This window comes from Anolis sagrei, chromosome 1 (genome assembly GCF_037176765.1).
Source record: "Anolis sagrei isolate rAnoSag1 chromosome 1, rAnoSag1.mat, whole genome shotgun sequence".
NCBI lineage: Eukaryota > Metazoa > Chordata > Lepidosauria > Squamata > Dactyloidae > Anolis > Anolis sagrei.
The window spans coordinates 39,753,713-39,897,891 of record NC_090021.1 but is presented as its reverse complement, the minus strand read 5'-3'; the positions used below and the strand labels follow the sequence as shown (position 1 = coordinate 39,897,891).

The 144,179-nt window shown below is 39.7% G+C and overlaps 3 protein-coding genes across 3 annotated transcripts; all 3 read left to right on the top strand.

Moving 5' to 3' along the window:
* The first annotated feature begins 37,276 nt into the window (after positions 1–37,276).
* On the top strand, positions 37,277–77,414 carry PARP1 (poly(ADP-ribose) polymerase 1). Its single transcript, XM_060754169.2, has 23 exons — positions 37,277–37,484; positions 45,921–46,083; positions 48,843–48,943; positions 50,622–50,836; positions 55,333–55,429; positions 56,313–56,429; positions 57,362–57,538; positions 58,742–58,883; positions 60,262–60,402; positions 61,048–61,290; positions 62,063–62,131; positions 62,798–62,930; positions 63,546–63,741; positions 65,478–65,606; positions 67,405–67,488; positions 68,527–68,649; positions 68,832–68,960; positions 69,518–69,616; positions 70,289–70,441; positions 73,492–73,619; positions 73,927–73,988; positions 74,522–74,636; positions 76,885–77,414. The coding sequence occupies exons 1-23, from the start codon at positions 37,365–37,367 to the stop codon at positions 76,964–76,966; spliced, it is 3,018 nt and encodes a 1,005-aa protein (XP_060610152.2). The 5' UTR covers positions 37,277–37,364; the 3' UTR covers positions 76,967–77,414.
* Positions 77,415–82,075: 4,661 nt separating this feature from the next.
* On the top strand, positions 82,076–115,325 carry LIN9 (lin-9 DREAM MuvB core complex component). Its single transcript, XM_060754171.2, has 15 exons — positions 82,076–82,187; positions 91,619–91,651; positions 92,013–92,107; positions 92,434–92,538; positions 94,469–94,602; positions 96,561–96,686; positions 98,297–98,454; positions 101,693–101,826; positions 102,001–102,120; positions 102,589–102,690; positions 106,573–106,653; positions 109,267–109,392; positions 110,779–110,961; positions 111,350–111,447; positions 111,543–115,325. The coding sequence occupies exons 1-15, from the start codon at positions 82,109–82,111 to the stop codon at positions 111,646–111,648; spliced, it is 1,680 nt and encodes a 559-aa protein (XP_060610154.1). The 5' UTR covers positions 82,076–82,108; the 3' UTR covers positions 111,649–115,325.
* A 3,737-nt stretch (positions 115,326–119,062) lies between these two features.
* ACBD3 (acyl-CoA binding domain containing 3) lies at positions 119,063–143,190 on the top strand. Its single transcript, XM_060754172.2, has 8 exons — positions 119,063–119,499; positions 132,169–132,310; positions 132,966–133,106; positions 134,054–134,212; positions 135,154–135,328; positions 135,871–136,060; positions 138,027–138,311; positions 140,924–143,190. Exons 1-8 carry the CDS (start codon positions 119,169–119,171, stop codon positions 141,133–141,135), a joined length of 1,635 nt encoding a protein of 544 aa, XP_060610155.2. The 5' UTR covers positions 119,063–119,168; the 3' UTR covers positions 141,136–143,190.
* The last annotated feature ends 989 nt before the right edge of the window (positions 143,191–144,179 follow it).

The following is a 144,179-nucleotide window of genomic DNA, read 5'->3' as shown; positions in this document are numbered from 1 at the left end:
GATTCCTATAGGGATAACAAAAAACCTCACAGAGAATGCAAATTGAGGCAGCTACTCCAATGTTTATAAATAACAACAACAACAACATTGAAAAAGGAGACAGAGGACCTGATTCTGGCAGCCCAAGAACAAGCCATTAGAACAAATGCCATCAAAGCCAAAATTGAAAAGTCAGTGACAGATCCCAAGTGTAGAGTCTGCAAGGAAGCAGATGAAACAATAGATCACATCCTCAGCTGCTGCAAGAAGATCACGTAGACAGACTACAAGCAGAGGAATAACACCGTTGCTCAGATGATTAATTGGAACCTGTGCCACAAATACCATCTGCCTGCGACAAAGATCTGGTGGGATCACAAGCCTGAAAAAATTACAGAAAATAAACACGTCAAAACATCACGAGAGAATGCTTCTAGAACATGGCTACAGCCCGAAAAACCTACAACAAGCCAGTGGAAGTGACTAGTTGACCAATCATACCTCCATCACATGAGGTTTCTATGGTTGCAATTTACCATGTTTTGGCCAAAAGTGTTTGGAAACAGAACATGATCTCTCTTTTTTTAAGATCAGTGGCAGATTACTTTCTATGAGTAGATGCTCAAACTAACACCTGCCTTCTTTATTTTTGCTAGTGATTCCCCATCACTTTGCTTTGCAAAAGCATTCTTAATAATAATATGCTCTGTTTTTTCTTTATGTGCTTTGGTGCATTTTTGTGCATTCCAGTCATGCTTTTTCTGTGATGTTTCCACATATAAACACAGAGAGAGAGAGAGGGGGAGAGAGAGAGAGAGATACACACACTTTCAAATATGATATTGTTGATGCTCCTGTATTTACCTTTTAATAATGGGTTGCTTCTAGATTTCAAAGACTGCTTGTCTTTGCTGCTATTAGCCTATCCTGACCCTCTGGTTCCATTCGAGGCAACCCTGCCCTTCATTTTCATAGAATTAATTGGCTTAATGTTGCTTCTGAGTTAACCCCCTTCTCTTTAATTGCCTTGCTTGAGCATCTCATTTTTATGTATTCATAAAAACGGTGCATAAAAATGATGATATATACCATTGTCATCCCACTCTATTTCAGCAATTTCTGTTTTAATCTTCAGAATTTGTTCAGATCAGCTTTCTGCTTGGCTTCTCTTAATAACATATAATTGTATTCCCAGGTGCATAGGGATGTGAGGTAAAGCAGCATTGAGCCTTTGTATACCTTTAATTAAAAATTTCCTGCCTGTAGTTCAGAGTATTTCATTGTGGTATGGGGGTGTTAATGATGAATAGCCTATTAAATGACACTGTAAGAGTCCATTTCATTGCTCCAGTATCAATTTCAGTTTGCACAGATGAAGATAGGCTTTAATTACTGATCCCCTCGGATTTTTTTTTCTTTTCATTTATATAGCAAAATTGCTGTTTTAAAAACTTTCCCAGCTGATGTCATCGTCAAGTAAAGGCAGGAAAAATATGGGGAAATGTGTGAAAATATATGAACTATGTAAAAATGTGTTCATTCAATTATGCCTAATTTTGTTTTATTGTAAATCACTGGAGTATGACTCATAGTCTAGTGTACTGCTCTATATTTATTTGCTGTGACATGAAAGATTATAGTAATATGGATGGTACTTATTTATTTGATCAATTTTATCCCAACATTCACATTGTCTGAAGACATTTGTCTTCAGTTATGACTTATTTTTAGAAGAGTGCAGAGGCGATAAAATGAAATACATGGTGAAAATGACTAAGAGAAGTATTCCTAGAGTATTTTTCAAATATACACACTTATTTTTGTTCAGTATTGCTATTTCAACATAGTCAGTGTGGATACAAACCTACATACATGTAAACAAACGGCATACTGTTTACCTGGTATTGTACCACTTGACATCCGACAGGAAGTAGAAGCCACTAATAAAAGGACCAAGGCATTGACATCTCTGGCCCATCCTCTGTTCGGAAATTAGCCAACGCCTTAAAACAAGAAATAGCTTTCTAAGATCTACAGAGATACTCACAGGAACACATCAGCAAGCAAGAGTCCAAAAATGGCAGGAACCTTAATCTGTGGCTGATACCAGATGAGAAACTCTCCCCTGGGTACACAGAAAACTGGGAGACTTGGAAGGCGCTGAACAAACTGTGCTCTGGCACCACGAGATGCAGAGCTAACTTTAAGAAATAGAGCTACAAAGTGGAGTCCACAACATGTGAGTGTGGAAGACAGCAAACCACAGACCACTTACTACAATGTAGTCTGAGCCCTGCCACATGGACATTGGAGGACCTTCTTTCAGCGACACCAGAGGCACTCCAAGTGGACAGCTTCTGGTCAAAGAAAATTTAGTATAATATCAAGTTTTTAACTTTGTTTATGTTTTTAATGCATTATCAATTCTCTTCTGACACAACAAACAAACAAATAAATAAATAACCTGGCCAATTTGAAATGTATGTGCCTTACCCTCAAAATGAGAATTATTTTAGAAAGATTATTTCAGGGGGAGCAAATTAAAATGCACAGCCCCCCCCCCCATTTCTTATGTGTTTTTAAATAAGAAAATGTACTTTATAAATAATAAATAATGTATAAATGCACATTCACGTGGAACAATAAAAAGATCAACTTTACAATGTTAGAAGCACAAAGTTGTGGCAAGAAAGCAGAAAGCACAAAGTGAAGAGGCAGAAGCATCATTTTTTCATACTGTACTCATTCCAGCCTCCCTCTCTCTCTTGCTATCTCTCCCTCTCTCTCTTCGTGAAGCCAAACATATCAGGAATAAAAACCACACAAAATCAACTAACCCAAAGTCCCTCAAAGCAGACAAGAGCAAAGTGAATAGCTATCTCCCAAAGCGGACAAGAGTGTGAGACATAGAGGCTGCTCCCTTGAAGCCCCCTGATGGTAGCGCTCTCTCTGGCACTAACACTTAACTCAAAACACTGCTTGTATGTCAAAGTGAAACCTGGGCCAAGCGATGGCTCTTAACTCATAACGCTCTTGAAGTTGAGGTGCTCTTAAGTCAGGGTTCCACTGTTTTTTGAACATTTTATGGCAGTGTAGACTCAAATAATCCAGTTCAAAGCAGATAATCTGGCCACATAATGAGAAGACAAGAAAGCTTGGAGAAGATAATTATGATGGTGGAAATGGAAGGAAAAAGGAAGAGGGGCTGACCAAAGGCAAGATGGATAGATGTTATCCTTGAAGTGACTGGCTTGACCTTGAAGGAACTGGGGGTGCCAACGGCCAACAGGGCGCTCTGGCGTGGGCTGGTCCATGAGATCATGAAGAGTCGGAAGCGACTGAACAAAAAGCAACAATCTGGATTCACAATTTTATGGCAGTGTAGAAAGGGATGTAAATTAGTCCCCTTGAGTTCATTGGAGCTTACTGCTAGGGAAATGGATAGAGGATCAGCAGTGGCACTAGGGCCCCATCTATATTGCATTATATGGTAATGCAGATGGGGCGTAGGGTTGGTGTCACTTGGTCCAAGTATCTCGTGGTGCCAGTCCCATGCACCTTCTCCCATACCAAACCAAGCTATAATATTGCAGCTAAAATCTATGTCTGCAAAAAGAATGACACATCATAACAATGAGAGCTTATTGTTTTGCTGTTGTTTTCATGCCAAAATGGTACATATTGTGTTGCTGTTTTTTAAATATCACAATGATACATAAACTATGTTGTTTGTCATGCAGCATGACAGAAAAGCCACCCAGGTGTCATGACGCCAAGGGCACAATTGATTTTCTGCCAGAGAGCCTGTTATGTGGTTGAAAAACAAAGCACAAAACCCCTCTCCTGTGTTTTTATTACTGCTGCTTTTCTTCTGTATTGAATTTGATCCCAATAACTCTGATGTACATATTCCTTGAAGGATATAAATTTTTCAAATCAGTTGTTTAAGTTATGTGAAGAAACCTTCCTTCCTAAACTCCTCATAACTCTAGTCTTGGAACCCTTTATGACAATGTTAAGATTATTATTCCTTTTTATATAGCTTTTTGTAAGCATAGAGCACTGTCAAAGATTAAAAGATTATTTTTTCAGAAGTGTCCTAATGTTACACACAAAGTATAAGCTCAGTGATGGATGGCTGCTGAAGATACTTTGTCAGTATTTCGTATCTGGGCATTGTCACCAGGGAGTACAGTAGAATTTAATATATTTATTCTATATCCTCTAATAAATGTAAGGAGATAAATGATCATTCCTGTCTAGAAAAGCAGAAATGTTCTTTCTACACTTACCAGAAATTCCCAGCTATCATGGCCAGTGACTGGGGGATTCTCAGAGCTCTCCAGTCCAATAAATAACTTTCCCAAGGTCAGTAGAAAATGGTAGCAAGGGTTAGGAGGAGGCAGTCTTAGCCAAGGCCTCTCAGCTGAAAAGATATTTTAATACTGGGCTCTGAAATCAAGTCTTCTATCTACTCGCCAAGGGACAGCTCCCAGTGTCTCACTGCAATTCCCAGCATCCCATTGGCTACACTGGCAAAAGCTGAGGGGAGATGGAATTAAACAACAAGCTGTTGTTCTTCCCAACACTGGTCTGTAATATCAGGGGGTCATTTAGAGCAAACAATCAATGCTATGTTAGGCTGAACACCAAATGTAGACATTCTCCAAGGACCAATTTTCTACCACTTTATCCACCCAAGGGCTCAATTTTCTTCCTGCCTTAAATTAAGGGTAAAACTGAAAACAATTTCATACTGAGGGTTTTTTAAAGGGGAGGAGAGTCATTTTTAAAGAGATTTTTTATTTAAAGTTTTGTAGGCTAAAATTTCCTTTCTTTGTCAAAATGATTTCATAGCTAGGAGAGTGGAGCTACATAGACAGCTTATGGGCACAGATCCTCTCTGGTCCCCTCTATTGGCTTTATTGTTATGTGATGTAATTATGTCAATTAACCTCAAATGCCTTGCTACAGTTGCTACAGAGCAGTTGAAAGAAATGCAGAGCATTGGAAAGTTTGTATCCTCAGTCCTTGCACTTCATGGTTTGTGACACCTAAATCAAGGTCAACTGTGTTTGGTGAGATATAGGGAGTAGTTTATACCTATTTGAGGTATCGTTCTTCCAAAAAACTCCCTGGACATTTGAAAGTCTGGAAGAATTGCTGCCTATTGCCAGGGTTGACTTAATTAATTTTCTTTACAGATGGAGAATAGCAAGTCGCATCCCAAAATCAAGATGCACAGAAGGAGATAATCAGACTCAGCTGCTTGGAAGAGGTCAAGTTGACCTTCTCTTCTCAAGGAATGCATCAGACTTCTCTGATAATCTGTGCAGATTTGATGAAATGAACAATGGCTGAGTTTTCTGGATAAATAAAGGGTCTGGAAGAGATAACTCTTTGGTAACAGATAATATCATACCTTCATACACATGTCTTGATCCTGGCTGCTGGGTTAGATCTGTGGACCATGACTTTGTTCCTGCAATCCTGTTTTGAACCTTGCTGTTCCTTTGACCTTGTCTTGGGCCTTGTTGTACCTGAGAACCCTGGAATCCAAATCGTGGACTACTTGGTTGGCTGTGTCTTTACTTTGATTCTGAACTATCTGGCTTGACTTTGGAACTCTGACTACGGTTTGTATTCTTGAATTCTGGAGTGTGTAAGGTAAAGGTTTCCCCTGACATTAAGAGTAGTCATGTCCGACTCTGGGGGGTGGTGACCATCTCCATTTCTAAGCCGAAAAGCCAGTGTTGTCAGTAGACACCTTCAAGGTCATGCATAAAGCGCCATTACCTTCCTGCAGAAGCGGTACCTATTGATCTACTTGCACTTTTTAGTCAGCAAGTTCAGCGGCTCAGTGGTTTAACGGTCTGTGCCACCAGGGGACGTTATTTTAATCTAAGTGAAATCTTGGGCTGCAAACCTGGCTACTTTTTTGTTCCTGCTTCTGAACTGATTGTTAGTATCCTTGGCATTAAATGGACTTTCTGACCTTGGTTTGTGTTACTCCGGCTGTGTGCTGTATTTCTGTTTTACTTAGCCAGACCTTAGAAAGACTTAATGTTTTAGTTCTCTGTTTAAGTAAATCCGGTCTTGGCTCATCCTGTATTTGTTTGGTTAAACTCTGACCTGGTTACTGGGTGACAGCCACCTGGAACACAACACATAGTACTCGAAGCCAGCCAAACTACTTTCACACATCAGACAGAAACTAGTACAATTGGCCCTCCACATTGCGCATATAATCATTAATAATCATTAATAGAGTTGACAAATATGTTATTTCTAGGAATCTCTGGGTGCTCCAGCAGAATTCTCTGGACACCGGGCACATCCAGACAGCCCCTTAAAAGCACGAGCTCCAATGTTTTCATGTGGGGCATCCAAACGACACCCCACATAAAAACAAATGCATTTGGTACAAAGACAGAAACACCTACTTTGTCCCAAGGTAATTTGTCAGTTGGAAAGACCCGGGTCTTTCAGAAGAGTCGTGTCTTTCCAGGTGTGGGCGTTGTGTAAATGGGGAACGGGGATTGCGCCATGCGACTTTCAGTGCCCATCTACACAGCTGTCTCAGGTTTCTTCAGTTTCTGTAGCCGAACTAACGCAAGACAGCTCCCACCCACTTCAAAACACCTTTTTAAAGCCTTGAGAAATAATTTACCTGGACGCCATTTCCCCTTCTCTGGAGCTCTCCTGGCATGTAGAAATGATGCACCAGGAGAATAGGGAGAGGAGGAAAATAGCTTATGCCCCACTTCCTTCTCCTGGCACATCATTTCTATGCACCTGGGGAGCTCTGGAGAAGGGGAAATAGTGGCTGGGTACGTCATTTTCATTGTCTAAGGCTTTTTTTCTGTGTGTGTGGTAGGGGTTTGTTTTGTGTCCCGGTCCTCTGCCGGAAAGTCCTGCATGCGCTTTCTAGGGCATGTGTGAACTTTAACGCGGGCGCAATCATGTTTAACAAAGCCAATTGCTCCTAAATCAGACACAAGTCACTCCAGAAAATAGTCGCACCACATTGAGGTATAAAGAAGAAAGAAGCAAGCATTGTCAAAATCCCACTTAACACAGGATTTAAAATAAGGATTTTATTAAAATGTTAACCTTTGAGCAGAAATACACTTTTCCTGGATGACAAATAATAAAAACGATGATGAATATACAACATCTTAATTTGAGCCAAAAGCTCAATTATTGGAATCATGTTTTAATTAAAGAGAACATATTTCAGTTTAGTCTGGTGCAACCGATCCCTGTATTTACTGATGGGTATCTTGAGGCTTAATTTAGCTGGAAAGGGGGTTGGGGGGAGAGAGAGCACGACTTTTTTTTAGTTGTCAAATGCGTGCGCACACACCTCTGCATGAGATAGAGCAGTGTAGGGCATATGTTGCCTTTCAGTCCCTATCAGGATTAGTCAGTGTATCCAATGGTTAGATCCTATATGAGCTACAGTCCAACAATAGGTGGTTTTCCCTAGATCCAGGAAAGGAAATCCCCAAGGCACTGCTTCGCTCCCAACTTATTATTATTGAAATTTTAGTGTGCTTATAAGATCTTGGTTGTCTTATTGATTTTGGTATCTTTCCTAGTTTGGACTGAAAATATTCTCTTACGACACTCTTGAGGTGGGGAGACACTTCATTCTTCAGAAAATGTATTTAAGACACATAGGTAGATAGACCTGTAAAGTAGCCCTTTTGTGCAGTAAGCATGTTCTAAAAATACTCTTTGATATAGTCTAATAATTATGTTTTAAAAGAAAACAAAGAGAAGTGTCATATTGAAATGTGAGTATCTCTTGAAGCTTGAAAACATATTCTTTCTTTCTCTGGATCGGACATCCTGGGCAACAGTTTTGTATGTTTTTATATATATTTGAATGCATTTAAAGCATTTAAGTAGTGCCGCTCAACTCATCAAGATTCTATGATGGACATTTCATAGAATTATTGAGCATAAAATTGCTTAAATGGGCAGTTTCGACCAATGATATTTTTAAACTTAGTTATTTATCTATTTATTTATTTTTCCATTACATCAGTTTGAACTTATGGCAGGTCTATGAATGAGAGACTCCAAAAACATCCTATTATTATTATTATTATTATTATTACTATTATTACTATTATTACTATTATTACTATTTATTTATTTATTTGGGGTTCTTTTACCCCGCCCTTCTCACCCCGAAGGGGACCCAGGGCGGCTTACACAGTAAGGCAACAATTAGATTATTACTATTATTACTATTATTATTTAAGGTTTTGTAAACTCATATCTGTGACTTTGGGCCCATCCAGACAGGCCTTTACTGGAGGTGTCCAAACAACTGAAGAGTCACTTTAATGGCAGCCCTGTAAGTTGTTTTTAAAAATTTAAAGAGCTGTTTGGGGAGGCTTTGGGGTGGCTGAATCACCAGGATGGCATCTAGACACCCCACCAGGAAAGCCTGGGTTTCAGGGGTAGGTGGGTGGGTTTTGGCACTGTCTGGAAGCACCCTTCCTTGGCTGAGACTCACCCTTTGTAATGGGCCTTTTGCCACTGGACTACTACTGACTGAATCTGTCAGCCAACATAACTTCTCCAAACACTAGCTTTGGACCTTGGGTTGCAAACTGGCCATGCTTGTCAGAACACCACTACTTACACTGCAATCCTAGAGCCCCAACAAATAGAAGGAGAGGACAAGCAACACAATGACTAGAAGCATACTAAATACTACCAGACAAGCTGCTTGTGTGTTGTTCACAGTCCACCAGGATTTGGTGAACAACTCAGGTTCCTGATAATGCTGGTAGCCTTGCTAGGTCCAAATGAGTCATCATGCAAGCTGTGCAGAAGTCTGGAAAAGGCAGTATTTCATGAGAAGCCTGTCTCTTTGTGATGGCAGCCCATGCTACCCCTGTATCAAAGGATAAGCACCACCGTGGTTCAGAACAGAGCATACTTCTGACTACAGAAACTATTATCTGGATCTCTCATTTTGCATCTACATATATGCATATATATTGTGGGGAGAAGTCAAAATTGCTTTATTTACTACAGAAGAGCTGCAACCAATCTACAAAAAAGAGAAATAAAAAAGGCTGATGTTACTAAACAGTACCTCTAGCATGGCCTATTTATGAAATCTGTATTTGTAGATGGGGAGGAACAAGAAGGGTTACCAGCAAAAGAATGGGTAAAGAGTTCCACTTGGCACTCTAGTCCTGTTGATATGGCCAAGGATGCACAGTGTTAGGGGACGCAGGATAGATGTAGAGTAGCTTCCACAGTTGTTCCTGGATCCTGGCAAAAGTTGGCCCTTGATGGGGCTAGGCCTAGCAGATTTATGACCTTATCAAACACAGTTTTCTCCCCATTTTACCATGCTGCTGAAATGGCATCCCATGAAGCCCATCACATGATGCAGGGCAACCTCCGGCGGTGCTCTATTTCAGCAGTGTGAAAAATCGGAGCACAGAGTGCCTTTGAAGGAGTCTGGTGTTATCTGACTCCTAATGGCATAAAGTGAAGAAATGTGGGGAAAAGACAAACGTGAAGGAGGATGGGCTTGGACGATTCCCTATGCTGTTCCCTGCTTTCCCCACCCATCTGATGAAATCCTTACTAATGTAAGAGCATAATTTTAGAAAATCCTGGGTTTATCAAACTATACTCCAGGTAGCATATTTCCAGACTCTCCTGAATTTTAATCAATTTGAAGCTGGCCTAGTAGCCAAGCTTGAAAATTTACATTTCACCCAAAGCATCATCTTGCCAGTGCTCAATTATGGATTGTTTGGCTGTTTCATTATATTCATTTTTCTTTACAGCAACTTTTCAAGTTCTGCCTTAGAAGGGAAAACAAGCATGTGAAAAAGATTCCCGTTGGCTAATCTTTGAACATCTGTGCAGGTTGGCAGCTCTGCAGAACATTATTAAAATGGATATGTAAGTGCTAATTCAACCTATCACATTCCCCTGATTTTTCTAATTTATTTTCCAAACATGGGGATATTTCCGAAATCTGATATTGTCCTCTTTTTTTCTGTGAAACAAATCAGCACAACCCATGACAGAAACGTTCAAGTGAAGGTGTCCCTCGTTCAGTAGAGACATTCTCTCTGAATAGCAAGTAGGCAATGACTTTTCTTTCTTTGTCTCGACCTTGTTCTTGAAATAATTATTAGGGCTGACACGTTTCTTTCTCCTTTGATTCCTTTCACCTTTACAAGATTCTTCTTCTCTTGCTTGGCATTCGCTCTGTCTGAAAGCTCTTTGTTGTCCTACTCCTCTCCTCCTCTGCCATCCCCGTATGTGTGGGTTATTCTTTGTGACATGCAATTTTCTCTCCACCATAGTCTTGCCGTGGACAAAGCCCTTTACATATTTCTCTACAGTTTTTAACAGCAAAATCTACTTTGAAGTATTTTTTTAAAAAGATATTTTCCCTAGCATCTGGCTATGGGTTAGTTCAGCCAGATAAAGTCCTTTGTAGCAAGTGTTGGGTCTCCTTGTCTGGACAAAGCATTGAAAGGCACTCAGGTACTATCATATTGGGTAAATTATGTTTATTGTCCTGCAACGGAATAAAGGGATATATGGGGCCTCATCACACTGGAGAAAGAATCCACTTAAAATCCAGTTTCTGCCTCCTTCAGAATTCTGGGGTTTGTAGTTTTGGGAGGAGCTTTTAACAGCCTCACTAAACAACAAACCCCAGAATACTGCAGGAGGCAGAAACCAAATTTTAAGTGGATTTTTTTCTTTAGTGTGATGAACATGAATAGTTTCTTACATTGTAGAGGGCAGCAACTGTATGTTTGCCATAGAGTGTACATTTAGTAAAGAGCTACACACTTTCAAATTCCTCCTGGTGAAAGAAAGACACTCATTTTGCCATGTATGGATCACATCCATATCCTGCTTTTGAGCTGTGGCACAGGATAGCAGAACAAAGGTTTACTGAGTCAAACTGTCAACACTCTTTGTTAGCAAGGAGAGTTGTATTGCATTCCATTCAGTTACATTTTTGTGTTTCTCATGAGTATGTTTGTTTGGGTTGTTGTAGGTTTTTCGGGCTAAATGGCCATTGTCTAGAAGCATTCTCTCCTGACGTTTTGCGTGCATCTATGGCAAGCATCCTCAGAGGTTGTGAGGTCTGTTGGGTTTTGGAACAGTTTCTCCCCGTAATGTATTTTCGAAGGCTTTCATGGCTGGAATCACTGGGTGGTTGTAGGTTTTTCAGGCTATATGGCCATGTTCTAGAAGCATTCTCTTCTGACGTTTCGCCTGCATCTATGGCAGGCATCCTCAGAGGTTGTGAGTATGTTTATTTGTTTGTGGTATTTGATTATCATCTCTCAACCCACCAGGCTTCCTTTGGTGATGTGCCAATTAGCAAAACATTTAGTAAATTACTAAAAATAATTAGAAACAAACTAAAACTCCTTCCTAAGAACAGAACTTCAAACAATTATTGCAGTTAAAAATAGTCACCACAGGCACTATTTTAAGAACCAAAGGCCAAACAAAATGGTATGATTGTCCTCCGGCATTTTACAAATAAAAACTAGAATGTGTTCGGTCAAACAATACCAGAATGTGGCCAAGATGGTCAGTGTTATTAATGAGGAAGAACACAAGAGGTGAGAAGCCACTGCAATTTGCTTTCAGCTGGGGCCCTCCTCCCCACGTTCCTGCTGAGATATTACCCGAACCTTTGCATTTTGAACTCATTTTGCAGCAACTAAAGTAAGCCAAAGAGAAAGAGGGAAGTATAAGGAAGAGGGAGAAATTGGGACATTTTAAAAGCATCTGAAAAGGTCAGACAGCCGCTTTTAAAAATTTAATCCGCTGAGATTGCCAAATCAACAGTTAGAGGAATGGTTCTCAACCTTCCTAATGATGCGACCCCTTAATACAGTTCCTCATGTTGCAGTGACCCCCAACCATAAAATTATTTTCATTGCTACTTCATAACTGTAATTTTGCTATGGTTATGAATTGTAATGTAAATATTTAGAAACCGCAAAACCCTCATTCCCACAGTTGAAGCATGCGTCATGAGAAGGGCACCGGCAGTTGCCGTTTCTTAAATGTGTAGAAATGCTGATTTTTATTGTGTGTGATGAAGTCCTTAGAGAGATAAGAGCTTCTGAAGTACATCCACCCCCAGCTTCTCCAACTCCAGTAACTAGAGCCAGAAACCCCATGCAATCCAGCCTTCTGTGTCAGATTCTTCTCATTATAAAGTTATGACATACTTAGTCAAGGACATCAATGGCACACAAGCCAACGCTGTTGGGAGGCATTTGTGGCCAAAGCAGCTGCCTGGCCTTCCAAGAGCAGCACTGTGCTCAAGAGCATGGCTGGGGGTAAAGCATGGTTTTCCCCCCAGCAATACTGCATTCTTATGAGCATTTCTTCTTCTACATCAAAATATTTACAGGTGGCTTGGTCTTAATAAGGCAATAAAGACTTATTAGTCTTTATTACCATGTGCTCATAGGGGATAGAAGACTTCTAGCATTTGCTTGCTGATGTGAGGTCTGCAATTTGGACTTTCCTTGGCAGTGTGGTTGCAGGAACTCTCGTGATGAGTGTTCATGCTTCCGTGTCTTACTTCTCCATGACTGTGAAAAGATAGTGCTTTAAAACAGGCTTGCATCAAATGAGTAAACATGAAATGTTCATTCATCACACAATACACTAGAGGCATGGAAAGGCCTTAAACCTCTTGAAAAACAGATTATAACCATCTTTTCTCTGCATCACACTGCTTCTCCTCAGTCTTGGCTCATAACCTGCCTGCTCCCTCTTGTGCAGACACGCTCCTGCTCCTTCCCAACCCCTGAATTTCTCTCTACTTAGATTCCATTACAGTTGATGTGGGCAACTGAAACTCAGTGTGGGTGGAAATAGCAAAAGTAGCCCCATGGCAGGGATCTGCCAACACATTCAAGTGACAATATATTATTAATGTCATCTTTCCATGACTCTCCAAGGAGAGCAAAGGCAGAACATGCTGTACATTTGTGCAATGTGTTCAGCTATTAGCAATATTTATAAAAGTATTCCAGAGAGGGAACAGGCCGATTAGAGATGATGTTGCCTGCTGCATGGTTCATTGTTTCAAAGAAAGCCTGCAGTATGTGGGCAGACGTGCAAGGCAGAAGCAATGACTGACGTGAGATAGCCCTTCTTCCCAGGATAGTGCTTTCTCTCATTGCCTCCTGATTGATAGTGCAGTTTGGAACACACGTCTAATTTTCTCATAGATGGTACATGTCACCATGCAATGCTTATCCTTTTGCGCAGTAGTTCTCAACCTGTGGGTCCCCAAGTGTTTTGGCTTACAACTCCCAGAAATCCCAGCTAGTTTACCAGCTGTTAGGATTTCTGGGAATTGAAGGTCAAAACATCTGGGGACCTTCAGGTTAAGAACCACTGCTTTAGAGTATGACTAGAGTTCATACCTGGAGTATTGGACTGAAATAACAGGGCCAGGACCATTCAACTTACTGGCTTGTCATTCCTAAGAATGTAGACTGCAGGCCCTTCCACACAGCCATATAACCCAGAATATCTGGTTTGAACTGGAATATCTGAGTCCACACTGCCATATATCCCAGTTCAAAACAGATGTTGTGGGATTTTATTCAGCTGTGTGGAAGGGGGCCACATTCTTAAGAATGTGGACATCATTTTGTGTAATACTTGAAAGCCCTATGCAGGACTTAATTTGACAGATGTAGGGTGTCCCGCCCCACCCCAAGTCCTACACTTTTTTGACTTCTCTGTATATTGTATCACTTTGAACATGAAGATCCACAGGGAGATTAGTCATTTAGCTGAATGTACTTACTAATTTCCCTGCAAATAATAATAATAAATAATAATAATAATAATAATAATAAACTTTTTTTATATCCCAACGGGGACTCGAGGCGGCTTACATACGGCCAAGCCCAAGCAACAATTACAATAAAATAAAACACAAGCACACACAACAATGCAATAAAATACAAAAAAAAACCATATGAATACAGTAAGCAATACAAAATATAAAATACAATATCCACAATTACAATGATATTGAGCGGGCCACATGTACAAAATAAAACACTAAAAACTCAGGATGAGATCAAGAGGAGCAGATTATTTATGAGGGAGAGCACATAAAGGAGTGGGATTGTAAAAAAGGGGCATTTGTATAAATGGGGGATGAGTGCTCCATGAACAGAGATGTTGAGGGGAGCAATAGTATATGTGGCTATTCTCTGAAAGCACAATGGAAAAACTAGGTTTTGATGTTAACTGGGAGTCCTGATGAGACAGGATCCTATATTGGGAAAATGTTGATGTAAATCAGACTACAATCCCAGAATCCCATAGTCATGCAAAATGGGGGAGTTGGGGTATTGTAGTGTACAGAAACAACTATTCCAAACTCAGGTTTATACAGACAGCAATGTTATCCTCAGGGACTTCCTGAAGACCTTTCAGGGTGTCACCCAGATATACAGAAAATATACACCCAGATAACAGTGGGCAACACCACCTGTTGCCCACTAACACGCAGAAAAGTCCATCTTGGATGGTTGCCATATATAAAAGGTGTGTTCAAAGGAAGTTGCATCAGGAGACATATCATAGCTAAGTGGAGTATCTTGCATTTGTCCCTGTTGAACTTCATTTTGTTAGTTTTGGCCCATCTCTCTAATCTGTCCAGATCGTTTTTAATTCTGCTCCTTGTTTTAGTTTGATCTTTGCATTCACTGGAGAACAGGAAAGGGGTGCTGGAAAGGAATGGCCTTTGCTCAGCATGGTGAATGTGGCATAAAACAGGTGGCTGACTCAGACAGCGCTTGGGTGAGTAGTCAGTCCCTCAAGCAGCAGCCAGGTCATGTTCTCCATGCAGAGAGAAAGGGTTTGCTTTTATAGAATACACATTGTTGCAGATTTCTGTAGCATATGTTAGATCTATGAAAGGTTAAGCAGTTGGACATGGTGCTGCTCCATCCAAGGTTTTTTTAAAAAGGGAATTGGACAGTTAATGTAATATTGGTATCTAGACAGAGGAAATGGAAATAGAAAGTCCTTCCTTTGTGTATTATTGTGTGTGGTTGGATTTTAATTGGATCATCTGGCCAGCTTGGACTGCTTTCAGGAGCTTTAGATGTTATGTGATATTTTAAAGGATTGTAAAAGTGCTTCCAGACGGCTGCTTCCTCCGCAACAGGAGAACCAAACAGGAAGGAGGAAGTGTACCTTAGGCTTTGTAACCCAGTTGATGCCAACTCTGTTGCTTCTTGTAGTCGATTGGAATTAGCAGCTATAAGCATAGGGATGGCTTACTGGTTTGGTATCTCTATCCCTTGTAAAGTATTCATAGAGCTCATCAGATTGGGATAAAGCCTCAGGATTTGGTAGGAGCTGTATCTGTACTTATTGGGATTTATATACAGAGAAACATTTTCTGCTATAAGTCAGAAATGACTTGAAGGCACACAGCACCAACCGGATCCTGGACATTCAATACAAAATACATATAAAGTATCCCGCTAGTTCTGGTCTATTTCTCATGAACTTCTAGTATTTTGTTGTTGCTGGATGCTTTCAAGTTATTTCCATTTATGGTGGCCCAAAGGCAAATCTTTCAAAGGTCTTTTCTCTTTTTTTTTTCAGAATGGATTTGCCTTTTCTTTCCTCTGAGGTTTGCGAGAATGTGATTTGCCCAAGGTCACCCAGTGGATTTCCTTGGCTGAGGGGCAACTTCAGTCCAGACCTGTAGATTTGTAATCCAGTGCTGAAGCCATTAAACCAAGCTGGCTCAAGTCATAACATTTTAAACTCAGGGCAGGGAATTCTAGGAGTGTTCAACACAGACAAGGATAAATTACCATGTCTGTATTCCCCCTGTATTTGGGTAGCCCCGGTAATTATGTGGTGAATGGGAGTGGAATATTTGCTGAATTTTTTCCTCTGACTGTCCTTTACTTGTTAATATTTTCATCTACCAGACTCAATGTTTATATTTTGCCTTCTCCCCCAATTTTATTCATAGTTATAACACTAGAGTGATATACTTGCTTACTTACTTAGGTGATTCCTAGTTGTCCGAGTAAGATTGTCCTCCAAGTTTGTTGTACTGGCAGTGGGTACATGGGTAGCTGTGGGGCCCTATTCCTAATCTGCATGTTCTTCTGCAGTGAGGGCATTGGTTTCCAGGTGGAAGGCGCTCCCGGTTGGGGTTGACTTGATGCGCCTTCCTCTTGGCACGTTTCTCTCTTTCGCCCTCCATTCGTGCCTCTTCAAATTCTAGAGCACTGCTGGTCACAGTTGACCTCCAGCTAGAGCGTTCAAGGGCCAGGACTTTCCAGTTCTCAGTGTCTATGCCACAGTTTTTAAGGTTGGCTTTGAGCCCATCTTTAAATCTCTTTTCCTGTCCTCCAACATTCCGTTTTCCATTCTTGAGTTCGGAGTAGAACAACTAGTTTGTGAGATGGTGGTCGGGCATCTGGACATCGTGGCCGTTCCAGCAGAGTTGATATAGAATGCTATAGCCTTTTAACAATAGGACTATAAGGTAAAGGTAAAGGTTTTCCCTTGATATTAAGTCCAATCATGTCCGACTCTGGGAGTTGGTGCTCACCTCCATTTCTAAGCCAAAGAGCCAGCATTATCATGTGGCCGACATGACTGCATAGAGCGCTGTGACCTTCCCACTTGAGCAGTACCTATTGATCTACTCATATTTCCATGTTTTTAAACTGCTAGGTTGGCAGAAGCTGGGGCTAACAGCGGGAGCTCACACCACTCCCCAGATTTGAACCTGCGACCTTTCAGTCAGCAAGTTCAGCAGCTCAGCGGTTTAACCCACTGCGCCACCTATAACCTTTTTTAAAAGTGTAAGATTGGTAAATGAGGACACTAGTAAAGGACCCTGGAGGAGGTGATGACTTCATGGAGGTGATGGCAGGGAAGGAAGGGATGGCTGCCCATTCCACAGTTAACCACATGTCAAGTCGGAAAAACATGGATGAAAGCATAGAATTTTTATAATGTGACTGGATACATAGGAAAAGATGGCACCCTCCTTCTACATATTGAACTTGGCCAGATTGTTCATTTATGCAAATTTTGACATTGGCAAAATAGTGTTGACAGCAGTAGTAGCTTATCTAAGGGAGGATGACCAAGCCATGTAGCTCACATAACTCTATCCTCCAAAACTCCACCTTCATGCCAAGTTTCCTACCATCTTCTGTCTAAATGGCTGCCTCATTCCGCCTGAGGCTAAGTCCAGCCCTCAGTTCCTTCTGACTCTTAGACCCACACACTATTTATAGGCAGACATCTTATATTACACAGCATAGCATGACAATTGCTATGTTATTTTCATATGTGTGGTTTCTCTGGGTTTTTATATCAGTATTTGTTTGTTTTACAAAGGCATGTTGGAATCTGCCCTGAGACCCCTCAGGGAGATGGGGGGGATACAAATAAAGTTTTGTTATTATTATATTATTAATAATAAGTTTTGAAAACTGGTGGGAACACCGACTTCGGCGATAACAAAAAACAAACAAACATGGAAGTTGTCCAATAAATGATAATTTTACATTTACAATAAATATGTGTCTCCCCCCCCCCCCCCCTTGTATTCCTTCTTACTTCTAGCATTTCCCCCATCAATATCTGCCAGATCTGAATATCTCTAGAAGTGGAAGCTCACCTCTTTTTTATATAACATCCCAAGGCACACATTTAAATCACACACCCCTTAGCTTGCAAACTAAATTCCTACAGGATCATAATGCTACGGATGTGCTATCAGTATGAGAAATGAAAGTGCTCATGCCAGACATCCTGTGAAAACAGTGGCAGAAATGACAGCAAGAAGAACACTTTCAATCAACACTGTGTCTGCAAATACATGATTAAAATGACAAGGTGACCAGAAAAAGGATTGATCATCACATAAGAAAAATAAATGCTTGTAATTTTCTATTTGAATGAGGTTTGACTGTTTTGTAAAGCATGCTTCTTTCTCTAGTCCTCCTTGCTCAAATTTGTATTTGTATTTCCTGCACAAACATCCCATAAATAAAGTTTGGAGTCCTCACGGTTTACCTTTTCAGTTGCTTGTCACAATAGTTTTAGTCTTAAAACACTGGAATTAAAATACAGTTAAAATGACGAATAACCCTTATTTGAGCAATTTAAACTTTGTACAGATGGGTTAAAAAAAGTAGGGGTTTCTAGGCCAGATGATATTATTACACCCATTATAAGGCAGATTTACCACTCAGGACGCTTTCCCAATGAATCTCAGATGCTTCCTTAAACGTTTTTCACTTGAGATGTTTTTTGGTCCAAGACATTTTGATGTGACCCAGGGTATATAGATATATGAAATAGGTATCAAAATCAAACATTTACTGATAAAATATCAGCATTTGCAAGGTTTGCTAAACAAGATGATTTTACTTTTTTTGTGGAGTACAGCTGAAGCATCCTCTGTTGTACTGTCTACTGAAAAAAACTGCTTAACTGATTCATGAGTCCCTTTGGGGAGATAGAGTGGAATATAAAGAAAGTATTATTATTATTATTATTATTCATGTAAAAATATCTAGAATAGCCACTAGGGGATGTTCAGAAATTTTGTGGTTCCTGACCCTATTTAGAGTCAGGAGTTGGACCCACAGTTCAAGAAGTGATGCTGTAGGGCAGTGGCTCTCAACCTGTGGGTCCCCAGGTGTTTTGGCCTACAACTCCCAGAAATCCCAGCCAGTTTATCAGCTCTTAGGATTTCTGGGAGTTGAAGGCCAAAACATCTGGAGACGCACAGACTGAGAACCACTGCTATAGGGTGTTTCAGAGTAAGGATCAGCAATATGATTTCTGACCTAAGTAATCCCAATAAAATTCAAAGCACAGCTCTGCAGTGGATGAGCCACTGGAAAAAAAGGACAGAAACAAAGCATATCTATAGGCTATCACTTGTGTCCAAGTATGATTGTCTTCCAACAGTAGAATCTTGGTGGAGGGTCTATAAGTGACTGCAGAGACTTTAGGACCTCTTCACATGTTTCGCTGGCAGAAGCCAGTGAAAGAGAAGGTGTGTGAGGTGTCTTGTGGCACCCTGCACATCCTTCTCCTATCACATGATGGGGAAGGGACAAGGCAAGTTGGCACTCTGCCCATGTCCCCATCATGTGGGCAAAAAGGCAGCAACGTGCGTTGCCCCATTGCCCTTTTCCCATCATCATATGGCAAAAAGGAGAGGAAAATGCGGGTAGTGTCGTCATAGCTACCCAAAAAACACTTTCCTCTCTGTCGTGGCAAAGGAAAACATCTTGCAATGCTTCCCCTCCACTTCAAGAGGAATCATCATCATCATCATCATCATCTTTATTTGTCTACCGCCCTGTCTCCCTGAAGGGACTCTGGGAAGTTTCAACATATAAGGCAAACATTCAATTGCCTGAAAGACAACCATTCAGACAGTTACATCAAAAGAAACACATTCAACAATATTACACAACCTAATTTAACTTAACAAACAAAATAACAACTAAAAGCATAATAAAATACCAAAATCCTGTTAAAACACACTTAAAAATAAAAATATTTAAAAACCCATTTCATTGTAGCTCCATCAGTAGAGGTTCACCAAACCAACCAACCAATGACCAGGATTACAAAATGGAATGGGGGCAGGGCAAAGAAAGTGCTGTTTGATGGCGGTCAGCAGGTCCCGTCCCGAAGAGGAAAAAGGAGCCAAGAAAAAAAAAAACCAGCGTGAAGAGTTACCTATTCTTGATCCGCATATGGACACATTTTGCGCAATAGCAAGAGCCAATTGGAACAATAATGGAAAATTCAACTTTCTTCAAAGGTTTTGGAATAACAGCTCCCACAATCCTTCCCCAGTGACTGTGATGGCTGATGATGATGGGGTTAGCTATTAAACAATATAGAAAGCGTGTTTATATTATCTCTAATTCTGCTTTAGAGGCAGCATTGTATAGTGGTTTGATGGTTGGATTATGGTTGTGGAGATTTTGGGTAAGCCACACACTCACAGCTTCAAAAGAAGCCAAAGATATCTTGCCAAGGAAATCCTGCAAGTTGGAAATTACTTGGACACCAGCAAACTCTTCTTTAGAGGCCTTTTAAAACTTGCCACCTATAGATTTTTTTTCTGCAACCCTCACAACTTCTGTGTATTTGTATCTGTCTGTAAGTTGAAAAAATGACTCAGACCTCAGGAAACGAGCAAAGGATGCTTTCAGACACTTGTGTGGAAAGCAGTACCTCTGAGCAATGTCTAATTTGCCTCCAGAGAAATCTGAAGCCAAAGAACCTCAAATTTAATTACAGAAATCATTAAAATGTACTCGAATACACTGATGCTGAATACTCTTCATTTGCATGCTTTAATCTGAGCCTAGTATTTGTACAGACACTTGGAAGGGATTAATAGCAGTAGACGTGCAACTATGTAGGAGCATATGGTAAGAGAACATGCCACAAAGCTGGGGGTGGGGGTGAGGTTGAAGCAAGGAATGGGTCATCCTGGGTTCTTGTTCTGCAAGCCCCAGCAAAGACTTCCTCGGACTTACAGTTACACCCATGTATAAGTTGGAGGCAAGTATTATGGCCAAAGTTACTGATTTTGATATGCCTCATAGATAAGTCCTAGTTTGTCTATTATTCTTCATTAATGATTTTGCCATATTAACTTCGCTTGGCCACATATATCCCAATTTTTCTGGGTATATTAGCCATACTCATAGTCATGGCAGGGAGGGAGACATGAGCTTGCCTCCTTTTAAGATCCCTCTGGCTTCTCCTGCAAAAAAGTGGGGTGATCTGGCCAACAAAATGTGTTTTCCTTGCCTACACAAATTTTATTTCCTAGTGGAGGATACTCCACTACAGGAAAATGGAAGGAAGTGTTTTGTATTTCTGCCTCCATACATGTGCTCCTCAGACATTCAGTCCATTGGTTGTCTCACTTTATCCCCTCTCAGTTCGGCTTGAACCAGTTCTCCACACCCCTTCTTCCACAAACCCTAGTTTCCTAAGACAGTTCTGGCTCATTCTTTACTAGAAACCACCATAAGAGCTATGCTGGAAGAAATGTCTTTGTGATCCATCATTCCAAGAGTAGTAATTCACCTTTAGAAAATGGGTTCAGGAAATTCCTTGGAGTTTAGCATTTTAAAATCCTATTTTTCAACACCAAAATTTCCCTCAGAGAATGCTTGAGATTTACCTTGCAAACGTAGTACTGATATATGGGCATGATATAATCATCGTCATCATCATTTAGACCCAAAATTCCACCCACCAACCTGCTGCCCTTGCTGTCTCCAAGAAGCCTCAGGCTCAAATGCTGGCTCATACCATACACATTACTCCTGATTCTTGATACAAAATCATGCAGGAAAAGGAGAGAGAAATGGGAAACATGTTTCTGTGAGCCAACCTATTAGTGTCAGTCCTCCTTGGTCAGGACTCATTTCAGAGTATTCTGAAAGTAGCTGCTTCAAATCCCAAGTCACAGAACTATCTTTGAAGTTAGGCTATTATGCTGCATCAAGAAAATCCTTGGGGCATCCAGGTTTTTCCCCAGAAGGTGTTTGGATGAGTCAAGATCTCCTTTGTGAGCTCATGCAGAAAATATAGAACCTGACATTAAATATTCCCTTTTTGAAAAAAGAAAGAAAGAAAGAAAGAAAGAAAGAACTAAACAGTGAGATTTGACTGAAGATAATCAATCAAAGTCATTTGCCAGGAGGAAAAAATGTCTACTAACTAGAGTGACGTTTCCTTTGAGAATAAATGGCTTAACAGACAGTAATTCCATACAAAAGGAATTTGACCTTCCTGTATGTTTAACAACAATTGCTTCCACTTTGTGGTCAAATAATAGCATTCAACTTCACCTCACCTAGAATTGTGATGGAAAGTGAAATAGCAGAATCTATTAGCAGAATAGCAGAATCAAAGCAATATCTGCTTTGACCTGGGTTATCTGAGTCCACACTCAGATAATGTGGGATTTTCTGCCTTGATATTCTGAAATATAGGGCTGTGTAGAAGAGCCCCTAGACCAGGGTCCTCAAACTTCTGAAACAGAGGGCCAGGTTACAGTCCCTCAAACTGTTGGAGGCCGGATTATAACTTGAAAAAAACAAACCATGAATTCCTATGCACACTGCATATATTATACTTGCAGTGCAAAAAACATTTTAAACAATACAATAATTAAAATGAAGAACAATTTTAACAAATATAAACTTATTAGTATTTCAATGGGAAGTATAGGCCTGCTTTTGGCTGATGAGATAGGATTGCTGTTGTTGTTGTTGTTGATGATGTGTGCTTTCAAGTTATTTCAGACTTAGGTTGACCCTGAGCAAGGGCCGGATAAATGACCTTGGAGGGCCGTATCCGGCCCCTGGGCCTTAATTTGGGGACCCCTGCCCTAGACAGTCTAGGCTAGTGCCTTCCTTGCCATTCAACCATAAATAGATGGTGAATTTTGGTTTTGGCTGGCCTTTGAGGACCAATCGCTCATGAGGAAAGGGCCTTAATAAAGCATTGCGCAGTATTTTGTCTACATTTTAGTTCCATTAAGAGTTAGCTTAAATACAACTTTTGCATGATGGAAACTTTGCGCTGATCTGTTTTAACTTTTGTAAACCTTCTTGAGTAGAAAAATGTGGGATACTAATCATGATCATAACAGCAGCTATAAAAAGATATAAGCTTGGATATTGTTATGAAGAGACTCAAGTGTAATAAAACCATTTGTGCTTTGGACTTTGATTCTGAAAAGCAAGGTTCAAAACCCCATTCAGGCATGGAAATCCACTCAGTGACCTTGGGCAAGTCACACTCTCTCAAAGGAAGACAAAGACAAACCTCCTTGGCATAAATATTGTCAAGAAAATCCCACAAAATCCCATATCTGAAGGCACACAACAACACAATTGTAATGATTGTTTACGTTTCATACTAAAAAAAATCAGCAACCTCTTTTTTTTTAAATGTGTGAGTTTGTACATTACACTGACTTCTTACAAAATTTTGTAAAAATAGTTAATTCTCATATTTTAGCCACTGTTTCTAAGGATTGTCAATGCGATGAGATTCTATCAATTCCAGTGCTGAGCAATGAGCATTCCTGCTTCTATTAATAAATTTTGTAGAGCTGTAAGTAATCTGATTCAATTTCTCCCTTAATATAACACATAAGAGTATCTTTAAATAGTATCTTTAATTCAATTTAAGTCGCCTTCGGGCTTGAGATACAGCGGTATATAAGCAAAGTAAATAAATAAATAATAACAAATACACTGAATTAAAGATACATTTTTATTTCAAAAGTATTTCCTATTCGGGCAGAATGAAAATATGTAAGAAGATTGGCTTTTAAACCATGAAAACAGTGTACATCTTGAGAAGTGGAAACAGTGAGTAAAGAGCAACCAACTCTAAGAGGTGTTCAGCAGTGGAACTCTCTGCCTCAGGATGTTGTAGAAGCTCCTACTTTGGAAGCTTTTAAACAGAGCCTGGGTAACCATTTTTCAGGGCAGCTTTAATTGTGTTTTTCCTGCATAGCAGGAGGTGGGACTATATGGCCCATGTGGTCGCTTCCAGTTCTGGGTTGTTGTAGGTTTTTCAGACTATATGGCCATGTTCTAGAAGCATTCTCTCATGACGTTCTTCCAGTTCTATTATTCCATGATTCTATGAAAATGATCCAGAGAGTGGATGAATAATTAAAACTGTGTGTCTCCATAGAATCATAGAATTACTGAGTTGGAAGATACCTTGTGGGCCATCCAGTCCAACCTCCTGCCAAGAATCAGTAAAATCACATTCAAAGCACCCCCGACAGATGGCCATCCAGCCTCTGCTAAAAAGCCCCCAAAGAAAGAGCCTCCATCACACTCTGGGGCAGAGAGTTCCACTGCTGAACAGCTCTCACAGTCAGAAAGTTCTTCCTAATTTTCAGGTGGAATCTCCTTTCCTGTAGTTTGAAGCCATTGTTCCACGTCCTTGTTTCTAGGGCAGCAGAAAACAAGCTTGATCCCTCTACCCTATGACTTCCCCTCACATATTTATACATAGCCATCATGTCTCCACTCAGTTTTCTCTTCTGAAGGCTAAACATGCCCAGCTCTTTAAGCCACTCCTCATAGGGCTTGAACTCCAGACCCTTGATCATTTTAGTCGCCCTCCTCTGGACTCATTCCAGCTTGTCAACATCTCCCATAGTTTGGAGATTAGTTGCAATTATTCATGGAATGGAGGCAATAGATAGGAGAAAGTTTTCCATCATAATATTGGAAACCAGGCTCATTCACATACCCTCCAACTGTCCCAATTTGTCAAGGACAGTCTGGATTTATTCTCTGCCATCCCGCTTTTTCAGCTCCTTTTAAAATGACTTAGTTTATTTCTCCTCTTCCATCTTCACTCTTTTGTCCCCAGCTTACTTCAGTGCTGCAATCAGAGTTCAAAGTGCAAAAGTAGTTTGCACTCAATCCACAGGAGAGAGACACAAATCTCTGCCCTTCCCAGTAGGCCCGGGCAAAAGCAAACTGCAAGAACCTCTTCTACGTTGTGTGTTCTTCCCCAGTAAGAACTTTTGCCATCTTGAACACATTCAGATATTCCGTGGCCACGTGAGTCCTGTGACAAGTAGGAAGGTAGCATCCACTGTAGCTAAATGGTGGTCAATTCGGAGCAGTTGCTCACATTATTATTGTGAATACTTAATGATGTCTTCTACCCAAGATGTAGCAATGGCTGTCAACTTAGATGATTTTCAAATACAGTTACACAAACCAGTGAAGGAAAAATATCAGTGTGCTGCTGGTCCAGTGCTAAGTGATAACTTTGACACAGAGGTAGGAAAAGACTTTTTTTCCCCTCAGAGCCCTGTCCTCAAATGCCCTTAAAGGGCACAGGGATGATTTAACCATATTTATAGCATCCTAGACTATTTTAGGCTCAGGGAATGCCTTTTTCTAACAGGAAGTGCACTGAATGTTTTACATTCAGTTCCTATTGTTAAAGAAAAGGTCTACTCCAGGCTTAAAGCAGCTGTTTTGACTACAGTGCCCATCATCTCCAGTCAGCATTGCCCATTGTGAGTTAACAGGGATTGTAGCCAAAATGTCTGGAGGGCATCACGTTGACGCAGGATGTTTTAGACTGTTTAGACAACTATAAGCTATTGTAGATTTCATATTAACCTGATGTGTGCTTCTCACATTCCATCATACTGAACATTTCTGAATGAAATTAATAGAATTGCATTGACTACCATATCCAAATGCTTGTCACTAAAAGCCAATAGAGGCAAATGATGCTGTCTTATGTTCTCAGCTCTTGCCAACAGTAATTTATTGTACTTTAATGAATTATGGAGATTAATCACACTCTGGGTGATTAGACAAAGGTCAAGAATGAGCCACAGCTCATCTGCTAAAATAAAGGAAGGACAACATCACGACTTTGTTTCTTGAGGCTGGACTGTGAGGTTGTCTTCATGTCAGAAAAATCATAACAGCCAGCCCTCCACATTTGCCAGTTTAACTTTTGCCGAGTTACATTTGTCAGTTTGTATCATGTATTCTCTCTAGTAATCCCCACGTCCTCCTTCATGACTATATGGTCAACTTCTGATGGAATTTGATCATAGATTCACACTGGAAGATCTAGAGATTTCTGGAGAGAACACTTCACTAGACATTAGGAGGTCCTCTAGCTTGATTCTGTAGTCAGCCTCCAGCAGAAGTTGATTTGAAGTTGACGCTGAAGAATATTCCCAGATTCCCAGAGGGATGTTCTCCCAGTTTGAAAAAAAAATGAGGTTTTATTTCTGGTTATTATTATTATTATTATTATTTATAACCCACCCTATCTCCTCGGGGGGACACAGGGAGGTTTCCAACAATAGATGGCAAACATGCAATGCTATAATAAACAATAGAAACAAACCAAACCAAATCAAAACAGTAAACAAACACATCATTACACTCATATGGAGGTCCTACGACCCTAACCCCAAGGAATATGGAAGGCCCACTATACTAAGACTAATCATTTCTTTTATGAAAGAGAACAAATTCCTCATAGTTGTTCCCAAACTGTATCCCAAAATCATCTCGCATAAATTTTCCCATTAAGGTCCTACATTAAAAGTCCCTGATTTGACGGTATATTAAATAAAATTTTCCACATTCTACACACCACCCTGGATGAGAAATAGTGTTGCCAGATAACCTGTAGATAAGGTGGGAGTGAGTGTTGCTGGAATTCTTTCCTTACGTTATCTCAAAATATAAGACCTCTAAATTATAAAGTCATCAGCTGATCTTTCTTTGAATTTGTTGCAACACACCTTAGGACCTGTACTGGAGACAGGTGTGATAAAAATACATACACAGATGCATTTATTTCTGTTGATTTTTAGAGCTCTTGGGTCATAGCATTTTAATTCAAAAATACTATTTTCTATATTTCACCAATGCATTATGATGCTATACCATAGCTATAAAATTGAAGTTTAAAAGCAGGGGAGAAAGACAGATTATTAAATAACAGTTACTTTTATGGACCTACCATTCATCTTGAAATCATCCAGCATGTATATATTGCAGCCTGTTTCACACTACACATCTTTGGGGGAATGGCCAAAAACCCATAGCAAATTAAATACAATATTTTTGGACTATTTTGATCCAATACGTCTTAGAGTTGTTTGTTTGTTTGTTTAAGCATTGGAGGCTGAGAATAAGAATTTGCAACCGTTCCCAGGAAATTCCAGGAGACAGTCTAGGTAAGGTAGTCCCCTGACATTAAGTCCAGTCATGTCTGATTCTGGGGTGTGGTGCTCATCTCCATTTCTAAGCCGAAGAGCCAGCGTTGTCCGTAGACACCTCCAAGGTCACGTGGCTGGCATGACTGCATGGAGCACTGTTACCTTCCCGCTTGAGCGGTACCTATTGATCTACTCACATTTGCATGTTTTCGAACTGCTAGGTTGGCAGAAGCTAGGGCTGACAGCGGAAGCTCACGCCGCTCCCCGGAATCGAACCTGCGACCTTTCGATCAACAAGCTCAGCAGCTCAGTGCTTTAACCCACTGCGCCACCGGGGGCTCCCTCAGTCTGGGATAACAACTGTCAATTTTTAAAACATTCCCAAATCTTCTAAACCAGTGGTTCCAACCTGTGGTCCGTGGACCACCTGTGGTCCGTGGACCACCAGTGGTCCCCAAGAACTAAAATATGGTCCACTGCCTCACCATTACTACACCACTGCAACAAGTGCAACTGGTCTCATGAAACCCTCTTATAGTGCCAAGACAACAGGAGTGTCAGGAAGGGAGAGGCTGACTACCCACAAAAGATTAATACTACCACATCAGCTCCAGATTATTAAATATGTTTTTCTGTGGGCGAGCAGATGGCAACTACTGGATGACATATGTTCTGTATCAGAAATTAGAGCTGATGTGATCTATCCAATGCAATTTTCTGAATCAGCACCCCCCCCCAAAAAAAACAAAAAAAACAAAAAACAAAAAACAAACCAAAACTAGAGTTGCCCAAAAACTGATTCGTAACCCTCTTGGTACTAATATTGGAGAGTTGTCCCTGGTTAAAGTGGTCCCTGGTCAAAAAAGGTTGGGAATCACTGCTCTAAACTAAGGCTATGAATCCAGCATTTTTTTTCTCTGTAGCTAGAACACTTTGACTAAATCTTAGTTAATCTAATCACATGCGCCCCTGGTGGCGCAGCGGGTTAAACCCTTATGCCGGCAGGACTGAAGACCGACAGGTCGCAGGTTCAAATCTGGGGAGAGGCGGATGAGCTCCCTCTATCAGCTCCAGTTCTTCATGCGGGGACATGAGAGAAGCCTCCCACAAGGATGATAACAACATCAATTCATCCGGGCGTCCCCTGGGCAACGTCCTTGCAGATGGCCAATTCTCTCACACCAGAAGCGACTTGCAGTTTCTCAAGTCGCTCCTGACACGCCAAAAAAAAAAATCACATAGTCATAACAGTCAACCATCATGAACCTTATTTACCAATTAATGTAAATATAACCCATAAAGTTAAGATAAAATTACAAGCTTTACCTACTACCAATTCTGTCTTTGTTTCTCTATGGTCAAGACACATCTAAGTGCCCATGGCCATATTGTCCTGATCTTTAAGCAAGGCAAGGTTCTACCCTAACTGCTTCAGAGCGGTATCTCTGTAACTCAGAGATCTAATTTGAATTGAATGTGATAAACAGGAACTAAGAGGAACAAATCATTATGCTTAATTTATTCATCTATTCACCAAGTCTCTTGTGTAGGAGCATGAGATTTTCCATGAACACGATGTCTACCATAGTAGACAATGCGACAATGAGGCAGTGTATGAGACTGAAATCAGTCTCCCAAGTGAAATAATAAAAATAGGATGAACACATATGCAAAGGAATATCCTGTGGTGAACAAATGTTCCAATTGACAGTGAGAAGTTGAGCACAAAATCATACTGGAGGATCTAGAGATTGCTAGAGAGGTTCTCTCTCTCTCTCTCTCTCTCTTTAATTTGCAGTTTTTGGAGGACTGATCGTACATCATTCTGCATGTGAAGAGCCAACAATGCATCATCCTAAAATGTTCCAGCCATTGACCTTGGGGTGTTAGAAATACGCTTTAAGGCCTATACTGTTGGCAAGGCTTTTATATTGTCTGGTTAACTGTGTTACATGTGCTTTCAAAAATATTATTATTATTGTATTAGTATGTTTATAGATTTTGATGTATTGATTGATTTAAATCTAAACCAACTTTTGTTCTTTTTAATTGTTATGAACAGTTTTGGCTTTTTCCTCTAAAATATAAGGTAGGCTTTATTTAAGTTTTAAAAGCTATACACACACACACATACATACATATACATATATGTATACATACACACACACACCAGCCAGGATTTGTACAAATGTATGGAAAGAACAAGTTCACCATGTGCCACTATCTGGAGGAACATTTCCACAAAAACACATACTACTCCACTAGCACTGTGATTGTCATTCAAGTCAATTGCATGTGGTTACATCCAGTGGTGCTTAAGCAAACATCTGTTTATACAACAAGGGGTGTCAATTTCTTACCACTACCTAATAGCTTCTCATATATTTTCTAGTGCTCTAGTGCAGGTTCTGAGTCTGCAGAGATCATATACCCTTTGGTCCATTGATAGAAAATATTCAATCAGACAGAGGACTGGATATGTACAAACCATACATGTCAATGCAAAGTTTTTGCTTTTCCCAGTTGAAAAAAGAGAATTAAAATGAATTGACCTATTCATGCATAGCGTCTCAAATGTGCATTCCTCAAAGCAATCTTCTAACTGTGCCTACAGTGCCATCTAGTGCAAAATGTTTCCCTTTTTTAACAGCCTGAATTTGAGCAGGATTTCATTTAGTCCAAGCTATTTCATTCTGTATTTTGAGAACCAGTGTGGTTTAGTGATTTGAGGGCTGGACGATGGCCTCATCTATACTGTCATATAATGCCGTTTGAAACTGCATTGAAATGCATTATATGACTCTACACTGATCATATCATACAGTTTGAAACTGCATTGTATGGCAGTGTAGATGTGGCCCGGACCATAAGGAAGGCTGAGCAAAGGAAGATAGGTGCTTTTGAACTGTGGTGTGGGCAGAAAATTCTGAGAGTGCCTTGGACTGCAAGAAGATCCAACCAGTTCATTAAGCCCACGGCTCATTGGAGGGAAGGCTATTAGAGGCAAAGATGAAGTACTTTGGCCGCATAATGAGAAGACAGGAAAGCTTAGAGAAGACAATGATGCTGGGGAAAATGAAAGGAAAAAGGATGAGGGGCCAACCAAGAGCAACGTGGATGGATATTACTTGGATGGATATTATCCTTGAAGCGACTAGCTATACCTTGAAGGAGCTGGGGTTGACTGACGGACAGGGAGCTCTGGCGTGGGCTGGTCCATGAGGTCACAAAGAGTCAAAAGCGACTGAACGAATAAACAACAAAAACAGATGTCACCTAAGACACAGAAGACTTGAAGGCACCCAACAACCAAGTCTCCGTCTTTACATAAATCATGGAAGCATCTCTAAAATCTCCAAGTGACCTTCAAATAAATTAAATATAGCATATTTCTTTTTCCCTCAGAGAGTAGAAAAACTCAAAGCACCAAAGCAAAACTATTATTTAAAAAAGAGGAAGGGAGTATATGTTTACCTATCTGTTTTTGCCATAGCTCCAGTAATTTGAAACCTTAATGGAGTAGCTTGGTAGCTACTAAGACATAGATGTTGGTTTCTATTTGGGCTTTTCTATGGTTTAATTTTCATTGATTACCAACAATTTCCTGAAGAAGGACCATCAAGAAAGTGTGAGAAAGGAGGAAAATGAATGGTATTGGATTAAGAATCTAACCAGGGAAAAACTGGCTCAGGCAGAATAACTCCCTTTGTAGAGAGAGAAAAGACAACCAACACAGAAACAGGTGGAGCTTGGAAGCAAAAGACTGCAGAGATGTGCTTAATCTGGGCAAAGCCAGGTAATTCCTCTAGTTCAGGGGTCCTCAAACTAAGGCCCAGGGGCCGGATACGGCCCTCCAAGGTCATTTGTCTGGCCCTCTCTCAGGGTCAACCTAAGTCTGAAACTACTTGAAAGCACACAACAACAGCAACAATCCTATCTCATCACCCAAAAGCAGGCCCACACTTCCCATTGAAATACTAATAAGTTTATATTTGTTAACATAGTTCTTTAATTATTGTATTGTGTATAAGGTATGTGTAGTGTGTATAGAAATTCATTCATGGTTTGTTTTTGTTTTCAAATTATAATCCGGCCCTCCAACAGTTTGAGGGACTGTGACCTGGCCCTCTGTTTAAAAAGTTTGTGGACCCCTGCTCTAGTTCATGGCTATATAGAAGATTTTGGAAGAGTAACTTCTTTCTTATTATAAACTCTTTTTGAACATTGTTTTTAAAATTATACATACACACATACATAGAAACATACAATCTTCAAAATTCAACAATCAAAATACAAGTATTTTTTCCCAATCCCACCTCCTCCCCATTCCCTCCCGAAAACCTCTATCCTTGACATCTCATTACATAATACAAAGGTACACGAATACTATTGAATATACCTTAGTATATTTGAGCATTTAATCATTTCCCCCTGGTTCCTATTATAAACAACAGTGACATACAATACCACCAGTGATTATAGTGGCTGAAGAAATTGGAGTGTTGCTATCTACAAAGTAACTTTCCCAAACACTGAAAGATCTTGAAAAAAGTAGAAGCCCAAATTTGCAGACATTACTCTTCAATGGTGGAGAGAATGGCCTTCTCCACTTAACCTGCATTAAGTTACTAATCTGTATGAGCGAACAGGGCTATTACAACATTGGTGACAGATGTTTATATACTAATCTTATTTTCTCTTAAATATAATTGATATATTTTATTTTCAATGTTATTAGATAATTATGCATCTGATAATAAAAACATTTTATGCATCAATACACCAAAACGCACAACAGTCAAATCAAGCAAAGAACATCAGCTAATACCATATATAGAGTTCTACACCCATATAAATTACACGGATGGTTTAAGCAAGATACATTTGTCATGAACAATCACCACAAACAATAATACATCTAATCATATCATTTTAAAATCCCTCTTAGCCCACAAAATCTCAGTAATCTGCCTCGGTTTCCACCTGAATTAACAGACCGATTATTCAAACTCATCTGCTTATGACGGAGCTTGAGAAATAGGACATTCCTTGCCTGTAGAATATAGGCCACCTTTTCAGTTCAAGTGATGCTCAAGTACCTTTGGGAACAAAATCTTTTCCCCAGCAGCAAACTTAATAGAAGACTTGCATTCATTTGCTCCTCCTGGAACCATAGAACCATAGAGTTGGAAGAGACCTCATGGACTATCCAGTCCAACCCCCTGCCAAGAAGCAGGAAAATTGCATCCAAAGCACCCCTGACAAATGGCCATCCAGCCTCTGCTTAAAAGCCTCCAAACAACATTCCTGGGTGGAGAGTTCCACTGCTCTCTCTTTCTTCTTCTCTCTCTTTCTTTTCTGGGATTGGTGGCTCCAGGACCTGCACCAGTCCATCTGTTATTTTCTAGGCATTGCTCATTAATTCAAATTTTATTCATAATAGAGTAGTATCCTTTGAAGTGTTTGATTCTTTCTGATCCTATTGTATATACTCAGAAATCTGCTTAACCATTTTAACGACTGAAGTTGGTCTCCATAATACCCATCCATCCTGCTCTCCTTCTAATAGGGAAAGTGTTTTGCTCCTTTTCCTACTCATAACTGAAGAACTATTTTTCATGAACTCCCTAAAATCCTCTTACAGAAAGTCAGGCTTTACCCAGAACACCGTGAGGGACACCACCCATTTGAAAAGGGGTACGAGTCTGGAAACCAGGGTTTGAATCCCACTGGGCCACACAAACCCATTGGGTGACTGTTCTGCCCTGGCACTAGCTATTTATTTGGAAGGTGTCTGTGGTGCAGGGATCAGAATGAATGCTACACATTTGAAGTGCACACAAGAATGTATTAAATAACAGATCTCAGATTTCCTCTCCTCTTGAATGTACTGTCAGTCTTTTTGAGGGGAGTTAAAATCCTTGAAGCATAACCACAGTTCTGACTGGATGTTACTTTAATATGACTTCAATTGGATTTCAGTCTGTTATATCTCTGACATGGCTTTACTTTGTGTCTTTACTTGCATAAAACTTTGGTGTAATGTATTTGGCTTTGATGTGACAATGTAAAGCTTTGATGTGATGGTGTATTGCTTCGACATCACATTCCATTTTTTGGATCTTTCCACTTTCCTTACTCTTTACTTTCCATCTACTACACTGGCTGACGGCTCAAGAAACCAGGAGGGTCTTGGCTGAGGCTCCGCCCCTGAGAAGAGTATTAAAAGGACAGGGTGAGGGAGGTTTCAAGTACAAGGAGGAAGAGGCTATCTAGACTAACCCCCCAAAATACAGTGTTCCCTCACTTATCACAGGGGTTCCGTTCCAGGACCACCCGCGATAAGGGATGCCATGTTAATTTTAATATTTATACATTATTTTATATATTTTATATATTATTTTCTTATCTGTGCTTCCTTACCTGCCTCCCGGCCCATCCCAAGAGCACCTGCCTGCCTCCCTGGCCTCCACAATGCCTCCGGAGCCATGCAGGCAGCACAGGCCAGGGAGGCAGACCTTCCCCGCCACACTTTCGGGGTCTGTGGAGGCCAGGGAGGCAGGCCTTCCCTGCCATGCCTCAAGCCGCTTTTGGGGTCCCTGGCGTCCACTGGATGTAAATATTTAATATTTAATATTTTTATTAATATTTTCAAAAACCTACGAAACAGCGGGTCTGCTAAAAGTGAACCGCAAAGTAGCGAGGGAACACTGTATACATAATAGGGGTTCAACAGGAACAAACAGTGGGAAATCTTGCGGAAGCACAACAGTGACCCTGGGCAAGTCACATTCTCTTGGCGCCAGAACAATTTGCAATAGGTTTGCCCTAAGAAGTTTGTAAATCAGAAATGACTTAAAGATACACAACAGATGCTGCAATACGGTATTTTATCTTGAGTCAGCCAGAAGGCCCTGAAAAAAAATCCTTAATAGCCTGACTCAGGGGTTTCACATATATTTGAGGGAGCTTTGTTCTGCAAAGCAGTGTACACCTAATGGTAATACTACAAGTAGTATAACCTTAGACATGTTGTCTCAGAAGTTAGTACCATTGTGGCTCCATCTACACTGCCATATAATGATTTATGTAATACAGGTCAGTACAGCGAAACTGCACTATGAGTTTACTGATTAAGGGTACATTTAACTCCAAAAGACACATTCATCAAAAAGGAATTTTCACTCTGCAGCCCTTGGATCCAGATCCTCAAAAGCAAATTCCTTGCATTTTGAAGTGCTTCGATATTTTTTTTAATCGAGATGGTATTCAAACTGATTTACAGACGATTTTCACATTCCATAGATTCTGAATTCATGGATTCAATTACTCACAGTTAATTACTCACAGTTAATTACAGTAATTTTTGTAAGATATAATTTTATTAGGTTTGCTGGGGTGCATTTCTACTGTACAATAACAACAACAACAACAACAACAATAATGGGTTGCTGTGAGTTTTCCAGGCTATATGGCCATGTTCCAGAAGCATTCTCTCCTGACATTTCGCCCACATCTGTGGCAGGTATCCTCAGAGGGTATAAGGTCTGTTTGAAGCTAGGCAAGTGAGGTTTATATATCTGTGGAATGTCTGTTTGAGGCAAATGTGAATGTTGCAATTGGCCAGCTTGATTAGCATTGAATAGTCTTGCAGCTTCAAAGTTCTTTCTCCCACTGGACATTCCTCCAAGGGGAACTGAACCACCTAAATTGAGCTCTACAGGCCAATGGATACTCCACCACAGACATCAGAAGAGCTGCAAAACCAAGAACAAGCCACAAGAGTAAAGACAAAGATCCACCCAGAGGAAAAGTGTTCTTGCTATACATCAAGGGAACCATCGACCGCATAGGGAAGCTGAGGAGGAAACACAACATACAAATAATCTACAGACCCACTAAGAAGATCTAACACATGCTGCGTTAAGCAAAGGACAAGAGGGATCCTCTCACTTATTTATTTATTTATTTGCTATACTTGTATTTGCTATACTTCTCAGCCTAGCCGGCGACTCAACGCGGTTTACAACTTATAACAAACAACAGTATACAGTTTAAAAGCATAAAAACACGATCCACAATACATATATCAATAAACAATCCAATTCATCTCTTGACTAAAATCGCGATCCAGTTTCGTAGTCCAAATTGCCAGTCCTTCAATCATTACACTTATTGCACTGAGTTAACCGAACGCCTGCTCGAACATCCAGGTTTTTAGTCTTTTCCGGAAAACCATCAATGAGGGGGCTGATCTTACCTCCATGGGGAGGGCGTTCCACTTCTGCAGGAGTCTACCGTATACCATGCAGCTGTGGACAAGTCTACATAGGGACCACCAAACGCAGCGCCCAAACACGAATCAAGGAACATGAAAGGCACTGCAGACTACTTCAACCAGAGAAGTCAGCCATAGCAGAGCACCTGATGAACCAACCTGGACACAGCATATTATTTGAGAACACAGAAATGCTGGACCACTCTCACAACTACCATATCAGACTGCACAGAGAAATAATTGAAATCCATGAGCATGTGGACAATTTCAACAGAAAGGGGGGGGAAAGAAAATGAACAAAATCCCACGCCAAAGTTCCCTGTTGGCCGTCACCACCCCCAGCTACTTCAGAGTCAAGCCAAGCACTTCAAGGATACCATCCATCCATTTTGCCCTTGGTCGGCCCTCTTCATTTTCCCCAGCATAATTGTCTTCTCTAAGCTTTCCTTTCTTCTCATGATGTGGCCAAAGTACTTCATCTTGGCCTCTAATATCCTTCCCTCCAATGAGCAGTTGGACTTTGTTTCCTGAAGTATGGACTGACTGGATCTTCTGGCAGTCCAAGGCACTCTCAGAACTTTCCTCCAGCACCACAGTTCAAAAGCATCTATCTTCCTTCGCTCAGCCTTCCCTATGGTCCACATCCATAGGTGACTATGGGGAATACCATTGCTTTAACTATGCAGATCTTCGTTGCCAGTGTGAAGTCTCTACACTATTTTATCAAGATTGGTCCCAAGAAGTAAGCGTCTCCTGATTTCCTGACTGCAGTCTGCGTCTGCAGTAATCTTTGCACCTAGAAATACAAAGTCTGTCACTGCCTCCATGTTTTTTCCCTCTATTTCCCAGTTGTCAATCAGTTCAGTTGCCATAATCTTGTTTTATATATATATATATATATATATATATATATATATATATATATATATAACTGCAACCCAACGTGAAGGCAGTGACAGACGTTGTATTTCTACGTGCAATCAGGAGATGCTTATTTCTTGGGAGGAGAGCAATGTCCAATCTTGATAAAATAGTGAAGAGTAGAGACATCACACTGGCAAAGAAGATTCACACAGTCAAAGCAATGGTATTCCCCATAGTCACCTACGGATGTGAGAGCTGGACCATAGGGAAGACTGAGTGAAGGAAGATTGATGCTTTTGAGCTGTGGTGCCGGATGAAAGTTCTGAGAGTGCCTTGGACTGAGAGAAGATCCAACCAGTCCATACTTCGGGAAATAAAGCCTGACTGCTCATTGGAGGGAAGAATAGTAGAGGCCAAGATGAAGTACTTTGGCCACATCATGAGAAGACAGAAAAGCTTAGAGAAGACAATGACGCTGGGGAAAATGGAAGGAAAAAGGAAGAGGGGCCAACCAAGGGCAAGGTGGATGGATAGTATCCTTGAAGTGACTGGATTGACCTTGAAGGAGCTGGGGGTGGTGACGGCCGACAGGGAGCTCTGGTGTGGACTGGACCATGAGATCACGAAGAGTCGGAAACAACTGAACGAATGAACAACAACATAAGGCTCCTTAGCTCCTCCTCGCTTTTGGCCATCACAGCGGTATCATCTGCATACCTAATGTTAATGTTTCTTCCATCAATTTTCACCCCAGCCTTGCATTCGTCAAGCCCCGCACATCGCATGCAAGTTGAATAGGTTGGGTGAAAGTATACAACCCTGCCGCACGCCTTTCCCAATCTTGAACCAGTCTGTTGTTCCATGGTCTATTCTGACTGTTGCTACTTGTTCCTTATACAGATTCCTCAGGAGAGAGACAAGGTGGCTTGTAATGCCCATCCCACCAAGAACTTGCCACAATTTATTATGATGTATGAGTTGCAAATCTACAACTCCCAAAATCGGATGACATTGAGCCAGTGGAGATGGAATGAAATCCTAGTCATTGTACTGGACGATCCTTTGAGCAGGACATGGGAAACTACAACTCCCAGAACGTGCTTCCTTGCAGGACCCTTTCGGCGATCGATTAGGCATGCCGCGTAGGAGGGAGGCTTTTAGAACGTTGCCCGGGAATCAGCTCTGCTGATTCCCGGGCAACGTTCTAAAAGCCTCCCTCCTACGCGGCATGCCTAATCGATCGCCGAAACGGATTGAGAGCAGAGCCAAGCAGGGTTCGATCTCTCTGCGCTCGGCATTGAACTGCGAGAGCCTGGCAAGAGCCTCCAATGCGCCGCGTGCTGCCCCCATTGCTTTTGCTGCTCGCATCCTTCCCTTCCTAGCACAGCCATGGCGGAGCCTGCAGAGAAGCAGTACCGCGTCGAGTACGCCAAGAGCGGCCGGGCTTCGTGCAAGAAATGCGGCGACAACATCGCCAAGGACTCGCTCCGCCTGGCCATCATGGTGCAGGTCAGCCTTTCTTGTTCCTTCTCGCAGCCGGGAGCAGCGCCACGTTGCCTCGCAGCCTCAGGCCCCATTCGCAGGGCAGCCTGGGGTCAGTGCAGACTCCTATGTATCATGCAGCTCTTGCACATGAGCCTAAATTGGGGCATCACTCATGCACGGAACACGCCCCCTCTTTCTATTTATTATGTCGCCTCTGGGAAGGTTTTGCTGCTCTTCACTGCAGGGAGGGAGTGGGTAGATAAGATATCCATCTGGGAGTCATGATTATCATTGCATTTATCTATGTTTCACTTATCTATCTCTCTGGAAAAAAGAGACTCAAAAGATTCTCACAACACGAAAAAACAATGCAAAATTGGAGCTTGTTTCTGAAGCGTTTTTAAAGAAATAATTATAATACTAGCCGTCCCCTGCTATGCGTTGCTGTGGCCCAGTCTGGTGATCTGGAAAATGAAGTAATGAGAAAGTGTTTGTTTCTAAAATATGTAATTTCTTTATGCTTGTGTGTAAACAGTATTTCTTATTGGGTTTTTTTTTTTGTCAGTGTTGATGTGGAGAGTGTCTGGAACATAAAACCTACTCTGGAACATAAAACATATCATTGTCCTTCTTTAGGGGTCCCTTTCAAATCTATGATACTATATCTCTGTGTGTGTGTGTGTGTGAATCTGTATAAATAAAAATGTAATGTTGGTTTGTGGGCTTAACATAACTCGTAAAACACTGGACAAATTGACACAAAATTTGGACACAAGACACCTATCAGGCCAACGAGTGGCCATCACTCATAAAAACACTGAAAAACACAGCAAAAGAAACTTAAAAAGCAAAAAAAAAAAAAAAAACAACCCCACATTACAATGCATGCACAAAACCACACGTGTGCACACACACACACATACATAAACACACATATATATGCACACAAAACACAGATACACTAGGCCACAGCAAAGCATGGCGGGGGGGGGGGCTAGTCATATATATCTATATCTATGACTAGATGGCTCTTTGTCAGGAGGGCTTTGATTATGTTTTCTTGCCCTGATGAAGAGAGTTGGACTGGATAGCCTTAAGTATTTTCTGTTGGTCATGGGGGTTCTGTGTGGGAAGTTTGGCCCAATTCTGTCGTTCGTAGGGTTCAGAATGCTCTTTGATTGTAGGTGGACTATAAATCCCAGTAACTACACCTCCCAAATGTCAAGATCTATTTCCCCAAACTCCATCTGTGTTCATATTTGGGCATATGGAATATTTGTGCCAAGTTTGGTCCAGATCCATCATTGTTTGAGTCCACAGTGCTCTCTGGATGTAGGTGAACTACAACTCCCAAACTCAAGGTCAATGCCCACCAAACGCTGCTAGTATTCTCTGTTGGTCATGAGAGGCCTGTGTGCCAAGTTTGGCTCAATTCCATCGTTCAGAATGCTCTTTGATTGTAGGTGAACTATAAATCCCAGCAACTACAACTCCCAAATGACAAAATTCAATTTTTTAAAATGATGGTCACTCATTGGGTTAGTAGGTGTTATGTGGCCAAATTTGACGGCAATTCGTCCAGTGGTTTTTGAGTTATGTTAATCCACAAACGAACATTACATTTTTATTTATATAGATAAAAGCCCTGCTGAAAAGATGCATTCTTTGGCTATAGAATGCCATGTTCCAAGCACTGTATAAGTGGTTTGATACATTTTGATAGTTTGGATCAGTACAGAGAATAATATTGTAATATAGTAACACTAATATATTGGCATTGTACATGTTTATGTATCCATACTGTACACTGCTCTGAGTCCCCCCTCAGGGTGAGAAGAGTGGTATACAACTGCAGTAAATCAATAAATAAACAATAACTCCCAGGATTCCATAGCATTGAGCCAGACCAGTTAAAGTGGTATTAAACTGCATTAATTCAATGATGTAGATACAACCATAGTCCTGCTTTGCCATATGGTGTGCGCTCGCCTACCTTTTAAAGAAAATGTTTAAGGCTGAACTATATAGTGTTTTTAGGCATGTTCATAGAATCATAGAGTTGGAAGAGACCTCATGGGCCATCCAGTCCAACTCCCTGCCAAGAAGCAGGAAAATCACATTCAAAACACCCCCGACAGATGGACATTCAGTCTTTGTTTAGAAACCTCCAAAGAAGGAGCCTCCACCACACTCTGGAGCAGAGAGTTCAGAAAGCAAATGTTTCATGATCTCAAACACACATGTGGATAATTTTGGGTCATTTTGGAATTCTTGGTAAAGAATGCTCAAGCTATACTTAAATTATTTGCAGAGTCCGTCTGTAGTAGATTTAAAGAGGAGCATATTGTTTTGAATTCTGTAGGAGATACTTGTTTGAACAGGATTGTCTATAGATCCCTCCAGAATTATGCTGTTTTTCTTTCTCTTGGATGTAGCAGTTATAATGGATTCAAAGCACTTAGCAAATACAAGGACTTGCATTGTCCTTACTTTTTCTGGGCAAGACTTCTTGCTATACTTTTGCATGAAAGTTCTTGCAATCTTGATGCCCAGGGAGCCAGGAGTGCTAAACATTTTCATTGTATTTTGTTATTGGGAGAAAGGTCTCCTTGTAATCTAGTCTTCAGAAACATCAAGACAGTAGTCCATTAAAAAAAACCACACACACAGTCAATGCTCCACATTCACTGAAAATGAAGGAAGGGAGCAATTTTTTAAAAATTACCTAAGGGATTACCTCTCTAGAAATCTCTAGGTCTTCTATCCTGACTCCTTTGGAAGCACTGGGAGACTTACAGGTGCCTTGAGAAGTAGTTTCTCTAGATGGTCCAATCACATATTTATGACCCCATCTACACTGTTGTATAATACAGTTTGAAAGTACATTATATGGTCAGTGTGGATGCATATAATGCAATTTGAATGCATTTTTTGTGTCATGAGCAACTTGAGCAACTGCAATTTAATATAATGCAATTTGAATGCATTGAACTGCCTTATGAGAGTTCACACTGACCATATAGTGCAGTCCAGGGTCAATCTTTGGAGAACCAACAGATGTCTAGAGATAAGATCTTAATCATATCCACAAAGCGAAACCTACAAATGTGTAGGGCCAACTGTATTGAGTAATTTTACCTTTTCCTACAGCCCCATGTCTTTTAATTTTAGTGATTCTCCATATGTCTTCATTGAGAACCTGCCACCATATAATGCACCCTTGGAAGTAAATTCTGAAAAGGTATCACATCAGTGGCAACGCAATTGACATAATAACTAATTGAATCCATGGTGTTTGGATTAATTTAACAGGAGTAGCCCAATATTCCTTACCTAAGATAACTTCCTATGAAATTAATAAGTCGACAGGCAACTTGAAGGGACACAGATACCATCCTCTGTGAAGAATGAAGCAGCATCTTAATCTTGTTGTCCAATAAGAGCAAATAATGCTGCAGACAAGTAGGAGTCATGTTTTGCTTTCTGTTCTGTTCACAAAAGGTTAAAAAACCAAATCAATGTTATGGTTGTATATGGATGTTAAATAGCATTGCTGTATAGTTCATCTTATGAGTCAGTGTAGTATACTGCTTTAGAGTGTTGGATTACAACCTTGGGAGACCAAGGTTCAAATCCTGACTTGGCCATGGAAACCCCTTGGGTGATCTTGGTCAGGTCACACATGCTTGGCCACAGAGGACGGTAGTGGGAAATCTCATCTGAAGACATCTTTTCTAGAAAACCTTGTGTTTGCCATAGGATGGAAATGACTTGAAGGAACACAATAAGGTTTCATCTCTTACGGAAGCTCTACAGACTTTGCGTAAGAAAACAGCAGAGAGCCAGTGCAGTTTTAGATCAGAAGTGTGATATATTTGACCAGTATGTGACTCAGTTTGATCTGCAATCTTTCAAATGCAGCCCTATGTACTATGCTGAATAGGCATGGGCAATCCATGGTTCTAAATGGTTCTAAAGTACTTACAAAACTAAAGTTCTGGTGGTGAAAACTAAGGGGCACTGGTGCTTTGCTTCTACAGTGTTGCTAAAGTTCTGGTAGTGAAAATTTCAGAACTTGTAACAAAACTTTCAAAATTTCATTATTTAATTATTGATTTTTTTATGACAGAACCAATTAGAAACTGTCATTTATAATAAAATTTTGAAAGTTTTGTTAGAGTTCTGAAATTTTCACCACCAAAACTTTAGCAATACTGTAGAAGCAAAGCACCAGAGCCTCCTAGTTTTCACCACCATAACTTTAGTTTTTTAAATACTTTTGTAATTTAGAACCATTCCTGGTAACTGTTGAAGGTGTGAGGTTATTGAAACAATGCCAATATGGGTTAGGCCTAAGGTGAGGGTTTATCCAGTCCATCACTACATTCTCTGAGTGATAATGTGTGGGAAGTCACATTATCAGGTTTTCGAAATAGCATTAAGAGGCCACTAGAGTTCATAAGATTCAGATATGACAATGAGTAACAAACTACAGGCAGTCTTCAAGTTACTGACAGGATAGGTTGTTTAGGTTTGTGCTTCAGTTGAATTTGTTTGTAAGTTGCATCATGTACATTTCTTAAGTGTAATTCTTGCCAAAAGTATTAGCTTTGGATAGCATAGGGATGGTTTAACATCCTGCGGGTTGTATATGGATGTTTTGCTGTCTGTGCCCCTGTTCAGAAGATTTCACCTCACTTTCAGTCCCTGTGAGAATTGGAGTCTGAAAGATTTGGCTTGTTGTGGAAACAATAATTTGAGAGAAAGCTTAAGTGGAGACTCCTTTTTCCCATGATAACTCCTTCCAAGGGATAGATTTCTCTCATTTCCTGTTGTCTCAGTCCCATTCTTAACTATGAGTCATTTGTAAGTCGGATGTTTGTAACTTGGGGACTGCCTTGAATTAGCAACACTATTTTCTACTAAAAGATCATATGTTTCTCTTTTAAATTACTTCATTCATAAATAGTATGTTGCACACATTTCTGCCTTTATGAAGGGCTCAACACCCAATAGGTGGTGCTCCTTCTTATATATGATACTTACCTATAAAGAGCATGCTTTTTGACTCTCATATAAGGGACAACCCTTTAAATAAAGAACACCTTGCAGGCCTAGTGAGTAGGTGCATGCTTGTAGTAGGCAGGAAAACAAACTGAAATTTGTTGTGACTGAAATAAGCAATTTTGAAGCTTGTGCTGTATGTGTATTGCCTGTTACCTTCTGCTGACCCCATGAACTTCAAAGGATTTTCCTTGACAAGGAATACTCAGAAATGGTTGTCCTTCTGGTACCGCTTGGGGATCCCCAACCAAAAGCAGCTTCCAAGTTCAGACAGGATCTGGTGTTTTAGGCTATTTCGGGCAACTGAGACTTAGAGACTTCCAGCTAAATTCAGTCTTGTATCAGTAGATCCACTTATGCAATAATAGCTGTCCTCAAGCAATGATGTCCTCTTCCCATATTCTCTTATTCTGCTCTGAAGAATCCCCAAATCTCTGGGACATGTTTAGGGAACATGTAAGAGGAAACTTGACCTGCCAACAGGTTTTCTTTTGCTGGCAGAAGAACATGGTTGAATGCTGTATGGAAGTTCCTCTAGCTGAGGAAAGACAGCACTTAATGTGACTTTTTTTTTTTTTTTTGCAGAAAGTTCACTTTACCTGTTTTTTGGGCGCTTTTTTGCTCCATTATTTGACTCGCTAAGCATTAATCATTTCAGTTTATTTCTTAGTGACCTAGATCCTTTGTTATCAAAACTGTGTGTTGGCAGGATGATCTATTTTTAAGCTACTACTTTGATGTTTAACAGGCCTGAGTCACTTCTATTTTACACTTTGCTTTGTCAGTTTCCATTGGTTTGTAAAATGTCTATAGCTGAGAAGATCTTGACTGTCAAATTAGCCAGTTCAGGCCCTGAAACCCTGCTTTTAAGAGATGAGGAGCTAGAGCTTTCTTGAAAGTCTTGTCATCTTAACCTGAAAGCTCAGGGTGTAATTCCACAGGGATGAGAAGCTGCAGCATATGCCTTCTTTAGTGTCAGGGAGTGTAGGCATCTGCTCCCTGCTTCACATTTAGCTTCTTATCTAAACAGAAAAGTCCCAGCTGATATTGCTCATGTTGCAGAACTCATGCCTGGGAGTGGGCGGCCCTGTTGAGTGTGAAAATGGGAGCATGCAGGCCTTTCTCCTTCATTGCCACTTTGCTCTTGCTTAAGTAGCATGTCCAAAGAGTAGGAAAGCACCATCTTGAGGAATTCTCCACGTGAGTAAGAAGAATTCTCTTGTTCACATACAGGTTTTCCTCCTAGGATGCATCTACTTTAGAATTAATGAAGTCCACATCACTTTTACTGTCATGGCTCAATACTATGGAATCATAAGAATTATATAATTTTAGTAGTTTTATGTGAGGTTGCTTTTGTAGACTGTTCGGAAGCTTCAAGTTGGTCCAACGGGCAGCAGCCAGGTTGCTCACTGGAGCGGCGTACAGAGAGAGGACATCCCTCCTGTGGCATCAGCTCCACTGGCTTTCAGTCTGCTACCAGGCACAATTCAAAGTGCTGCCTTTAGCCTATAAAGCCCTAACCTGTGTTGGCCCAGCTTACCTGTCCGAATGTATCTCCCTCTATGAACCACCTCGGAGATTAAGATTGTCTGGGAAGGCCCTGCTCTCTGTCCTGCCTTCTTCACAGGTGCGACTGGTGGGGACAAGAGACAGGACCTTCTCAATGGTGGTCCCTCAGCTGTGGAACTCTCTCCCCAGTGACATTAGATCAGCCCCCTCCCTCCTGGCCTTCAGAAGGAAAGTGCAAACATGGCTTTGGAATCAGGCCTATGGTCAGTAAAAGGAGCAGTGCAATAAGATACTATGAATGAACATTGACTACTCCGATTGGCCCTGGATGAGGATTTGGTTATGTGATTTTAAATTGTTGTTTAATGTGATATTTTGAATTGGTTGGTTTTTACTGTTTTAAAGTGTTTATTTATCGATATGAGCACCCACGGCATTAAATTGTTGCCTTTGTAAGGCTGCCCTGAGTCCCCTTTGGGGTTGAGAAGGGTGGGATATCAGTGCAATAAATAAATAAATACTGTCTTTCTCTGCTGAATAGTGATGGTGCCTCACCAAACTCCATATCCCAAGATTCCATAGTCTTGAACCATAACGGTTAAAATGGTATCAGACTGCACTAATTCTGTGATGAAGAACTCTTTGGACTTTCATACTCACAGTTCTGCACCCATGGATTCGGCAAACCACAACTTTAAAATATTGGAGGGAGGGAGAAGAGATCCAAAAACAGAGATTTTGGCACATGTCAAGTATAGACATATCCTGCTATGGCTTCCCACCATTTCACAGACCATAAGGTCTCTTAGACATATTTTATATAAGGCAGTGGTTCCCAATCTTTTTTTGATACTCTCCAACATTAGTATCAAAAGGGTTACGAACTAGTCTTTGGTCAACTTTAGATTTGGTTTGGTTATTTGGGGTGCTGATTCAGAAAATTGCATTGGATAGACCACATCAGCTCTAGTTTCCGATACAGAACATATGCCATCCAGTAGTCACCATCTGCTTGCCCACAGAAAACCATATTTAATAATGTGGAGCTGATGTGGTGTATCCAGATGCAATTTTCTGAATCAGCACCCCAAATAACCCCAGGAATAGGCTTAAAAATGAAGACACCAAGGCGCCCCCGTTTCCAGGCACCACATGGAATGGCTACGCTCAGGGGGAGGGAGGAGGAGATGCAGCACTCAAGGGGCTTGTTCTCGCTCCTTTCGTGGGTAGTCAGCTTCTCCCCTCCCGACATTCCCATTGCCTCAGCAGTTGCTCCCGTTGCAATGGTGTAGGAACGGTGAGACGACGGGCCATATTTTAGTTCCTTGGGACCACTGGTGGTCCATGGACCACAGGTTGAGAACCACTGATAAAAGGAATATCGACTTACTGTACCACTGCTTATAGTAGGACTTCAGAATCCACAGATTTTAGTATTTATGGAAGTTCCGGAGCAAACCCCAGTGGATACTGAGGGCCTGTTGTGCTCTTTTTATGTGATCAAATTGACATTAGAGAGGAATAGAGCTAGTCCTGTTTAAACAAGATCCAGATGTTCAACTAAGCCATCAGCCGTCAGGGAAAGAATCTTTATAACATAAAGTGGCTTATCTGTATTAGTGAAGCGAGCTGCCAGTGAAGGTGGTAAAGAAATCAGGCTTAACATGAAGTACATATTTATGTGGATGTGACTGAGATAAGAATAAAATACCCTCAGCAATATTTTTGTTAATCTGTGAACACGAGGCTGCAACATTCACAAATGCACGCTACAGTGGGCTATAATCACCTTATTTTCCCCTTGGGAAGACGAGATTTTGATGGTGAGATACTTGAATTTCTTACTCTTTCCTCCTCCCCTTTCTCCCCTTTCTTTCCTTTTAGTCTCCCATGTTTGATGGCAAAGTACCCCACTGGCATCACTTTACTTGCTTCTGGAAACGTGCTCGACTGATATCCCATGCTGAGGTGGATGGCTTCTCAGAACTGCGTTGGGAGGATCAGGAGAAGATTAAAAAATCTATTGAAACCGGTGGTGCTGGAACAGGTAAGGCAACCTTTGCTGTGCAAACCTAGAACATTGGAAAAATTGTGCTGTATACAACTAAAGTCTATTTCGGTGTACTGTTCCTACAGTAAGAAACTTGAGGATAGTAGTGTTTTCCTGGTTATACTTTTCAACATGGTTGGGAAATGTATTAAAAGTTTTGAGATGCATGTTTCCTGCAGCACTGGAAATAACACTGGAAGTGCATCCTGACTTCTTGTCACTTATAGCTTTGCTTTTCAAAAATTTGTCTTCAAAATCCACTACTGGTAGTTACTATCACTACTACTGATGTAGCAAATTCCACAGTTTAACTATGAGCTATACGAAAAAGCCCTTCTGTCTGTGTTGTCGAAGGCTTTCATGGCCAGAATCACTGGGTTGCTATGAGTTTTCCAGGCTGTATGGCCATGTTCCAGAAGCATTCTGTCCTGACATTTGGCCCACATCTATGGCAGGCAACCTCAGGGAGTGTATTTATTATTACATATTTATTACATACATTTCTATCCCGCCCTTCTCTCCACAAGGGGACTCAGGGTCTGTTGGAAAGGTCTGTTGGAAACTAGGCAAGTGAAGTTTATATATCTGTGGAATGTCCAGAGAGGGAGAAAGAACTCTTGTCTGCTTGAGGCAAGTGTGAATGTTTCCAACAGACCCCTCAACCTCTGAGGCTGCCATAGATGTGAGCCAAACATCAGGAGAGAATGCTTCTGGAACATGGCCATAGAGCTGAGAAAACTCACAGCAATCCAGCCCTTTTGTCGGTTTGGAATCTCCTATTGTTCAACATCAGTGGGTGACTACATATCCTAGTATGGGGCCAAGTCTCCTAACCCAAATTCTCCATTCTGTGGATAATGATACCCCATACTTTTCCTAGTACATAAGGAACTGAACATACTGTAGTTTGGGATTTGCTTATGCTTGCTTCAGAAAGGCAGGAAAAAAAGAAGGACCTTCCAGTGTCTCCTTTGTGGGGCAAACTCTTGAAGGTCAGTCTTTTTCAAGCTTACCACTCCAGTAAGATATGCTTGTTGTTGCTCTCACTACTCTAGTCCTAACTTCAGGCTTTTTTTCCCTCTTCAGTCTGCTCTCCTTACCTTCTAAGCTCTTAATCTGACCCCCTTAACTTCTTCTTACTGATCTGCTTTCTCTTTGCCTATACCCAGCTCTTCTTGGTTTAGTTTTCTTCTCTACGCCACCTCCTACATTTTTCTTTCTTCTTTCTGTTTCTTCCCTGGGAGCATGAAGGAGAAACATGGTAAGAACTCCCAAGAACAAGAGGGAAGTCCTCTTTCAAAGATGGCCTCCCTTTCTGGTGCAGTTGGGTGCAATTTTGGCTGAGAGGATTACAAGTCCCAAGCAGAGGATGAGAAAGAGAAGTCAGTTTCCAAAGTTGGGGCTATCCAGTTCACACAGAAGTTCTCACATTAAAAAAACCAGCATCACACTGCTTCTAGGAAATATTTGGGGGAAGAATATGAAAGCAAAACCTCCAACACTCCCTCCTCGGAGATGGAGGAAAAGGAGCTCTCAGCAGACAAAAGGGAAAGGGATGCTTCCAACCCAACATCTTTCAGGTTATTCAAGACAAGGATTTTCCAGCACTTTAGAGGAAGTTGGTTACATCCCTGGGTCTTTGCCTTCTCAGGACCTTGATAGACCTTCTCCACAGGAGTGGGGAATTGTATTTTTTAAAGATGGAGAAGATATGCTAGAGGTTTCGAAGGACAAGATGGCAGAAGTAGCTCACAGGAAGGTACAGAAGGCCCTTTCACTAGTCGTCAGAGCAGCTGCCTCTGGCTCCATTATGGCCAAGGTCTCCTTGAAGGAGATCTCCTGGGTGAGAGCAAGATTAGGCAGGGGCTGCATAAACCGATCAAGGCAGCCAGCCGCCTTCTGAACAGATGGCACATTTGACTCAGTCCAACTCAGCATCAAGGGCTCAGGCAACATTGATGGCAGTCAGAAACCAGCTCTGAATTGGAATGTGGACCCATGTTCTAAGCCATGCATGGACAAACGTCAGCCCTCCAGGTGTTTTGGACTTTCACTCCTACTATTCGATGTTAGGAACACCCAAAACACCCGGAAGGCTGAAATTTGCCCATGCCTACCAAGCAAAACCTGACATACATACCTTCTTGGGGACTGAGCTTTTTGGGAAATCTGCAGTCTGTCCTTGTGGAGAACAAGGACAAGAAGAAGGGCAAGACACAGCAGGCAGGGGTGCTCTTCCTTTTGAGCTTTCAGATTCCATTTCACCTCCTCCTATAATTCTTCCTTTGAATCTAAAGAGCTCCAAATCTTTTATCTTTCTTCTGAGAAGAGTTGTTCTAGCCTTTTGACCATATTCTTGGTCCTTTTCTGTACATTTTCAGCCTATTAATTAAAGGAAGAATGATTGTTGCTTCCATCACCTGGGATCTATTTTATATTTGCGTATTCTAAGTGGAAAAGAACTCATTTGCTTTCGCCAGGCATCTCTCTTTTATTCAGACCTGAACATTGAATAGGGATCTAAGGTTTGATAACATTTCAGCAGATTGAGGTGAGAAGGCCAGGAAATTTCATGATATTTGAGTTAAGCACTTTAGCTGTCATTATAATTGATTCTATCATCTCACAGCTGAGCTACGGGTACCACAGTAATAATATCGTTTTTCAGTGCCATATAACCATCTGACTGTACTTTGGTTGATACCATGCAATTGAATTAGAACTCATAAGTAATTTCTCCTTCTTTTTCCCCCTAGGGAAAGCAGGCAAAACCGAAAAGAATTTAAATGATTTTGCGGTAGAATATGCAAAGTCCAACAGAAGTACCTGCAAAGGCTGTGAACAGAAGATAGAAAAGGTAGATAGATGCCATTTCTTTGTATGTGTGCAGTTATCATGCTCATCATACAGGAATTTGAATATAATTGCCTTTACACCTAAAAATGTCCTGTATTTGTAAAGTTACTTAATGAGCAGGGAGTGCTAGGACTCCCCAGGATTCCCCTCTCCATGTCATTCTGTCCCCGTTGACTTTGAACATAGTGTTGGACAAGGGTCTTCTAGGTGTGATGCTTTTCTTTGGCTTCATATTTAACTTGAGGCTAAAATAGAGCCTCAAACTAGAATGTGGACCCATTCTCTATAATCAAATATTATGAAATGAAATGTGGCCTAGAGCTTATTTTACTTTTTGCTTGTGTAGGAGAGTAACAGTTACACCTTCTTACAATCAATGTAACTAAATGGGAGAAAGACTGTAGTACCTCAGGATGTTGGACAAGGATGTGCAAAGTGGAACCTGTGATCCAATTTTTTGACTTCCTAGTCACTTCCGTTGGCCCAGGACGATATTAAAAATAGTCTGTGCCCCCAGAGGACATTTGTGGGGACTGATTTTACAGCAACCCTCTAAGGTCTCCTCGGGATCTTGCCTATCCCTGCTGTAAGAAATGATAACCTTTGGCATGCCGTACTCCCTGATAAATATTTTTTTTCTGTATGTTGAGATGTGGAAGGAGCTTTTTAAAAATTTAATGCAGGGTAGAGGAAACATGTGGCACAGTACTTAGAGTGGTATGAAAATCTGTTGTGTGTGCTAGAGTTCCTAACTCACGTTAAATTAAATCAAAATCCACATTCCTCAGAATCCCGTATTTTTTCTCTAAAATATTTTTACGTTCTCATTCAGGATACATATTTGTGTTGCTTGATTTTATAGCATATATATTTATGATATTGTAAAGCTTGCACATTAAGACTTCAGAAAATTACTTTTGTTTTATATTGAATCATTAACCCTTTAACTGTGCACTTGAACTGTCATTTCTCTTAAGACTGGAGGTTCCTAAGCAACTAGTAGCGGAGTTTGCTTTATCCAATTTATATACCTGGTTTAGGTAATATATTGTTGCTTTCATGTCAATGTATTTTATTTTATGTATTATGTATCTTATGTATGGCATCTTTATGTGCTATTTTGTAAGCCGTCCCAAGTCATCTGAGAGATGGAGGCAGGGTATAAATAAAGTATTATTATTATTATTATTATTATTATTATTATTATTATTAGATTATTATTATTAGAAAGATTCACACCTAGCCCAACTTACAAAAGCCCTTTGTCTCACCCTGATAATTCCACAGATATATAAACCCCTTTTTTCCCAGTTCCAGCAGACCTCACCTCTGAGGATGCTTGCCATAGATGCAGGCGAAACGTCAGGAGAAATGCCTCTAGAACATGGCCATATAGCCCAAAAAACCCCACAAGAACTGAGGATTATTATTATTAATTATTATTATTATTATTATTATTATTGTGGGAAGAGACATTTTTTCAGGTTAAAAGTTGAAATGTATAAGAATGTAAAACAGCATTGCTGGAGTGCCAGGACAGAAACATTGGAATCCAATAATTTTATCACAGCAGACTGCTGCGTTGAAACCAAAACTCTATCTGCATATAGAAACTTCTATTGAAATGGTAACACAGACAAATTACATGGTGTGTCAATTTCTTTTTCCACCTTTCATAGGGTCATATTAGAATTTCAAAGAAAATGGTACACCCTGAGAAGCCTCAGTTGGGGATGATAGACAACTGGTACCATACTGCCTGTTTCATCAGCCGCAGAGGAGACCTGGGTTTTCTTGCTACCTTTAGTGCACCTCAGCTCTTAGGATTTGCGATCCTGAATACAGAAGATAAAGAGTCTCTGAAAAAGGAACTGCCTGCTCTCAAGAATGAAGGGTATGTTCAATATGTTCCAAAAAGGCTTACTTCAGACCGGGGACTGGCAATTCTGGGAGATCCCTGAAGACTTTGAAGCCCCCTCCCCCTTTCTCCTGACCCAAAAAATCAAAACATGGGGCATAGGAGTATTTTCACCCTGTCTCTAGGTCCCTCTGGTTCACTTTAGACCCAAAAGAAGAGAATGAGGAGGTCATTTTCTGTTTACATTCTGTTACTCTCATGTGCATAAAATACTGTAGATCCGACGAAATAAAGACATATTAAAAATGACATAGTAGTCACAGGCTGGTAATGCATTCATACAGCCACTGGAAATTCAATCTGAATTGAAAGACAAGTGGATCAGAGTGAGGAACTAATGTTTCAAATATATTGGACGTCCAAGTCATCTGATCCTGGTCATCACATAAAATATACGGATGCATTTGGGTATGATATCTGTTTGATATCTTCAATCTCTCCGTAGATATTCTTGTTAGAGTCACAGTGGTATAGTATTTGAGTATTTAAATATTACTCTGGGGAACAGAGTTTGACTCCTGTCCAGCCATGAAGCTTCACTCCTGACTCTGGACAAATCACACTTTCAGCCTCAGGAGGAGACAAAGGCAAGACCCCGCTGAACAAATCTTGCTCCCCTCTCCCCCCCCTCCCCGTCCCCCCCCCCCCCAAAGATAAACCTTCCTTAGGGTCACAATATGCCAGAAATAAATTGAGGATATACAACAACATCAACACATATTTCTTTCAGTGAAAAGCCAAACATTCCACGTACTTACATGGTTAACTGGATTCCTGCTGCAGGAAATTCTGAATATGAGGGTGACTTGCCCTGAATTATACAATTTTGGATTACTGACAGAAACTGTATGAGGGCATTCCATAGTCTTATAATGAGTACTCAAAATAACAAATAGGACTTCCAAATCGTCTGTGAAGAGAATTTTGCAAAACCTAGCATTGCAAAGAGGATAGTGTTGGCACTGAATTTAGAACTTTAAAATAAAATAATATTCTTACCCTTATGCCTGCAAATTATAGTTAAATGTGGACAAAATGTGAATGTATATGAATGTGTAAGATAAGTTGTTGCAGTGTGGTTTAATTTACTCAGATTCAGTCTTCATGATTTCTGATATTCCATACAATTTTTGAATTTTTATGATTCATAGAAGAAGGCATATTCCACCATCTTGTGTATTTGTAAAATAGATGGTAGCAAATCATTCGTCTTGTGCATTTGTACAGAATCACTATCCATTCCGGTTTGTTTCATTCATAAGGCCCCGTTTTCGTTTTTGAGCACCTCTCCCAAGTCCGAAAAAACCCCAAATATTTTTGGCCCATTGGCGGCACCTACCAGCGCAGAAGAGAAGCACCAAGCCAAAAAAGATTTACTTAGCTGTTGACCCTGCAGGGCCTACATCCGAGCATGCCGAACACTGAGTGCTGAATAAGAGGTGCTTGGCTGCCAGGGCCTACAGCCGAGCGTCCCGAGTACCGAAAATCAGCCAACTAAATGGTTACCATTCCCACTTTCCTTTTGTTTCACTGATATTTCAGTGCCAGAGGGAGGTGTACCATTTCGTGCATTCTGAATGAACAAAATGGTGTGAGAACACAAATTAAACAGATGAGATGGTAACCGGGCCCATGGCTACAAATAATGCTGCTCCTATGCATTTGAAATACAGTAATTAATTGCAGTTCATCTGCTGCAGTCTTCTTGAGTCTATCCATCTAATAAAAGGTAACTATCCCTTAGACTCCAAAAGCCTGTTACCCAGAAGTGCAACATATAGTCAATCCATTCAGTTTTTAATAATTAATATTTCAATTGTACCATGTAGTGACAGGATCCCATAGTTCAAGTACTAGATATTGCAAAGTGTTTTAAAAAACCCAATCCTTCTTATGTCTCAAAATAACTTATTCTATAAAATAGTTTGTGAGCTACTTTATAAAGTAATTAAGGTAAAATTACCTACAAGTAGAGTATGTTATTTTTTAGCAGAGGGAAAAACCCGGTTAGCATAAGGTCTGGGAACATTCGTCATAAAAGTACTCAGTTGTCAAAACTTTCCATGTTCTATGAGCTACTGAACTCATGGAATGCACTATATAAGCTTTGCTTCAACTCTTGGATGGTATTGTGGCTCCAAACAAAATTTCTCTCTGCTAGCCTCTGCTGGGAAAGCTGTGTCTATATCGGCTTTCCACTGGTCAGCTGCTGTATTTGGCACAAGGATCAGATTTTGTACAGTATGTTTTCCTCCCTGCATTGGTCTGTTTGAGGTTTGTGCTTTGCTTTACCCATGGCAACATGTGAAGCTAAAACTAGATAAATATTTCTTTCACTTTCTGTAACTAATCAGAGCCTGAACTGTCCCTTCTTGTGTACTCTGCTTTTGCTTTCAAGAAAAATAGATTTTAAGATCAATCCACTAGTATCCCATAAAATATTTTCCAGTGATTTGTTTGCCGGGTTGCAAGAAGACAACTTAGCACAAAAATCACAGTGGAAAATACTTAGTTTGGCCACAGTGTTCGATTTGCCATCATACTACTAGCCTGATATCGGTTGGATTCATTATTCTTGTTCTAGTAACAATTAAAATGTAAATGTGTTTCCAAGTCCTTTTTTAAGGCATAGAGATAGATATCCCAGCAATTCACTGTTCCATAAGCTTGAAAATGATAGCACTAGAACAGGAAGAAAGACAGTCACAATATTTTTCAGTAAGTTGTTCTCTCCCTTTTTGTTCTTCTAGGGCTGAGAAGTTTTAAATGTTTTCCTACTTAGAGCAGATTCAGAATTAAAGATCATCTCCTTGGGGAGAAAAATGTGTTTAGAATGTAATATGCCTTATGATTATGGTGATTAGATAATGTGCTGCTGCCATGATGGCCAGGAAATAATCGCTCTATTCACAGCCATCTCAGATACCTGCTGCAAAATTAAAGCATGCTCTTTTAATATAATTTTTGGGACCAAATCTTCTAAGATGTACATGTGTGCTGCTTTAAATTGTTTTAAACCTTTACTTGTTTTCACTTATTTAATAATTTATTATGTTTTACTTTGTTTAAATTACATTTACTCAAGTCTAATGTGCCATCAAATCTAATGCGCACCTCAGTTTTCAAAACCCTGCAACACCCAAAAAAGTATTTACCATATTACTCGACTCTATTACGCACCCTAATTTTGGGAAGGTAATTTAGTTTTAAAAGGTGAGCATTAGAATCGAGGAAATACGGTATATTTTATTGTTCAAAATTTAAATTTGTCTTTGATATTTAAACTGATTTTGCTTGTGCATTGTTCTAATATCCTATGATAGAGAGCAGAAAATAAATACGCTGCCGATGCTATGGTTCAGTGTATAGAAAAGCTGTGTCTAAGATAGTAGGCTGCATTTCGTAAGTTACTTTTAAGTTAAGTAAAGGTTTCCCTAGAGTCTAGTCGTGTACGACTCTTGGGAGTGGTGCTTGTCTCATTTCTAAGCCGAAGAGTCAGCATTGTCTGTAGATACCTCCAAAGTCATGTGACCATCATGACTGCATGGAGAACCATTACCTTCCTGCAGAAGCGGTACCTATCGATTTACTTGCATGTTTTCGAACTGCTAGGTTGACAGAAGCTGGGCCTAACAGTTCACCCAGATTCGAACCGGCAACTTTTCGGTTAACAAGTTCAGCAGCTCAACGGTTTTACCTGCTGCACCACCAGGGGGACCTTGCTTTTAAGTACCAATATATTTTTTCCCTGGGCCTGTCTGACATTAATAACCTTGTGAGATGGCATAAAGAAGAGTATGAAAGTCTTAGACAATTCTTGTTCTGCTAGCTATGAGATCTCCCAGACCATGGTTCACTGGGAGAAGCCTTTATCTCCTTCCAAGCAAACTGCCTTTTTCCTTGCCATTGGTGATCACAGTCAGCCAGGGCAATTTTACTTTATGTTACATTCTTAGTTGATTTAATCATTTAATTTTGTGTGGCTAAATAATTTAAGGGCACTGGATCCCATCTGAACTTGGAAGCTAAGCAGGGTCAACCCATTCTAGTACTGGAGTGGGAAAATTCCAATGTATAGGCTATATTTCAGAGGAAAGAACTGGCAAAAACCACCTCTTGAATACTACTCGTCTAGGGAAACTGTGTGAAATTCATGAGATCACCATCAGTCAGTTTAAAGACAAATACTCATATACGTACATGACTCAAGAGTGTAAGGTTTGCACGCTTAATAGGATGTTTTTCATTGTTTTAATTGGAGTAGCTGAGTAGATTGTAGGTTTTGGCCCTCTAGATAATTTGGACGTCCAAAGATTCTTACCATTGGTCATACTGAGTGAAAGTGTAAGAGTTGTAGATCATAATCTTGAAGGGCCAGAGATTCTCCATCTAAAGAATCAGATGAAAGTTAATTGTTTATAACCTGAAGTCATTAATTCTACAAGGATGTTTTTATTTTCCATCACTTTCAGAAAGAGAAAAGGAGATGAAGTAGATGCTACTGTGGTATCTAAAAAGAAACCAAAAAAGGAGAAAGAAAAGCCATCAAAACAGGAAAAACTGCTAAAGGTTTGTTTTCTGATGACCAACCAGTCTTTTAAACCTCTTTTTAAACAGAATTCAAAAGCACAAAATTAGTTTGGATTAATTGCCCTCTTACACTATGTAACCAAATTTGAAAAAAAAAATCTTTTCCTGGTTTAAAAGTGTTATTTCTGTGTAATTGTGTGGTACTTACTTGGTTTTTGTGGCTGCCACAAACTATGTTGAATTGATTGAGACTCGATGACATATTCATTTAAGAACTATAGCAAAATGTGCTGCAGGATGTTCCTCAAAGACAAAGTTTTTGCAGTTTAATAAACGTTTTCCAGGTTTTTATGATAGAACCAATTAGGGAATGACATTTATAACCCAGGAATAAAAATTGTTATTAATTTAAAGTAGTGTAATTTAATTTCTGTGTCGGTTTTCTCCTGGTCTGGTATCCAAGGCATAGATTTTTCTCCTGGCATGCGATTCTTCTATATTGGCACTGTCCTGAATTTGATTTCAAGTCCACAGATGGTTTGCGATGTGTTGAATGAGAAGCTGAAAGTACTTCTAATGTCAGCACCATTTCACTTGGAAACAAGTAATTTAAAAAGTTGCAAGCTCATGCCAGCTGTCTCATTTTCAACAGCAATAGCTCCCTACTTGAGTTCTGGATAGACCACTCCCAGAAGCATAGCCAGTGATAAGGATCCTGGGAGCTGTAGTTCATCAGCATCTAGGAACCCAGAATATTTGGCTTAGAAGTGGATTGCCTCTCTTGCTTTTAATGCCACCAACAAAAATAATCTTTCTTATTGGTGAGACTTCTTCGTAAGACCGAACCATAGTGTATAGGAGGTTTAGCTGTGTACTGACGTCCATTAAGACTAATCTCATTTGTGCTGGGTTACGTCCACAGGAGCAGACAGAGCTGATCTGGAACATCAAAGATGAACTAAAGAAAGCATGTTCCACCAATGACCTCAAAGAGCTCCTAATTGCCAACAAACAGGAAGTTCCTTCTGGAGAATCTGCTGTGAGTTAGACTTCATTATACAGCCATTATTATATATATATATATATATATATATATATATATATATATATATATATATCACATCTTTGAAATAGGTGTGAGAAAGTCAGGATCTCATAAATATATTGGCATTCCTGTAACATACTCTAAAAACTCATCTATAAGTCTAGAAATCATGAGCATTTAAAATTGGTGAGCAACTAGGGCAGGTTCGACATGTTGGTTTCTCACTGTGCAATCTTCCATGAGCTGCTGAAATTTTCTGGCAGATTATTTTATTATCAGTTGCTTTCCTAATGGCCCCCAATATGGAATTTCGCTTTTTCAGAGAAACCAAACATGTTGTCACTCACAAATGTAGATTTATCAGGCAACTTCCTTCTGTTTTTGTTTTTGGTATTCTTATTTTAATTGCAAGTTGCTCTTAGCCATGTGAATTGCACTGGAAGGATGGGATGTATATATGTTTTCAAATGAGTAAATATAGTGAAGTAGGTACAGTGCTGAATAGTGCTGACTTGTGCTCCGTGATTAGGTGACCTCTCTGGTTCCTAACAGCTCTGGTTGACCTTGTATTGGTGAAGAATAATAGGAGTTTCCCATAAACACTGAAGAAGTGAAAGCTTCCCCACCCCTCCTTTGTTTCATATGTCTCCAAATGGAGTCAGAAAATATACTTTGGGGGACTATAATTGCCAGAATACCCCAGCCCACATGGCTACTGGCCACAAGAGCTGAAGTGGTATAAGAACTATTGTCTAAAAAATTAATATTCCAACTTCTGGCCAGGCTGAGAAAGATCTATATGGTCACCATATGCAGATCAGACTATGAAGATGCATGGGGTTGCTCTGCGACTGTGTTGCACAGCGAAGTGCCATAAATATGTCTTCTGTTGTTTCCTGTCTCTTCCTGCCATTCTTTTGCTATAGATCTTGGACCGTGTGGCAGATGGGATGGCTTTTGGGGCTTTGCTGCCCTGTGAGGAGTGCAAAGGCCAGTTTGTGTTCAAATGTGATGCTTACTACTGCACTGGGGACATCACGGCTTGGACCAAATGTGTTGCAAAGACACATTCCCCCAACAGGAAAGAATGGATCATCCCAAAGGTAGAAAATGCAGCTTGTTTAATGGCTTGTTCATTCAACTAGGTGTAAATATCTGAAATATCATGATGAATGGATGGAGGAAGCACATCTGGGAGATAAGGGGGAGTCTGTTTCTCTTTCAGCTTCACCGTCATTGCTCCATGAAATGTCCTAGCCCCCAACTGCCCTCACTTTGCTATTCTGCATTTCGGTACCTCCTTTGTGCCCTTCCTCTTCTCCCTCCGCCTCAAGGGTTTGCACTCAAGTGTTTTCCAGGGGTAACAGATCCATATGTTTGTTTGGCTAGTTTGGATCTGCATCAGCTGCTGCTCGCTAAGATCTGGTGGAGAAGATCTGGTTTTTTTTGCCACTTATATGGAGAAAACACAATTACACCCAAGATCACAGAATAATGTGCTCCCTGAATTTTGATTATGTGAAAAATATTCTGCTGAACAAATGATGTTTTGTTGGGCTTCTGTTGACTGAACTTGCTTCTGTTTTTGTTATTGGTATTATTATTATTATTATGATTTTAATTGTAAGTTGTTCTTAGCCATATAAATTGCATTAGAAGCATGGAACGTATATATGTTTTTGGTTTAGGAAATATAGTGAAACAGATAAGAAGGTGGCTTTTGTCTAAATTTAAACTCATCTAGAAAAACTATGATTATACCATACTTCTATTTCTAAACAAGTTTCTTATCCCATACTGTTTGTGGCATACTAGTGATGCATTTTGATCTCTAACAAAACTATTTATTACAGATGAGCTCTTAAGTTGTTTGGGAGCATTCCAGAATCTCATTGTTTTACTCTATGGCAGTAGTTCCCAACCTTTTTTTGACCAGGGACCACTCTCCAACATTAGCACCAAAAGGGTTACAAATCAGTTTTTGGTCAACTTTAGATTTGGTTTGGTTACTTGGGGTACTGATTCAGAAAATTGCATTGCACAGACCATATCAGCTCTACTTTCTGATACAGAACATATGCCATCCAGTAGCTGCCATCTGCTCGCCCACAGAAATCCATATTTTTGAGGCAACGGTGTAGTCATGGTGAGGCCATGGACCATATTTTCTTTCTTGCGGATCACTGGTGATCCACAGACCACAGGTTGGGAACCACTGCTATATGGGATTCCTCCCTCCTGTAATATCTTTTTATTTATTTCTTTTTTTTAAAAAAAATCTCTTTCCATATGTTCCTGAAACACAGGCCTTTCGGGAAATCACATACCTGAAGAAATTCAAGTTTAAAAAGCAGGAAAGAGCTTTCTCTCCAGAGGCTGTATCTACAAACTCTATACCACCTCCAGCAGTTTCCGTGCCTGTTATAGAAAACTCCACCACCCCAGCAGGTAAGTGGGGCATGTGGGCCAGTGTTTCTATTAAAGAATTTTTTTAAAAAAAAAATACTGGATTTAAATACTGTCATAGCCTAAAACAATACATAAAAATACGTTGTGATATTATTTTTAAAAACGCAACAATATTGATTGAAAGTTACACAGAACACAGCCAGCAACCAAAGGAGTTGCAGATCCAACAAAATAAAAGGAAGAATAGGTTCTCACTGCCCAGAATACTCAATATAAACTGTTATGCACAGGGTTTTTTTTGTTGTTAAAATTGGATTCTCTTAGCTTAAAATGCTCTCAGTCCCACTCCTGTCCCAGGCACGGTTGGTGGGAAGGAGAGAGGGGTTCATCTCAGTGGCTGCTCCCTGCGTCTGGAACTCCCTCTCTAAAGAACTAAAAACGGCCCCTTCTCCTCTCCTTTAAAAAGCTTTAAAAGACCTACTTGTGCAATCTAGCTTATAGAGAGGAGGAGGATTAGCATACTTTACAAAGATCCTCACCTTGACATCTTATATCTACCTCATCCTGCTATGTTTTTAATGTATTGTGTTTTAATTGGTTTGACTCGTTGTGTTATATTATGTTTATCTAGTTTAACCCCGGTTAATTTTGGTTGTTTATAAGTTATATTTAGTTTATTTTTAGTTTATTTATCTTATTTTTATGTTACATTATGTTTTTAGTTATATTTAGTTTATTTATGTTCCACTGTGCCTATGATTAAACAATTCACCAGATAATTGACCCTCTAACTGTAATTTACTATCAGGTCCTGCACTCTATCCTTGCTCCCTGCTCTATAGACCTGGCGTTTTAAAATGCCAAATGACATCACCCTTCAGCCCTAACTATTATCGGCTTTTGCACTTCTCCAGTAGCCCTTGTCCTGAAACTATTGCACAAGTTCCTAGACCTCCGTGTTCAGTTTTTATTACTCTGGATTGTTTTAGGATGTTGTGTTATGTTGTTATGATGTGTTTGTTTTATTTTATTGTGTTGTGTTTTAATCTATGTTTGTCTGGGTTCGTCCCCATTTAAGCCATCTCGAGTCCCTTTGGGGAGATGGAGGCGGGGTATAAAGTTATTATTGTTGTTATTATTATTATTATTATTATTATTATTATATGTTTCATCTTGATTATTGTTTGTTTGTTTTTGGCATTGAATGTTTGCCATTTTGTTATACTTTGGAAACCGCCCTGAGTCCCTTTGGGGAGAGAGGGCAGGTTATAAATAAAGTTTTGTATTATTATTATTATTATTATTATTATTATTAAAATGCATGCTTTGAATATATAAATAATTTTGTATGTCTTTCTTCCCCCTTTCTCACCTAATCTACCAATCATAATCTACACATTTACACATGAATGAACAGATAAACCATTAAATAGCATGAAGATTTTAGTCCTTGGGAAATTGTCAAAAAACAAGGATGAAATCAAATCTGCTGTTGAAGAACTTGGAGGAAAGGTGACAGCTACTGTGAATAGAGCAAACTTGTGCATAAGCTCACAAAGTAAGTAATTGTTTTCGGTTTCATTAACAAACTTCAATTAGCAGAAGTGTTAAGGTAGTGCAATTTGGAAAAGGAATAACAGCTAGTGATGGGGTAGGGTCTGTGTGGAAGGCTTCAGAAATAAATACAAATGTTTCAACTCTTCAAACGTTTTGAAGACATAAGAAGTAAGAACCGTTACTAGGGTGATGCGAGACTGCATGCCATCATCCACTCCAAAGTTTTCCTTCTCAAAATTCATTCTCAACACTTTGTATCCACTGAATATGCTTTGTCTTCATTGCCTAGTTTGGAATCTAACCTTGTAAAGGGTAATACAGAAATAGATGGTGTGACTGAATATAAAACATTCCATTCAAAATGAGTGGCCTACGGGCTGAGAAAGGCAATATATAAATATAGCAAATAAATAAATAAATTTGGAAAAATGTTTTTGGGGATCTACCTTCCAGTTTATTACAAAAAATTAATGTTCCCATGTTCTCTTCCTGTGAGCCTGAGAGTCAGTGAATCAGATTAGCTCTGCCTCTAAATCACAGGTTTCATGCCCATTTGAAAAAAGTATCTGATGTTCCCTGATGTTCAGATTTGCTTTTTTCTTTTATTCTCCACCCTTTCCCCTAACTCCTGTTAATAACTTTTCAGAGGAAATTGACAAGATGAATAAGAAGATGGAGGAGGTGAAACAGGCCCAGGTGCGCGTTGTCTCAGAGGAGTTCCTCCAGGACGCAAAGTCCTCCAGCAAAGGTTTCCAGGAGCTTTTGTCACTCCATGCGCTCTCTCCGTGGGGCACAGAGGTCAAGCAGGAGCACAAAGAGGTGTTTGTGGCAGAAAAATCCAGCGGACACTCGAACATGAAAAGCATTGGGAAGAACAAGGAAGAACAAGGTGAAGGGGAACACAAAATGTAACCATGACATCTCCAGTCCTTTGTCTTGTTGTCGTTGCTTGACAGAGTGATGGTGCTAGCTGCCTGTAGGGAATCCAAAAACTCATCCTATTGCTTTTTTTTTCCCCTTCATGTCAGGAGTGACTTGAGAAACTGCACGTTGCTTCTAGTGTGAGAGAATTGGCAGTCTGTAAGGATGTTACCCAGGGGAACCCTGAATGTTTTACCATCCTGTGGGAGGCTTCTCTCATGTTCTGGTGATCAACTTGGACATGAGTTCATAATTTCACAAATTATTGGTGTTATCCTCTATTTCAGATTCCCTTGCAAACGGTGGGGATACTTGGCCTTCTATATGTTTTGGTCGTAGTTCCCATTTCATCCACTGTGACAATAATAAGGAGCCATGGGAGTTTAAATCTTTAATATTTGAAGGGCAAAAGTTCTCCCAACTTCACTTTTGCCTCCTGGGTTACTCACGTATATCTCATATCAGGCATCATCTTTGTGTATGAGGAAAGAACAATGATTCCTTTAAGATGAAGATGCCACCTCCAGCTTTATTTTTTTTATAAGAAATACAGAAATGCAAAAAATGTCATTAACAATATTTTACACTGATATTGTGTTGTAAACCACTCTAAGTCCCCTTGGGGAGATGGGGTGGGATACAAATAAAGTTGTTGTTGTTATTATTATCCATGTTTGAGCTGATTTAACTCACCATTGTATTCTTATTTTCTTCCTTCTCTTCTCTTTCACTTTGTCTAGGAACCAGTAAGTCTGAAAAGAAAATGAAGCTGACAGTGAAAGGGGGTGCTGCTGTAGATCCTGATTCAGGTGATTTCAGAAAGCCATATATAGATGTGGATATATCTTAGTATTGAGTATTCTGTGATAACTTTAGGACTGGGGAGGCTTTAATGTATGTAAGTGCCCAACCTCTTGTCCGTTATGAACACTTTCCTGCATCATGGTTTGTTGCAATGTGCATTCCCATGAACAAGCCATGTTTCCTTAACCTGCCACAGACCAGTCTTGCTGTATGTTTTGTCTTATGGACTCTGGTTTGTTTACACCTTGACTTATAACATCTGAATCTACAACTATAGCAAATTTATGGTGGGATGGAGAGAGGGAGGGAAACAACCTAGAAATGAGGAAGGAATTGCATCATGATTGCTATTACGGTGTCAAAAAATTGCACTTTGTCAACTGGAGCAATGGCTTTGGACAATAAATCAAAGCAAAATTATGTCTGCAGGGAGGGGGGAGTAAAGCTGCTCTGGTAGGATGGGAAAGAGTAAAACAAATAAAATAATGTAAAATAAATTGCAGACTGTTGAAATTCTCTTTTGAAACGTCTTTCTATTTGAAATAAGAAGGAAAATGAAGGCATTCCCATGCTGATTAGGACTGGTGTTCTAGTTCAACTAATGATTAGTATAAGGGAAATGTGTTTCTCTTTAACTCTCATTCATATTCTCTCTTTTTTCTCTTTGTAAGGCTTGGAAGATTCTGCTCATGTCTTTGAAAAAGGTGGTAAAATCTTCAGTGCCACTCTTGGTCTGGTTGATATCGTCAGGGGAACAAATTCATATTATAAGCTTCAATTACTGGAAGATGACAGAGAACTCAGGTTTGTTTTTCTGTGTTCCTAAATGGGAATTCTCTGACACACTTCTTTTGTAGCTTGGCTTCTTTAGGGAAGTTTGTTTGTTACATGTGATACCTTTTAATAGTGAGAGACCTGAGCAGAACTGCTGAACGCCACTCGTTAATTCTTTTTTCCATTCTCCTAAAAGGATTATGTGAATCCAGTGCCAGAAGGAGTTGTGCAGAAGCCTAGTAGCTCTGTTACATCAAAAACAACTTTCAGGCTACAGTCTAACAAGAAAATATCTTGTTCAAAGGCACTGAATAATTGCCATACGCAAAGCCGCTTTGAGTCCCCTTCAGGGTAGAGTACATAAATAAATAAATAAAATTTGCAAAAGTCAAAACTGCAAATAGGATTTTGTTGTCATTAGGTTTGGAATCTCAATATTTCACAGCTCCTAAATCCACAAGGGTTTTGGGTTCTTCTGTAATTATGTTTTTTTCTCAGGTCATTGTGACATTATGTAGGTAGAGGACAATAGGCAGATCAGTTCATTGCAGCTGTTGGAAATGAACACATGGACTAATGGGATGTGAATTTGTAAGCATGTTCTCCTCTCAAACAATTTTCTGTCATATTTCCTTTTTATTGTAGATACTGGGTTTTCCGTTCCTGGGGTCGTGTTGGCACAACCATTGGGAGCAATAAACTAGAACAGATGCCATCTAAAGAAGAAGCCATTGAACATTTCCTGAATCTGTATGAGGAAAAGACAGGGAACTCCTGGCATTCCAAAAATTTCACAAAGTATCCCAAGAAATTCTACCCTCTGGAAATAGACTATGGACAGGTAATGATGGCTACCCTCAAAAATCACTTCTTTGGAAACATATGAGGTGTGGTGCATCTTGCTGTCTTTATCTTTTGAAGGACTAACAGGTCCTTCAACAGACAATAGAGCCAGCCAGTGGTGAGAGCTGATGAGAGCTGCAGTCCAAGAATGTCTGGTACTCTGCACACTGTACATCCCAATCAACACATATAGGAAATACTTTGGATTATTTGGGAGAACACCAGGACATGCGTACAGCCTTGTTTGATCAAATACTGAGATGAATCCAGACTTGGTTGTGCATAAACTGATTTAACAATAATGGTTATATTAGACAGCAATACAAGCTGAGTTCATTTTAATAGGTTTTCTGGAATCATGGAAGTAACCAAATGACAATTCAGCTGGGTATGGCAGGGGTGGTTAACTTGCCAGTCTTTGGGAGTATTTGTTTATTTTATTTCTATCCTGTCTTTCTTCCCATCAGGACTCAAAGTGGCTAACAACAACATGATACAATCCAAAACAAGGCAGCTACCAAATATTTTTAAAAGAGTATTTGTGTCATGGAGACAAAAGTGAAAACAGTTAAAATACAATTAAAACTGTATTTAAAAGCTAAACATCCCTCCCCACCCCAAAGGCCACCCACAACCTCCCTCATCATCCCCGACATAAATGATGTCAGAGATATGTCCTCATTCGCCTGCAAAAGGCAAGCAGGAATGAGGCCTCCTGGTTTCTCCTGGGAATAGAAATTTTAGGACTTTGGAGGGCCATTTTATCCCCTCCATTTCACAACATTCGGGGACATAAAATTAACTCCAGAAAGTTCAGTAATGTCCATTCAAAGCTCCATATGATCTCCTATCTTGGATATTGTTTTTCTTCTAGGAGCCACAGCTTTTACTTGAGTGATCTAATTGAACAAAATTTGTCATCAGTTTTTTTTTTCTCTGAAGAAAATAATGGGTTATTGTTTAGAACAGAATTTAAAACGTACTGCATATACTCGAATATAAATCAAGTTTTCAGCCCTTTTTTAGGCAGAAAAAGCCCCCCTTGGCTTATACTCGAGTCAGGATTATTTATTACTTTACTCTGTTGTTGTTGTTGTTACATTTATTATTTTACTATATTTTTATTACATTTACATTATTTTACTCTATTATTACAGTTATTATTTTACTCTTATTATTACTACATTTATTGTTTTACTATATTATTATTATTATTATCATTACAGTCATTATTTTACTGTTATTATTACATTTCCATTTTTTACTCTATTGTTATTTTTATTACATTTATTATTTAACTCCAATATTATTGGAAGGATATGTTAGCACATTTACATTGAAGAAGGTTAGACTTATGGTTCAATTAGAGTTGGACAGTCTTATCTTAAATTACAGTTTTATGTAAATATTCAAAAACATTTACTGATGCCTCCATTAATGTAATTTTATTGGTATGTATTTTTATTTTGAAATTTACCAGTAGCTTCCTCATTTCCCAACCTTGGCTTATAGTTGAGTCAATACATTTTCACAGTTTTTGTGGTAAAATTAAGTCCCTTGGCTTATATTCAGGTTGGCTTATACTTGAGTATATATATGGTAGTTTCAGGCAGGGTGGATTTATTTCTAAGATCAGTTGATAAATTGGAATGCTTACTCTCTCCCAAGATTTTGCTTCCTAATCTGTAAATGTGTGTGGCCCGCATACACACTCTCTCCTTTTCCTCCCACAAGGATGAAGAAGCGGTAAAGAAACTGACAGTGAGTGCAGGAACCAAATCAAAGCTTCACAAGGCAGTCCAAGACCTTATTAAGATGATCTTTGATGTGGAAAGCATGAAGAAGGCCATGGTGGAATTTGAGGTTATTAATCATCACAGACTTTGAACTATTTCATGTTCTCATTTTTGTCATATTAAGACACTGGTTTATTGGTATTTTCCACTGCATGATTTTTAATATAGCTTTTGACATAGCTTTACAACAAATAGCATAGAAGCTGTCCATGAACAGAGTCCATACGCAGATCATGAGTTTAAAGAAAACAAACTTGGATTAAAATTGCATTGCTCCCCTCCCCCCCCCCCCCCCCCCCGCATTATTTCCCTTTGATTTGAGAAGTTTTCTTGAGGAGTGTGGTTTTGAGTGTTGATATCTTTAAGCATGAAATTTACGAAGTGAAGTTGAGGAAGTAAGGGTCCTGTAGGAATTTACAATGTCTGTAGACTGACCAATTTATGTGGGCTTTTAATAATAATTTAATAATATAACTTTATTCTGTATCCCACCACCATCTCCCCGAAGGGACTCAGGGCGCCTTACATGGGGACCAAGCCCAGTCAACACAGTTTAAAAATAGCACAATAAAATAAATATAAAACATCATAAAAACATAATCAACAACAGTATCCAAGCACAGTGGACATGCTCAAAACTAAGGGCGAGGCAAGGGCTTGTGTAGTACAATTGCCAGGATGAGCTGATAGTAAAATGCAAGGGCCAGTAGCCACATTAGGGCTAGACAAGCCAACCCAAAGGGGAGAGATAATGATAAAGTGCAAGAGCCAAGTATTAAGTTATGGCTGGAGGAGCCAAATCATCTAGTGAACTGGATTAATCAAAAGCACATTGGAACATCCAGGATTTTAGGTCTTTACGGAAAGTGGACAGGGTGGGCGCTAATCTAATTCCCCTTAGGGAGAGAGTTCCAGAGCCAGGGGGCCACCAATGTGAATGCCTTGTCTCTCATCCCCACCAACTTCTCTTGTGACTGAGGTGGAAGCGAGAGAAGGGCCTCCCCAGCAGATCTTAAAGCTTGCGCAGGTTCATAGGGGAGGGTGTGATTGCAAAGGTAGACTGGACCCAAACCATTTAGAGTTTTGTAGGTAATAACCTGCATCTAGACTTGGAACTGGAAACTTATCGGCAGCCAATTGAGCTGTTTTAATAGAGGGGGGTTGTCTCCTCCCTATAATTGGCTCCAGTTAGCAACCTGGCCACCAACCTTTGTACCAATTGCAATTTCTTGGCCCGTCTTCAGAGGCAGCCCATGTAGAGCACATTGCAATAATCCAATCTGGAGGTAACTAAGGCATGGACCACCATGGCCAAGTTAGACTTCTCAAGGTGTTGTCGCAGGTGGTGCACAAGCTTTAACTGTGCAAAGGCCCTCCTGGCCATCACTGACACCTGAGCATCAAACTTCAGTGTTGAGTCCAGGAGGACCCCCCAGACTGCGGAACTGTGACCTCGGGGAAGTGTAACCCCCATTGAGCACAGGTTGCCACCCAATTGGCCGCAAGACTGACAAGAAGGACCTCTGTCTTGTCAGGATTAAGCTTCAGTTTGTTAGCCCTCATCCAGTTCATCACAGCAGCCGGTCACTGATCCAGAATCTGAACGATTTCCTTGGAATTTGGTGGAAAGGAATAGTAGAGTTGGGTTTCATCTGCATAGAGATGGCATTGGACTCCAAAACTCTGGATGACCTCACTAGATGACCTTAAATAGAGTTAAGCCCTGCCTGCAAAAAATTGTTGATGCTTTTTCTGTGAAGCATAATGATACATGTGCTGAGTGTTTTTTTTCACCAGCTTATTTCCTGGGTGTTTTCAAATAATGAAGTCTTGGTTTAATTACTTCCATTTATCTTTTTCTTTAGATTGACCTCCAGAAAATGCCTTTGGGGAAGCTAAGTAAGAGGCAGATCCAGAGTGCATACTCCATCCTTAATGAGGTTCAGCAGGTGAGCATTAAAAACAGGAACTTTTCTAATAATGCGGGGAATTCATAAGATATTCTGTGCTGGGAGTTAACTGAATTCTCACTTTTCTTCTCTCACAGTAAATTACAGTTTAGCATTATTAAACTAAGGGGTTTTTTACAGTGTAAACTCATGTGTATGTAGTGAAAAGATGGCTTTGTTCTGTTTCAATTTCCCTTTCTTGCTGGAGGAAGTTATTAATGTTAATCAGAATGGTGGCACAGAAAGGACATGGTTTGACTATGTAATGACCTCCCTACAAATTGGCCCAGGAATTGTCCTAATTTGGTCCTTCAGGATTCAAAGTCTTCTAAGTGAACAGTAGAGGAAGCAGTTGAAGTTAATGCTTTCAAGTTGGACTTGGCATTGTGTTTCTTACCGCTAACTAATTTGGCTTAATGCTTTTTTAGGGTGCCATTGTTCTCTAACAAGCAGTAAGGAGAGGCTAGAAATGCTAATTAGGGTTAAGCCAAAGTTTCTACTTTGCTCTCTGGTTTTTCTAGTCTGAATATTACCAGGGAATTCAACATCACATTCATAAGACCATTTCTTGATGGCTGAAACTCAAGCTCACAAAAAAATTATAGTCTGCTCTTGAAAGATCTATTGGCACAGACCCCAGTAGCTGCTTAAATATTAAATACTCTTTCTTTTTTCCTTTTTTTCTTTTTTTGGACTGCATGTTTTCTTAGGTTAGAATATTTTGCTCAAATCCAGTTTTATGACTATTTCACTGCAACTCCCCTAAGATTTGAAAAACTACTAAGCAGGTTTTAAAAAATCAAGCATTATGAATAAACCCAGTGTTGTTGTTTCTTTACATTTCAATTCCGTTGTAAGGAACACTGGAGTAGCTCCCAGAGTATTAATTAAGACAGTTGAGTCTCTTGTCTTTCCTGTTTTGAGGAGATATAAATCTGATGTCTTCTAGGAGTAATACTTTGCAGCTGTTTCAAAGGATGCAAGACTGCAGTCTTAACATAACCTTGTCCATTTTGCTGCTTCCTTTCCTTTTCATAGGCAGTTTCTGACGGTGGCACAGATTCACAGATACTGGATCTCTCCAATCGCTTTTACACTCTAATCCCTCATGACTTTGGGATGAAAAAACCTCCCCTTTTAAACAGTCTGGACTACATTAAGGTATTGATGGTGGAAAGATGTGGTGCTTAACTACAGAGTTTCATTTTGATACTTCTACTTTTAGTACTCAGGCATTCATGTCAATTTTGTTTCAAATTATTTCTGGTTAAATTCATCATTTGCCTCAGACAATTTGGATTCTGTTTACTATGAGGAATAACCATGTCATCCTGCCTATTTAGTCCAAAGTGGAGATGCTGGACAATCTGCTTGACATTGAGGTGGCCTACAGTCTACTCAGGAGTGGTGCTCAGGATGGGGATAAGGATCCAATAGATGTGAACTATGAAAAACTGAAGACCGATATCAAGGTGAGAAGGGGAAATATATGGTGTTTTCTAGTCAACCCCAATCATTTCTTTCCCATTTTCCCAGGAAATTTTGGATGGCACATTTTGTATCTGCTTGGAAATACCAGGCAGTTGTAACAATTTGGTCCTTGAATGGTGAAAGTACCCTCTTGTCTTCTGGACACTCAGGTTGTTAACTTCATAATCCATTGATTGATTGATTTTGAAATCAGTGTACTAAAATAAGCAATAACAGTAAGATTTAGGCAAATATTTTAATTATTTTTTTTTGTGTGGCAGGAGTGACTTGAGAAACTGCAAGTTGCTTCTGGTGTGAAAGAATTGGCTGTCTGCAAGGATGTTGCCCAGATGACACCTGGATGTTTGATGCTTTACCATCCTTATGGGAGGCTTCTTTCATGTCCCTGTATGGGGAGCTGGAGCTGACAGAGAGAGCTTAACTGCTCTCCTCAGATTTGAACTGCTGATTTGTCTAGTTTTTGTTATTGACTTTGTTCACGATAAAACCAAATGAGAATCACGGAAGCATTAATTTTTCTTTTCAACTCCCTTCATAGGTAGTAGACAAAGACACAGATGAAGCCAAGATCATAAAGCAGTACGTTAAGAATACCCATGCAAGTACCCACAATGCATATGACTTGGAAGTTGTGGAGGTGAGTTCTGCAAATATTTGGAATTTCAAATATATAAGGACTTGTTCTACATCAGTGGTTCTCAACCTGTGGATCCTCAGATGTTTTGGCCTTCAACTCCTAGAAATCCTAACAGCTGGCAAACTGGCTGGAATTTCTGAGAGTTGTAGGCCAAACACCAGGAGACCCATAGGTTAAGAACCACTGTTCTACATGCTGGGCATTAGTGTATGCATTATACTGAACACCTAGCTAAATTGTTTATTATTTATGTCAAAATTGTTATAAAGAAACCGAAACTCCTGTGTGATTGTATTTGCTCTTAGCTTTACTTCATTGGTCTCAACTGTACTTGGTGTCTGTATGAAAGAGACTGGAAATGGGCATTTAACCTTGTCCCATATGTTTAAGACTGATATGGGAGAAAACCTGCTCTGACCAAGGCAAAGGGAAGCATTACATAATTATCTATCCACTGGCAGATGTTAACTAGGAAATGTGACAGCATTCATCAAGAGTGCTTACAAAGCATCTTTAAAAATCGCATTCATTTTTCTAACTGGATTACAGCTAACCTATGTCATTGGAACATATACAAATGCTTTACTAAGAGAGTTAAGATATTTCTGTCAAAATAATGTTCAGCAATACTGTTATGCCATACATTAACTCCTTTTTTTCTCCTTTGCAAAGATTTTCAAGATTGAACGTGAAGGAGAAAATCAGCGTTATAAGCCTTTCCGAGAATTGCACAATCGTCAGTTACTCTGGCATGGTTCTCGCGCGACCAACTACGCTGGTATTTTGTCGCAAGGTCTTCGAATAGCTCCCCCTGAAGCTCCTGTGGTATGTAAACTGCTAATTTGCCAGCTGGCTCCATGTACCAAGCATGATTTATCCTGCGCTGTTTTGGAACTCTCACTCTGTAATGTCTTGCAGTAGAAAGAAGGAAAATGTTCAATCAACAAGGTATTGGAAAAGCGTCATTTGGAATTATTTCAAATGTAGCTCAGGTCAATTTAAAAAAAACCTCTAGACACTTCAGGAAGTTACTCTTTCCATAGTGACTTGTAGTGTTTTTCTTGGAACCAGATCTGGCAATGGTGTTGCATGCTTTAGTTACTTCCTGTTTGGTTTCGTGTACCATATTCTACTTGGAGTTGCCTTTGAAGAGTTGCCTTTGAACTTTGGCTGGTTCAAAGCCCAGATTTTCAGCTGGTACTGGTTATAGGAAACACACAACTCCTTTGTTGCAGTAGCTCCACTGGCTGGGAATCCTTGTAATATTCAGAGACTTCCCCTTAGCACTTTGGCAGTTTTGTAGGCTGAAAGAGAGCTTCCTCTTCTTTGCTTGCGTTCCACTCCCGATTCAGATTGGTATTAATATTACTGCAAACATAATGTCTTGCCTTATTGCTCAGGGTGCCTTAAGTGGAATACTAGCAAACAAAAATGGGAAAAAATGAACTCAAAAGCAGGAATATCTATTTTATATGGATTGACAACATTCAGAAAATTAAACATTTGAGGATCAAAGAACCCCAACGGAAAATAATCTCTAAATGGTACAGAACCTCCTTCAGTTAGCTCACACAATGGGAAATACCTCCAACAAATGTTGGCATAGGAGTGGAGGAATAGGTTCATTCTCCCACATGTAGTGGGATTGTAGAAAAATTAAGAATTATTACAGTAAATTAAGAAATGTAATGGAAGAAATAATAGGGAAAAATTAAAGTGGGATAAAGCCAGGTTCGTGTCTCTCACTATAGAGGCAAAGGAAGATTACAATAATTGGACAGAAATCCTAAAATATATGATAGCTGCAAGACAGGCTACCATAGCCCAAGGATGGAGAAACAATACAAAATGAGATTTGGAAATTTGGTGGGATTATCTCTTGGAATACATAATCAATGATTTCATTTATCAAAGGAAAAATAAGTATACAATTGTCTTCTGATTTCCTGGTTTCCTAATTCATACAAATTAGGAAATGGTCTATTCTAACCGACAAAATAAGCAGAGATGATAGATATAGCACCTTGAAATAGGCTTTCCACATGGTTAAATTGATGCAATGACATCATTTGGAATTGCTGTTCCAGGAAGAGGGGGAAATGGAAGGGGGGGGGGCATGGGTAATGGGAAATACACATCTAAGGAATGTATGAGGTAAAGTGATTTTTGAAATAATGTATATCGAGACTTGTATGGCAAAAATGTGTTAATTGAATAGATGTATCAATTATAATAAAAAATAAACTAACAAATATGAAAAAGAATGTACTCAAAAGCAGAAATATCTATTTTTATAAACCTAAATGATGTATTGTGCAAAAGCTAAAAGTACTATGGAAAGCCAAGCGGATCCATCTTCATCATTGGGGGAGTACCATCTGTTCATCAGCCTCTGACAACTCATTCTGTACAACCCAGATCACAGTGAATCACAATTTCAGATTATTGAATAAAAAAGCTGTCAGATTCAACAGATGGAGGTAAAGGTTTAAAAATTGAAATAAAGAGCTGATGTTTAATATAATCTGGAAGAAATGTATTTCCTAATTTCCAGTTACAGAATTATAGGTAAAAACATCAATGGGGAAAGTTCTTACTCAATTAAACCCTGTCTCTTATTGACCCTTTCTCTATTAATCTTATAAATATTTTAGGTTGAGTTTCCCTTGATGGGAAATCCATAATACTCCAAAACTCCGTACATTTTGCCAACAGCAGCTGACCCCCACTTTGGAGGAAAGGGAGTAGTCACTTGTCCATTGCCAACTGAATTTTTCTTAAGGATCCTAATGGGGGAAAGGGAGAGGGAAGTTTTGCTTACATAAAACTCCTGAAAAGCTGACATCTTAGATGCTTCCATATTACATTTCATTTGGCCAGTGCCTCTGTCCAGCTCAGAGAGAATGAAGGACTCATGGAGAAGTGAGAAAGGATTTCCCCCTCTCTTCTAGGATACTTTGCTAAAAGGTGTCACCCTCTATGATCCACCTCGGAGGTTAAGATTGTCGGGGGAGGCCCTGCTCTTGGTCCGACCGTCTTCACAGGTGCAGTTGATGGGGACGAGAGACAGGGCCTTCTCAGTGATGACCCCTTGTCTATGGAACTCCCTCCCTAGAGATATTTGATCAGCCCCCTCCCTTCTGACCTTCAGGAAAAAACTAAAAATGTGGTTTTGGGACCAAGCCTTTGGTCAGTAACTTTTTGAGCAGTGCAGTATGTGATTACGAAATAATACAATGACAAATGGAACAGCTCTAAATTATTATTTGGATTGTGTGATTTTAATTGATGGTTTCAATGTTGATGTTTGAACTGTTTGGATTTTAATGTATTTGTTTATTTTATTTGTGTTTATTTTTGCCGCATCGAATTGTTGCCTTTTGTAAGGCCGCTCTGAGTCCCCTTCAGGGTGAAAAGAGTGGGGTATAAATGTGATAAATAAATAAGGTAGAAAAGATATGTTCTACCTTATTTATTTATTTATTTACACATTTATTTACCGCATTTACACAGCCAGGAAAGTGGCAGAGACGTCTCCTTTTTACAGGGGCCATGTGTAAGCAGAGCCCTCCCCTGCATGCCCTTTCACTCTTGAGGAAGAACTTAGTGAGCACTGGACATGTAACTAGCCCCCCTTTCCCATCCTTCATTTGCTCTGTATATGTTCATTCCAAAATCTGAAAAATGTTTGGTCCAAAGTATTTTGGCTAAAAGAGAGTCAATCTGTAGTATGTTTACTGAATGAAGGTTTCTCTGGATGAGAACATGTGGGCTCCCTGTTATTCTCTGAATATTTTTCATAATAATTTCCCGGTTGGGATTTGTAGACAACAGATAAGATTTTCTGTTAACATGCCCATTTGTTTTTCTTGTAGACTGGCTACATGTTTGGGAAAGGTATCTACTTTGCAGATATGGTGTCTAAGAGTGCCAACTACTGTCATACTTCTCAGACTGATTCAGTAGGCTTAATCTTGCTGGGAGAAGTTGCCCTTGGAAATATGTGAGTAGCATTTTGAAAGTACTTCTGCAAGTATGGAATGACACCTGATCATTTCAAAAATCCAGTTTGGGAGCTTGATTTACTTTTTAAAAAGCCTTTACTGTATAGCAGATTATTTGAGAAGTACAAATGTCAGCAGAGCACACAATTATGGTGCACATTCAAAAACAGTGAGATGCTTAAATAACTTCAATCAACAAAACTTCTTTATCAGATGTAACTGTGAATTTCTTACTAGCAACAGAGGACTCCTTTTGTTTAAACACCTAGGTACTGTTTTGAATGTGTCCTTCTTTTTATTTGGTAGGTATGAACTGAAAAATGCCTCTCATATAACCAAGTTACCGAAAGGAAAACACAGCGTCAAAGGTAAAATCCCACTGGAAATGATATTATAAATGTTGACCTAAATCTATTCATTCTACCTACAGTGGGCCTACTGAAATATGTCAGACATGTTGGTCGCAGCTAAAGTTCAATTGATTTCACTGGGTCTCCTCCAGGTAGGGCTGACATTGGATTTAGCCCATTCTCTCGAGATATTTCAAATGACATAGTTGATGCAGTAGTACTGGTGCTGTATAAATGTTTAGTCCTAAATGTGCCATGGGAGTCAAGGATCCTCTGTAATGACTAAACGGACATGAGACTTTGCTCTTATAGCCTTTGAGGGATTTTATTTCCCATATATATCTATATATGGAGTTACACTTTTAAAATGTACCTATTCCAACTGACAAACAAATTCAACTTGGGGACAAACCTATAAAATCTATCTTGTTCATGACTTGGGAATTGCCTGTACTTTTATTCTTGAGTAAAGTTACCTACATGTTCAAAATTATTTTTAGCACAAATGTGAATTCATCCATTTGAATGTTGTTTGTTTTTCTTCTATAAAGGTTTGGGCAAAACAGCACCAGATCCTTCAGCCACAGTGTCTCTTAATGGCGTGGACGTTCCTTTAGGCCCTGGCATCCCATCTGGAGTTAGCAATACCTGTCTTTTATATAACGAGTATCCTTTGAATAGTATTTCTCTAGTGATGTCGATATTACAGTAACAATTGCTAAACAGAAAGTGTCAGCCACCCAGAAGATGTTTGTTTCTGTCTGCCAGAAGATGGCAGTTTCCTAGCAGCCTGTTTCTACTTCAGTCATCATATCTCTGGTGTAGTTATGCCACTATAATTTTTTTTTCGTGTCAGGAGCGACTTCAGAAACTGCAAGTTGCTCCTGTTATGAGAGACTTAGCCTTCTGAAAGGACGTTGCCCAGGGAATACCCAAATGTTTTACCATCCTGTGGGAGGCTTCTCTTATATCCACATATGAGAAGTTAGAGCTGACAGACGGGAGCTCACCCCACTCCCCGGATTCGAACCACTGACCTTTCAGTCAGCAGTCCTGCCAACACAAGGGTTTAACCCATTGCGCCACCAGGAATACTATGATACTATTTGTTATTGTTTCCACCTCGAGCCACAGGGAGAGGTAGCTAAATAATAGTAATAATAATAATTTTCTCAGGCACAGAAAAAGAATGCCCTGCACAGTAATCATTTGGAAAATACAAGTGGGCTGTTGAGTAGCACCTCTCAAGTTATCTGGGGATCAGCAACTCCTTTTTCTGCCCATTGTGGCAGTGACTCACTATGGACAAGAAGCCAATGGCTTGTGGGTTGCCATTGGATCACTTAGCAAATAACACTGGTTTAAGGAGGATCAGGGGCCTTATTTCACAAACTGGATTCTGGCCTTGGAGGCACAAGTATGAACCCATGCCTGCATCTGTAATGAAAATGTATGGGTCTTTATGATTTGTCTTGATTCACTTTGTCAGGTGGCCACTTTGAGGCAGGAGATGGTGGAATGTCCTTTAGGAGAACCTGCTACCATCAAACATGGCTTAATACTTGGGTATTATAATCTTCAGCGTGCTCTGTTTAGCTCAGAATTTACTCTTTGTTAAGAATACAGCAGAAGCTGCCTTACATGGTGAGAAAATAGATCCATCTAACAAGTCTTCTTTAGACTGACTGGCAGTTATATCTGTTTTGTATCATGTTGTCATGGCTTAATCGTATTAAATATAAACTATAAATCGATTTATAGTTTGGTGATAGATTTACAATTCTCCTCAAAAGAGCTTTGTTTATCCTCCTGAATTATAGTTCCTGATGTAACCTGAATCTTTGGATTGACAAATAATAGGGTCATTTTTCCATAAGAATATTTGACGTAGCTCACCAAACTGCACACTTTTATTGATTAATTAAAAGTATGAAACTGATAATGCACAGATACACTATTAGGATTAGTGAGCACAAAGCCTTAGAGCTGAGTTCAGTTGTGACAGTTTTCAATGAACAGTTTTAATCTAGGATATTTGAAAGTATTGATTGGGTCCAGTGAGCCCAGTATTGACAGCTAACAGTACCTCTCGTTTCAAACTTGGATTTTTCTTTTCTCATTACTCCATAGTCTTCCATGGAAGTACTAACCACATTTGACTATGCCTAGTTTCAAAAATCAGATGAGTTGCATTAAGAATAATATCCATAAAATGTTTGAATCATTGGAATGTTTTGTCTTAAACATATGGTAGTCTGGCATCTACTGACAAACATTATAATTCTTTTTTACTCGCTCCTCTGCTATGAATGTAATCGGAAGAGCTCCTGGTATGGCTGCCATCCCTTGGAGAATGTTCAATTTAATATCACCTTGAAATAGAATAAAGTTATAGGGTGGTTCCATCTCTCACACAATGTTAAAAATGTAAAATTAGCTGACTATCATAGCCTTTGAGAGCGACTAAGCTGTTACAATTTGTAGTGAGATATTTAAATTTATTTGTGCGTTTAAAAATAATGCTGGATTTTAAATTGTATACCATTTTATACAGCACAGAGGTGGTTAATAGTACAAATTAAATACCGTATATACTCGAGTATAAGCTGAATTTTTCAGCCCTTTTTTAGGCTGAAAAAGCTCCCCTTGGCTTATACTCAAATCAAAGTTATTACATTTATTACTTTACTCTATTTAATATGATTATGATTATTATGACATTTACTATTATTATTACATTTATTATTTTATTCTCTTTATTATTAGTGGAAGGATATGTAAGAATATTTAGAGGTTCAGGTTGGCTATTTTCCCCCCTATTGCTACTGTAAGAATTGAAAGCAGTCACGTGTGACTAATGTTTTGTTTTGGTGAAATTTGTTTTACAAGGTCTAGCCTTAACTTGTTGTTTCAGATATATCGTCTATGATGTCGCTCAGGTAAATCTGAAGTACTTGCTGAAGCTGGATTTCAAATATAAAACTTCCCTCTGGTGAACAAGAATCAAACTTGTTAAAAGAGTTAATGCTATAAAACCTGCTGAAACATCTAAGTATTCCTACCACTGCTGAGATACAAGAACTAAGTTTCAGGGCTATGCTGACCTTAATCACTTTTGTAAGGATTTTTCTTTACTCTCTTGTGGCTACAACACATGAGATTGAATACTATGAGAATTGTGTGCCCCCCCCCCCCCTTCCTCTCTTTGGTCCATACTAGTTTGGGGACTGCTGTGTCTCTTCTAACCATTAAGCAACAGACCAAAATACTACTAAAAACTCTTGGTTATAGCCTTTGCTAAGTGAGGTAGGGGACGAACTTAGAACTGTTTGCAGATACATTGGATTTTCTTCCAAAATCCACACATCTTCCTTAGTTTCTATTATGAATAAATGTTAAACCTGTTTATTTTGAAGCAAAAAATAAAAGCTAATTTCATACTAATTCTTTATCCTTATGCTACAGTAACTAGTGAAGTCCTATGCCCATGGTATGCTGGGTGAATACATCAGGAGTTATGTCTTTGTGTTCTAATTGTGATCCTATTCTCAAACAGCAGCAAGCTCAGCAGTGTAAGAGCTGCTGTGTATATGAAGGCTGATGTGATAATCTTGGGAGACACTTCAGCATCTCTGCAGCTGATGAGTGTCAGTCACATGTGATACCCAAGGAGTCATGTTTATCATAGTGGTAGCCAAGTGGCCAATCACCTTATCCAAAACCAAGGCTTCTCCCACAACCGAAAAAAACTGTAAACACCTTCCTTTCATCAGTCAGTATTTGCAGAACACTAGGTCAAGATATAGGTTTCCCCTGACATTAAGTCTGGTCATGTCTGACTCTGGGGGGTGGTGCTCATCTCCATTTCTAAGCCGAAGAGTTGGCGTTATCCATAGACACCTTCAAGGTCATATGTCCGGCATGACTGCATGGAGCGCAGTTACCTTCCTGCAGAAGCAGTACCTATTGATCTACTTATATTTGTATGTTTTCAAACTGCTAGGTTGACAGAAGCTGGGCCTAACAGTATGAACTCATCCCGCACCCCGGTGGAGCAGTGGGTTAAACCCCTGTGCCGGCATGACTGAAGACCGACAGGTCGCAGGTTCGAATCCGGGGAGAGGAGGATGAGTTCCCTCTATCAGCTCCAGCTGCTCATGCGGGGACATGAGAGAAGCCTCCCACAAGGATGATAAAAACATCAATTCATCCGGGCGTCCCTGGGCAACGTCCTTGCAGACGGCCAATTCTCTCACACCAGGAGTCACTCCTGACAAGACAAAAAAAATAAAAAATCCCGCACCCCGATTCAAACTGCCAACCTTTTGGTCAGCAAGTTCAGCAGCGCAGCGGTTTAACACACTGTGCCACCAGAGGGCTTGCAGAACACTAATCTGACCATATATCCACAGAAGCTGTTACAGTGTTTTGGGATCTTTGTAATCCTGCCATGTCCATGGAAAACAAATGCCCAGTGTGTGCAGCTGATGTACACAAAAAAGCCACAGCCTTTGCCTTCCCATTAATTTAATCCCAGTGTCAGTCTAGCACAGAAAAGGGATAGAGAAAGGGACAATAATGTATGAACCGCAAAATGCGAAGTGATAGCCTCTAGTGACTGGCCTGTAGCTCAGTAAGCTGGCACAAGTACTAAATGGCTCTTGTTTCTCCCAGCTTCCTCCAACAACAGACACATAACACCACCATGCAGGAGGCACAGACATCTTTATTAGGATGACCCCATTGTCTACCAGTTACTGTGTCAGGACACCTTACAACCCAGACATGGGCAAATGTCGGACCTCCAGGTGTTCTGTTAGGAATTGTGAGAGTTGAAGTCCAAAACACCTAGAGGTCCACAGTTTGCTCATCTGTTATAACCAGTATGGTTTCCTAGTCATCTGATACATTTGTAGTGCTTGCTGGATTTATTTTCACAATGGCAGTTAACTGAAGAAGGGCCAACTGATGAACAATTATGTACTTTTCTTCTTCGTGTCACCCTGCATTCCCCTCTCCTGGGTTATGTCCAGTTAAATAGGATCACAATGGGGAACACACTCTGGACATAGGCATGTCATTTGCTAAAGGTTGATGTAGCAACGTACATATTAACAATCGTTTATTTGTATGTGAGAAGCATTTCTTCTCACCATGCACAGCTTACTCATTCAGTATTATCAGTAGAAAATCAGTCTAACCCAGGCCTCAGCAAACTTCAGCCCTCCAGGTGGTTTGGACTTCAACTCCCACAATTCCTAGCAGAGGGAATTGAAGTCCAAAACACCTGGAGGGCCGAAGTTTACCCAAGCCTGATTTAACTATTCTGTGTGTTCTACTTGCTGCTATTACTTAAGCTGAAAAAAGAAAACAATACCGGTTATCCCAGAACCACCATCTACGTGGAGCAAAACGCCTTCAGAGCAGAAGCAGTTTAATCTGATAAAACAGGGTGCAGTCTACAGAAGTTAACCCAAACTTCTCTTTTGAGAGCCAGTATGGTGAAGCGGTTTGTCATTGCATTATGGCCCTGGAGACCAAGGATCGGCTCCCAATTCAGCTGTGAAGAACCAATGTGTGTGTTTGGGCAAGTCACACTCAGCCTCAAAAGAAGGTAAAGATGACCCTCTCAATAACTTTCCAAGAAAACACCTTGATAGGTTAGGGCAGGCATGAGCAAACTTTGGCCCTCCAGGTTTTTTGGACTTCAACTCCCACAATTCCTAACAGCCAGTAGGAAATCTTATCCGTGCTTTATGAACAGGGAAAGAATGATATGGCTGTTAAGAATTGTATCATCTACAGGTGTAGATGATACCACTGAGAAGCCTTCTAACCAAGGTGAAAGAAGGAAGTGTAAAAGCTGGTTGCAGTTAAACATAAAAAACCAAGATTATGGCAACCAGACTGATTGATAACTGGCAAATGGGAGAAAATGTGGAGGCAGTGACAGACTTTGTATTTCTTGGCGTAAAGATTACTGCAGACTCAGACTGCAGCCAGGAAATCAGAAAACATTTACTTCTTGGAAGGAGAGCAATGACCAATCTCAATAAAATAGTGAAGAGCAGAGGCAACAAAGATCCACCATAGTTAAAGCAATGGTATTTGCCATAGTAACCTATGGATGTGAGAGCTGGACCATAAGGAAGGCTGAGCGAAGGAAGATAGACGTTTTTGAACTGTGGTGTTGGAAATTCTGAGAGTGCCTTGGACCACAAGAAGATCAAACCAGTCCATACTTCAGGAAATAAAGTCTGAATGCTCATGGAGGGAAGGATATTAGAGGCCAAGATGAAGTACTTTGGCCACATAATGAGAAGACAGGAAAGCTTAGAGAAGATGATAATGCTGGGGGAACTGGAAGGAAAAAGGAAGAGGTGCCAACCAAGGGCAAGATAGATTGATGTTATCCTTGAAGTGACTGACTTGACCTTGAAAGAGCTGGGGGTGGCCATGGCCAACAGGGAGTTCTGGCATTGGCTGGTTCATGAGGTCATGAAGAGTCAGAAGGAACTGAATGAATAAACAACAAGTAGAATTGGCAGAGAAGGCTGAAAGCTTTGTAAAACTACAACTAGGTCTGGGGCCCCTCCCATACAGCTGAATAAAATCCCATATCTGCTTTGGACTGTTTATTTATGACATTTATATGCTGCCCTTCTCACCCCGAAGGGGACTCAGAGCGGCTTACTAGTTATATGTACATACAATATATTATATTATTAGCATAGCACAATATTAGTATTATATATTACTATAATGTACTAGACCACTATACTGGAATAATATTATTAGTAATCTTACATGTAATATGAAATTTACAATTATATTGCAATATTATTATAATATTAACACAGCACAAAATTAGTATTATATATTACTATATTGTATTATACAACTATACTGTAATATTTTCAATATTATATGTGTATATAATATTACTATAGCACAATATTAATATTATATATTACTATATTGTACTACACAACTATACTGTAATATTAGTAATATTACATGTAATATGAAATATAAAATTATTATATTGTGTTATTACTAGCGTTATATTGTATTACATTATAATATCAATATATGTGTATACAATATATTGTATTATTAGCACAGAACATTAGTATTATATTGTACTATACTGCTACACTGTAATGTTATTATTATTAATAATATTACATGTAATATGAAACAAATTATATTGTATTATTAGTTGAATTACTTTGAATTAGTTGAAGTACTTCGGCCACATCATGAGAAGACAGCAAAGCCTAGAGAAGACAATGGTGCTGGGGAAAGTGGAAGGTAAAAGGAAGAGGGGCCGACCAAGGGCAAGATGGATGGATGGATGGCATCCTTGAAGTGACTGGACTGACCTTGAAGGAGCTGGGGGTGGTGACGGCCGACAGGGAGCTCTGGCGTGGGCTGGTCCATGAGGTCACGAAGAGTCGGAGACGACTGAACGAATGAACAACAATTAGTATATTGTATTACATTATAATATCAATATTGTATGTGTATACAATATACATATATATATTAGCACAGCACAATATTAGTATTATATATTACCATATTGTATTATAACACTAAACTGTAATATTAGTAATATTACATGTAATATGAAATAAATTATATTGTATTAGTATTATATTGTATTACATTATAATATTAATATTGTATGTGTATACAATATATTATATTATTAGCACAGCACAATATTAGTATTATATAATACTATATTGTACTATACCAATATACCAGTGTGGACCCAGTTCAAAGCAGATAGTGTTGGATTTTTCAGCCTTGATATTCTGGGTTTTATGGCTGTGTGGAAGGGCCCTGGGAAAAGTGAGGCGCAGGCTGTTGTGAGCCTGGAAAGTGGCTTCCTCCTCGCGCTCGGGCTGCAGCATGAGAGAAGGCAGGCGGTGATGTCCTGGCAGCAGGCTGTGCTGCTGCTGCTGCTCTTGAGGCTCGCGCCTCCGCCCCTGGCCAGAGTTCAGCCGAGTCCAGGAGCCGATCCCGAGTGACGTCAGCGCGCGCGGCCCCGCCCCGTGCGTCCCGCGCGCCTCCCCCTCCTCCCTCCCTCCAGTCAGGCCGCGCCGGAGGACGCCGTCTCCTCCCCCACAATGCACCGCGGCAGGCAGCCTTTGAAAAAGCGGCGCGGCTCCTTCAAGATGGCGGAGTTGGATCAGCTGCCTGACGAGAGTGAGTAGACAGCCACCCGGGTGCCCCGCGCTTGGCCCCGCCGGCGGACTCCCCGGCTCGGCCGCGCTCTCTCTCTTTGCAGAGGCCTTCCCTCCCTCCGCTCGCCCCCTTCCCGGGACGGAGGCCGCGGCGACGCTGGCGATGCCGGCAGGGCTGCTGTGGGTCCTGCTGAGGCGGCTCCGTCTCCTTCCTTGGGCGCCCAGCTTGGGCCCTTCTTCCTCGGAGGGCCGCTCTTAGATAATCCCCGCTTCTCGCTTTCGAGGGGAGCCGCGCCCTGAACCCCGGGCGGAGAGGGCAAAGCAGGGCGGCACTGACATCCAGTCCCTTCGGCCTTGGTCCTGAAGTGCTGGGTGCAGCACCGCCAAGCCAACCCACACCGAGGAGGGATCCCTCTCCGCCTAATTTGGGCGCTTGACGTGTCACTGCCGCCCTTCACCTCAGAGGCAGGGAGCCCTTTGCTTCCCAGAGCCGCGCTTCCCTTCGGAGGAGGGCGAGGGCGACAAAGGGCAGGCCCCGACTTCTGCCCTCTTGTGTGAATCCAGAAATGTTGACACCAGGCGAGCGCACGACCAAGGAGAGCGCCCTGTTTGTTTTCCTGAATGTGTCGAAAGGTGTGAGAAGGGCAGGCCTGCTTCCTGATCGTTGGCTCAAGACCAGAGGTGTGTTGCATTGAGTCAACAGCCCTTAACAGATTAGGGAGCTGGCCCAGAACTGATACAACGAATTCCAACAGGGAGAGATCTGTGGTGCTACATTTAAGTCAGTGGTTCTCAACCTGTGGGTCCCCAGATGTTTTGGACTTCAACTCCCAGATATGTTAACACAGGGGTCCTCAAACTAAGGCCCAGGGGCCGGATGCGGCCCTCCAAGGTCATTTACCCGACCCTCGCTCAGGGTCAACCTAAGTCTGAAACAACTTGAAAGCACATAACAACAACAACAACAATCCTATCTCATCAGCCAAAAGCAGGCCCACACTTCCCATTGAAATACTAATAAGTTTATATTTGTTAAGATTGTTCTTCATTTTAATTATTGTATTGTTTTTAAGTGTTTTTTTGCACTACAAATAAGATATGTGCAGTGTGCAAATGAATTCATTCATGTTTTTTCAAATTATAATCTGGCCCTCCAACAGTTTGAGGGACTGTGACCTGGCCCTCTGTTTAAAAAGTTTGGGGACCCCTGTCTTAACAGCTGGTAAACTGGCTGGGATTTCTGGGAGTTGTAGGCCAAAACACCAGGGGTGACACAGGTTGGGAACCACTGATTTAAGTTATTAGAAGGCTATCCAGCCTACCCTGATTTAGGACTGACTGCATTCCCTCATCTCTCTTCGAAAAACCCTATCCCAGTTATATCCTACCTTGTTCATGCCCAGCATTATTTTTTAAATTTTAAATTATTACTGTTACTGTTATTGTTTATTGTTTATTTTTCGTTTATGTGATTTATATTAATTGTTTTATATTGATTGTTTTTGTTATTACGTTTGTTTACTGATGTACTGTGGGCTTGGCCTCATGTAAGCCGCACCGAGTCCCTTGGGGAGATGGTAGCGGGGTATAAATAAAGTTATTATTATTATTATTATTATTACCCTCCCCATAGCAGCACATGGTGGGGAGCTGCTTGCAGGTGGTGGGTGCTGGATGCATCTACAGTGCAGGATTGATTCAGTTCGACTCGGCTTTAACTGCTTCCCCAAATTCCCATAACACCGACCTATATGTTTAACTATTTAATGGGGTCTGTTCATTGTTATGTCCATGAGGCATTGAATTTTGCCGAAGTTTGTAAACCGCCTTGAGTTCCCTGCGGGGTGAGAAAGGCTGGGTAAAAATGAAGCAAATAAATAAGCAGAATGAGATGCACGGGTATAAAACGGGTGACAACTGACTTGAAAACAGTACATGTGAAAAGAATCCAACTGCTTTGAGTCTCCTTGTGGAGAGAAAAAGTAGGGTATAAATAATAATAATCAAGGAGTACTAGTAGAGCATAAGATGATCATCAGTGATGCAGCAGCAAAGAAAGCGAATGCTGCATCCATCGGCTGTTAGGAATTTTGGGAGTTGAAGTCCAAAACACCCGGGGGCCCAAAGTTTGCCCATGCCTGGTCTAATGTCTAGATCAGAGCTTTCCAAAATATTTCATGCTGGTGACATACTTTTTAGACATGCATCATTTTGTGACACATAATTAAATTTTACTAGCAAACCGGAAGTTAAACCAACCCTTTATAAGAGATACAGACACATACATAAATTGTAATAATAAAATGTATGGGGATACAACATATGTAATTAAAACCTATGTTTTGAAAATATACAATTTATTCCTTATTTCACATAGACTCAGAGATTTCTCCTTACTTCCACATGACACATCTACACAGTGCAGCTGACCTAATATATTGCGACACACAATTTGGAAAGCTGTGGTCTAGATTGAGGGAAGTCATAATTCCTTCCATTCCGTGTTGGTGAGACCTTACCTGTGATATTGTGTCCCGTTCTGGGCACCACAACACAAGGATATTCACATGTCCAGAGAAGGGCACCAAGTTCTGTGAGGGACAGCTTAGGGAAAGGATGGCTGAGAGGTGACATTTTAGCCATGTTTAAATATTTGAAAGGATGTCACATTGAGGAAAGGACAAGCTTGTTTTTTGCTGTTCTGGAGACTACATCATGGAGCAATGGATTCCAATTGCAGGAAAAGAGATCCCACCTAAACGTTAGGAAGGATTTCTTGATGGCTAGATCTGTTTAGCAATGCAAAATACTGTCTTGGAGTGCAGTAGAGTGGGGATTTTAAAGCAGAGGTTGGATGGCTGTCTGTTGGGAATGTTTTGATTGTGTGTTCTTGCATGGCAGGGGTTGGACTGGTTGCCCCTTGGGGTCTCTTCCAGCTTTGATTCTTCCTGTGCTAGAGAGAAGAGATTGGGGCACTTATATTTTGAGCAATGGCTCACATGTGGGCTGATTGTGTAATTAGACACTTTGGTAAAGCAAAAACGAGACTGTTTACATTTATGATGCATTTCCACTTAATCTATAGAATATTTCTTCTCTGTGACCTTTCTCAGAAATTATTGTAGATATGTCAACATATTTTTTGAAAATACATTCATGAAATAAAACATGCAAGACTTCCTGATATGAACAATATACAATCATAACAGGACAGGAAATAGGACAACAGGAAGAAACTTGTACAGGTTGTCACATTCAGTCCTAAATTTGTATAATCCTCTGTATGATATGTATATTAAGTATAAGGCATCAACAATTCAGAGAAAACTGACTTGGAGTTAGTGAAATTACACTATGTCCAAATGCCTCAGAAGTCCATCCAGCTGACCTGTTGCAGGGTTTATCTGCACCCATGAAAAAAATCTGTTTGATCATTTGGCCAGACTGATGCAATCTGATGGGACTTGTAGTCTACAACATCTGAAGAGCATCTGATTGAAAAAGTCTTGAAGCAGCAGAGAGCTTGGTCTCTTAAATAGTAGATTAAGTGAAGTGTACAACTGCTGAAGTGTATATTTAAGTGAAGATTAACTGCCCATAGAAAACTTTCTATCTGGGATGAGAATTCTTGTCAAGGTTACTGTAAGTAGGATTTATGAAGTGTTTTCTTGTGTTACACATTTATTTATTTATTATTTAGTATATTTACATACCGTCTTTCTCAGTCCTGGGGGGACTCAAGGCGGTCTACAACATATTAATGGCAAGAATTCAATGCCAACATAATAATAAAATAAAATCACAAGAAATAAACACTGACATATAACTATAATTTAAAACCTTAAAACCATTAAACATAGGCATATACAACATGTAATCACTAAAACATCCTAATATAAATATTGAAATCACATGATCCAAAAAATCATCCATTGTGGCCATTCCCATTGTCATAGCACGTATTTCCTGATTATTCTTTGCATTGCATTACTGGCCAAAATCTGATCCCATAACCACGTCTTTGTTTTCTTTCTGAAGGCCAGTCTATCAATCCATGCTCAGTTTTAATACTTCATCCCCTGGCTATGAAGGTTTTTCAGAGTTGTTTCTGAGCAATGTTATGATCCCAATGAACCCTTTTACCAGAAAATGTAACCTATAATATACACATTCAGCACAAAGCTCTAACCAATAGTGATCTACAACGTTATCATAGCAGGGCTTTAAAGTGGGCAGCCCTGCATTTCTGCCACCTGCAGAATTCTGAGAAATGTAGTTTAGGGCAGGGCCTCTTGAATTCTCAGCTACAGAGGTTCTTGCCTTCCCAAACTACATTTCCCAGAATTCCGCATGCAGCAGAAATGCAGGGTTGCCCGTTTTAAAGTCCTAGTGTGATAGAGTAGTTAGCCTGAGTTCACATTTCTACAGTAGCCCTTAAATCAGGGGTGTCAAATTCATTTCCATTGAGAACCATATCAGCCTTATGGTTGCCTTCAATCCATAGACAGAGAATCCTTGAATACAGAGGGCCAGCTATATATATTTCACACAGTAGTCAGTGCTCTAATTTGTATTCACTTTGCGTCCCTAGAATGATAATTCCTATCACTTTTAACTATCTGCCACACAGACTGGGGATAATGGGAACTGCAACCCAACTCCCATCAGTTCTAATCATGCTGTTTAATGATGAGAAACACAGGAGTTGTAGTCCAGCATCTGGAAGGCCACATAAAATGACATGGTGGGCTGAATTTGGTCCGAGGGCCATGCGTTTGATACATGTGCCTTAGAAGTTTGCTACAATTCTAAAAATTCATACTGTAATTTTTATATCTGACAATCCTATTGAAGTCAATGGAACATCTAAATAAAAAAAACATAAGATTTGTTAAGGGTTTTCTGAGATTTTGTGACAGATGTGCTTTTCAGTAATAGTTTGATTACTGCTGCATTGAATGAAAAGTGGTTCTCAGATCATTCTTGTCCAAATTTATTCCATAAAGATTCATGTTTGAAATGTTTTATATGAATATCCGGGCCAGGCTATAGGTTCCTGTTTATCAAACCTGTGGCTAACAAAAGTGAAATATATAAAACACATGAAAAATAAGCATACCTTATGTCAGGGGTCCTCAAACTAAGGCCCGGGGGCCGGATACGGCCCTCCAAGGTCATTTACTCGGCCCTCACTCAAGGCCAACCTAAGTCTAAAATGACTTGAAAGCACACAACCACAATAACAACAACAATCCTATCTCATCAGCCAAAAGCAGGTCCACACTTCCCATTGAAATACTAATAAGTTTATATTTGTTAAAAACAATACAATAATTAAAATGAAGAACAATTTTAAGTGTTTTTGCACTGCAAGTAAGATATGTGCAGTGTGCATAGGAATTCGTTCATGGTTTTTTCAAATTGTAATTCGCCCCCCCAACAGTTTGAGGGACTGTGACCTGGCCCTCTGTTTAAAAAGTTTGAGGACCCCTGCCTTATGTGGTTTATTAAATCTAATTTATTCAGTTTGAGGGGACAATAATGGTCTAATTTTTTAGAATAAAAAACAAAATGCAGATAATGCCAATTTTACTGTGTTTAGCCCATCCTTATTTGTGCTGTTAAAGTTTTTTATGATATTTTAGCAAGCCACTTCTTGAATCTGTCATTTGACTTATGTATTGGAGAAATATTTGTCTGTTACTTTTATATCAGTATGTATTAAAATATTTACTTGAGAATAAGACTATCTAATTTAAATTGACCTTACCACAAAGAAAATGGCTTAAGAACTTAGCCTGATAACCTGATATGGTAGTGCTAGCTAAGAATGAATACAGCAGTAGCACTTGCTTCATTGCAAATTGTTATCTTCTTTATAAATGATGAAAGCTAAGTCTGTGCCAAGCTGGCGTTTGTTTAGCATGGCTCCAGTTTACGGGACTTCATTTACTCCTCTTAGTCTGAAAATGTGCGTGTACTTTACTGATTTCCCTTGTTAGCTGTGAGACTATGGCCCCCTTGACACTCCATATAAAATCCAGATTATCTGATTGAGCAATGTCCAATCTCGATAAAATAGTGAAGAGTAGAGACATCACACTGGCAACGAAGATCCACATAATTAAAGCAATGGAAATTCCCCATAGTAACCTATGGTTGTGAGAGCTGGACCATAGGAAAGGCTGAGCGAAAGAAGATAGATGCTTTTGAACTGTGGTGCTGGAGGATAGTTCTGAGAGTGCCTTGGACTGCAAGAAGATCCAACCAGTCCATACTTCAAGAAATAAAGCCCGACTTCTCACTGGAGGGAAGGATACTAGAGACAAAGTTGAAGTACTTTGGCCACATAATGAGAAGACAGGAAAACCTAGAGAAAATAATGATGCTGGGGAAAATGGAAGGAAAAAGGAAGAGGGGCCGACTAAGGGCAAGATGGATGGATGGATGGTATCCTTGAATTGACTGGCTTAACTCTGAAGGAGCTGGGGGTGGTGACAGCCGACATGGAGCTCTGGCGTGGGCTGGACCATGAGGTCACGAAGTCGGAAGCGACTGAATGTATAAACAACAAATCTGATTTGAACTGGATTATATGGCAGTATAGACTGATATAATTCAGTTCAAAGCTGATCATGTGGATTATTTGATTTTGTAATCAGGATTATATGGCAGTCTAGAAGGGGCCTATGAGGCATGTAGATCTTGAGACTTGGCCCTAGTCTTTTGAGTAATACAGGTATTTTCTCATGATAGCCACAGACAGAAGGAGAATCAACGTTAATGTGGGCAAGATTCTATTTGGTCTCTGAAGTTCCACCTTCTTGCACTTCTCACTTTGTCTGCTCAATTTTTACTCATGAAAGAAATGCTGATATACACCAAGAAAAGCTGCAGATTCCTTTTTGTCTCTGTGCTTTTGAAGTTAGTAGTTTCCGCTTTGGATCTACCTGAAAAAAAATTAAAAATCAATTTTGACTAAGTAGTTTTTGAAAGTACACATAAGCTTTTAAGTGTTGTGATACATCTTAAATGAAACACCATTGTCAGCCATTTTAAATGTAATATCTAACAATTTGTTTTTAGGGTGTATGTTGTAATGTTTATGTTTAGTTGTTATGTTTTAAGAGATTGTTCTTGTTTTTATTTTATTTTGATACTTAATCATCTTGTTGTAAGTTTTCTGTTGTTACTCTCCATTATTTTGTATTATTTTGATGTGTCAATGCCTATTTTGAGGCATTGAATGTTTGCCTTTTTATGTGTAAACCGTCCTTCGGTGGGGGGGGGGAGCACGATCTAGAACTACAGTATTATTATTATTATTATTATTATTATTATTATTATTTTAAGTGCAAAAACATCATATGTCACTTTTTGCTCATCAGTTCTTTTAAGATGGTTTGGTATTTTGGTATCTCTTCTCAGAAGAGTCCCCTATGGCTCAGTGGGTTAAACCTTTGAGCTGCTGAACTTCTTGACCGAAAGGTCGCAGGTCCGAATCCAGGGAGCGACATTAGCCCCAGCTTCTGCCAACCTAGTAGTTTGAAAGCATTCAAATGTGACTAGATCAATAGGTACAGCTCTGGCAGGAAGGTAACGGCTCTCCATGCAGTCATGCTGGCCACATAACCTTGAAGGTGTCTACGGACAACGCCGTCACTTCAGCTTAAAAATGGAGATGAGCACCAACCCCCAGAGTCGCAGACAACTGGACTTAATGTCAGGGGAAAATCTTTATCTTTACCTATCTCTTCTGAGAATAGTGGTGACATACATAAAGCTTTCAAAGCATTTCCCTTCTTGCAACTTACATGTGTATTGTAATTTAAGAAACATTAGGGATTGATGAGGTCAGGGATAAGAAATACCAGTTTTGCTGGATCTTATTTTGTAATTATTTTTCTTCTGCTGTAAATTAGAGCATCTGAAGAGTGATATATATTAATATATTCCTTTGTAAAAAAAAATTCAGCTGAATAGTGTGAAATGTTTTACTCTGCTAGAACTGTTCTTAGTGAAAATTGTATTTTAGTTCATATCAGAAGAAATCAATATGGAGGGTTGATGAAGATATAACCAAAATACTTGTAGTGGGGGTTGGTGAAGGATTAGATCTTAAAAGTATTTCCCTGTTTTAGCCTTTTTTCCTGTGAGAAACTGGTTTCAGTATGCCAAAACTGGCGAAGAGATATTCCATATTGTTTAGCCTAGATGAGATAAGACTTGAACCATTGTAATAATCCAATTTATTAGATAATTTATCTGTTTAATACCTGATGCTGGTGCCATACATATTTGAAATATTTTGGCAAAATTTAATGAAGTAATCAAAAAGACCCTTCAGATTTTGACACATATGTCTGTGATGAAAGCAAGGCTGTCTGTTTTATTATATGCTATTGCAAAAATGCTTTTCATGCTCTTGTTGTTTTACAAATTGGATGACTTTGAGGCAAAGCCAATGCTATTTCAGTTGTTTGATCTTGAAAAAGGATTTACAATATACATTTCGCAATAACACATAATCCAGTACAAATTTGATCCTGGTTTGCAGAGCAAGTGAAAACTATAGTTTGGCTCATTGGATCTAGTTCATCTCAAAACTCTAAGAAGTAACTAAGTGGAATGGATAATGGGAAGGTGAACTGGAATTCACAAGGCTTTTTCTTGTAGCATTAAAAAAGGACTGTTTGTGAACTACTGCTAACACTGCTATGCTTCTGGTATTTGTAGAGCAAACTTCATGGTTAGTTTAACTGTCATAACTGCAGCCCTGTGATGCTTTTTGAGAGCACTGAACCTTCTTTGATAGAAAGGACATTCATGGAAATGCATACAAATTCCTGCCCCTTCACATAGCCACAGATTCCCATAATTATTCTTAATTCTATAACAGTTAAAGATAATTGGAAATGGTTTAGACCTGCATGGTAGATGTACCTCAAATGGTTCCTTAATTTTAAAAAAGGTGAAGCAATTGTGTGGAACAATTGTGAAGCAATTGTGTGGACAATTGTGTGGAACAATTATGAAGCAATTGTGTGGAACAGGAAATAGTGTTAAGACTGCTTCATGCTTATCCTGCTGCCTCATGCTAGAGAAAAAAGAAAAGTATAGTTAGGCAGCTTTACTAAGTTTTTTCACTTGGCAGATACATGTGTTTATAAACTTTCATTTGGTGATTGTAAATGGAGTAAACACAAGCGCCAGTGGAGTCAAAGCTTGACGCATCCTGCCTCAAAGAACATATTTTTTTGAATCTGTTTGCTCTGTAGTGGAAACTTACAGTATGACAACAAAGCAATGCCAGTTTTGACATCATATCCTTCAGTTAATAACATGATAGGGTTACTTTCATTCTTTCGCATATCCAAGATGTAAGTGGTATAATAATTGAGAATATGTTTAGAGAAATACTGCTAATTTATTTGGTTTTCTTATTTATTTTAGGTTCCTCAGCAAAAGCCCTGGTCAGTTTGAAAGGTAGGGTATACCATTTATTGATTTGTAACATTCCTAAAAGTGAAAATGCACAGATAAGGAATTATTTACAGAAACAGAAAAAGTCATTTCACATGATTTTTAACTGCAGAAATTGACACTAGCTTCCACCAGAATGACGGACAATATAAAGAGAGAAAAACACTTTATATCAAAATTGTGATGTGTACTCCAAAATATATGTACTAAAAGGACAGGTTAATTCTGTTTTATGTTGTGTAATGTTTAAAACACGTTTATTCTGCTCTTTAAAAAAGAGTATTAAAATAAATTATTTTATGCTTATTTTACCAACACGAGAAAAACATATTTATATTTATAATTTATATCTTATTCACAATAGAGGGAAGCTTATCAAATACATGGAATGAAAAATTCAGTTCTTTACCGAAAACAACCATTTGGAAAGGCAAAAATTCAGGAGCTACTGTAGAAATGGTAAGGAGCAACTTTTTTTTTAACCAATCTTTGTTTTTAACACAAGTATAGGTTATGTTTCTGTAGTCTTGAGGCTCAAGGTGGCTTCCATGGGGTACCTGGGTTGTCATTAGACATAGATTTGCCTTCCTTCAGCTTTTTTGCTTTTAGAGAGGGAAACCGTTTTCTTGGGCTCAAGTTTCAAAAGTATTTTCAGAAAGCTGATAAAAAAGAAAATGTTCTTAATTTTATTTTTCTCATGGGTTTGTTGTATTACAGAAAGACACAACTTTTCTGTCTTTTGACTCAGAGGTTTGGGGTTGGTTTTTTGTTTTGTTTTGCTTCAGCCTTTCAGAAGTTCAAAACGAAGTCGTTCTTTATGTGAAGAAGAAGAAAAACAAATTACCACAAGATCACCCAAAAGAAACCAGAGAGTTGCCATGGTTCCACAGGTATGTTAATATGTAAAGGTTCTTGTATTCATAGATTGATAGACTACATGTTTTTCTGTTTTCTCTTTGGATTGATTAGGCCTATTCAGAAGGCCCAGGAGAGGTTACAACAAGCCAATGAAACACAAATCATATATGCAATATAGCAAGCATAGGTTTTATATTGTATTAAAGACCATATTTTGGAGCAAGAATGTATTTTTGTAGGCAGGAACCTTCTCAGAGTAGAAATTTAGATACACTCTCATGGCAAAAGTTGGCTGCTTCTCACTGTAGCCTTTCCGTTGTCTGAAAATCAGCTGCAGAGACTTGAGAGACTTTTCCAAGTATGAGGGCAGGCCAAAGTAGAGAATTAGTAAAAACATATTTCCTGTCTTCTGCAGTTGAGGTCTCTTACTAGATCAAAAACCTTCTGGAACTTTGGATAAAGGCCAATCAAATAATATGTATACATGTACACATGTACTTATAAACACATGCATATATACATACATGCACTGATATAAATTCACAAATATATGTTTCCATATAATACTAATGAAGTCCAAAAGGATATCTGTTGACATGTTAAATATTTCCATTTAGTGACCGCATGTTACTGTCAGCTTCCAAAAATCATCAAAATGGGTAAAATACATAAAGTGTTTTCAATGGAGATACTATTGATGTCAGAATACATGCAGATTCATCTGAACTAGATTTAGACATAACAGAAAACTGCATTTTGCAGATATGTAAATTGAGCTTTACTGAACCCTGGGTTTACCTATTTCTACACAGGTTCTGCTTCCAGTTAGAAATTAATAATAGTTTCCTTGAAGTCCAAAATGTAGTTAGTTTAAACTTTGACTAGTGAAAAGAATCGGGAAGCTGATGTTTTGCTGTTGACTATTCTTGTTAACTAGCATTTAAAAAAGCTGAAGGCCAAATATCTTTGAATTTAAAAATCATGGATAACTATGATTACTTTAAATACTGGATATGAAATTTTCCAAATTTGTAATGGGCACAGAAGTGAAGAATGGAGAGGATGTAAACTGAAGGCTCAACCATAGATTCACCTGTTACATCTGAGCAATTTCAATTTCTTCATCTATATAAATAAAAATGTAATGTTCGTTTGTGGGAATGCAAAAACCACTGGACGAATTGACACAAACTTTGGACACAATACACCTATCAGGCCAACAAGTGACCATCACTCATAAAAACGCTTAAAAACACAGCAGAAGACACTTTAAAAGCCAAAAAACAAAAACAAAAACAAAAATTAGAACACATGCACAAAACCACATATATACATGCAAACATACATATATACACATATACACACACAAAAAAACACATACACAGACTGGGCCACAGCAACGCATAAAATCTATAGCTGACATGAAAAAGATACTTTGAAATATTTTTGAAGTAGTGCAAAAAAGTAAGTTTTTGAGATCTGCAGAGCTTTAAATCAAACAAGAGGTTACAAATAGAAGGTTAACTGAGTGGAGAAAACAAATTGACATGATGTTGAAATCATGAAGTTTGCACCGACGTGAAGATAAAGTGTAGGAGGAGGATTCGAGTAGCAACTGATATTAAACCAGAGCTTTCAGGTTGCTTCTTGAACCACTCCTAGAACTGCTGGGATGAAGAAACAAATAAACAATGGTTTATTTCCCATTTCTGAAGGTACTAAACCCAGTTGTTACAAAACACTGTCTTCATCCTTATGCAAAACACAATTTTCCTTGGTAAATGAATAATAGAGAGAAGCTGGTTTTTTTTAATCTCATGAAACTCAGGGGTAGTTTCAGATCATAACTAAAACACTTTCAATGTGCATGTATTAAAACAGATCATATTGAAAATGGTAATATTTCACTTAGTTTAACTTTTTTATCTATTACTAATATTTATTTGTCTTTTTATTGTCTAGAAGTTCACAGTAACAATGCCAACACCAGACAAAAAAGCATCACAAAAGATTGGATTACGGCTGCGTAACTTGCTAAAACTTCCTAAAGCACATAAATGGTGTATATATGAATGGTTCTATTCAAATATAGATAAGTATGTGTAACCTTTTATCTTTTCTTTAAAGCACAATGCAGAGATCAAGCTATATGTATATATCACCTTATGCCTCTACTCTGTTATGAGAGGAATCAATAGCTTTGCTAGTATTCAATATTGTTAAAACAGTTATTTATGTGTTTTGGTATTAAATTATTTCCATTTCACATGTTTTAAAGAATGATTGCTGATTGTTTTCTAGTGGCTAAATATACCTCTTGATCTAATTTTTATCGCCATAATTAGTCTTCCATATTTTGATGATAGAGCATAGCTATGTCTAAAAATTTATTTTTATAGGTTGCAGACTTTATTGTTGTATTTAACTGCTGAAAGTATTATAGTCAGAATTTTTTAAGGTAAATAATAAATTTCTCATAACAAACAGGAATACATATGTTTGTGTAACTGTATTGTTTTCAAATTGATTGCGTCAACCTTAATGTATTCCTCAGTAATAACATTTTACTTGTACTTGTCTGTAATTATTATTTTAAACATTTCTTATTTAGGCACAACACTATCTATTTTGAGTAGGGGAGCACAGTAGCCTCCTACCTCCTATTTCAATTCTTCCACATGTGAAAAATGACAGTTCGAAGAAGAGAGCCTTCTCCATGCAACAATGCTTTCTGTGCATTCAGAAATTGTGCGGAAAATCTCCATGACTAGAGTAGGCTCTCTACTTCCACTGTCGTTCTCCATATGTGAGAATGAGCTTCAGTAATATTTGACAAATTTAGAATAATAAGAATGGTTTTGCTTGAATATTACCCATATTTTACTTGATTCTAATGCTCACATTTTTGAGCTAAATTATGTTGCCAAAAATGAGGTGTGTATTAGATTCAGTGGCATATTAGAATTGCGCTTGTAAACCCTCCTGCATGAAAAGGCCCAGAGGGATAAAGGGGTGCAAAGAGGCTGTTCCTGGGTGGTGGTGGCAGCATGAGGCTCCATGGCACCCACAGAAGGACGACGAACACCAAGCTGATAACCCAGTCATTCCTGCTACTTAGCTGCAAATCCTGTCTCCTCCTGGATGGTCCCTCACTCAGCCCCCTTCCCCCTGAGGCTCAGTGCAGTGCAGTTCTCAGTTGACCTCTGGAGACCATGCCCTATGAGGAATGGCTTAAAGAGCTGGATATGTTTAGCCTGCAGAAGAGGCGGTTGAGGGGAGACATGATATCCATGTTTAAATATTTGAAAGGCTGTCATAAGGAAGAAGGAGTAGGCTTGTTTTCGGCAGCCCTGGAGACTAGGACCTGAAGTAATGGGTTCAAATTACAGGAAAGAGGATTCCAACTGAACATTAGGAAGAACCTCCCAACCATAAGAGCTGTTCAACAGTGGAACTCTTTGCCTTGGAGTGTGAGTGTGGAGTGCTTTGATTGTGTTTTTCCTACATGGCAGGGGATTGGATCAGGTGGCTCATATGGTCTCTTCCAACTCTATTATTCTATGATTCATCCACGAGGCCTTCAAAAACTCACTCTTGGTTTGAAGGTCTTGTGAATGAGGCCAGTTGAGGAATGTAATTTAGCAAGTTCACTGGACTTAGCCTCATGGGGTGGCATAGTTTCCCAAATGGCCTCATTCATGCTGCCTGCCTCCCTGATGTGCTATGCTTGTGTACCTTAAAATTCGAATACCTTAAAAATAAATTAAGGTGCACATTACATTCTATGACACATTATACTCAAGTAAATATGGATGTAACAAGTTAATAATTATCAGAATTCTAGCTTTTGAAACAAAGACAGCGTGCTGTTTCATGCTTTTTGATCACTTCTACTTTCAGCTTGAACAACTAAACAAAGTCTTTAGTTGGTTTTCAAGATGTTCTAAGGTGGCATCATATATATATATATATATATAGAGAGAGAGAGAGAGAGAGAGAGAGAGAGAGATTGATTATCTAAATGTAATGACAGAAAATCAATTGTTTTGTACAGGCCATTATTTGAAGGTGATAATGACTTCTGTGTCTGCCTGAAAGAATCATTTCCCAATTTGAAAACAAGAAAATTAACAAGAGTGGAGTGGGGGAAAATCAGAAGATTGATGGGAAAGCCAAGAAGGTAAAACATATTGTGTGGAAGAGCTAAGCATTTTTAAACTGACATTTTTTTTGTTGAGGCTTGGTGATAGTGGATTTTGTTTGAAGGCTTCCTGTGTGATTTGTTTTGTTTTGTTTTAATATAAAATTTTAGAATATAAAATGTGTATACGAATAATTGAGTAAGTTTGCAACTTTGCTTTTCTTCTAATCCTTTACAGCAAATAGCTATATTCTGTATCTGAATGAAAATTATTTGTTTAGGTAAACTTCAGTGTGAATGAAGGGTGGGAATTTAAACAATGTTTGTACTGTCCGGGCTGAGGCTTGAGAATCGTACAATTGAAAGGGTATGTGTGTTTGCTACACATAAGCCTGAGGGATTTGTTCAGCTGAGTCCCCAGTAAGGTGATGATACTAAAAACCTCATTCTGAAAGAGAGCATGTCCACTTGCATTGAAGGTACTTTTGAGGCTTCTTCTGAAGATGTTTTCCTGGTATCCTGAGGCCTGCAGATACTGTTAGCAATTTCCAAACATCTCTTCTTAGAAAAAGATATTCCTGGAGGTGGTTGTGGTACAACTTAAGCATCTTTGACTAGAGGTGATTGTCTGGATACATTTTGACCCACTTTGTGGCCTGATCTTACACTGAGAGTATAGTGCCCCTAATGCAGTGGTAGGGGAATTGCAATCCTATCCATGGCCAACCCCTGCCTAATGGGTGTCCAGTGTAGCTTAACTTTTTGAGGGGCAGAACTTTTCAATGCCTCTTGCTGTCCTGACAAATTTAAATATCATTGACTTTGAGATTCTTTTAGATTAAATTTTGCTATGAAAGCAGAAACAGTTGCTTCCAGTTGTTAAATTTAGAGAGGCAGATAATTTACAAAGGAGCTTGTGTCCCTTCCCTAGAAAGCTGATTTTAGAAGAGAGTGCTAGCATGTACTACTCAGCTTCTATGTTTCTCGTGTCTCAAGATAGGTTCTGTAGGTTCATTCTTAAGTTAAATTTGTATATGTCAGAAGAGGTACATTTTTAAGTGTAACTCCATACAATTATTTTTGTTTTACAGTAGTTTTGGACAGCATAAGGAAGGGCTAACACCACTGTAATGTTTATCCTTCTGTCTTCAGAAGATTTCTGCTCATTTTCTGTTCCTGTGACAACTGGATTTGGAAAAAATAGGCTTGTTGTAGAAACAAAGGCTGGTGATAAAGCTTCAGTGGAGACACCCTTTTTCCCGTGATAATTCTTTCAAGAGTGAATTTCCCTTCCTAGGGTGTTTTTCATCTCAATTTCTATTGTCTCATCCTCGTTTGTAACTAGGAGTCATATATATATCAAATGTTTGTAACTCAGGGACTGTCTGCATACATTAGCAATTGGTTTGTTTGCTTAGGCAACTAAATTATCCAGTTAAAATGTTGTAGAATGACTGAATTTCCCTTCTCCTTGTTCTGTTGTTAAATTTGGAGAGGCAGATAATTTTCAAAGGAGCTTGTGTCCCTTCCTCCTGAGGCTTCATTTTATCAATAGACCCTCCTTGCTTTCAGGGATTACAAAAGGATACATGTATGAATAAATGGGTACATTTAAAGACATCAGAATAGTTCTGCTTACTGTTTTGCAGATGTTCTTCTGCATTCTTTGAAGAGGAAAGGTCAGCATTAAAACAGAAACGGCAAAAAATTAGACTTTTGCAACAGCGAAAGGTGGCAGATATATCCCAATTTAAAGATCTTCCAGAAGAAATTCCATTGCCACTAGTTATAGGAACAAAAGTAACAGGTACTTTTTCATCTTTAAATGAAACGGATGTTTTGAGTGATGTTAAGTTATGAAGACAGGAGTGTAACATGAAGATAATTAAAGGAGTAAAGCTGTTGGTATTTCACCATCCATAAAACAGGATTACCTTTCCTCTGTGACCTCAGTTTGAGTGATCTAATGTAGCACAGCTTGTTATAAGATGCACAATGAGACTTTGCTTGACAGGAGAGCCAGTATCACTTGGGAATGCCATAATTGGTACCTTCCAACATTTATTATTATTATTATTATTATTATTATTATTATTATTATTATTATTATTATTTACAGCTTTTATATTCCGCCCTTCTCACCCCGCAGGGGACTCAGGGCGGATTACAATTTACACATATATGGCAAACATTCAATGCCAATTTTGACATACAACATATACAGACATAGACAGAGGCTATTTTAACTTTTTCTGGCCGGCGGGGAGCTGTCGCTTTCATCGTCCATCTGCGACTCTGATGAAGCACTTCCGCATTCCCGCATGCTTCCCCGTTGGAATGCTTTGCTGGAGTAGTAGTAGTAATAGTAATAGTAGCATGTTTATTTATAGCACACTATTCTTTCTACAAAAGAGACTCAAAGTAGTGTACAGGGGTTTTTTTGTTTGTTTGTTTTTGTGTCAGAAGCGACTTGAGAAACTTCAAGTCATTTCTGGTGTGAGAGAACTGGCCATCTGCAAGGACGTTGCCCAGGAGATGCCCAGAAGATTGATGTTTTACCATCGTGTGGGAGGCTTCTCTCATGTCCCCGCATGAGAAGTTGGGGTTTGACAGACGGAAGCTTACTCCTCTCCCCAGATTCGAACCGCCAATCTGTTTAACCCATTGTGCCACCAGGGGCTCCTAGTGGCTTACAATACAACCAGTACAGTGCAATTTAACATTAAAAGAGGATTAAATATTAATGGTATTAAAATAAACTATTAAAACTTTTAAAACTAATTAAAAACCTGTTCATAACTAAAACCACAGCACCACCTGACTTCTTTAAAAGCCTGCCTGAATAAAAAGGTTTTAGCTTGCCACTAAAAGGACAACAGGGAGGGGGCCATTTTGGCTTCTCTGGCAGGGAATTCCAGAGTCAAGGGGCAGCAACCGAGGAGGCCCACTCTCTTGTTTCCACCAACTGAGCTTCAGATGGAGGTAGGACTGAGAGAAAGGCCTCTCCTGAAGAACTCAGGGCCTGAGAAGGTTCGTACAGGAATATGCAGTCAGCCAAAAAGCCTGGATCTAAGCCTTCCAGGGCTTTAAAGGTCATAGCCAGCACTTTGAATTGTGCCCAGAAACAAACTGGCAGCCAGTAGAACTGCTTCAAGAGGGAGATTGTCCACTCCCTGTAGCCAACCTGGCAGCAGCTCTCTGGACCAGCTGAAGTTTCTAAGCACTCTTCAAAGGCAGCCCCACGTAGAGTGGGTTGCAGTAATCCAAATGGGGTGTAACTAAGGCATGTACCACTGTGGCCAAATCCAGCATCTCAAGGAATGAGCACAGTTAGCACACAAGTTTTAAATGTGCAAAGGCACTCCTGGCCACTGCAGAAACCAGGGCTTCCCAAGTTCAGTGCTAAGTCCAGGAATACCCTCAAACTGCAGGTCTGTGTCTTCAAGGGGAGTGTAATCCCAACTAACATAGTTTGAATCCCTATTCCCTGATCTTCCTTCTGACTGACCAGGAGCACCTCTGTCTTGTTCGGGCTAAGATTAACTTTCTTTGCCCTCATTCAATCTATTACTGATGTCAAGTGCTTAGGTTCAGGACAGCTTTCTTGGCTTTAGGTGGAAAGGAGTGACAGAGTTGGGTATCATCTGCATATAGATGGCATCGTACTCCAAAATTCCAGATGACCCCAGCGAGCGGTTTCATGTATATGTAAAACAGCATGGGGGACAAAAGAGAACCCTGAGGGATCCCACAGGTCAATGGATAGCAGTTCAAAATGAGTCCCCCATACCACTTTCTGAGTGCAGCTCTCCAGGAGGAACAGAGCCACTATAAAGAGACCAGAAGGATACCATGGTCAATGGTATCTAAAGCAACTGAGAAGTCCACAAGAACTAACAGGGACACACTCCCCCTGTCCAATTATCTCTATAGGTCATCCACCAAGGTGACCAAAGACATAACCAGGCCTGAAACCAGATTGAAATGGATCTAGATCAGGCATCCTCAAACTGTGGCCCTCCAGCAGTTTGGACCTCCAACTCCCAGAAGCCCTAACGAGCTTGTTCAATTGTCAGAAATTCTGGGAGTTGAAGGCCAAAACAGCTGGAGGACTACAGTTTGAGAATGCCTGATCTAGATAATCTGTTTTATCCAGAAATCCCTGGAGTTGGGAGACCATCACACACTCCAGAACCTTGCTCAAAAAGGGAAGGTTGGACACTGGCTGATAGTTATCCATTATGGAGGGGCTCAGGGATGGCTTTTAAAATACATGTCTCATAACTGCCTCCTTTAGGCAAGTTGGAATTCTGCCTTGTTCCAAGGAGGCATTGCCCACAGCCTTCATCCACTCTGCCAGTCCCCTCTAGTCTGATTGCTCAGCCAGGAAAGACAAGGATCTAGAATACATATGTGGTAGCTCTCACTTCTCCAAGGATCATTTTCCTAAGCTACTGCATCCTAATGAATTAGTTTGCAATACCTGAGACAGTATTATCATTTTTAAATTTTAAAACACTGCAGGCTTCTGACATTTAGTAGGTGATAAACAGATGGGTTTTTCTATTATCTGAACAGTGCTTGCAAAAGCTGTGAAATTAGATCAGTGGAGCACATTGTCTTTTGTTCTTGCCCCTCTCCTTTTCATTTGGAAATATAACTGCAAATTACTTATACACCTCGCTTAGGATAATATATTATATCCAAAACTTACTTATTTTGAAAAATCATATCAGTTGCAAAATCCAGTTTTTTGTAGCACAGATGGTCAACGTGTGACCTTCCAGATGCTGCTAGGATACTGTTACAACTCCCATCAGCCCCAACCACCTGAGCATTATCAGTGTTTAGTGGTGATGGGAGTTGTAGTCCAGCAACATCTGCAGGAGCACAAATCACCTGAGCCTGGCATAGTGCTAGAGGAGATTTTTCCAGACTTTTCTCTCTTCATTCCCTGACGGGCAATGTATGCCAATATTTATTGAAAATTGTATAAAATATTATTTTCCTTCAATTAAGATTCTGATTTTTATCATTTATAATAGCACGGTTACGTGGTGCCCATGACGGACTCTTCACAGGACAGATAGATGCTGTAGATACTCTTAATGCTACATACAGAGTAACATTCGAAAGGACAGGGCTTGGAACGCATACAATCCCAGACTATGAAGTCCTTGTAAGTTATACATTCTATTTTGTGTCTTCATGCAGAAAAATGTTTTTCCTAAAACAATAAATTCCATCTCTTTAATTCAGTAAAATATCATGCCATTTTAATTTCAAAGTGTATTATATTTTCTCACTCAAGATGCCACTCATTGTAAAACTTTTTTTCCTTCTGTCACTTCAGAGTAATGAACCTAACGAAACCATGCCTATTGCTGCCTTCGGACAGAAACAACGACCTTCTAGATTTTTTATGACTCCTCCTCGGTTACATTATACACCTCCCCTCCAATCACCAATTACAGTAAGTAATATCCAGAAGGTATTTTTCATTCAGTAAATTTATGAATTTTGGAGTGACATGGGCCAGTTACTTATCTTCATGCCCTTCACAGTTTAATTTTAGCCAGTTTTCAACTATTTCGGTGGAGTCAAACATGGGTCCTCAAACCACCACATCCCAAATTCTTTTTTAAAATGGCAGATCCATTCTTGTCCCACAGCAAACCCCCATTTGTTGTGGGATAAGAATGCATTTGGCATTTCAAAAAGGAATTGGGATGTGGTGGTCTAAGGCCTTTGGGAGCTTCAGGAGTCATAACATGGGCCCATATATTTTGTTGTGGCCTACAGGCTGTGCTTTGCCAACCCTGATTTAAAGCAGATGAAATAAGTAGTTCAATATATTCTAATGTTTCGTTAATGCAGAGTGATGTTTCTATTACACCTTATTAGAAATAAACTATAAAATGCAACTTTCTTTCTTGTCCAGGACAGTGATCCTTTACTCGGACAGTCTTCTTGGAAAAACAAAATTTCGGGCTCAGATAGTGAAACATTGGGTGGTTTTCCAGTAGAATTCCTTATCCAAGTGGTGAGTGCTCAATTTTTCTTTCAGTTTTGTACTGATATAAAACCTTTTGAACAGTTAATTTAACAAGAAATCCAGCATTAGCAGTCTTCTGAGACTAAAACAGATTTCAGTCTGCAATAATCTATGTAAGAATTTTCTTTTTCTCAATTAGTTTCAAATATACAACTGCATTGCATTATGTCTTTTTATGCTAAAGCCAACTAATATGCTTACCTTTTTGAGTACTATTTAATTTAATTAATTCACATAAGTATGTCACACGTCCTAGTTTATTGTCTGTTTTTTCTGCATATCTGAAGTCTAAATCCCTGTTTCTGATTTTTAAAAACTTTTTTTCAGTAGTGCTTGTGAAAAACTTATGATTTAAGTTATACACACAGAGACATGTAAGAGAGCACATGTCATTCCAGGAGAACATTGTTTGGTCCCCCTGACCCACAATAACCACTGGTTGGCTTTGGAAAGCTTAAGAAGTAGGCAGTGGCAATCCTCCTCTGAATAAATCTTACCAAAAAAAATCTCAATGAAAGGATCAGCATAAATCAGAGTCAACTTGGAGGAACGTAATTAGCAACAATAAGGACATGTATCAAAATGAAATCATGCAACAAACAATTGGTCTACTTTTGTTCTATTATGTCCTGTCTATCAATATTTTCACATCTATTCTACTCAGTTTAATCAATAGGATAATCCTGAAGAGATTGGTAAAAATGGAGGCATTTTTTCTAAATTTGTTACACTTTTCTTGGTACCAAATTGATTATTTATCTGTATAGGATTGGGTTACTTCATGCATTACATAGCCAAAGGCAGACTACTGGGACATAAGATAAAGGTCTCTACATGCTTGGGGATTTGCAGAAATCTTTTTTAAAACCTTTCAGAAAAAATGTCTAAGGGTGTCAAAAAAGGTAGATGGTTGGGCGGGGGGCGGGGGGGGGGGGGGCGGTGGGAGGGCTTCACTGAGGGCTTATTGTACCCAGTGACTATAAAACTGAGAAGGGAGTCCAAGGAAGGAATTTATGGGTGGAATGTATTGTCCTGAAATAAGACATGCCTGATTGGCTAGCTAAGCATTTTGTACATCTGTCAAATTTTGATTTATATAGTTAGTGACCGTACCTTGGGAAGTCTGACTTGGCCACGGTAGTCCACGCCCTGGTTACATCCCGCTTAGACTACTGCAACGCTCTCTACGTGGGGTTGCCCTTGAAGACTGTTCGGAAGCTTCAAATGGTCCAACATTCGGCAGCCAGGCTGCTAACAGGAGCGGCACTCAGGGAGCACACCACTCCTCTGTTGCGCCAGCTCTACTGGCTGCCAATCTGCTACTGGGCACAATTCAAGGTGCTGGCTTTAGCCTATAAAGCCCTAAACGGTTCTGGCCCTACCTACCTCTCCGAACGCATCTCCTCCTATGAACCGACCAGGACATTAAGATCGTCTGGGGAGGCCCTGCTCTTGGTCGCACCCGCATCGCAGGCGCGGTTGGCGGGGACGAGAGACAGGGCCTTCTCGGTGGTGGCCCCTCGGCTATGGAACGCCCTACCTGTGGACATCAGACAGGCCCCTTCACTGCTGGCATTCCGGAGGAAGGTCAAGACTTGGCTTTACGAACAAGCGTTTGGCTAAATAATGCAATGAAATACAGTAATACGGTACAATTGATCACAGGAATTGGTATAAGGGATTATGATTACGGATTCTGATTCTGACTTGTTTGCTGAGGCATATATCTAGGATTATGATTGTTTGACCTGATGTTTTGTATAATGTGTTTTTTAACTGCCTTCTTGTTATTGTGTTGATCTTTACTATGTAAACCGCCTTGAGTCGCCATTTCGGCTGAGAAAGGCGGTATAGAAGTAAAGCAAATAAATAAATAAATAAATAATAGTGAACATTTGGAATAATCTTTGCTCAGTTTATTCAGTTCTTTAAAATATACTGGTTTGAAAATGTCCTTCAGCCCAATCTCCAAGCTGATTTTGAAAAAAAAAGCTAATAATATCCATGCATCTTTACAAGTTTTTCATTGTGGCTATACTTTTGGAAAATCTTAGTACTTTGGGGTTAGTTCAAACATCATTATTAAAATACTAAATATTAAAAGACAAAGAAATGCATGGATTTTAGATTATATTTATGATGATTAATCAAAGGCCTAGGCTTACCAAGCAAATATGTTAAACAAGTCAACGTTAGAAAGAGGCTCTCCCTATTTTTGTCTAGGCCTCTGCTTGTTAAACTGTGGGTTCTGACCACCAATGGGGTCCTCTTAGCTCAATGTTGGAGCTGCAAAAAACATGACAACAGTAAAATGCTACCTAGTCATGGCTGTTTTAGATATTACACAAATCTCTTAGCAACAATTTGTAGTATTTACTTAGACTCTACAGAAAAGGTTTCAGCTATACTTCATAAAAAGGGAAAATCAGCCTATTTATATACCTACATATCAAATTTCTCAGGTGAAAATAATAATACCATGTTGTTGTTGTTGTTGTTATTTGAAACACAACAAGATGAGTCCACAGCAGACAAGTTCATTTTGCTAGCTGTTGTATTGGATCACACGTCGGACACTTCCCAAATGTCTAGGACTGTGTGATGTATCGGTGAATAATGCGTGCAGATCCCAGTAAGGTGGCCTTTTGCAGCTGGCAGATGGTAATTTTGTCAGCGCCGATTGTGTTTAAGTGCAGGCCAAGGTCTTTAGGCACTGCACCCAGTGTGCCGTTCACCACTGGGACCACCTTGACTGGCTTGTCTGAGAGTCTTTGCAGTTCAATCTTTAAATTCTCATATCGTGTCAGCTCTTCTAGTTGTTTCTCTTCAATCCTGCTGTCACCGGGGATTGCAATATTGACTATTATTATTATTATTATTATTATTATTATTATTATCATACCTGCCTCTCCTCATGGCTCGAGGTGAGTTGCAAAATAACTAAAACATATAAACATTGTAAAAAAATACCACAAATACACATATTAAAATGTATTTCTATAAAATACATATTAAAATACCCTACACAAAACGAAGATTAAACAAAGGACATGAGTTTAAAATTCATGCTTTAAAATTGTCTTAAAATCTACCACAAATGGGAAAAATTTAAGAAGCACTTGGCTAGGAAATATTTTGGCTGGGGGATAGTTTTTATAACTGTTTCTTTAAAAAAGGAGAGATGTATCTGGCTTTCTTTGGTACACTTAATGTACCAGGAGACTTCATATTTTAAAAGATTATTATTGTGAAGCCATGGCTTGCTCAAGGCTGCTCTAGTTATACAGACAAACCTTTGTGCTATGGCCACAGAACAAAACATCTAGACAGTTTTGGGCTAGGAAATTGCCCCGAGGCAATGGCACTTATGGACATTTGAAAGTATTATCTGAAAGTCCATATTTTCATTCATAATCCAACCTCATGTACCAGTCAAGGTCAAGATTTGGGGCCAAAATTATGGATTTTGATATGCCCTGTGCAGAAGTTGAGGGTCCTTCTGTGGGGAAGGAAATTGGCTGCCCTTGACTGCCACTTCCACAGCCAGGCATGCAAAAAGACCAGAAGTGGCACTATATCAGAAAAGTAGAAGAGACCAGTGTTTCCTATAGGTTCTCCTGGCATGGAGAGAAGAGGAATGTTCCTCTTTTTATAAGAGTTAAAATACAGTAACTGACCCATGGAGAAGCTGACCCAGGTTTTTTGTGTTGATTTATGAATAAATAAACAATGTGTACATTTCATCAGTGTCCAGCTCATGTCGGCTATATAAACAGTATTGCTTCATGAAGTTTTCATTTCTATAATATGTATTAAAATTTGATGAAATGATTATATTCTTCAGGAAATGTTTTATATTCTTTTCTTCAGACCAGATTATCAAAAATTCTTATGATTAAGAAGGAACACATAAAGCAGTTAAGAGAAATGAACACAGAAGCAGAAAAACTGGTAAATATCTAACCTTGTTTCAATTAGCTCCTGGGTTTTAAAAATTATTTTAGTACAAATAAAAGCCAAACACAACAGAATTCACATTGAAATCTTCTACATCCTTCCCACGTGTTTTCAAGCTTTTCCTATCATCTCTTCAATATTATCAATGTTGAATGTTTTCATGTGAAACAGGAGAGAGTTAAAGAACTTTCTACCATAGTCAAAACTGAAACATATTTAGAGGAATGCTATTTAGGAATACATCGGAGAATATTTGGCAGAATTGTTTTTAATGGATTAATTAGCCAGATGTGCTCCTCCCAGTCTCATGCTCTGGTAGCAATGGGAAAGAGATGAGAGGGAGAAACAATAAAATACTGTGGCCCCACAATCCTTTATTCATTTGATTAGAAGATTGATACATTGATTTTCAATATAAAATTTTCAAAGTAAAGAACAAAACCATAGAGAATAAGGGGTATTGTAGGTTTTTCGGGCTGTATGGCCATGTTTTAGAAATATTCTTTCCTGACTTTTGCCTGCATCTATGGCAGGCATCCTCAGAGGTAGTGAGATCACTACGTCTGAGGATGCTTGCCATAGATGCAGACAAAACATGATTCTGGCCATGAAAGCCTTCGACAACACATAGAGCATAATTTTTTAAATAATACTGTGTAGTTTCACCATCATGGGATGTTATTTAAAAGAATAACACATTTCCCATTATATTTTATAACAGATATATTATTTATCTTCATTACTCACCATTCGCAGGCTAAATTCTTTGCAAATCAGCATTTGAAGACATCTCCTAAAAGTGATATTTAGCCTTGTAAACAAGGTGCACAGGTTATCTATTCATATTGCTTCCAGTGGAATTCAAAACTCATTCATCCCTAAGCTGTGCTGATGGGCCTCACACAGAACCAATGATGTGAAGTGAGGACCACCCTTCTGTTACTTAGCTTATACTTCCAGGAGCTCATTGTAGCACTAGACAGAAATCTTTCACTCTGAGCTTCCACTTTGCTTGATGCATCTCCCAGTATGGGTGCAACTTCCTGGCAATCCTTTGCATCAATGCAATCATCTTCTGTGTCATCCCCACTGGGATGGGCTTTATGTATATTATTTTATCAATACCAGAAATAAGACAATCTCTGACCATAGTCTTGTGGTCTTAAAAGGCCTTCCACAAAACTAGAAAGGAAGAAAAAGAGGAATACAGCAAATTCAGATATTGGATTCTTAGTTATCAAGCCTAGGCACAATGGAAGTGTTGCTACCTCTTATCTTCCTTTGGTGGCCACAGCTGTGGCAGTTGTTAGCTAAAAGAAAGTGGCTCTCAGCTGGATCCCCTTCCGAACAAAATAGAGTGCTCCTTAAGTTGTCATCAAAGATACAACTGCCAGGATTTCCTTTTCTGCACAGAAGTATAGGAGTCCTATCCTTTTTACATTCAGCTACCCTAATTAGAGCGTAGTTAAATGTGTGTCTTACCCAGTAGTTCCATTAAATTCATCAGATGGGTGCATGTGGACCTTGGCCTTAATTAGTTTGAATTATGCAAAATATCTGTGGTCATCAGTGTGATTGGTATAAAAAGGAAAGTAGATGATAAGGCAATCATATGATAACTGGGACCCTACACTACGCTGCTTGCGCAACGTGGGTCTGAATTAGGGGAACACGTGCACAAGTGAGTGCTCCAAGTGAGAGACACAGCTGCAGCAAAGTCGTTGCAATGGAAGGAAGGGTAAAAACGAGGGGGGAAAGACGACCAATGGAAGGAAGGATAAAAAGGTGGGGGAAAATACTGTTATATTACCTCACCCTTATCCTGTCCCTCCTGAGTTAAATTACTTCATTGTTATCCTGTTGCAGCTGTGTCTCTCAATGGCTCCACAGTCTCACTCATGTGTTCCCTTCATTAATTCTGACCCACGTTGCGCAAGTAGCGTAGGGTCCTAGCTATCATACTATTGCCAATGATAAAAACAGGTTTAGGCACTATCAATCTGAGCAATTCAGATTTATTTCAAACACCTAATATTGAAAGGCCGTTCTTGGTGATACTTCATGAGGAATTTAAATATGTTCACAATTTCCTAATGGGGTTAGGTAAAATGGCAAATATTGTAAAGAAACCGTAACTTCACAAATAAAGAATAACAAAAGCTACTATAATACATAACATTCTTTACAGAAAAATCCAGTGTTATTATTATTATTATTATTATTATTATTATTATTAGCTGCATTTGTTGACCGCCGTTCTCAGCCCTTTAGGGCGACTCACGGCGGTGTACAACATATAAAAGGCAATTTACAAAAGGCAATAACAAAATAACAACATATCCATAATACAACAGTTATATAGTTACACTAAAAAATCCGCTCCGTCTCAAAGTAGAATCGTGACCAATCTCATAATCCATATTCCGTTCCAGTCGTCCTTACCAAATTATTGTAGCACTTAGTTAAAATGCCTTCTCAAATAGCCATGTTTTTAGGCTCAGTTCAGTTTGTAATAAAAGTTAAATGCAATAAATAAATATGAGAGATTATTGCTTTGTGTCCTTAGTTTGTTTTTAAATTTTGTTTTGTTTTTTGTCATTTGTACAGAAATCCTATTCTATGCCTATAGGTATTGAATTCCAGAGAAGATATGCAACAATTGTTTTAGATCTTGAACAGCTGAACAAGGATCTAAACAAAGTTCTGCATAAAGTCCAACAGTATTGTTATGAGGTAAAATATAGCTCGGTACTTTCCAAATAAACACAGCTACAGTCATCAGAGACATATGCATTCCTGTTCCCCATGCCTACACATCCACTCCACTTGTTACACCAGTCCTACTCTAAGAATAACCAGTTTTCATCCAAAGAAAGAAAGGTTTTTATCCCTTTTACTTATTTGAATACAAAAAGATTTGTTCAAGCAAATTTGATCTAATATGTTGTCACTCAATCAGGTACTGAGTGATTGAGGGAGTAAATTTTCCTGTAACATGATTCATAAGTTATGCCCCACTTCTTTCTTTCTTATGTGATTCCTCTTTTCCTTGAAGTTTCCAGCAGTAAATGACAGCAGAGAGAAACAGGTTGCCCTTGAATCTTGAAAGTGGGAACTTTGCAGTTTGCAAGATTTTGTTAAACAGCATTTTCCAGCATCCTTTGACATTAACTATGTTTGTTAGGATTGCTGGCAGTTGCTTGGGAGCTGCACTAATTTAATCCCATTCGATTTGCAGTGTGTCATTTTACTCTGTAGTAATTCCACCTGGAAAAGTCCTGTTTAATTATGGGCTGGAAGGTACTTCACTGCAATATGCCAAATAAAGCAATTCACAGAGTCTCTTTTACTCATCATTAAAGTGCCACTGTCAGACCCTGCCTTGACCTTCCACACCATACAGGATTAAGGCTAATGTGCTGACAGATAATCTGGTTTTAAATCCCAGAATGTCCCACCATTGAAAAAGTTATATGACATACTAGAAGGCTACAGGATTGAGGGGCTATTTGTATATGTCTTAAGAAAAGAGAAGCAGAAGCTGAAACAGACAAGTAAACTTTTCCTTCAGATTTTGGACTGCTGTTCCAATAAGCCCAGATTTTGGACTGCTGCTCCAATCAGCCCAGCATAACCAGCGGTGAGGGTTCATGGGAGCAGTAGTCTAAAAATAACTGGGGGACCATAGAATAGAGTAGATAGAATCTACTCCCATTGCCATATAAAGAGAGGGGCATGTACAGCAGTGTTTTTTCACTAAATGAAACCTAAATATTATTAGGGAATGGAATTCTAGGTTAAAAAAATATTCAACCTGAACGTAACTGAAGCTTTGTTATGTAGTAATTAAAATAGTGATTATTTCCTTTTATACATAATGCAATTAGATCTTTTGTTGTCTTCCCCCAACCTAGTGCTCTCCAGATGTTTGGATTCCAGTTCTAATGCAATGACGAGGGATCATGGGAACTGAAATCCAGAACATCTGGAAGATGCTAGGTTGAGGAGGGCTGTACTCCCAGCAGTCCATCTTAGGCAGGAGAGGTAATTATACGGCCACTGACGGTGCCAACTATGCTGCAGAGAGTTGCAATGGAAATACTTATTCTCTTCTCTCAGCTTGCCCCAGATCAAGGTCTCCAGCCTGCAGATCATCCCACCGATCTAAGACGGAGATGTGAAGAAGAAGCTCAGGAAATTGTGAGGCAATCAAATACATCAACAACAGGACAGCCTTGTGTTCAAAGTGAAAACCTGACTGATTTAATTGCTAGACTTACGGCAATATTACTACAGATTAAGGTAAGTGATACTAACAGAATAAAAAATATTGCTGCCCTGTTTAGGGACAGGAATGCCAGAGGCCACTTTGACAATATTCAAAGCAGGGCTTGTCTTGTCTTTAGCTCTGCCCCACAACATGTGCATATTTGAGTATTGGTATCACTTTTCTGATACCAATACTCAAATATGCACATAGTGTGGGCAGAGCTAAAGACATCATTGTCAGCCAATCCCCCATCACCTGTGCAGGATGCAAACAGTCATCTCTACTGTGGTTTCTCATATTTGTGTCTTCCTGTCATGCATATATAACCTTTGTGCCCATAGAGTTTGTGGTGGTTGTGTGAACTTGATAAAGCTGCTCAACCTGTACTATATCTTGATATTCTAATCTTATTTATTTTAGTGTCTGGCAGAAGGAGGTGATCTAAATTCCTTTGAGTTTAAATCTTTAACAGATTCATTAAATGACATCAAAAATTCTATAGACTCTACAAATATCAGGTAATAAATATTCACATTTCAAACATAAATGTTATGAATGCATTCATAATGTTGGACATTTTAGAAGCATTAACAATATTTTTTTTCCCCTTCAGTTGTTTTCAGAATAATGTTGAAATCCACGTTGCACACATTCAGAGTGGACTCAGCCAGATGGGAAATTTACATGCCTTTTCTGCAAATAACACCAACAGAGACTGAGAGAAGTGTCCACCTAGGCCCAAGTGTACAGAATGTAATTGTGGAAACACCGTCTTATATAAGCTTCACCAAATATCCTGACTGCTGGAAGACAAAGGAAAGAAGAGGATATTTTGAGACTGGTTGAGGTACTTCTGAAGAAACCAGCATAAAATTACCAGCATCGCTATAGACTTCATCACTGGCTATGCACATACAGTATCTTGTTTGAACACCTAACCCTTAGTTTAAAAAGTATATATGTTGTTTTAAGCTGAAAGTTATGCAGACATGTTTTATATAAAGTAAGAATATTTTAAATTGAATTGCAGCTTATTTTGTCAACTATTAACACATGTGTTTTGAAAACAGTGAAAAGGAAGTGTCATAGGCATGGGCTTGTATTGACTTGTTCTTGAAAGCCATAGTACTTAGTACTTGTGTCTTACTGCCTTTTGAAAGTGTAGTGATTGGTAAAGCAGTGTGTGCATTTCCTGTACCTGGGAAGTAGCAGCAGAGTAAGGTTTGCAAAGGAGTAGTAGTGGATAGATAGCTATTGTACACTTGCTGATACTGGGAATCCTTGTAAATCAGTTTAAATATCTCTGGAATATTTAATTTATCGTAACTTATAAAAGTAATCTAATGAAGGAGTAGAAAAGAACTGCTGAATTCCCAGAAAGTGGTAATAATTGCTATTTCGCCTCCATAATGGGCAGAAAAAAATAACTGATAATATTTTTCAATGATTTGTTTGCACAGTTTTAAACTCAGTATCTGGTTATCAAAGAATAGGAGTTTTACAAAGCAGTTGGATAGTCCATCCTCTAAACTGCCTAAAAAAATAAAAAGCAAAGACCTGAGGAATATATAGAAATACCAATCTTGTAAAAAGGGTATATTGAGTTGTTTATTTAGTATAGTCTTATAAAACTTCAGTGTAATAAATTGTTTCCAGATCTGAATTCTCAGATAGCTCTAGCAATGTTTCGATTCTTTAATTCCTCATAAAATGAGGTCTTTTGTATGTTAATGTATAAAGAAAATATAAACAATTATTTTCAATTTAAAATTTTGTATAGTTTTAAAAATGCTTCTGTATTCCGTGTCTGTATTTGTGCTGTTTCAAAACTTAACTGCAGAGTCTATATTTAGCAACGCCTGTTCTTTTAAGAAATGCATAAATCTTTTATTCTCATTGATTTATGTAAATGGCAGTGTTTTAAGGCTTGAAGTAATTTCCAAATATGTAGTGACTACATATTAAGAGGTGCATTTTTGCCTGGAGATGCAGGAAATATGGTAGAGAAAATTTAGGTTTCTTTAAAAATATTACAGTACTTTCATTTTTTTAAAATGACCCTTTGGTGGGTTTTCTAACTTTGGCTCTTCTTAACAGGAGAAATGAGTTTGTTCAATTTCTTTTTCCATCCCAGAACATATTCCTTGTTTTAATACCAGAAAATGGAATGTAGGAACGACTTCTATACAGACATAGTTCTTACCATTTTCATAACAGTGACCCGGACATAACATAAGTTGAAGCGTACGCCTTTTGTCCAAAACCATTCAAATGAAAATGCTGCTTTTGCACACAAAAATCTGCAACCATTTCTTTCTACTGATAATCTTAAGTCTTTCTTCTACTTCTGCCAAGAAATATGTTATTCTCAGTTCCTTGTACAAAGTCTCAAAGGAATGTAATGTCAAACTTCTTTTACACAGATCTTGTAAAATGAAATGAAACACCCTGTACTTTTGGGAAGCTATAGGTTGGAAAAAGACTTGAAGGCACACAATAATTTATATCCCACTCTTCATCCACAAAGGCTCTCAGACTGGCTTAAAGGCTGTTTAATTAACAGTTCCCTGCCCTCAGGCTGACAATCTAAATAAGGCACAATATACAAGGAAAAGGGAATTGAATACTATAAAAATTACCAGTCTTTAGACGGAATCAAAGATAAGTACCAGTATTTTGCTGGCAGGATATGTTGCTTTTTTACTTCCAGTGGAAAGTAGGTCCTTGGTCCAAGACTTACATTGCTGCTTGAGAGGACAGAAAACTGGATTTAATATACTATAGTTAATGTTTGTTATTGTGTGCCTTCAAATCATCTTCAACAGGCAAATCTATCACAATGTTTTCTTGGAAATATTTTTTCAAAGGGGTGTCTTGATCTTCATCTGGATGAATATGGATTGCCCAAGTTCACCTAGTGGATTTCCGTGGCTGAGTGGGGATTTGATCTCCAGAGTCATAGTCCAACACTTAATCCATTATGCCTAGCTGGTTCTGTGATATAATTAAGCATTTGATTATTCATCTTGGAAAGACTGATTCCAAGATATTACTCTTTCCTGCTGAAAACTAATTTAAATAATTTGTAAGCTCTAATAGAGACAAGGCAGGGTTCATTTACACCAGTCCTGCACAACCTGTGGTCCTCTAACTGTTTTGGCCTCTGACTCCCAGAATTCCTTAAAAGCTGGCTAGGGCTTCTGGGAGTTGGAGACCAAAACAGCTGGAGGGCTGCAGGTTGCGCATGCCTGATCTACACTGTAGAATTAATGCAGTTAGACATCACTTGAACTGCCATGGCTCGATGCTGAGAATCAAAGGAGTTGTAGTTTTACAAGGTCTTTAACCATGTCTGCCCAATAGTGCTAGTGTCTCACCAATCTACAAATTCCAGGATTCCATAGCATTGAGGCATTGCAGTTAAAGTGGTGCCAAACTAGATTAAATCTATCATGTAGATGCAACCTGAGATGAATACTGTGAATGTAAAAAGAAAGAGTAGACGAGGTCAAACATCTACATGTCCAACATCTATTCTGTTCCACGCTCAGGAAAACATGTCCATCATATTAGCTTGAGCTTAAGAGTGGCTCCTTTGACTTGCCTGACTGCATCAACTCCCAAAACATTGTGTATGCTGCAGCTGTCAGTTTTGAGTTTTGAGGAGATTCCATCTGAACACGAGGAAGAACTTCCTGACTGAGAGCCGTTCAGCAGTGGAACTCTCTGCCCTGGAGTGTGGTGGAGGCTCCTTTGGAAGCTTTTAAACAGAGGCTGGATGGCCATCTGTCAGGGGTGATTTGAATGCAACATTCCTGCTTCTTGGCAGGGGATTGGACTGGATGGCCCATGAGGTCTCTTCCAACTCTTTGATTCTATGAGTCTCCCAGCAGTCCTTCTCAATCAAGAGAAAGGGGAGGACATGTTTTCAGGAAAGTTGTGGGTAGATGTTGTATATTCAACTAAGGAGATCTGTTGCCCTTTGCAGTTTTAAGCTGGCTCTGTACTGTAGAATTCATGCAGTTTGACACCGTTAACTGTCATGGCTCAATGCTATGGAATCCTGGGACTTGTAGTTTAGTGAGGCACCAGCGCTCTTTATCACGGAAGGCTAAAGACTTGTAAAATGGCAACTCTCATGATTCTATAGTAAGCCATAGCAGTTCAGTTGCTATCAAATTGCATGAATTATATTGTGTAGAGGCACCTTTATAAGAGTTCTTAAAGCCTGAGGGAATTCTGCTTGTCGAAGTATATTAGGCTACATGGAGCAATGAGCTGGCTCCATTTAAGAAAGTGTCATACGTGAGATCAAAAAGTTCAGTTTCCTGGTAGGTGTGTGTGTGTTTTCATTCACAAGGAAATGAACAGTAATAAATTGGCTTTGACTGAAGCAGCTACAGCATTTTCCATTTTCTTCTTCCTTATTTGCTTTCATGCAAATGGTGCAGGGTTAATTGCATGAGCCATGAAGGTCCTATTTCTGGAGTCATCAAACTGAAAACATGCTGAAAACTCAATAAACCAGACACTGTCCCAAAAGAGGCTGAAGATGGCATTGCCTCATTCTCAAAATGCCTCCAGTTTGCTGTTAGACAAAATGCAAAAGAAAAACAAAGTAAATGTCTTTCTACATGGTCATCATAAAAGCATTATAAAATGCAGGTCTCTGAAGTCATATTCTCACATACAAACTGAAAACCGGTAAGAACAAGAGCTGGCAAAGTGTTAGCACTCTTTGGCAGAGAAGGCTAAATACATTGTAAAACTACAACTCTCAGGATTCCATAGCACTAATCCGTAGCAGTTAAACTCCAGTAATTCTACAATGCAGGCATCCCATGAAAAGAGAGCAGCACCAGGTGAATTATTGCTGAAAATTCCCAATGGGATTGTTGTTTTTTAAAACCAGCCCTACAGATTGTTTACTCAACAGCAAAGGAGCATTTGCAGACTGCTCCTCTTTCCTGCATTACCTTTAAATCTGTTTGAAACTTTTTTAAAGCTTTGAGAATTTCAGTGTGTCTTATAACCCTATATTTTCATTACATGTATTGATCAGCGTGTTTTGAGATTAATTTTTGAAAATTGCATTTCATCTAGAGCATTTCATTTAGCCGTAGTTTTATATTAGATATAGTTTAATGGGTATTTTAATTTGTTTTAACTATGTGTTTTAAATAGTTCTGTTTTTAATTCTGTTTTAAGGTTTATATGCTTCAAGTTTTAACTTACACATTGTTATGGTTTTTAGTGTGAAACGTTTTTAAATCTCCTTTGCAGGAGAAAAAGCAGGATATAAATATTGGAGAATATTGCTTCCTTCTGTAAATATGTATACAGGCATATAGATCTGCATAATATATGTATTTGTAAATATATATAATATATATATTATATAACAATATATTTTAGGTTGCATGCCTTTGGCAGGTTTGGGTTGTTTTATAAATTGTACGTTTGGTTGTTTTATATATGCACATTGATGGCAGTAAATCAGTGTTTCCCAACCTTTTCTTTCAGCAGGGATCACTTTGGCCAGGGACCTCTCTCCAATATTAGTACCAAAAGGGTTATGACTCAGTTTTTGGTCAAACTACTATGAGCCCCCATGCTGTGGTGAAAAGGATGGGATATAAATGTAGTAAATAAACTTTAGATTCAGTTTGGTTATTTAAGGTGCTGATTCAGAAAATTGTATTGGATAAACCACATCTACTTTAGTTTCTGTTACAGAACATATGCCATCCAGTAGTCACCATCTGCTTGTCCACAGAAAAACATATTTAATAAGCCTCGACACTAGAAGAGTGTTTCGTGAGACCAGTCACTCTCGTAATGGTGAGGTTACAGACCATATTTTAGTTCTTGCAGACCACTAGTGATCCATGGACCACACGTTGGGAACCACTGACCTAAATAAATAAACAAGAAAGAGGAAAAGAAATGGAGTGCATATGCACCAAGCATGAGCAAACTTGGGTCCTCTCTCCAGGTGTTTTGGACTTCAACTCCCACAAGCTGTTAGGAACTGTAGCAGTTGAAGTTTTTGGCCTACAAAGCAGATGTTTTTGGCCTACAATTCCCAGAAATCCTAACAGCTGGTAAACTGGCTGGGATTTCTGGGAGTTGTAGGCCAAAAACATCTGGGGACCCAAGGTTATTTTACTAACTGTACCCAACACGCGTTGCTGTGGCCAGCCTTCCTCTTTCTCGCCTCCTTTCTTTCTCTCCTTCCTTCTCTTCCTCTTCCTCTTCCCTTCCTTCCCCCTTTCTTTCCCTTCCTCTTTCTCCTCTTTCTTCCTTCCCTACCTATTCTTGAACTGCAATTCCCAGCATTGCTGTGGCCCAGTCTGTGTAGATATGTTTTGTGTGTATGTATATTTGTGTGTATGTGTATATATGTGTGTTTGCATATATATGTATGTGGTTTTAAACATGTGTTGTACTGTTTTTTTGTTGTTTTTTTGGCTTTTTATGTCTCCTCTGCTGTGTTTTTCAGTGTTTTTATGAGTGATGGTCGCTCGTTGGCCTGATAGGTGTATTGTGTCCAATTCGCTCAGTAGTTTTTGAGTTATGTTAATCCCACGAAAGAACATTACATTTTTATTTATATAGATTTCCGCTCCTTTCATGTCGCCTGCCATTTCTTCCCTGTTGCTGACCATGGCATATATTCTGTATCAGAAACTAGAGTTGATGTGGTCTATCTATTGCAATTTTCTGAATCGGCACCCCAAACTGAATCTAAAGTTGACCAAAAGCTAATGCGTAGACCTTTGGGTAGTAACATGAGGCCTTTGATCTCTGATATTGTTGTTTTTAAATTGTTTTTAAATTGTGTTAGGTTTTAGCCGGTTCTTGTAAGCCGCTCCACGCCCCAGGGGAGTGGCAGCATATAAATTTGAATTATAAATAAATCATAGAATCAAAGAGTTGGAAGAGACCTAATGGGTCATCCAGTCCAACCCCCTGCCAAGAAACAGGAATATTGCATTCAAATCACTCCTGACAGATGGCCATCCAGCCTCTGTTTAAAAGCTTCCAAAGAAGGAGCCTCCACCACACTCCGGGGCAGAGAGTTCCACTGCTGAACGGCTCTCACAGTCAGGAAGTTCTTCCTCATGTTCAGATGAAATGTCCTCTCTTGTAGTTTGAAGCCATTGTTTCGCATCCTAGTCTCCAGGGAAGCAGAAAACAAGCTTGCTCCCTCCTCCCTGTGGCTTCTTCTCACATATTTATAAATAAATAAATGTTGAAGAGTGGTCCCTGATCAAAGTGCTCCCTGGTCAAAAAAGCTTGTGAACCACTGATCTACACACTGTAGAATGAATGCATGTTTAGAATCATAGAGTTGGAAGAGACCTCATGGGCCATCCAGTCCAACCCCCTGCCAAGAAGCAGGAATATTGCATTCAAAGCACCCCAGACAGATGGCCATCCAGCCTCTGTTTAAAAGCTTCCAAAGAAGGAGCCTCCACCACACTCCGGGGCAGAGAGTTCCACTACTGAACGGCTTTCACAGTTAGGGAGTTCTTCCTAATGTTTAGATGGAATCTCCTCTCTTGTAGTTTGAAGCCATTGTTCCGCATCCTAGTCTCCAGGGAAGCAGAAAACAAGCCTGCTCCCTCCTCCCTATGACTTCCTCTCACGTATTTATACATAGCTATCAGGTCTCCTCTCAGCCTTCTCTTCTTCAGGCTAAACATGCCCGGCTCTTTAAGCCGCTCCTCATAGGGCTTGTTCTCCAGACCCTTGATCATTTTAGTCGCCCTCCTGTGGACCCATTCCAGCTTGTCCATATCTCTCTTCAATTGTGGTGCCCAGAATTGGACACAATATTCCAGGTGTGGCTTAACCAAGGAACCCCTTTAAGGGCCATAAAATCCTGAGATCTTTAGGTTTACAAGTTCTTTCGCCTTCTCTGCAAAAGAGTGGTGATTCCTTAACACTCTACAACTCCCAGGATCCCATAACAACGAGCCATGGCAGTCAAAGAAAGCAATGGAGGACAGTTCCAGAAAGCACAGGCCTGGGCTGTCAGGCTTTGCAGGTGAGCTAGGAGGCGGGGCTTCCACTGGGGAGGCCCCGCCCCCTTCCTGCCAAGTCTTACATCCGGGTCCTTGCATCGCCGGAAGATCCGGGTCACGGCGAGCGAGTGAGTGAGTGAGGCGGAAGTCGAGACGTGGCCGCCTAGCTGAGGAGCAGCGCTAGCACTCTGAGGGGGGCGAGGCAGGCGATGGCGGCCGCGGCGGCGCTGAGCTCGGAGCGGCTGGAGGTTTCTATAGACGGCCTCACGCTCAGCCCGGACTCGGAGGAGGCTCCCCGCGGGGCCCAGGCCCAGCCCAGGAGGCCGCTGCCGGCTCTGGTGGCGGGCGACGGGGAGGAGGTCGAGGAGCAGGGGGAGGAGGAGGCTCCAGCCGAGGAAGAGCCGGAGCGGGAGGCCTGCGAGGAGGAGGAAGAGGACGAGGAGGAGGAGGAGTGCGGAGACCGCGGGGCGCGGAGCCTGGAGCGGTGCTGGGGCTTCGGCCTGGAGGAGCTCTACGGCCTGGCGCTGCGCTTCTTCAAAGGTGAGCCCTTCCCACAAGGAAGGAAGGAAGGAAGGAAGGAAGGCGCCTTAGGCAGGCATGGGCCAACTTGGGCCCTCCAGGTGTTTTGGGCTTCAACTCCCACCATTCCTAACAGCCTCAGGCCCCTTCCTTTCCCCCCTCAGCCGCTTAAGCGGCTGAGGGGGGAAAGGAAAGGGCCTGAGGCTGTTAGGAATGGTGGGAGTTGAAGCCCAAAACACCTGGAGGGCCCAAGTTGGCCCATGCCTGCCATAGGTCCTCATGAGACTGGCAAAACCAACATTTGGCAGAGAAGCCTGGAGAGTTTGCAATTTTACCGCTCCCATCATTCCAAATCATTGAGCCATTGAATGTCATTGATGTCATTGTCAAGCAGCGCTATTTCTACAGCTTAGAACAGTGGTTCTCAACCTTCCTAATGCCGCGACCCCTTAGTACAGGTCCTCATGTTGTGGTGACCCCCAACCATAACGTTATTTTCGTTGCTACTTCATAACTGTCGTTTTGCTACCGTTATGAACCGTAATGTAAATATCTGATCTGGAGAACAAGCCCTATGGTCTGGAGAACAAGCCCTATGAGGAGCGGCTAAAGGAGCTGGGCATGTTTAGCCTGAAGAAGAGAAGGCTGAGAGGGGATATGATAGCCATGTATAAATATGTGAGAGGAAGCCACAGGGAGGAGGGAGCAAGCTTGTTTTCTGCTTCCCTGGAGACTAGGACGCGGAACAATGGCTTCAAACTACAAGAGAGGAGATTCCATCTGAACATGAGGAAGAACTTCCTGACTGTGAGAGCCGTTCAGCAGTGGAACTCTCTGCCCCGGAGTGTGGTGGAGGCTCCTTCTTTGGAAGCTTTTAAACAGAGGCTGGATGGCCATCTGTCAGGGGTGATTTGAATGCAATATTCCTGCTTCTTGGCAGGGGGTTGGACTGGATGGCCCATGAGGTCTCTTCCAACTCTTTGATTCTATGATTCTATGATATGCAGGGTGTATATTCAGTCACTGTACCAAATTTGGCACAAATACCCAATATGCCCAAATTAGAATACTGGTAGGGTTGGGGGTGATTGATTTTGACATTTGGTAATGCGGGAGTTGCTGGGATTTATAGTTCACCTAAAATCAGAGAGCCTTCTGAACTCCACCAATGATGAAATTGAATCAAACTTGGCACACAGAATTCCCATGACCAAGAGAAAACACTGAGAAGGTCTGGTGGACGTTGTCCTTGAGTTTTTGGAGTTGTAGTTCACCTACATCCAGAGAACACTGTGGATCCAAGCAATGATGGATCTGGATCAATGTATTGTCGAAGGCTTTCATGACCGGAATCACTGGGTTGTTGTAGGTTTTTCCGGGCTATATGGCCATGTTCTGGAGGCATTTTCTCCTAAAGAGAAACCTACAACAAACCAGATCTGGATCAAACTTGGCACAAATACTCAATATGCCCAAATGTGAACACTACTAAAGTTTGGAGAAAATAGACCTTGCCATTTGGGAGTTGTAATTGTTGGGATTTATAGTTCACCCACAATGAAATAGTATTCTGAACCCCACCAACGATAGAATTGGACCAAACTTTCCACACAGAATCCCCATGACCAACAGAAAATACTATGTTTTCTGATGGTCTTTGGCGACCCCTCTGGCACCCCCTCGCGCCCCCCCCCCCCCCAAGGGTCCCGAGCCCCAGGTTGAGAAACACTGGCTTAGAAGCACTCACAAAATTTATTATTATTTATTTATTTCATGCATTTATACCCCGCCCTTCTCCCCCCGAAGAGAGACTCAGGGCAGCCTCATACAAGCATCATATGATGCTATCAATATATAAACAATCGAAAAATTACTTTTAAAACATTAAAAATCATTAAAAACACATTATATGATAAATTAAACATGCCAATTAAAACCAAATCTAAGTCAGGTAAATCCAAAGTTGCAAATATCTTAGGTTTTCTTTCCAATTGCCGCTGTCCACTAATCGAACGCCTGGTCCCAGAGCTAAGTCTTCAGTTGTCTTCTAAAGGACAGGAGGGAGGTGGCCAATCTGATCTCCTTAGGGAGAGAGTTCCACAGACGAGGGGCCACTGCCTAGAAGGCCCTGTCTCTCGTCCGCACCAACCGCGTTTACAAAAGTGGTGGGATTGAGAGCAGGGCCTCTCCTGACGATCTTAAGCTTCATGATGGTTTGTAACAGGAGATATGTTCGGACAGGTAATCTGGATGCGTAGAAAACCCCATGCATTTCATGGAGGTACTATAATTATCAGGCACCTTGAAGGCACATACACACAAAAGGCCCTTCCACACAGAATATCAAGACAGAAAATCCCACAATATCTGCATTGAACTGGGTTATCTTGAGTCCATGCTGCCATAATTGAGCCTGGAACCCCAGGTTTCAGCAGTGGCCAGGGGAGCTTTTACACAATTGAAACTTGTGTACCAGTTGCTTTGGGAAGCCAGACTTGGCCATGATGGTCCACGCTCTTGTTACCTCACGAATAGATTACTGCCTTTAAAGACTGTGGGGTTGCTTTTAAAGACTGTTTGGTAGCGTCAAGTGGTTCAACGGGTGACAGCCAGATTCCTCACTGGAGCACACAACCCTCCCTCCTATTTCAGCTCCACTTTCTGCCAGTCTGCAACCAGGCACAATTCAAAGTGCTGACTTTAGCCTATAAAGGCCAAACGGTTCCAGCCCAGTTTGCCTGTCCGAACATATCTTCTCCATGAGCCAGATAGGAGGTTAAGATCATCAGGGGAGGCCCTGCTCTTGGTCTCGCCTCCTTCGCAGGTGCACTTGATGGGGCTTCCTCAGCTATGGAACTCCCTCCTGAGTGAAATCAGATCAACCCCTCCCTCCTAACCTTCAGGAAAAAGCTAAAGTGGGACCAAGCTTTCCGTCAGTAACAATTTGAATGGCCTCTGATTATGGTATTGGACTGCATTATTTTAAATATGTCATTTTAATGTTTGATATGTTTTAAGCAATGGTTTTAATGTATATGTTTTATTTTATTTATGTGTATTCACATTGGCATCAAATTGCTGTCTATATTCGCTCTGAGTCCCCTAAAGAGTGAGAAGGGTGGGGTATAAATACAGAAAATAAATATAATCCAGTTCAAAGCAGATACTGTTGGATTTTATTCAAGTGTGTGGAAGGGCCAAAAGGATGGGGTAGAAATCTGAGAGATTACCTCTCCCTGCTCCCTTGTGTCCCTAAATGTCACATAATTCAGACTGAAGCCTTTTCTGCCACCCACAGCTCTATTATGGTTGAAAATAGGCTTATATCTAGAAACATTCATGCAAGAAAGAAAGAGAAAGAAAGCTCACAATTCTGCTCCCATGTTATTATTTCCCTTCCTTTCTGTGATAGTTATGTGCTACCTCTGTGTACAGTTTTGAGATGAGGAAAAGGAAGAGGGTCCCTTCCCTTTGAGACTCCCTCTCTACGGAAATTAGAAGAGCCTCTTCACTCCTCTCCTTTAAGAAACATCTAAAAACCTATTTTTGCACACTGGCCTGCGGAGAGGAAGATGATTAGCCTATCACTGGTTCCACCTGACTGACAATGCTATCAAGAATTATCTTAAAAACTTATAGGAGAGCCACATTTTTATATTTTGATACTTTATATTGTATACAGATTTTAACTGCTGAATGTGTTAGTTAGGAGGCCTGGTTGATTATGTGTTTGGCTAAGGTTGTTTGGTTTGGTGATTTTAAATTTTTTAAATTAAAAAATTAATTTTTTTAATTTTAACTTTTTGTTCTGTTTGTTTATTCTGTTATTTGCACATGGCATTGAATGTTTGACATTTCATTTTATTTTTGGAAGTCACCCTTAGTCCTCTAGGGGAGAAGGGAACAGAATATAATAATAATAATAATAATAATAATAATAATAATAATAATGTGGAAATGTTTCTGCTTGCAAGGTAGTGAGATGTGTAATCTGCAGAAATGGTACTGAGAAGGTTAATATATGTGTCTGGACAGGAAATGTGGCTCAGGTGAACTAGAGGTGCACCTCTAGTTTCTTTGCAGACAGTCTTTTGAAACCAGGCTTCATGTGCAGAGTGTTGCCTAGAAACAAAAAAAAGTTACAGGTGAAAGATGTGATTCAGCTTTGCAAAAAGGTGGCAGGCATAGGTCTTCATGGAACTCATTTGCAGACCTGCCCTTTTAATGTAAACAGTTGTTTGCTCGGAAACTGTGCCATAAGGGAAGCTGACTCTATATGATCTTGACACATCAGTTTATCCAGGACATTCACACATGCTTTTATGTAAAATTGGGAGGGGGGGATATATAAATAAGTATAGAATTACTTCTTGTTGATTGCTTGTCTAGATTCTTCCCTGGTTTCAACCAATTGTGTGTGTGGTAAATATAGTGACCTTTTTACAGATATTAGTACTGCCATGAGCTTAAACTGCATTTATTATACCAATGAGCCACTTGATATTTTCACAAAAAGAGTCTGCCACTTGCTCCATCCTAGTAGGCCGTGAATGAAATAAAACCAAACAGAGTCACTTACTTCACATAGAGCTTGTTAGTGTAATGGATGGACAGGAAAAGAGGCTAGCAAAATACCCAGCACATCTCACACTTTGTTTTGTTTTAAGAACTTTGGTATTGCGTGTTTCAAACAAGATGAACTCAAGTTATGTGCCAATTAAAGATCAAGTAAAACACCAGAGTACAAAATATCGAATAGTACATTGTTGCTGTAGACCCATTTCTGATTATTGCATATTTTTAGCACTACAGCCACTTACACGGGATATTACAGATGTTTCTTCATGTTATTGTGGCTTTTTAGTGATACTTGTGGTTTATTCACTTCACAATAGATATTGATATTGTTAATAAAGTGCATCTTTGTCTTCTAAAAAATAAACCAAGAATGGCCTTTTCTAGTAGGATGAAGTGCCACGTCTTTTATAGAGTGGTTAGTGTGTATTATTTTTCAAAGAGAGCTACAAAAGAAAGATCAGCTGGTCTCTTTCTGAAGTGGCCTGATATTTGGAAATATTACGCGCTAGAGCAGGTGTGTCCAAACTTTTAAAACTGAGGGCCAGTTCACAGTCCCTCAGCCTGTTGGAAGATCAGATGATAGTTTGGAAAAAAATGAATGCATTCCTATACACAATGTATATGTCTTATTTGTCATGCAAAAAAAACTGCATTAGAGAACAAAACAATATATGAAAAGAAAAACAAATATATAAACCCAATTTTCCTAGTTCCAACAGACCTCACAACTTCTGAGGATGCTTGCCATAGATGCAGGCGAAACGTCAGGAGAGAATGCCTCTAGAACATGGCCATATAGCCTGAAAAAACCTACAACAACCCAAAAGAAAAATAGTTTTAACCAATGTAAACGTATCAGTTGTTCAATAGGAAGTGTGGGCCTATTTTTGGCTGATGAGAGTCAAATGAATAAAAATTCTTGTTGTTGTGTGCCTTCAAGTTGTTTCAGACAGTGGCATATGCTGCGCCAGTGTCTGGTGTAGTCTCCTTCTCTAGAAATTTGTCAGCAGAGGTGACATGGCCGTCAGTCAGGAGGGCTTTGATTGGCTGACTCTCCTCTTTCCTTTCCAAGGGATGAGCTGCAGTGAAGGGCAGCCTTTTTGGAAAATGTGGAGACAAAGTCAGGGCGGAGAAGGGAGGAAAACCAGGCAGGTGCTCACCTTTCCCAGTCATGCAGCAGCAACAGAAACAATGGTGGTAGCAGCAGCAAGCACCCGGGGCAAGCAGGGAGCTTTCCTTTGCAAAGAAATTTTAAAAAGTTGCAGGGAGAGAGAAAGAGAGTCATTTTTTTCCGCATCCCATTGGAATGGGATGCCCGAGGCTGAGGCCACCCGAGGAGAACGTGACACTTAATTGGGGTGAAGGGATGCATGAGGCCGCTGTCTCCCTTTCTCTCCTCCCAAGGCACCAGCCTCTTCTGGGTCCTTGATCCCCAAGAAGGAAGGGAGGAAGGAAGTCAAGGAAGGAAGGAAGCAAGGGAGGGAGGCCTGGAGAGAGAGGGCCGGTGAAAATTTGAATAGGGGCCACAATTGACAACACCCCCCTCCCCCAAGCCGGACTTTGGACATGAATTTTCCATGTCGTGTTCTCTATTCTGCCTTGCTACATAGTGTTGATCTTCAATGCACTTAAACCATTCATCTTGACTTGGAAGTAAACTCCACAGAGATTAGTAGTGCTTATCAAACACATGTATTTAAGGTAGTCCTTTCCAAAATGATGTGTGTTTTACTTCTTGCGTATATCTGTAAAATGTTATATTTATTTAATCTGGACTTTGTGTATTTTGCTGATGACCAGATCACGACACAAGGGGTTAACAAGTCTCTTCCTTAGTGTTCATAATTTTGACATCACTAACTACTGCCAGGCCTCTACATTCACTAGAGTTGGGGGCATAGGATCTCTGTGGAAGTGGAAAACAATGAATAAAGAAATTGCTATTTGCTTACCTGGGTGAACACTTCTTTAGGAATTTCTAGGTCTTCCAGCATGACTCTGTGGTTGACTTTTTCTGGAAGCTAATCATAGCAGCATATTGGAGAACCTAGAAATTCCCAGAGAGGTGTTCTCTCTAAAAATTCCTAGATCCTCCAGCATGACCGAAGGAAGCTGACCACTCAATCACACCAGAGGGCTTAGGGATTCTTAGAACATATTCATCAAATCTGCCAAAGTCAAAACTGCAAATGTGGAGGAACAACTGTACACATTGTGTAGCTTGGTGAAGTCAAATAACTACCATTTGTTGTAATTTTTTTGAAGTTATTAAATTCACAGGATGGTGGCATTTAGAATAAAATGTTTCATCATCTTACAGGCTGCTCCCTTGAAAACGTCAGTCTCCCCTAAACTACTTTGTATATTAGAAGTATTAGTAATTGGTTGATTGCTATAGAAGTTCATACATTTCTGGAATGAAGTTATTTCAGCAGCCCATATTCTGCCATTATTGCATACAGTTATGAATGGGAATGATCCTACTAGTTACACTATTCTGACAAGTGCTTTTAAGTAGACTGGGAAGCAGTTTTCTTTGGTTTTATCTTACTCATATAGCCCTATATCTGCTTTGTGTAGCTATCTCAAAATCTTAGTTAAGAAGCTGCCAAGGTAAGGGTTAATAGTTGTAAATAGTGTTCCTCTTATGTTCTGTTAGCAGAAACTGTCATGGAGGAAACTAGTTGGATTCCACCCCATAATTTAAAACTGAGAGGTGTCTGCTCCTAAACCTCTTAGAAAATCTTCACTATTCTTTAACATGTTAATCAGTACAAGTTGGTGTCTGTGCAACATTTACTTACCTTCTGTTTTATAGTTTGGTACACTGTCTCAACAGTCATTGCATTTTTAGTTTGAGCAGAAATCAGATTTACACTCAGTTATTGGTGCCCTAGGATTTTTCTGGCTAAGCACACATACACACACATTAAGCACATACGTAGTCTGTATTGACTACACTAAAAGGATCTACATTACTAGGGATGCTGCCATCCTCCCTCCCAATTCCTCTGGGCCATCTACTAATTTAGCATGACCTAGTTTAGTCCCAATACTAACTGAAATGTTGTGCTGGGTCGAATGAGCTCCCAAGATTTGAGATGGTTTACTTGCTTCTTTCTTTCCTTCCTCCCTCCCTTGACTTCCTTCCTTTTTTCATGAACTTCATGAATGACACTTTGTGGGGACCCCCTTCACATTAATTGAATTCAAGCATGGTATAGCAAATTGCAACATGGATGCCTCCTCTCCTGAAGTCACAGAAAAATACTGTTTGCCAACCCTCTTATTCATCTCAGAAGCAAGCCCTCAAGTGTCTGAGTCTCATGGCTCTTAGTGAACGGCTTCCTTTTGTCATTGATTCCATCTTGTTGTTTCTCCTCCTTTGGGCATCTTTTTGGTTGAAAGCAGACTTGAATGCTCTGACCTTTTGCAAAGAGGCAAAATTTCAGCCTGAGGTTTTCAAATGTGTAAATTCTGAAGATGGTCATATAGGTCACATTAAAAAAAAAGCTTTGATCACTTAGCATGCCCAAGGGGCCATCAAAGAAGAGAGTCATGGAATCATAGAGTTGGAAGAGACCTCATGGGCCATCCAGTCCAACCCCTGCCAAGAAGCAGGACAATTGCATTCAGAGCACCCCCAACAGATGGCCATCCAGCCTCTGTTTAAAAGCCTCCAAAGAAGGAGCCTCCGCCACACTCCGGGGCCAAGGGTTCCACTGCTGAACAGCTCTCACAGTCAGGAAGTTCTTCCTAATGTTCGGATGAAATCTCCTTAGTTTTCTCTTGATCCTACATTTGACGTAATGTGGTCATTCAAAATCTCATTTTACTCTCCTATTAGCTAGTACACTTCAAGTATGAGCCAAGTTAAAGGAACAGTTTGAAGGCTTTGTTGAAACAGGGAAAAACTTTCCATACTGTCTTTCTCTAGTTAAACAAAATACACATAGATGTATAGATCTGCAGCAGCCTAAATACCCCAAATGCACCAGATCTCATCTTATCTTAGAATCTAAACATGGTCAACCCTGGTTATATAGGAGACCATCAGTGAATTCTAGATGCTATAGGCTCTAGAGCAGGCATGGGCAAACTTCGGCCCTCCAAGTGCTTTGGGTTTCAACTCCCACAATTCCTTAGTCATGGAAACCCCTTGGGTAGGTCATACACTCTCAGCCTCAGAGGACGATAGTGCCAACTCCTCCATGCAAACAAGTCTTGCCAAGAAAACCCAATCATAGTTTCACTTTAGAGTTGCTATAAATCTGAAACAACTTGAATAGTACAGCCTCTACAACTTCTTCCCAGCTCGAAATATGAAAAAGACCCTCTGCTATTTCCAACATCTTAAAATTATTAGTACTTTAAAGCATCCATATGATTTCACTGTTATAATATAAAACAAAATTCCTGGTGCTAATTTTTTTCAATAAGAGAAAATTGGAGCATTATTTTTGGACTTGTTTTGCAATCTATTGCTATAAACACTGACCTGTGTATAATTTCAGACTTCTGTGAATGTGCTACAAGTGTCATTAATAAACTCATCCAAACCAGTACTTTTCTATCATGTTTACTGGATCAGCAGCTGCATCATAGCTTCCCTGGAGCAGACTTTAAAATGTCAGTACTTGAATTGCAAATAAGTTTTTCTTCTGTAGTTAAGTTTGCTTCTGATATTTAGGATGAAGCCTTTTTGGACTGGACTAATAATCATGGAGCATGGAAATTTTAATGGGTGTCATCTCTCTTCTGTTACTTATCAGAAATGCTAAATAAAAATTATGAAATATGAAATTTATCATTATTTACTTTCTGGGCAGCTTTTAATAAAACTCTTTCAGTCCTTTCCAATGCTGCCGGTTTAGAGCTCATGTTTCAGTCATATATGTGAATAATTCATTAAGAAGCTGTTTAATAATTGAAAGCAAAAGCCATTTATTTGCTTCAGTAACATTTTTGGTTATTTTCTTATTTAAATCGCTTTCTACGATCTGTATGTAAAAAAATATGAATAAATAATGTCTGCGCAAACATGTATCCTAGCAGAAGAATCAAAAATAGGCTTAATGTACTGGAAATCATAAAAAGGTAGGCAGATGTCTGTATATAGAACAAACAAATAAAAACTGGCACTGCTCTAGAAAGCTCTCTGTGCACTTTTAGCTTTGCCATTACAAAAGGGATCTTTTTTGTTATCTTCTTTCTCTCACATTATATTTTTATCATATTACTTTTGTCTGCTTCTATCCACTCTATTATATTTTCATTCTAACCTTTCTCCAGGTAACTCATAGTGGCACACTTTATCTCCCTGCATCCTCATTTTTATTTTTATTTCTGGATACCTTTGCATTGTCAGCATAATGCACTGTAGAAGTAATGTGACACCATTTTAATTGTCTTGGGTGAATTCTATTGGATCATGGGAAATGTAGTTTTAAAAGTTCTTTAGGCTTCTTTGCAAAAGAGTGCTGATTTTTCACCAAAGTGAAAAGATTCCATAGCATTGCCAACAAACTGCATTAATTCTACAATGTAGAAGCACCCCCTGAGTGAAGCTGAGAGATCGTGATCAGCTAGCAGATACCTAACTGTTTCATAGCAAAGTAGAACCATGTCTCTCTGTTCTTTTTCTACACTCAAACCATAGTTTAATTATTTTTGTCTCCCTAAACTTGATTTTACTTTATCATGATTGGCATACGGTCAGGGCAGATATTCTGTGTACTGAAATCTTTGGTGATTCTTGAACACTTTGGTGAACGAAGTAGGTGTAGCAATAAAAATGTCCATCGGCATTTTCTGTGTGTTTATTTGGAAATAGACCTCGGTGAGCTCAGTGTCATTCAAAAATAAGTTTGCCAAAGATTGGACTCCTAGTCTCTTCTATTTATGTATAAGACAGAATGCTGTATCAGGGATGGAGTACTTGTGATCTTCCAGATGTTTAAATTGAATTTTTGTCATGCATGGTCTCCATTGGCTGAAACAGGTGACAGTTAAAGAGTGCAGTTCCATTTGAAGGACCTCAGGCTCCTCTCTCTGAGGAAGAAAATAAGTCTATCCAAGTATAGCTCAGCTAACAAAGTGGATGTGTTTCTGAGCATTCCTTCACTCACACAGAATTTGGTACCAGGGGCTGAAGCAACATGGGGAAAAAGGAATAGGCACTTTTATCATAAATGAAGAAGAGCAATTCAACATTTTTCTGCCAACGTTTTATTCAGAACTAAAAATATGCCCACGTGGAATGAAGCAGCCAGATCAAGAAAAGTGTGCATAAGTAAATGAAAGCATTTGAACCTTTTAGAAACTACTTTACTTAAAGCCCTCTTTTAATATGTACCAAGGCATGGCTTTTGTTAAAACACCTTCCCCTTTTTGTATGATTTCCATTTTGGTATCCAATCTTGGAAAACTTTAACAGGCTGCTGGTGGCTGGGGAATCGGGCTTATCTGGTTTCCTCTTTTTTCTCTGTTTTGCTGTTCACTCATGCTTAGTTTTACACAGGCCCCTTCCACACTTTTCAAAACAGAAAAGCTACATCATCTGCTTTGAACTGGATGATATGAGTCTACACTGCCATATAATCCAGTTCAAAGCAGATAGTCTGGATTTTATATGGCAGTGTAGAAGTGACCAAAGTCTGTTGTGATCACTCATTTTTTTCATCTTAAGCTTTCCTGCATGGTTTACTGGAGGATAGTTGCTGCAACCTAAAACAGAAAATACATGTTTTTACCTCCATTCTGCATTTTGTTCCCAGTTCAGTGGGTCCTTGGTATGGACCGGGGTGGTCCATGCTTTGGTCACCTCTAGAATGGATTACTGCAATGCGCTCTACGTGGGGCTGCCCTTGAAGACGGCTCGGAAACTTCAATTGGTCCAGCGGGCGGCAGCCAGGATGCTAACCAGGGCTCATTATCAAGAGAGGTCTACCCCTCTGTTTAAGGAGCTCCACTGGCTGCCATTTATTTTCCGAGCCCAATTCAAGGTGCAGGTGCTCACCTACAAAGCCCTGAACGGTTTGGGACCACCCTACCTGCATGACCGCATCTCCATCTACGAACCCACACGCTCGCTCCGGTCATCTGGGGAGGCCCTGCTCGTGATCCCACCCACGTCGCAAGCGCGCTTGGTGGGGACACGGGACAGGGCCTTCTCTGTGGCGGCCCCCCGACTCTGGAATGCCCTTCCAAAAGATCTTCGACAGGCCCCTACTTTAGCAGTTTTCAGAAGGAACCTAAAAACTTGGCTGTTCCGATGTGCCTTCTCAGATTAGGAATCCCCCATCCCAAGTCCTAGAAGCACTTTAGTACAATCAATATTACTGCACACCGCACTATATAATCCTACGTTCCTCCTGCCATTTCAGCACTTTTAACCCTGTACCCCATTGCGCCGGCCGGCCCAGTTTTAAAGTGTCTTGATGTATTGTCATTGTTGCTGTTATTTTGCTTAATTATTTTGATTTGCTTTGTTTATTGTTGTGTTATGTTCTACTGTACTGTGTTCTGAGGCTTCGGCCTGTGTAAGCCGCATCGAGTCCTTCGGGAGATGCTAGCGGGGTACAAATAAAGTTAATAATAATAATAATAATAATAATAATAATAATAATAATTGGTATCCATTGGAGTTTGGTTCCAGGACCTCTGTGGGTGCCCCATGGTAAAATGGTGTCACATATATAAAACGGCAAATTTAAGTTTTACTTCTTGGATTTTTACAAAATATTTTCAAAATATATTACAAAATATTTTCAAGCTGTGGATAACTAAAAATCTGTGGGTATGGATGGCTAAATGTACTCTAGAAACCTTCTAGCTGGATAGTGGATGAGGAAGAAAACAGGAGTTAGGTGGGTGTAAAGAAACTTCATAAAAAAGAAAAGGGAACTTTATTGTCAGAGACTTTGTCAACTGATTTAGCCTTGTATTCCTATTCATGACAATTAGTCACTACTGTTCAGAAAATATTTCTGATGATAAATAAAGAGATGTTTTTCCATAACTCATTTGTCTATGAAATGGTGACAAGAGGTGCATACTGGCTCGGTGGTTTCAATTATATGTTTTAACAATGTCATCATTTATCTTCTTCAGAAAAAGATGGCAAAGCATTTCATCCAACATACGAAGAGAAACTCCGACTTGTAGCATTGCATAAACAGGTTCTGCTGGGACCATACAATCCAGACACTTGCCCTGAAGTTGGATTCTTCGATGTGCTGGGAAATGATAGAAGGTAAAATGAATCTTCTTTTTTATTTTGGAACTGTTGATCATATAGACTATTTCATCCCATGTAATCATGGTACAATTAGTTTTACAAGGTCTTTAGCCTTCTCTTCCAAAGAGTGCTGATGCCTCTCAAAGCTACAAATCCCAGGATTCTATAGCATTGACTCATGGCAGTTAAAGTAGTGTCAAACTGCATTAATCGACACTTTTGATGCACCTATAGTATCTGAAACGTTCTTTGTATGGTCAGTATCATGCATATCCCCTTTAGAGTCTGGAATGAGCACACCATACTACTGATGTGAAAACTACTAATTTGTTGTTTCATCATGGAAATCCCAGCCACTGTGAGATGCTGTTAGTATTTGTCTCTTTATGTTGTGTTCTCTTTCATTTGCTTAAATTGAGATTCTTTAGTTTTGAAATCCTTTGTAATAGCCCCATACTTGCTGCTGCTGCTGCTATTATAATTTATTTTTGCCCTCCCTGATTTTCTGACAGAGTTGAGATTCGAAGCTGCTTATACTTAAAATACATTACAATTAAAAACATACAAAAGCTAAATACTAAAATGGCATTAAATGTGTAGGCTTGTAAACACGTTCTCTCTTTATATGGCTAGCTCAGTAGAAAAATGTTTGCTTATTTCCTCCTTATAGGAAAGAATGGGCTGCCCTTGGAAACATGACAAAACAGGATGCCATGACAGAGTTTGTCAAGCTCTTAAATAAGTGCTGCCAGCTCTTTTCCACATATGTTACTTCCCATAAAATAGAGAGAGAAGAACAGGAGAAAAAAAGGTGAGCAGCCCTAAAAGTGAGATGGGCAGCATGTAATGCACTGTGTCCTGACGGTCTTTAAAGTCCCTTCATTTTTAATTGCTTTTTAAGACTTTTAATGTGAATCTGTTGGATGTGGTGCCATAATTTTTTCCTGTCTTTGGAAACATGCTTTCTTGTTTTGAAAATCTTAGTGTTTCTGGAAAACATGGACATTGGTTGAGGTGGCACGTACATATTTTACTCATACAGGAATCTTATCCAAGTAGGATAACTTTTGCATTCAAACATTCATCTTTTGCATATCTGTTTGATATATTATCTTATTCTGTGTCACAGAACTTGGATTCTTGCTTAAAAATTGAACTGTGTCCTTATGTTTCCTGTCAAATGTGACTCTATGCTTGTACACTGGTGGCATCCTTCACTTACTCTCTTCTGTGGGGAATAGCTTTTTTAACATTTTAATTTTTTTTTTATATGAAGCAAGTGAAGGAATCATGTGGTCTTCGGTTCTACTGGCTAGTGCTACTGGGACCTGCAATCCATTAGTATTTGGAGAACCACATGATTCTAACCCCTGGTGGAAAGAAGTAAATAATAATCATTTTGTGTACAGTATTTCTTTTGGAAGAGATCTCTTAAACCTTCTCTGTGCTACTCGAAATCACCTTCTACTTTACAGTGCAAACCTATTTGTGCTTACCCCAGATTAAGTCCCTCAAAATACAGTCAAAGTACAATTGATTATACTTTGAAGTAGTGACCTATAAAGGCTTTTGTTACAGTATGCCACCACAAATAATATGACTGCTTCTTATTTGATTGCCTTCATTATTAGCATATCCAGAGACAGGTCTGTAGAGAGATGGAGAAATCATCTGTTTCTCAACTGCTAATCAATTATGAAGGACGGACACAGAAAAATCATAGCACAACAAATACTCTGATAAATGTGGCTGTTTCAGGAGGGAAGAGGAAGAACGGAGACAACGTGAAGAGGAAGAACGAGAACGATTGCAAAAAGAAGAAGAAAGGCGAAGGCGAGAAGAGGAAGAGAGGCTGAGACGGGAAGAAGAGGAGAGGCGGAGAATAGAAGAAGAAAGATTCCGCATGGAACAACAGAAGTAAGGCATCACCTGTACATGAGTAAATACTGCAGCCACTTTTCTCCTATACTATTATATTTCAGAAGGAAAGGCTGGATATTTTATATCTTTGGGTTGCTGTGAGTTTTCTGGGCTATATGGCCATGTTCCAGAAACACTCTCTCCTGATGTTTCGCCCACATCTATGGCAGGCATCCTCAGAGATTGTAAGGTATATTGGAAACTAGACAAGGGAGGTTTATATATCTGTGGAATGTCCAGGGTGGGAGAAAGAACTCTTGTCTGTTGGAGGCAAGTGTGAATGTTGCAATTGGCCACCTAGATAAGCATTTAATGGCCTTGCAGCTTCAAAACCTGGCTGGTTGCTGCCTGGGAGACTCCTTTGTTGAGAGTTGTTTAGCTAGCCCTGATTGTTTCTTGTCTGGTATCCCCTCCCCCCTTTTAGAGTGTTTCTCTTTATTTACTGTCCTGATTTTAGAGAGTTTTTAAAAAAATACTGGTAGCCAGATTTTGTTCGTTTTCATGGTTTCCTCCTTTCTGTTGAAACTGTCCACATGCTTATGGATTTCAGTGGCTTCTCTGTGTAGTCTAACATGGTGGTTGTTAGAGTGGTCAGCATTTCTGTGTTCTCAAATAATATGCTGTGTCTAAGTTGGTTCATCAAGTGCTCTGCTATGGCTGACTTCTCTAGTTGAGTTAATCTGCAGTGCCTTTCATGTTCCTCGATTCATGTTTGGCCATACAGCCTGGAAAACTCACAGCAACCCTGTGATTTCAGCCATGAAAGCCTTCGACAACACATTGTATATCTTTATTATTATAGCAAGCTTGTTGGTTTAGGGGCAATTAGGTTGCTATATTTGATGCCAGCTGATGGTCTCAAATGCCTACAGAGTAATTCAGAGGTGTCCTCAGATGCCTGAAGCATAATTTATCAAGGCAATTTGTTCTTCATCTAGGCAACAGATAATGGCAGCACTGAACTCCCAGACAGCTGTTCAGTTCCAACAATATGCTGCCCAGCAGTATCCGGGCAACTATGAGCAACAGCAGATCCTAATTCGTCAGCTCCAGGAACAACACTATCAACAGTACATGCAACAACTTTATCAGGTCCAGCTTGCACAACAACAGGTATAACCCACTCTGTTGTCAAGGCAGCTATTGGGAAGATAGATGCTCAGTTTTCAGCTCAGGCATCAGTAACAGAACAAGCCTGTATTGCAGTCTGTCATGAAGAGAAGGGTAAAAACATGTCTCTATATTAACATTCTTTTTTGTTAAACAAATCCCCTGTTTTTCTGTCTTTCATCCTTTCACAAGGAATTAAGAATATAAGTTAAAATGTCTGTATGTGCTAATTTGGCTAAGTGTTATTCTAAAATCTTCTACCTCCTACAGAGCTTCTTTTCTGTTCCTTTGCCCAATCCATGGAGATACATAATTTAATATTAATATTTGCTGTAAATACTGAAAGTCAAATTGTGGCGGTTATTAGAGACTCTGATTCAAATCCTCATTTAGCCATAAAACCGCATTAGGTTTTATGTAGATTCTGATATGCTGCCCGCCTATAATATTTATTTCATATGTAATTCCTGTTTCATTGTCTTTATGTCCTGTATGTCCCTTATGTCCCGTCTTTCATTGTCCTTATGTCCTGTATTTATTTGTAGGCAGCTTTGCAAAAACAGCAGGAAGCAGCAGCCACAGCAGGAGCTTCAGTTACTTCCATGTCAAAGGCCAACTCTGCGGTCACAGGAGAAATCCCATCAGTAAATGGACAAGCTAGTCCTCACACAGAGAGCCCAGAAAAAGACCTGGAAACAGATACTGTAGAAGAAGCATTAGAGAATGGACCAAAAGGTATGAGCAAACATTCCTGAACAAGATGATGATGGAAAACTGCTTGCATGTTGATACTGACTGGACTCTTTATTGGCTGTTTCTTCTGCCGTGGATAACAACTAGAATTCACTTCACTTCACTTTATTTCTTAATTAGTCGCTCTCCACCAAGGTGCTCCGAGCGACTTACAATTTAAAATAGCATTTACACAATATAAAAACATTCAACACAAAAACATACAACAGTGACTATTTGACAAATTAGATCTGATCACTTTACTTAAATGCACATTCCTTTTTGCTAGATCAAACCCTTAAACTGTTTTCTCTTCTATGTGAATCTGTAGTTATCTGGTGCTTAACTTTTTAGAGTAGGGAGTGAAATGATGCCTCCCCATGAAGTCTTCCTATACATCCTTTGCATTTTTCCCAGGACTATTTTAATGCTAACTTCTCCTTGCTGGAGGCTTGGGCAGTGAGGTTGGATCCCAATAAAATTCAGGCACTTCAAGTTTAGATGAAGATCACAAAGTTGGTTCATGTCCTCACTGCCAGGATTTTACGCCTCAGACCAGGCAGAATTGGGACTTGTGTCTTAAGGTGCCTTGTTGGCTGCCACCAAGCTGGGAAGAACAGGCTTCTTAAACAGCCTAATCTAATAAGTATCAATGGTATTGGTCTGGCATGCCACAGCAGTTGGTTTCTTCTCCTATATCTTTTAGCCTTCGGTAAAGGCTGTTCTTAAGACACCTTTCATATCCTCTCCTCTTTATCTCTTGCCTGTCCTTAGATTGTGGGATATGTCAGCATCACCCATGGAACTGAGGATTTAGCAGCCCTAAGAGTGGGTGTCCACCCTCAGGACCAATATACAGCACCCTTCCTGCCTATATCGTCAGTTCCATGGATACAGCTGCCAAAACGTTTACGTAAGAATCTTCCAAATGATGTGCTGCACATGTGCAGATAACTCCATTTGTATGAGTTCACAGATGACCACTTGAAAAATTACAATGAGAAGTATGAAACATGTTCATAATATTTTCAGAAAGCTTAGGGTGATCTTCCAGTCATTTTCAGTTTGTAATAGAAGATCAGGCAGAGTGGCCCCTTGATGTTGCATGGTATGCTTTACAGTGAAATGTCCTTAGGGTTGAAGTCTGTCATAAGCAGAAAGAAAAGAAAGCTCTAGAGGGAAAAAAGAAGTAGTAGTCTTTCCATTTGCTTCTAGTTTAAGGTAATACACTATTACTCTTAAACCAGTCCTGATCTGACTTAAAACCTGGGGAATTTTTGAAGCATCAGCATTTTTTCCTGTGGGTCTCATTGAAAATGGCAACACAGGCAGTCCATGAGTAAATGTAAATGTATATTATTGTTGTTTTAAATTGTTATTTTATGATGTTTTATACTTATTATCGATCTATTTGGATTCTTGTTTACATTATTTTAATATGTTGTAAGCTGCTTTGAGTCCCGTGAGGAAGAAAAGCGAGATATAAATAAAGATTTATTATATTATTATTATGATACGAGAGGAAATTTACCCTTCGGAAGGGAAATTCACTCCTGTAAAACTTATCATGGGAAAAAGTGTTTTCACTGAAGCTTTAGCACCAATCCTAGTTTCCAGGGCAACCCAAAATTTTCAAATTCCAACTGTCATATGGACAGAAAGTGAGGCGAAATCTTCTGAACAGACAGCAAAACAAGCAATACAGAAATGTTAACCTTCCCTATTCCTAAAAATGGGACCTGGAGTTACACTTTAAAAATGTGCCTGTTCCAATTTAAATGACAATTCAGCTTAAGAACAAACCATTTGTTCATAACCCCAGGGACTACCTGTAAATGTTTTTAGAAGAGAGATTTCTGCATTGTTGGGGGTTTCTTCTTGTTTCTTAGTCTGTACACCAAGACTGATTGTATGTCCAGATATAAATTGCTGAGCTTGTGCACTTTCTTTGCCCTGTCTTCCTTTCTAGAATCTGTTCCAGTCATAGCAGCACCCTCCATGTGGACGAGGCCGCAGATATCAGACTTCAAGGAGAAGATTCGCCAGGATGCAGACTCTGTGATCACAGTTGGCAGAGGAGAAGTAGTGACAGTTCGTGTACCAACACATGAAGAAGGCTCTTATCTCTTCTGGGAGTTTGCTACAGACAATTATGACATTGGTTTTGGGGTATATTTTGAATGGACAGACTCCCCTAATACAGCAGTCAGTGTACACGTCAGTGAATCCAGCGAGGATGAGGATGAAGATGAAGGTATCTTATTACAAACACATTGCAGTAGTTAGAGACATGAAAAAGCTATCGCTTGCAAATAATCTCCATTATATCTCATAGGAACACAAGAAGCTGCCTAATGCTGCATCAGACTAATAGCAGCTTTTCAGGAATGCAGGCAGAATTCTGTATTTTTTCTGCCTGGAAATCCATAGTGTTCTGAGATAGTCTCCCATCTGAGTGTTACCCAGGTCTGGCCCATCCAGAATCAGACAAGATTGCCTATGCCATGGTGTGGTTGGGGCAAGAGCCAAGGAGGAACTGACAGATGTCCAGTTTGGAAAGTTGGTTCCAATATGGCAGCTGGGAAATAGGAGACGGTGTACAATGTTGCAGGCTAGTCATTTGAATTTTCAAATGGGAGTCATGCAAGTTGGTTTGGAAATAATTGAATTTGAAAACCCTCTTTATGACTATTGCTGTCAGTGGTCTTATACAGCCTTGTCTTGAACAACGTTCCATGATAATGCTGTCTGTCTTGTCACAGTGCCTTTCATGATCCCTGGAAATTTCAAATTTGATAAGGAGTGTCAGGAGTGACTTGAGAAACTGCAAGTTGCTTCTGGTGTGAGAGAATTGACTGTCTGCAAAGATGTTGTCTAGGAGACGCTGGGATGTTTGATGTTTACCATGCTTGTGGGAGGCTTCTCTCATGTCTGTGGATTGGGAGCTGGAACTGACAAAGGGAGCTCAGTTCGCTGTCCCCGAATTCGAACCACTGACCTATCAGTCAGCAGTCCTGCCAGCACAAGGCTTTAACCCATTCCGCTACCGCGGGTTCCTTATAGAAATGAAGCTTAGTCAGACTGTAGATTGCTTTATGTTTGATGTTTAATGGTTAAGGAAAAAACTGCTGCATTATAGAACCATTGCTCAGATATTTATCTTCCACTGTCAGTGACGAATTTTATTGTTTCTATATAGTGAATTTTAAATCTTTGATTAGGAGAAATGTTCCTTGTAATGTGGAAGGAAAGAACCTTCCTGGATGCTAAGATACTTTCAACCTTTGCTAATTGCAGTTTGAGGTTAGAAGCTTATTAATGCCATTCGTTGCAAGGTCTAATTGAGTTGCAATCTTCAATGGCATTCCATTGCCTCCAATTTACCAAATTTGTTGTATCATAATCTTTCATTGTTTCTTGTTAACCGCTGTCAAGTAAAAATCTATGGTGACTTTATGAACAAGAGTCCTCTGAGTCACCCTGTTCAGGCCTTGCAGACTCAGGGCGGTGGCTTCTTTGAATCTGTCCACTGTAACATGGTCTTCCTCTTTCCTTATTGCCTTCTGCCTCCCCAGGCATCATTCCCTTTTCTAATGGGCCATGTCTTATTATGATATGGTCAAAATAGAGCAGTCTCAGTTTAATCAACTTGACTTCTAGGGAGACCTCAGGCTCTTGCTCTTGGACTCACTTATTTGTCTTGTAGACCTCTTTCCCAGCACAATTTCTTAATGGGAAATTGTGTGATATGTTTTCAGTTGCATTTGGTGTGGCAGCAAAAGGCACAGCTTTTATTTTTGCAGAATCTGTTAAGAATACCTTATTGTTACAATTATGTCAGTCCCCTCCATGTCACTGAGGATCTGTGGTCCCATTGATATCCATGAGTTTAAAAAAGTAATCACTGATATTGTTGAAAAACACAATTTAAAAAACTTTTTTCCAATACTGTTTTTACAAGTCCTCCATGCAACTGCATTACCTCTTAGTAGTTATTTGAAAGAATGCTGAAGACCATAGTCATCTCATTTTACAATTTTCTGGTTATGGAGGAAATCCAGACTTCTAAAGGGAGAAATTACCTGTAAACTAGTAAACCAAAAGTAATTCTGTTCACTCCGGCCAAGTTTGTGACAAGTTTGTTGCTCTTGTCCAATATGTGAATGAAGGGATTAACTTGAGTTTCTTCAGACAAAACCTCGATGTGGTCACCATGGTGTATTCTTTATTTGCAGTAACATTTGGTCATAACTATATTCTGTAAAAGCTCTGGTACAGTTCTTAGACGTTTGTGCTTTGGTTAAATTAAAGTACAATAGAGTTTCACTTATTTGACATTTCTCTTATCCAACACAACTCCCCTTTTCCTTCAGCATTTCCCCTACAATTAAAGGAGCACTCCCCAACTCTCCATTCCAAATATGTAAAAAAGGCAAGGCAAGGGGGATGAGGAGGGAGAAAAAGGAGAAAATAGGCAGGACCACAAATGGAAGCATTCTCCCTCCTTCCCTCTGTGATTTCCACACTCCTCTTCCGCATCCGGCCACTTCCTGCTGGGCCATTATAGCCCTGAGGCGTTGCCTTGCCTTAACCCTTTGAGTCCTATTCTTAGCATTCTAGGTGTCTAGTGCCGCGTCAGACTGGTAACAGTAGGAGAATCCATATTATCCGACATTTTCATTTATCCGAGGTTCTGCCTGCCTGCTTATGTCAGATAAGCGAGACTCTACTGTACTTACATATGTTTTGCTATGCTTCCTGGGAGACTAGTCAGTGCTGATTACAAATAATGGGTTGTGCTCTTTGCCTGAAATCAAGGAAACCTGTCTGTGACTTAATATTTTATTTCTGACTCTTTTTTTCCAGAAAATGCTAACAGTGAAGAGAAAGCCAAAAAGAACGCCAACAAGCCTCAACTAGATGAAATAGTGCCTGTGTATAGACGGGACTGTCATGAAGAAGTGTACGCTGGCAGCCATCAGTACCCAGGGAAAGGAGTCTATCTTCTTAAATTTGACAACTCCTATTCACTATGGAGGTCAAAAACAGTTTACTACAGAGTCTATTATACTAGATAAAAATCTTGTTCTGGTGTCGGAGGCTGGGGTATTGCAGAAGACGTCATGTTGTTTGGGATTTCCGTCACGCATATTGGACCTCTTGACTCTGTTACCCTGCCTGATGTATCTGTATGGTTTTGTGTGTGTCCGTGTTAACATTTGGCACTGGGAATTGGGTTTTCCTCTGCAGCTCAGTGTTAATGCAGTCTGTTGGGGTTAGGATTTCCCCAGTCCTTTCTGGTGACATGGTTGTTGGCCAGATCGTAAGATAAAAGGTTGCACAAGTGGCATATGGTTGACCTTTCGGACCCCTTAAATGCCTAACACACACATAATAAAAAGAGGAAGATGTTTCTTTAATTGGTGGCAGTCCATATGGTGTTGCCTGGCCTATATGCTTTCAACATTTAAAAACAATAAAACCGTTAGTTGTTCATACGAGGGCACCGGCCTTATCTCCGGGGGAGGGTGTCGGATGCAGTCTGCACTGTAGAAAAGCAAGTTTCTTACAACTGTATTTGAATGTCAGATTTTTACACCATTAAACTTGAAACCTTAGTGGAAGCAGTTTAGAAATGAACTTGTCTTGTGTCTATCTCATTGAAAAAGTCATTTGGAGATTCTCTATCCAGACAGCATGCTGCCAGATGAAGAGGGGAAAGTCTGTGTGAGTTTTTGCATCCCCGTGTGCCCTTGGTGGAGGGAGATGGACTCCTCTGAGGCAAATGTGTGTAATTTACATATACATGTATATGTATATATACTCACAAAACACATGCACATCAACAAAATCTCTTGTCCAAAGTCAAACTAGCAAATTAATTTTGGATGACAAGACAGGTATCTATCTTCACTTGAATCCTCTTGTAATCCTAAGACCAAGTTTTGTGCAGGTTTTTGATGTCAGAGGTAGAACATTATTGATTTTGGCATTTGGGTGAAGCTCTGCAATTACGTAATGGGGCTCTCATATTGGAGTGCATTTTTTTTGAAGCACAAGTAGGCTTGAAATTAAAACCAGATCTTTGCCTAGCTTTTGTACTCTTTGGAGACTTTTGTCAGACAGGATGGAGGTAAACCATAGTTTGCACTTTGTGAACTTAAACATAATTAAACCAAATTATGTTGTAGGAGTTCAGGTTGCACTACCGTTATGGATATCACTGCCAGAAAGACACTCATCTTGGTTTGATTCACTTTGCATCCGTATGCCCATTCTCATGCACTTAAATCTTTTCTACGTATATGCACCAGAAGTACAGGCATTCCAAAATAGCACACCAGGTCTCAAGCAAAACTGTAAAATTGCATATTTGCTCATCAGTGATGAAGACAAATGGATTTCCTCTCTCTTTGTAGAAGCATAACCATGTTTGGGTGGAACCATGATTCCAAGAAGCAGGAGGCAGTTCAGGTATTTCAAAAAAGGCTTTAAGTATGTTATGCTTGAGGGATACAATCTTCCCCTGACTTCCATTACAAATTATTTGTTTGCAGTTGAATGTCTATGAGTTAGCTGCAAGTAAATGTGTTTCTACTAGAAATAAGTCTGTTGGAATTCTGGAAGGGGATTTTTTTGTTCGTTTGTTTAATATCTGTACATATATTATACTTTTCATTTTTACATCTTGTAGAGTTCTTTAAAAAATAAGTTTATTTTTCCTGTCTCATTTTATTTTAGCCGTGTGTTGCAAGTTTTTCTAATTAGTGCTGTCCAAGCAACTCTAATAACACTTTCTGTTCTCATGTGTACATAACACAGTATAGAAGCCCATAAAGTTAGAAAGTAGCTTGCTTTTTCAGAGCTGTATCTTAACTTTTAAAGCAATTAAGAGGGAGGCATTAATTCTACTAAATACTTTAGGTTTGTTTTTGTCCATATTAAATTATGATTTAACAGAAATTGTGTTGGGCAGCAGTATATATTTGTAAACAACAGCAGTTTTTGCTCTCAAATCTTGGATATCCAAATTCTAAAAACTGCCTCTGACTGTTGACTAGCTCAAAAAAGTGTGCTTTCAAAATTCCTTGGAATAATATATTTAATCTGAATTAAAAAATGCTGACATGGAACTTCTTGGCTTTTTCTTAAGTTCTACTGGCATTGTTCTGGTTGGAAAATATTTTACGGTATCGGCATGATGTTTAGCTTTATGAAACCAATGTTTATCCCTACTGTTATGTCAATGCCTTTGGGAATTAATAGTTTTTTCAGGAGCTTCTCCACTTTGAAATTTGTACATATTTCTGTGCATGCTGTAAATTAAGCAAAATTGATTTAATCTGCATTGTTTAGCAAATTAGTGGTGTTTGATATCATTTTTTTCCATAATTCAGATTACTTTGTGGAATGTAGAGCTGTATGCAGATAAATTGCTGAGGTGAAGATTCAAAGGAAGTGCTCTGACTAAAGAGGCATTGGGGAGAACAATGTGCGTCAGAAGTCGGTTGAAGGAAGAAGTGTGCAAATTACTCTTTTCTCAGCCACTTCCAAACTAAGTATCAGTTGACAATGGGAATTATAAAATGCAAGAGTTGATAATCTTTTCAGTAGTTTTTGAATAGGGGATGCCTGGCTCAATAGGAGTATGTGTGAAAAAGATCTTAGAATCCTCGTGGATAACAAGTTAAATATGAGCCAAAAATGTGATGCGGCAGCTAAAAAGTCCAGTGGGATTTTGGCCTGCATAAATAGGAGTATACTGTCTAGATCCAGGAAAGTCACACTACCTTTTATTCTGCCTTGGTCAGACCACACCTGGAATACTGTGTCCAATTCTGGGCACCGTAATTGAAGGGAGATGTTGACAAGCTGGGATGTGTCCAGAAAAGGGTGGCTAAAATGATCAAGGGTCTAGAGAACAAGTCCTATGAGGAGCGTTTTAAAGAGCTGGGCGTATTTAGCCTGCAGAAGAGAAGGCTGAGTGGAGACATGATGACCATGTGTAAATATGTGAGGGGAAGTTATAGGGAGGAGGGAGTAAGCTGGTTTTCTGCTGCCCCGGAGACTAGGATGCACAACAATGGCTTCAAACTACAGGAAAAGAGATTCCTAACTTCCT

Excerpts from the sequence above, each read along its gene's own strand:
- PARP1 (XM_060754169.2), top strand. The coding sequence starts at position 37,365 with ATGGCGGAGCCTGCAGAGAAGCAGTACCGCGTCGAGTACGCCAAGAGC. Across the intron at positions 48,944-50,621 it reads GTGAACAGAAGATAGAAAAG|GGTCATATTAGAATTTCAAA; the intron begins GTAGATAGATGC and ends CACCTTTCATAG. Across the intron at positions 70,442-73,491 it reads CTCCCCCTGAAGCTCCTGTG|ACTGGCTACATGTTTGGGAA; the intron begins GTATGTAAACTG and ends TTTTTCTTGTAG.
- LIN9 (XM_060754171.2), top strand. The coding sequence starts at position 82,109 with ATGCACCGCGGCAGGCAGCCTTTGAAAAAGCGGCGCGGCTCCTTCAAG. Across the intron at positions 91,652-92,012 it reads AGCCCTGGTCAGTTTGAAAG|AGGGAAGCTTATCAAATACA; the intron begins GTAGGGTATACC and ends TATTCACAATAG. Across the intron at positions 102,691-106,572 it reads TAGAATTCCTTATCCAAGTG|ACCAGATTATCAAAAATTCT; the intron begins GTGAGTGCTCAA and ends TCTTTTCTTCAG.
- ACBD3 (XM_060754172.2), top strand. The coding sequence starts at position 119,169 with ATGGCGGCCGCGGCGGCGCTGAGCTCGGAGCGGCTGGAGGTTTCTATA. Across the intron at positions 132,311-132,965 it reads GTGCTGGGAAATGATAGAAG|GAAAGAATGGGCTGCCCTTG; the intron begins GTAAAATGAATC and ends TCCTCCTTATAG. Across the intron at positions 138,312-140,923 it reads GGATGAGGATGAAGATGAAG|AAAATGCTAACAGTGAAGAG; the intron begins GTATCTTATTAC and ends CTTTTTTTCCAG.